This window comes from Vanacampus margaritifer, chromosome 13 (genome assembly GCF_051991255.1).
Source record: "Vanacampus margaritifer isolate UIUO_Vmar chromosome 13, RoL_Vmar_1.0, whole genome shotgun sequence".
Taxonomy (NCBI): Eukaryota; Metazoa; Chordata; class Actinopteri; order Syngnathiformes; family Syngnathidae; genus Vanacampus; species Vanacampus margaritifer.
The window spans coordinates 8,976,920-9,121,098 of record NC_135444.1 but is presented as its reverse complement, the minus strand read 5'-3'; the positions used below and the strand labels follow the sequence as shown (position 1 = coordinate 9,121,098).

Genomic DNA, 144,179 nt, shown 5'->3' with positions numbered 1-144,179 from the left:
GTTAATAGTAGGGGTGGGAATCTTTGAATGTCTCACGATTCGATTCGATTCCGATTTTTGGGTCTGCTATTTGATTCAGAATTGATCTTCGGTTAAGAACGACTTTTGATCCAAAATGATTTGATTGACAATGATTATTGCTTCAATTTATAGCTGTGCAAAGAATCGTAATTATCTACTCCAGTATGACTTGTTAATGCTAATTAGCGCGCTACTCGGGGCACTTTTCTCACTCAAAAGAATGGCTCCACGCTGCAAAAAAAACAACTTTTATTGGAATAACTTTATTGTGACTTTTTCCTTCTACTCTCTAATGTGGCTACAACTTAACAGTGTATCAGTGGCCAAATCGAGTACAACATGAACAGCGCTCCCAATAAAGGCACACACAAACAAAGGCAAGACAATATAAAATAATTTAAATAAATCGATTTTGGGACATTTAAAATTGGTTCTGAATCTAACTAAATGAGAATCACGATTTTTATGAGAATCAATTTTTGGCACACCCCTAGTAATAGTAATAATAATAATAATATACGTCAGGTTTGAAAGGCCATGTACACATGTATGAAAATCCAAATATGCTCTTATGCAGGTCTTTAAAAACTCAAATAAGACCCCAGAGTTACCCCTTTTCTAACTCTAATTCTCCATCATATCAAAGTACCTCGATTGAACGAGGCATTGATTTGTGTTCCGCGCATGCTCTTTTCACAAGGAATATTGGTTTTTGAGTAAGGCACTATTTTTATGCACGCTGCCATCCCATTCACTAAAAGAGTCTAACTTAAAATGGGACTTGCTGATATTAATGCTAGCAGGTCTACAAATCTCTAACATAAAATGTGTTACACGCAACACAATTTTCACGGCAGGAGTGAAAGTGGTTAATCCTGTGAAACTTCAGAGTGTGCAATACAGAGCTCCTCTTCACGCTCACAATCAGGCATGTCCAAATGCAAATCAAGTGCATGGCAAATTGAAAACAAATTTCTGGGCACTTTTCACACAATGAAATGATGGTAATCTGGCCTAACGGCAGAACACAAAGCAAGGATAAACCTCATCTATAATCCGATTGTGTTTCGCCTACCTGCTCACACTGGCTAAGGCTTGCTTCTTCAATTTCTACCGCATTCCAGCTTCGATATTAAACACCTGTTAGAACAAGTACATTCACTCACTCCAGTTTATTGTTGCAACTCGAAAAACATGCTTCTTATGATAGTCTAGTTCCAAAATCCCCTCAATACAACGCCCCTGACTTTTGTTGTGTTCACTTTCTTCAACCTTTTCTCTACACTTGTTGCCTTTCTTTAGTCACCAAATGAAGATCTGTTTATAATCTAAGTGCTTTGAATGAAGTGAACACTAAACTAGACAGTAACACCCCTATGACCTCAAACAAACCCAACCTATTTCTTAGTGCGCAGGTGTATTCCTTCAAGTGGCACAGGAGCTTAAAACAAGGTGCTGGATCTGTCTGGCAGGGGGCAAGGCCAGGGCTGGCACTGTTCGGAGCATCAGGTAGAGTACTCCATCAATGTGTTGGTCCTGATAATGCTGCAGCAGGCAAGGTTAAGCTGTGCTCAGCGAAGCTGCCAAGGCCCTAACCGTTTGGCTTGTTAAGCTCGTTGTTTACTCGGCGATATCTTCTGGTTGAGGGGAAAAGAGGCTTCACATTTTCATTATAAATCACTTTGTTTGAGGAACATGAGTTCCAATATTTGGGGTGGGGTTTGCAAGATTAGGACAGGTTTTTATGTAATGAATATGGAGCAGAGCCTCAGAATTCAATGGAAGTCATTGTTTAAACAACTCGAAATAGGTTCCAAAAATTCAAGAAAAATGATCCAAAAGACGAGAGTGGGGAAGAAAGTCACGAGAGACCAAGTATAGCCGGAGATGCTAGGCGTCCTTCCATATTTTTGTGTGCATTTTTTTGTGTTATTTGGCTTTTATAAAGTATACAGTACCATTTCATAATGATAAGCCAACGACAGAAAAGACAATGATCTCCAGCACAATGTAAATCACTTGGCTATACACATCACGTCACGGGATCGCGAGTCCGCCCCTCATGTTGGGTCAAATTTCCACCGGTGTCAACTTTGCTTCTATTGTGTTTACATCGAATGTTCTTTTGTTATTGATGAATGTCCCCACCAGCTTCCTCTAACGTGACTTGTGTTAGCAAGATGTATGCGGAAGATTTAGCTCAAACATTCTTTGCAGCGGTGCACGTTGAAACGTTTGGTTAGTGGAATCGATTGGATTACAAACATTCGCGGACACTGCCCGGACGAAATGGCAATGGCAATGTATGCTCTAAGGTAGGATGGCTCTCAAAACACGGACATTCTTGCGTCTTCTGTACTTTCGGCTTTTTATTGGTTGCTATGTGCATTTATCATTTGTGAATTTGAGGTGAAGAATCTTGGGTTATTTTTAAACCAAGTTAGCTAGTTCCCCGAAGGTGCTAGCTACTAGCGCTAGCATGTTACAACAAAAACAACAACAACATTGTTGACTCATCACTTATTTTCGTACACTTTAACAACAATTTCAACTTTTGGGCTACAGGGAAAGGAAAATAAGAGACCTTAAGGGTATTTGCAGAGATCTCAAAATCAAACATCTTGATCTATTTTTAGCCAGAGCTAACCACGGCTCACATATCACGATCGCATTATGGTAAAAGCATTTTTTACCATCTTACAATGACACTTATACACACACACACATATATATATTGTTGGAATGGAGGATTCTTACCATTTGCGTGTTCATGCCGTTGATTAATAAACATACCATGAGATCAGTGAATTCAGGCATTTTCTCTACATTTATTCACGATATCGCGGACAGGAGAGAGATAGCCGCCACCCGCGCCATCTTGGATTCTCACTGTGCCGTTCCTCCCCCCGCATGCTGGCAATATCCTTTGTCCTAAAACGTTACCTCCCAGAGTCACCTGACTACGCCCCCATTCGTCACAATGTCTCAATACATTTGGTCAACAATGCTCCCCCCTCTCTGACCCAGTAATGGAAAAACACAAGAGTTAAAACTATACTGAGTAAATCAAAGCAATTTTGTCCAATTCTAAATAGTTATAACTAAATCAAAACAGTTATAATTCAATTGAAACAGAATATTTCTTACAATATATATATATATATATATAATCCAAATGGTCAGAACACACTTTGGTAGACTTTGTCGGTTGGAAATCCTTTGTATGTATCTTTGTAATTCTGGACACTTTGTCGTTCCCATTCGACATTCCATGGACCGGTGTACACCAGCACACAATGTGGGGCAAATGATGGCATGTGAATACTATCTAGAAATTTCATTTCACATCTTTGTGCGCCCAATTTTGCACCCGTGAACAGTACACGTGTGCACCATTGTGAAGCAGTTTGTGAAAATCCGGAATGAATTAACAAAATGAAGGAATCAAAGTAATTTGTAGTAAGCAACACGAACACTCCTCAGTATTTGCTTGCGTTGTTTTGCCCCGCCAAAGGTGTGCTGGGTCGATAGGTGGGGGTCGGTCAAATGTATAGGCTGAGGATAAACGGTTATGTGTCAACCAAATAATTCACTAAAAGACAAACTCATAGCATAAAATTCCTATACATGTAACTTGGTGCATCCTAAAGTTATCATTGACCTAAATAAAAAAATCAGAAAACTGTTTTGAGACTGAGCTTCAGGGCTTTCACGCTTGTGTCCCAGATTAGAGACATCATCTCTAGACTGATCATGTCATAAGAAACTTGGCGCCTTGATCTGTTCCTACTACAAATGAGGCATGCTTTTCTGTGCTGTTTATTCATTTTCTTACAACTTGGATGACACAACTAGTTCCCACATTCCTAGGTATATAAAAGTATAATAAGACATACTGGGAAATACTATTCATCCAACTTTGCTTGAACAGTTTGTGGAAAGTACTTTTTGGTTCCAGCATGACTGTGCCCCAGTGCACAAAGAAAAATCCCCTGCTATTATGGTTAAGGGTTACAGGCTTTGAAATAAGCTGTGAAGCAGTTTTTTTTCCCCGTACAAAGAGGTAGCCCCTGAACTAGGATCAGTTTTTGTCAGAGATTAGTCATGTGTAGAGATGAGACCCCCAGGCATTGCAAAACGTTAGATGGCATATCGATTTATTAATATAATTTCACAGTCATTCAAATAGGCTCTAGTTGCTATAATTGTAATATTTCAAAGTGAATAGATGAGTGCTATATAATTCGAATGATGCCTTGCTTATTTCCCCTTTTAGAAAAAGTCTTTAGATGTTTTTGTTTTGGCTTTCATTTACAGCCTTTGTTGATGGAAGAGTGCTTTAGCACCTTTGTTAAGACAGCTGACTGATCTTTGAAGGCACACAACAAAAGTGTATCTTTGGGAACAAATAGTAGTGCTGGAGGATACTAATAAGTGAAAGCTCACAATAGAGTTGCCTGAAAATACAGAGGGTATTATGGTGGTGCTGATGTGTAGTTCTGGGCAAGTAACTTGGCTTGGACCTTTCTGCTTGGCGTTTGTATGTTCTTCCTGTGTTCATCTCTGAAGCTGAATCCAAGAGGACATCACTATGTGTAAGAAAATGAAAATGACAACTTTATCCACTGCAAACAAATACATATTACAACAACTTATGTACGGCAATCAATGTAAAAGAGACAAAAAAGAAAGGAAACATGCTAAGTGTTTAGTGGTGCCTGCTGCTGATTCCGGTTGCAAGTCCCTCCGACCAGAGTTGCACTGGCAAAAAAAAAAAAATGGCTCTGACATTTTGACCTTGCCTGACATGTAGTTCTGCCACTAATGTTTATTGATGATGTTTCAGTTTGCTATCTATGTTCGAAATGGATTAACGGACTGGTCCTTCTAAAGTGTGGGGCGGTCTCTTGGGGTAAAATGTAGGAAAATAATAATTAAAAAGCACTGCAGCCCTGCCTCCGACTGCAATATTGTACTGAAACTATGCCTAAACTTTAGTTTATTTGGCAACGCCTACATTAATTACACTGGGGAACACAATTTTGGTTGAGTTAGGTCTGCAGCTGTGTTTAATTAATTTTTGGGTACAGAATTCAAAACTTTTTTTTTCTATCCCGTCAAATTTTTGAACTATAGCATCCCTGTCTCCTTAGGGACGGGAGGTGGTAGGGGGCGGAAGAGAGAAATAAATGTACATGTTTGTAAATAAAACAATAAGATGGTATAGTTACGAGCTTAAAAATATTTTAAAAAATACAAATAAAAAAAAACAGCATAAAACAAAATTGAATTTACAACGGTATGCCCATTACCAGGTTAAGAGAAAAGTCTGTACTAATCGTCTTAATTCTTATTATGCAAGCTTTTTGTTTATAGATAGTGATAGTACTGACCTTGTGGCAGCTGCACACACCTCTTACCGCACCGTCTCAATTGTGACTGCACAAACAAGTTGCCACATGCTGTAATTAGCTCTTCTAACTCACCAGATTTTTTTTTTCAAATTGCTCCCCAGTTATTTCTCTATTTGAACTAATTAATGATTACTACTGAATGCCACAATGTCTTCAATAATAAGCCTTAATGAATTAGTTTAGAATTTTTCTCAGAGTTTAAATGTTCTCCCATGAGCATAGCTCAGTAGGAGAAATGCAGTACCCCTCCTTCATAATTTATACAGCAAGGAGATCAATAAAGGCCGGCTGTTATGAGTGTTGGCTGACACCGCCAAATGCCGTCTGCCATCACTTAGATCCAACACTTTGGCTAATTGACTCACAGCTATGTCAGGTGCAGTGTCATTTGGACGTCTGCAGTGACCTACATGGATGTCAGATATTAGATGGCTCAAATGATCATTTTAGGATGCCTAACCGTGCCTTTATTTCGATTTAATGCGTACTGTGATTGAGAGAAAATATGCTTTCATATATTGGTATTGAGTCTGACTTTGAGGAAGTTGGAAAAAAGAAAAGGGGAAAAATTGAAGCTCCTGAATATAATTTCCAGAGCTTTTCATTGAATTTCACTTTGTCTTGTAATGTATAGTGGCATTGTTAATGTGACCTCATTTAGAGGTGTTGAAACTGAGCCAGCGCTGAAGTTAAAAAGAAAGTGTGTCACATCGCTGCACGATCGCGCAAAGACAAAACTGTCAGTACTCATTGACCTTGGAGAGAGATGATCCAGATTTATCTTTCCCTAATTATTGGCAACTTTCCACAGAACTGATGTTAATCACATTCCATCTTTGTGATATTCACCTCAGGTCAGTCTCCTCTGAGGTTGTTCAATCAGAGAAAACAGCAAATGGGTCATTTCTCATGTTACCATGGCAGCAATACTCCATTTTTAGATTAAACAGCAGAGGTTAAAGGTCACAGAGTGGTTGTAAGCCAGCTACTGTTAGAAAAGCATTGAGGTGTGGCATCGTATATATGACAAGAACCATGCTGTGCATAATTGCCCTTCAAATCAGTAAAACTTTTGAATTGTATTTCCTCATAGTGGCCTGCGGTGCTTACTGCATTTAAGCTGCAGAGCGGGCCAGGCATCCTACGAGGGGGCTTCATTCGATTGTTTTATATTCATTGCACAGAAGATTTTTCATTCAAATACATATACAGTACCGTGATTTTTGGACGCTCCGGAGTACAAGTCGTACCAGTGAAAAAATGCATCATGAAGAACCAAAAAAACATATAATGTATAGGTTGCTCCAGAATATAAATTGGAATACGGGGAGGAAATGTATTTAAATGTTCTCGAATCAAGTACACGCTGCAAGTGTGCACTGCTTCACTCCGAAACTCAGAGGTTTGTTCAATTCTGTTGTTTGGTTATTCAGAATGCCCCCAAAAAGGAGTGACAGAGCCCAATGTGTCAAGCAGTACAAAGAAAGGAATCAGTTCAAGAATGAGGTGCTAATTGCTTATATCATATGCATGCGTTGGGAAATTAATGGAAGGGGAACGCACACACACTCAGAGTGATGTTAGGTGTCAGAGTGAATTTGCAAACGCACGCTGTATAAACAAGTTCCAGTTGGATGAAACTTCCAATTCTAACTATGGAAAAGTTATTTTTTTTAAATGGCTTACCTTAAAGTTGTCTTCAAGGATCTTTTGTCGCTGCGTCTTCTGGGTGGATCATCTTAACGATTGGTTCTCAACCTTGTCTATCAATCAGACATAACGACGTCGTGCGCGCTCGTTCCTAGCTGCGCATGCGCACAATCGAGTGTTTGTAGCATGTAGCTGCTGAGCTTCGGACTCGGCAGTTCATCGTTGTCGCTCCACCGATCCCACCGCATACTTTGAAAATGGCTGAGGGCCACAAGAAGACATCCGTTTATGAAGTGAGGCCGACTGCAGAGACTGACGAAGATGAAGATGAGCCCGCACGTTCCCGACATTTGATAGGCGTTCCCCCCGCGCAAAAGTGACAAATGGCTGTTTGGCTTCTACTTTTGAGAAAAATCCTTGAATACTGTTGAAGAAAAGAATCTTTTCCTTCCGCGTGTTCGTTTTCTTTCGGGTAGTGAGAATGTTGGTTATCCAAATGCAGGCTGGAGATCGATGAACAGTTGCTTCGAAGTTTTATTTCTACAGAATATTCCGGGCACAAGTGAGTTCCAGACAATGGCTGCAGCCTTTCACAAGTGCGAAGTTACAGAGGACTTACAACATTCTTATACTATCTTGAAGGGCGGTACCACAAAGCCCCCAGGAAACAGCCCACCCGGAGTTCACCTTACATGAGATACTTTAAAGGCATCATACTAACACATTGACTTCAACCACAGACAATGGCCCATTTTTGTGGAAATAGAGGAGGTCCTCCAGACATGACGACACCCGGCATGAGATAAGACTTACATAGAAATCATACTAACACATTGACTTCAACCACAGACAAATGGTCTATTGTTGTGGAAATAGAGGAGGCCCTCCAGACATGGCCGGCAGAAATCGCGACAACACTCACAAAGACACATCCACAGATAAAAGTTATACTGAGGAAATAAGGAAATTAAAACAGTTATGACTAAATCTGGGCAGAAGACCCTCTTCAATACACATTTAACTAGAATGCTAGGTCACATTGTGGCCAAAAGTAGAATCCTGGTTGGTTATTGGGCCTTTTAGTGCTGTAAATAGTAAATCCATGTAGGGGCGGACACCATATGCTAATGGTGGCCGAAGAGTTGCATCACACAGTAGTTGTCGTGACTACAGTTCTTCGTCTTGTAGTTCTTCTTCTGCTTTCCTTTCCTTTCTACTTTCTTTTGGCGGTTGGCATCTACTTTTGGTGCATGACTGCCTTCTTCTTTAGCATGCTATAATTATAAGGAAGGTGGCCACCGGCGGGAAGGGAATGGGGTGGGGCGAAGTGAATTGCACATGAAGTCATCACGATTAGGTAACGGGATTTTGGAAGTTTTGAAGTTGCCAGCCCAGTCAGAGTATGGAAAAAAGTGCATCTTACAGTCCATAAAACACGGTACTTTAATTTTGACTACTATTACATTGGCATAGATTAGTGAGAGCGAGTTTGTGTGGTACAACTTTCATACAAAATCATATAATTGTCAGAACAGAATGTTGTCGGAACTTGTGTTTGAGGAAATACAATAACTAACAACTAACAACACTTGGACTTCCGTCAGTTGTTTCATATTACCAAACCAAACATGCTATATAACACGCTAGGCTATGCGATTTACCACATGTACCGGTTGTTAGATTTTGTGTCTGTAATGAAAACGTCCAGACAAGGATATTGCATGCCCACGCCTCAACACAGTGACTGTGAATCAATGCAAGCAAGGTCAAGAAAGACAGGACATCAGCAGGACAGTCCTCCGTCGGATCAGACAACCTGATGTCGTCACTCTGCGATTCCCGAAGGAGTCTGGCAAATTACAAATTTGTCGATGGGTACAGTTTATGGTCTGTGTCAGTAGTGTGTCATTAGCATTTACTGCCTGGTCCTAAAATGGCTGATTGAACATAAAAGTGAGTGTGAAAAAATCATGTTTACTACCAAATGACATCCCTACATTTTGTTTGATAGTTAAAAATTGATTAGTTTTAAAGTGGCTGACTGACAGCTTATTGCTTTCCAGAAGATAAACTTGTAAATGAGACGCAATCAAAACTACCCCTTATTCTCATTCATTGCATGTTAGCCAAAGGCTATCCTGTTGATTTTGGGTTCGAGGCTGGGTATGCACTTTACTGTTACAATCAATCACAGCACCAGGCAAAAGTCAACAAGGTTTAATCACAAAAAAATAGAAAACACTTGATACACCTCGATTTAAAATACGAAAATCAACAATACCATGGACAGGCTCACTACGAAAAAGTAATTAACATCATCATCATCAATAATAATCAATCATGCTCACCCTTATACTATGGATGTGTTGAAGTGGATGAATTTTCCCAAATAAATTAAAACTAAAATGAACAATGTGTCTACATTATCACAGTAACACGTCTTTATTCACAATCAAACCATGTGTATGTGAAATAGATTTAGTCATTTGCACTGACTCTTTAACCAACTAATGTGGACATTTGCAGGAATATCTATGCTATAATTTGGCATAGCTTTGGTAGTAACGTGCTTTCTTCCCCCTTGACTTAAAAAATGAATTTGTCACCATCTTGCAGAGCTCAGTATAAATCACAAATTGTAGATCGAGATCGAGCCACAAGATTAGTCCAGGACCTGAGATGAATGCTGCAATAATCTTCTGATGCATGAAGATGAGTGCTATAATCTCCTTCTCCATTTCAAACCATTTTTAAGTTTATTGCTCACACAGTGGTGGATTTTAATCACTGAAGTTGTGAATGTAGTGTTCTAAAGAGTTCATCAATTATTTTCAAACAGCTTTTGATGATAATGAATTTATCATTGAAAAATGTTATGGTGGGATGCAAACAAAACATTTTATTTGGCCGTTAAAGCACAACCAAACAACTAAGTTCTCCTACGGCAAGAAAACGAGGTACTGCTTTTTGGAGAGTAGAATGTGTTTGTGACTTTTTTTTCTCTCTTCATGTAATTATTGTGTTTCTCCTTCATTATTTTGCATTTTACAGTAAATGCATGTGTAATTGTTCCTTTAGCAGCGTACTGAATATCCTAAACAAGCGATGCTGCCAAGGTAATTGTGGTGGGCTCTCTTTGCTGCTGTTTTCTCCCATCTGTGCAACAGAAGTAAAAGCAAGATGGAGTGTTTGGCTCACCCAGAGGAGAGCCACAAGAGAAAAGGGGGAACAGGGTCAATTACCTGAACACAATTACTGAAACTAACAACTGCCATCCATCACTTGCTTCCTCTCTCAGCACCACACCAACGATCTCATCCCCACATTTTGGTTGGCCTTCCCGCCAGATCGGCGAGACACTCTGTCATCCCGAAGAGGCCCCTCCTCTCGCCAATTGAAAACCTGAGTGGCATTCTTAAACAGCCTGCACCTCCCCATCCGCTTCCTTGTCTTCTTTTCACCTACATGTCTCTCACTTGAGCCAACCCTGCCTGCAGAGGGAAGCTACCCTTGACAGGGAAGCCTTCCCATGGGCGAAAAGGCCAAAGGGCCTGACAGTGGAGGCCGGTACAACGTCTCACTGCCAGCGTATCAGATCTGAAATTAAGGCATATCGTTGCTAGTGGAATACATGATCTGATAAATTGAGAACAGACAGCAGACACATTCTCAACATACAGTAAGCCGCAACAAAAACAATAGGTTCTGAGAGGTCAGATGCTGCTGTTCTGTTAAAGAGCCAAGATTCATTTGACACCAAAATTAGGCTACCGTATTTTACAGACCATTATGCGCAATATCAATGAACGGGACTATTTTAAAACATGTTCATAAATATGGCATTCCGAGTTAAGAGCGGCATTATCTTTATATGTTTATACTAATTGTAGTGGCAATTCTTCTAAGACTGCAAGGGAAGCTCAGCTTCCCCTAAAACCAACCCCTGCCCCCATCCCCACAAAAAAAGTGATGAAATATGTAATGCTATGTGTGCATTTTATTGACTAACTATTAGGGGTGGGAATCTTTCAATGTCTCATGATTCGATTCCGATTTTTGGGTGTGCGATTCGATTCAGAATCGATTTTTGGTTAAGAAAGATTTTTTATTCAAAATGATTTGCTTGACAAGGATTTTTGCTTCAATTTATAGACGTTCAAGGAATCGTAACGATCTACTCCAGTTTGACTCGCTAATGCTAATTAGTGCGCTACTCGCGACACTTTTATCACTCGAAAGAACGGCTCCACGCTGGGAAAAAAAACAACTTTTATAGGAATAACTTGATCGTGACTTTTTCCTTCTACTCTCTAATGTGGCTACAACTTAACAGTGTATTACACCGCGTGGAACCACACTGCCCCTTAGTGGCCAAACCGGGTATAACATGAACAACGCTCCCAATAAAGGCACACACAAACAAAGGGAAGACACAGCATAAAATAATTTAAATAAAATCGATTTTGGGACATTCAAAATTGATTCTGAATCGTACTAAATGAGAATTGCGATTCTTATGAGAATCAATTTTTTGGCACACCCCTACTAAATATATGTTAGACATCAACATCTCTGGGCATCAATGAGGCAGTGGGTTGGCCTGGACGCTCGACTTCTGCATGATGATTGGATGATCTGTCTTGAGACGAAATTCCTGATTGATTGACAGTGTAACAAGCAAATCAGTGATCTTGAAATATAAAACCCCACCACGGAAGTGTTTTATTCCATTGTTCTGAACTGACCGGAGACTTTACCGATCCCCAGCAACTTAGTTAAAAATGATTAGCATTGGGTTTGGTGACTCTCTTGTCACATGTCTATTGTTGTTTTTTTTCCTAATGAGCTACCCCCCTCGGTTACACACTAGTGTACCCTCGTAAGAAGCTCCACCTGCTAGCAAACTGAACATCATGGCAGGGAATTTTGTCAACCGAATTTTGCTGAAAACAAAAATTGGAGTAAATAAACACATTTAATGATTTGCCCAGAAAAAATTAACTTCTCCTTTGTGAATGACCAGCAGCCGTCACTGTTGTACGGTAAATGCTAAGCTAATGCTAACTTGGTGTACAGTTCAACAGCTGTAAACAAGACAATGCATTCCCTATTATCCAACCTTTTTTGCAGCTATTGGAAGCACCTAGCGTCGGTCCCACATTGTAACACTCGAAACACGCAGCCAGAATTTTATTTTTGTCAGGTTTTTTTTCTGCACCCCCTTACAGCACCCACCTCACCACCCAGAGCCCACACGCAGCCAGAAATGCTAAGCTTGCATTTGTTTGACAGTAGCAATAGGCTGAGAGAATTACATTTACCATGATTCTTAGACATGGAAGCAGGAAGTAGTTCTAGATCCAATATGACGAAAACATAAACGCCTGCTAGCTAGATTAGATCCGGATGAGAATGAGAACATAATAGGAAAGAATGAGAATTGAAGACGACAAACTGAAAAGCCGACATCCATCCATACATAAGGTGGACCTCATTACAAGGCACACGCAATTTTTTAGAAAATGAAATGATTTTAAGTGGTATTGTTCCGATACCGATACTGGTATCGGCAGAGGCCCCAACACTGCATTAAAACAGTGGTATCGGTGAGTACTAACAAGTAACATGCCGATACCATGAATTCTGATACTAATATAGGACTTTGGATGCAGCATCTTGTATCTTGCTCATGCACGACATTCACTGATGTGTGACACTTTTACTGCATACCGAGCTAAGATATCCTATTGGCCCTTGAATGCTCTGAACCAATGGCAGGACAGCTTTTTCATGTTAACTCTTTGACTGCCAAAAACGTTAAATAACGTTTAGTAAAATCCTACGGAGGAGCGCCATAGACGTTAAAAGACGTTCACCAAGTTTTTTTGTTTTTTTTTGGAAACGGGTGGAGGAAAGCCTTGGCCAGCTGTGCTGAAAGTATCAAGCAGATCTAGTTAGTATAATGACTATTTTGGGCCCCTAGATGGCAGCGATGACTCTCTTTGGAGAAGATCGGGCAGGTGTCAGTAGTAGAAGACGTGAGGCGGAGCTAGAGTGTTGAGGGGACAATGGCTGAGAAAGCGAAAATGGCGACCGGTGGCAAGCAGCTCACGCTTGATTGTTTTTTTCAAAAAAGAGAAGCATCAACCAGTGCTAAAGAGCACATTGATGACGACGATGATGATGATGGTGACTCCGAGGTTGACGCCGAAGTTGGAAGCGTTGACGCGGCGGCTATGATCACGTCATAAAGCCTCACCGGCTAGCCATGCTAACGCCGGAAAACTTGGAGCACAACCGAGCACTTCTGCACGTTCAATCGGACGACGAAGAGTGCCCCGAGTCCAATGCATATTCATCGGAGGAGTGGGTACAGTCTGATCACGGAGAAGACACTGGTTATGGACTACGATGCCACCAAGAATGGAGTGGATAAGATGGATCAGAACATCTCTTACCACCCTGTATAGGAACTGAAGGACATGAGGAAGCCAGACGTAACACCACCGTAACGTCACCGTATCATGATCCTGATAGTAGACTTGATGGCAACATGGCCAAACACAGACTGCAGTATATACTTGCTATTCCCCGGAGAAAAAAGCCAGCAAGAAAAGGTAGCGTCTGCACGCGAACGGGCTATCGCAGTGAAACTAATCTGTTGTGCAAATCCTGCTGCGTCCCCTTGCACGCAGGGGAGTGTTACAAAAAGAAAAACTGTATTTGAAACATCCACCCAATTGTAAATAGTACCACGGTTGCACACATTTGTAAATAGTTTGCCAAATTGTTTTGTCAAATTGTTACACTGTTGAATGTAAATAGACGTATTTTGCTATCAAAAAACACTTTTTCGTTGTTGGTGGTAGTGTTTTACAGAAGTAAAGCACTGTTTAGGTGTTTGTGGCATCATTCATGGAAAAAAAAGGTGTCAAATTCACTAGAGTGCATGAAATAATATCGTTTCACAAAAAGCTTGATTTCTCCGTATTTTGTTTCAAAACAGAGCATTTGGGTGAAACTAACCATTTTCTATTGTTGATTACTGAAAAACGGAATAAGGTAGAAACAAACTTTTTTTTCTGATGAAAGATGAGAGTCCAATCTTTCATTTGGTAGTATGTGTGTTTCCATAGTCCAAACACAAAATTTTCTGTGGACCTTGAAAGATCAGTCAAAATACTTAAATCGGCTGGCACCCACGGCATCCCTTTTCTGAAAACGTCTGGCAGTCAAAGAGTTAAGAAGAAAAAAAAAAGAGGTATCGGTATGGTATCGGCATCAGAATCCGGGCCCAAAAAACAGTATCGGAGCAACACAAATTTTAAGTGTGCCTTATGATCTGAAAAATACAGTAAATAAATAGTATTTAAATAAATCAGTATTCCTGTTGCAAACTATTATCTGTCCAGTGGCAAGCTAATATTTTATATCAGTCATGAATATTGAAAGACAGATTTTAATTTAAAAAGCTCATCAAACAGGAAGTTTTGTTTTGTACAGTAGCTTTCCTAAATGAATGAATTTCATTTCCATCTAAAAACAGCACTGTAATACTTAAACCTATCCGCCAACATTTGAGGTTTCTCTCTTGGGTAAAGCTGTTGTAATGAACTTTTTAAAAACGTTTTCCACCACATTAATGATTAATAAGAGACCTTGCTGTTTGCATCGGAATCAAGTTTGAATGAACGGAACAACTTGCTATAAAAGAAAGACCCAAGGACAAGCTATTATGGAAACCACAGAGAAACCACTCAGATTGTTTAATCTGTAATAAAACAATGAATGCTCCCTCTGGGTCATAAGAGGGCCGTTGCCTTGTGCGGGGCCACTCCTGCAATGGATATTAGATTGGAGGCAAAACTCCTTTTTAAATGAACCCAGAGGGAAAATGTAAACATTGCTAGGCTTCCGTTTCCCTTTGTTTCTCCCTATACACAAACACACGTGATGAGCAGCCAAAAAGACAGAGCTCATGATGCTGGAAGACAGGTGAGGGTGGCAAGAGGGATGGCTTGGGTGCAAGGTTGCGGAGTTGCATGCCTAATGTGGAGATGGAGTCGCAGCCTTAGGGTTACTGAGGTTACGTGCTGAGTTCACTGATTAATCGTTACACATTCATCTGCGTGTGTTGATGTGTTTGTGTTTTGGTGTATTTTTTTTCCCCCCACTTCACCATGATTGCCCTTGTAAAAGGTGCTGACTCAAATGTATTCAGAAAAGTGCTTACAAGCAGGCTCATTTGGGGTGCACCACTATTTCTTCCGACTCTCTTCAAACAAAATGAATAATTTCTCTACATTTCCCACTCAGACAAAAGAGGCGAATTGAAAGATCTAAGCAAGCAAAGTTGATAGACGCTCTGAGGTTGTTACTTTCTCAGAGCCAGCCAATCCAAAAAAAAAAAAAACCTTATGGCCTCCCGTCTATTATTTCTGTACTGTCTTTTGGCTAGTATTCTGACAAGCTCTTTCTTTACCTTTCTTCAAGTTTGTATGTAGCCCCGGAGGCCAATTACTCAGCGTGAGCACAAGATCCTATTACAAAGCCAGGTCACGGTCCAATGTTCTCCATACTCGATATAAAGGTCTGCAAAATTCCCGAAATACCTGCTTCTACCTCAGGCGTGGAGTTGACGAAACAGCAGCCAACGCACCTGCAACCAGGCATTGTGTCCAAATTCTACCTCCGCTCACATTTAATTTCCATTTGCTTCATAAATATTTAGTTAGGCAATACCAGTACAGCATCAATTAAATCCTTTCTGTTGGCTGTGTCTGAGTTATCAGAGGGAAATTCCAGCATACAGTAGCTATACATACATAATATAAAAACAAGGATTACAAAACAACATGCTTAATTGTCAAGCAAGCATTCAAACACATTAAGAGGAGCTAGATGAGATGGTCTATTTTAATCAAATTCTTTCTGGTAGCAAATATCTTCATTAGAATGATTTAGCTGTAAAAGTTCAGCCTTGCCGACCTCTAGTGACACCGGAGCCTTGGTTATGTGCCTGATGATGTCACACTCAACAAACTCCGTAGTCTGTGTACACTGACACAAGAACACTAAATTGTAATCAGTCTTGACAGACCACCGGCTGCCAGAAAGGTCATCTCCCAAGGCCATTCAGCATCAACCGAGAAGAGAGCCAAGAAGACAAATGTGGGGGTTGAGCTGTAGTTCAGAGTCCAAAGTGTGAAGTACAATGAAAGCAACAGGGGCAGGCGTGAAGAGATGGCAACAAAATTGAGAAGACCCAAGAACCAGATTGCTCTCATGGCTAGAGGCTGCTCACTAACAGCTGACTGTAAATAGGTCAACTGCATCTGTTCCGGGTCAGAGCATGACAGTGCATTTAATGGAGCAAAAATGATATGCAGCCAGTAGCAGAGGGTCAAACCTGTGCACATCCGTCATATATATATATAGATATATACAGTATATATATAATATAATAATATATAATATAATAAATATATATATAATATATTATAATAAATATATATATATAATTAGCAGTTAAAATTTATGGTTGCTGTTTTGAGCCAGATATTGATGTTATCCATACCAAGCCAGCATCAATATCGGATCAATACAGTGCCAGGCAGCTCCCCCATCCCCTCCCCCCTCCTCTCTTGTGTTGTATCCATAGCATCACACAGAAATACAGAGCAACTCTCTGGAATCTCACAAACCTAAACCAAACCAAAAGTTTTGTAGATTATTTTTTTACATATATATATACTATATAGAAGTAGAAATTAGAAGAATAGAAAATTACTATTAATTTCATGTAATTTTAAGGGAAAATGCTGTATATGGATGTAGGCTATAGGTCATTTAAAAAAATGTTTTATAATTTTTTTGGGGGGGAATTGTATGGATCAAAAGTAGTGGTATTGGTACTTTGTATCGGTGACTTCCCCAAGGATTGAGTACTCGTACTGGTATTGGCCTGGAAAAAGTGGTATCGAACGCCACTATTTGTGTTGGATCGACTGAAAATACATTGTACTTGAAACAAAATTGGTTTCTTTAATGTTTTATAACATTTGTTGTGAAGTGACAATCTTGAACAACTTCATTATTTAAGTTGTGGCTGTGGCTGTGGCTCGAGGTTATCGATGGTTGTTCAGAAAACAGAAGGTCGGCTGTTCGATCCCCACTCTCCCCAAGTCATGTGTCGTGGTGTCCTTGGGCAAGGCACTTCACACACATTTCCTCCAGTGCTACTCACACTGGTATATGGAAGATGTAAGTAGCTTACCGCTACCACAGTTTGAATCTGAGTGCATGAATGATTTTTCCATTCCATTGTAAAGCGTCATTGAGTGTCTAGAAAAGTGCTATATAAATCCGATGCATTATTATTATTATTAAGTACATTGAAGGGATAATTTTCATAAAAAAAAAAAGTGTAAATATTTTATTTTATTGAACAAATTTAGACTTTAAATCTTGTTCGCATGTTTTCTATAAGACTCTTAAGAACACATTAAAGTGTTGTTTGAATGATTTTAACTGTATTTGAGCCTAGCATTTAAGTTTAAAAAAATGTGGACATTTGTATTTATTTTCTTCATTTTGCTCTGTTTTTTTTCCAAATGAGAAGAAAGTGTCCCGTGATGTTTTAGATGAGGGAAAAAAATGATCTCTTGTGGAGAATCAGACCCCTCTTGATCAAAGTAAGGCAAGGATGTTTGAGTTTATAGAAGTTTTTTTTTTTTTGCAATGACGAGCAAATACTTCCTTTTACTATGCATTGCCCAGAATGCCAGTACGTACCGAGCAAGCCAAACCAAACTGGATTGAAGGTTTATGTCTTGGCTGCACCAACTGGTCTATTCTTGGACTTACGGTCTACCAAGGCAAGACTACCTTCAGTTACAGGATGAAAGGTCATTGTAAAACAAGTTCAACAGACTCTTGAGTCTGTTCCCCAAGATATCCTTCTGTTCTATAGCAGTTACTTTACAATCAGCTTCCTAGATATACTGATGACAAAAGGGCTGACAGGGGCTGGAACCCTCATGAACAACAGGGTTCCAAAAGGACTGCAGGATCATAGGGGATAAGCCCTTCAAAAATAAAGAAAGAGGGTCATCAGAGATGGTAGTGAGATTTTTTTTTTTTTTTTTCGGAGAGCTCAGTATTGTTCATTCGGTAATTTTACCGATTTGACATGTCATCATCATTGCTCTTTTCTTTTTTTTTTAAGAAAAAAAAGAGATGGTAGTGAGAAGAAGCACACCTGAACTTGCAGGGGTCATGGCATTATCTTCCTATGAGACTGAACCTCAGGATGCACTGAAAAGGTGACTACCAGTTAATGGGCAAAAAAACATAGAAGTTCCTTTACTTCAAACTGCTCTTTAGTGAAGTTAATTGTTCAAGCCCAAGCAGGAATCGCAAGTGACAGCGTGGGTGGCTATACACCCCCACGTCAAAAATGTAAATGCACCTCTGAGAAACTATATGGTTCCATCCATCTTCCAAAAATGGTGGAAGAAACACGTGTCAAGGTGTTACAGATCTGACACGAAAAGGGGGCTATAGGACAAGGAGGAGCAGATCCAACAAGCAGTTGGATTGTTGAACTTCGTAACACAAACCTCAATATTTTTGAACACTTAGCATTTGTGGTCTCCAATCTGAAAGAGGCAAAGTGACACGTTTTTTTTTTCAAGGCCACGGACTTTAATGACACATCGTAGTTGACGTTTTGTGGAGCTAGCTGAAGATGGAACTGGCGAAATTCATTTCAAGCTGAGCTGTGTAAGTGCTGCTTTCCGGGTGCTTACACATCAAATAAAGGCCTCAACGAATAGGTATGTTGTCAAGAAGGAATAATGGTGATGTTAAATACATTGCCCTGCAGCTACTGGAATGGTGGAGGAGTAATTAAATGTAGGGATAGGAGGGGTTGTGATTGGTACCACATGAGCATTAAAAGCAGCAGGCCTCTCAAAAGACACTGAACTGGAGGACATAGAAGTACAGTACAGGCAATTTGGTATTTATGGTGTCTGGGGACAAACTCTTCTCTAGTGTAGTAGTAGCTACCCTGTGATTTGCACATCTGTACCACAGTGATAATCTCTGTGGTCCCTTGCTTTGATTTAAACCCACTTCCACCATACACAAACCACTTGCGCCCATATTTGGAGCCACCTCCCACCCATCTTCTTTTTTTATCAAGGCACAAGAGATACTGTATACAGTATCACTATTACTGCAGAGACAGTAAGAGGAGTAAAAGGAAAATAAACAAAAAAAAAAGGAAAAGTATCAAGATTTCCAGAGTCCAAACCTCACTAATTTCCCCCTTGCTACACTTTGATGTAATTAAAATAATAATTTGTCAATTTTACAAGAGCCCTTAATGTTCCCAACCCTATGTTTGTATGGTCTCATAAACCCAACGTTTGGAGAGAAAAGAGAAGGTTTTTCAATCTGAAACCACATAATGACTGTATCTGTCTGTGAAGGAGTGAGTGAGTCATGCTTTCTCTTCCTTGTGTAAATAATTGAGATACACTTGACTGAGCCATTTACCCCTAAATCACTGCAGTGGGGAAAAAATACGAATACTGACAGAAAAAAACAACAACTCTTATTCACAATGACTAGTCCTATACAATTTACTTTCTACTGCATTTACAATGTAACAGTAAAAGAAAAAATACTAAAGGAACAAGGAGGAAAATGTTTTTTTTTTTCCTGGAGAGCTCACTATTGTTCATTCAGTAATTTTACCGATTTGACATGTCATCATCATTGCTCTTTTCTTTTTCTTTTTTTTTTTGTGTGTAGGTGAGTATGTGTATGTGCGTGCGTGCGTGCGTGCGAGTGTGTGTGTATTCATTAGTTCACCTAAAACCTATTAAAAAATCCCATACCGTTCACCTAAACCGAACACTTCCAGCCAGAGTCGTGAGGCCGTCAGGAGACCCGAGGAAGGACCAAAGAAAAGGAGGGAAAAGTTATATACATACTTGTCCTTTGAGTGTCATCATTTCTTTTTTTTATCTTTGAGAATGTGTGTGAGGGGCTAAACAAGCATCCCCACCACACTCTCCATCCTGACAGGGTCACAATCAGATAGCTACTGTGAAGAGTTGTCCTCCTTATCATTGTGCTTTATTTATCCCGCTCGGGAACATAAGAAGGAAAAATAGACTTTTAATGAATTCATTACAACTGATTGTCAGTAATAAGCACACACATATATATTAAGTGCATTTCATAGTTACATTGATCAGCACCAATTTCCATTTTTTTGACACAACTTTTGTACTTACAAATTAGATCCCTTTAGGTCTTTGCAGCTTTGCTATGACATTTAAGGATCACTGGCCCAATATTTCATTTTATGGTATCTTTCAAATAATATTGACTCTAAAATCCATGGTTTTATGTCAATAACTTTCGCTGCTGGCCTTTTTAGAACGCTACTAAAGAAAGCACTGTGCAGCCAAACCGGCAGAGGTAAGTCAGTATGTGACAAACCAGTGCACAAACAAACCATCTTAAACACACTGTTGGCATTGGATCACACCGGCTTATCAAGGAAGGGACCAAACACCTTAACATTGAGACAGCCTGCGACAGTCATCTGTGTGTGAGATGTTCAGAGTATCTTGGTGTCTAATCATCAGCAAGACTGGTGATGCATGATGCACACTACTACACGAGATAGCAAATTGTGATTGTGTGTACCTCAAGATAAACTCAGTTCAAGAGTGCAGAGGATACATTTTTGGGAGTTATTGAGGTTCTTTACCCATGCTGCTAATTTGGCATTAACTATAATTTTCAGTTTTGAAAAGGTAAACTTTCTGTATTTGTGGAAATGCTGAAATGCAGCTTTGTATTCTTCACACTTTTTTGCCATGTAATAACTCCCACAAATATTTCCGATATACACCTTTCAAATTTCAACTTGCTTCAAAAATTCACGCCTTCCGGGCTATTTCTCGTCTGATTCCACACTACTTACAGTATTTGCACAATTTAACGTTTAATATCAACTTTCCGCCCATACATTTTCAATGGGACTGACATTGAACAAGTCCCGCTTTCCACGCCCACTTCCATGCATACAACTGATCATCGTTACCAGCTCTCTGATACTGCTCAATGGCGCACTTGGTAAATTGCTTTGTCCAGAAACCAGGAGATCGCAAGTTCGAATCTCACCTCCGACTGTACATAGCAAATGTATCTATGGCAATTGCGCTAAGTAATTACATGCTAACCAACTGTCTATCATATCAGGAAAAGCATTGTATTTTCACTGAAATGATTAAAAGCATGTGTCCCCATTCAGCATTGATACCTTCAATCAGATGACACTTTTCAATATAAATACGCCATTAGCCATGACTTTGAGCAGGACAAGTTAGGTCAGTGGTTTGAGCAATTGCCTGCCACGCTGCAAGACCTGGGTTCAAACACTACTTGGACAACTGCTATACATCCATTACTTTTGATGTCATTTGTCATTATTAAGTTCTTACTTAATTTTATATTCAAAATTCAAATTCAATACTGACATATTCACTACAATTATATACAATGTCACAGATTCTTCTACGGCAGCATAGCACAGTGGTTTTGAGAAATTGCCTGCCACACTGGGTTCAAACCCCACACGGACAACTCTTTAGTACAAATGCAAGGCTGAATACTAATCATTGTCAAATTATATCACTATTGATCCTTTGTAATTTTTACATAATGTATCTTTTAATTTACTTCATAAGCATTTAGGTTAGCATTTAGCTATTAGAATTTAGCTTTCAGCATTCCTACGCAATTTCTACAGAAATTGCGCTTAGTCCTCTACTCTGTATAGAATTCTAAACCTTTATTTTGTAAATGATTTGAGGCATCTATGAGCACCATGCTAAAGCAAAAATGCTGGTACATTACGATGCAGCTATGATGTCAGCCTCCCTCATTAAACAAATACGTTATCAGATTCTCCTTGATTGGAAAAGGCTGGCGTTCTTGGGCGGCGATACCTTGAGGCCTTGATCTGAGAGCCATATGTGCTTTATGTCCCTTGTGAGACACTTTTGTAAGTTTTCCACAACCTAATAGCTTTATTTATGTGTTCCAGTGCATGTTGAAAGAGGCGGCATGAATATAAAAGTGCAGCAGCTGAAAATAGTTTTTGTACTTTGAAGGCCAAGTCTCTGACAATAGGCAACTGTAACATGCGATACTTTCTGGGTTTTATTGGGGAAAGATTATTTTCAGTCTAGGAGATAAATTGGACTGCACATTAAGTCAGATGGGGCAATTTTTCAAATGTACAGTGAACAAAACAAGCACGATATGAGGGTTTGAGGTTGATCTTCAAAATTCACAATGTGTAAATTTACGCAGAAGAAAGGTTAGACCACCTCATGTAATGCAGAATGAGTTGGTGATTACTTGCTACTTAAATATGTAAATATGTCTATGGACCTGACTTTATCTATCTTCACTACTGATGGTTCGTGTGCCCCTTTCCCACCCTTCATAACTGTGTAATGGCCAGTGGGATGATTTTAGATACAAAGTAGGTGGGGCCAATCAGAGGGCACACAAAGACAGAACGCCCATATTGCTGATGAATGATGGCTTGACAACTGTAATGCGATTCAACTTGAAATATTGACAGATACTCAAAATTCATTGATGCGCACACCTCTGATAATAACATGCTATGTTCAATGTATTGATTTCTACATAGATACCAAGTGTTCAATGGTTGAAATGGGTTGGATTTATGAGTGAAATACATTAACATCCACTCATAACAACACTCTCCCATGCGCCCCAATCAAATTCAGACAAATCACATTAACGACCAATCACAGCTCACCTGTTTTCAGAAGCTGAGCTGTGATTGGTTGTTACCTGAGAACTGAGCAACTGTGATGCCATTTTCATTCGACAGCAAGTGGCAAAATGGGCACTTTCTGATATTGATAAGAACTGCTGGATTTTGCTGCTTAACTCATATTCCACTAACGCAATAGTAACCAAAATACCGTATTTAGACTCGTGGGGCTGCATTGAACATGTTATTGTCAAGAATTTTTGGGTGGTTGACTTCCCCTTTAAATATTGTGTCAAAAAGTACAGACACACAAAATGGAAACAAGGGCAACTTTAGAAGTCAAGGGGAGGAAGCAAGGGGCTCAAGTAATAAATTGAAGCACTTAGGTGTATCTGTTGTCTGTTTCTCCAACAAGTGCCGCCAGTCAACAGTTCTACAAATTACTTTCTGCTCCAATTTATTTCGCTTTGCGCGGCACACCCTGGAGTTCTGTCCATGTCTTGCTCTTCAGTTTCATTTTTTTTATGTTTTGCTCCATTTTTCTCTGTCACCCTTGCAACCAATTATTAATGTTGTCTGTCTGCCTTCCGGGGCCTCTGCAATGGTGTTGCAGTTGTACGAGTTGTAAGTACAATAATGTTAATGATGCAGCTTTAAAACCTAAAGGGAAAATAAAACAGGTTTAATTTTAAATTCATGACAGGTGTCAAGAAATAGACGTACAAATGTTGACAACAGAGTACATGAACAGATTCGGAATTACTATTACAAGACAGAGTTTTGACACGAGTAAAACATATACAGTCCATTGGATTTTTGGAAGACTGTTAGCAACAGTAGAAAGACATTAAAAGAAGGAGAAAGATGGCGAGGGCTGTTCCGTTCGTCCTGTATCCGAGCCGCTTGCTAAGCAGATGATGATGAATGAGGCAGCAGGGAGGCCGGCTCCCCTCTCTGTTTGCCGGATGGAGAGTTGCGCATGAGTCGTTTTCTCTCTAATTACCTCTCACTTACCATTAACAGTGCCACAGCCACTCCGTTCCACCATCAGTTCCTGGCCTATAGGCTGCCACTTCCCATCGGGCCGCGCTAACTCAGCAACCTGATGGGTTGTCGCTCACTCTTGATGTCCGTGTAAAATCACAACTTGACTTCCACCGAGGTCATTTCTGTTCAAGTTCTGGTCTTCAAGCTCTGGACTCTGCACATTTCATGCACTTTTTCAATATCAAAATGGTGATGTAATGAGCTCAAAATCCATTGAGAGGTTTTGAAATTGAGATCATCCATTCGCTCATCCAAGTAGGATATTCAATGCACAGATTGGACGTCAGTCTGTCCCAGCTGGCAACGCCTCAAATGGGATGCCAGTCAATCAAGATGATTGTGGTTAAGGCATTGATTAGCTGTAGGAGAGTAAGCTTTGTGATTCACAGCTACCAATGGGAGATGCAGACTTAAGGATGGGATCCTTCTAAACTGTCATTGTCATAAAGATTCTTTCTTCAAACTCCATGAACACTTTTTTCCAAAGTAACTCTGTCAAAATGGGATGGGTTGAAATAAATGAATATGGACATTCAGTATAATTAAACAAAACCAGATATGTAAAATTAGCATCTGTGTCATTACAATTTAATGGCAGAGTGAATAAAAGAAGGGGTGCAGCGTTGAGGACTGATAGCTGAAGGACAATTGAAAAGAAGGAACTTGGAGAGATTAACACTCGTTGAAGATGAGGCTGAGACGTATTGTATCTTGGTTAATGAATTCTTCAACTGCACATGATCAGGGTAAATGAAACGTAATGGAATTAGCAGATATTTTTTTTAAACAGATGATATTTTTTGGGCGGTGTTGTGGTCATAATTCCAAAAACTGGCCAATTTTATTTTACCTAACTTGATCTTATTAGTTTTGTTGTCTTCATTATCAGTAACTGTAAAAGTTAATTGTAATACAGAATACAGGGTAATGTACAGGGGTTTGGTGTTTCATTGTTATCAATGATGTACAATGACAATTTTTGCGCCTTTTCCAGTGTGCAAGTCAACCACAGGGGGTCTGGAATTGCTCTTTTTTGTTAGTAGTTTTTTGTTTAAAAAATTTTTTTTTTTTTGTTTTAAAAAAATATATATATATTTTTTATTTATGGCCTAGAGGTGTTTTTTATACAAATAGCAACTGTTATAATGACTTCCCTCTTAAACATACATTACGACAACGCTCTGTTGTGACCCCCAACCCCACCCCCCACCCCAAATAGTTCACACATGTAATAGTGTTACAATGGTATGAAGTTTGAGGTGAAGTCAAACAGAAAATGGTCTTTCAAATGTTGAAAGGAACTCACCCAAATTTGTTGTCATACCATAAGTAAGGCAAACACAAAGACTGAGCAGAACAGAGGATTTAAATGGACTGTAGAACTAATCCAGAAGAGGAGACGCAGGTGTGAGACATAAGCAACCTGATATATTTTACAACATCCTGCCTTTTGTCTGTGACGGGGATGCACTACCCTACTACACTATTAGATAAATATGCTTCAAGTCATAAAGACAAAGATCAGCTGCATCAACTTCACTACAAAGGCACTTGTGCCATGTTTTCGGTCATCTTAGATCTTATCAAAAATAGTTTGTCATCCATTCGACATTGGTGGCCAAACATTGTTTACTAACTCATCCACTTAAAACCAATAGTCTGGTTTGCTGCTTTAACTTCCCTTCTAAGGTACTTAGTAATTTGGGACTGATTACATGACATTTTTCTTACTTTAGTAAAAATACATGCAATTCTACACAATCTTACAGAGATATCATGTCACCTCTATTGTCGTTTTCTACTGAAACCTTAAACAAACCCAGTGCCCAAGACTTGCAGGCTTATTAATATTGCAGGACTGTCTATATTCATTATGAATGAGAACAAGTGTGAAGACTCAGAACAGGCTGCAAAACACCTCGGCGGTAACAACGCAGGTCACACCAATAATCAGCGTGTCCTGTACCCTTAGTTACATATTTATTTTTAGTTACTCTGTCACATTTTGAAAATGTTAATGGCAGAAATGTTTAGGTAAGGTAGTTCTTTTCAGCAACAGACACTCAAAACCTTTGGAATGTCACACTGTTTTAATCTACCCTATTTATGGGTGTCCATATTTGAAAAGCTAACAAGGTGGACCTCTTCAGCTTCTGTAACTTTGTTTTATAAATGATTTATCTCTTTCCATTAAAATGTCCTGCGACATCTGAGATGCCTGACCTGGCAAAGCAGATGGTGGCAGAGGAGTGCCACAAGGTGCTGAACTAAGTCCACTTGCACTTGGCCCAAGATGTCACATACAGCTCCGACAACTGTGCTAAAGTGCTTCCCAATTTAGATCTGCTTGAAGATGGTGAGGATAAAATAGTATAAAAGCCTCCTGTACTTCAATTTGGAAGTAACACAGAGTAGTACCGTGACTTACAAGAAAGACAACTCATGCAGCACAATTGAGATATTTTTAAGTTAGACATCTTTTTTGGTCATGGTTTGTTGGTGTCATACGTTCTTGTTGGACTACATGTTTTGTGATATGACACTCAAACAAATGATTTCTCAGTTTGTACTTATTTTTTGTTGTTACCTTCTGCTTGTTGCGTCAGTCTTCACCTGGTCTCCTCAGCTCTGCTCCTCTTGTGTCCCAAAGTCCTTTCTGCCTTATATTCTACGTACCTGTTTGTCATTAGTCTGTGTGTATTTAGTTCCTCTGTCCATCACTTGATGCTTGCCACATATTTTTGTAAAATACAAATGCAATATGTAATGATGTAATAAACCCGTGCCAACCTTATCCGGAAAACTATCCAATCTTGAATCACATCTTGTGTATTCATCCAAATGCATCCCAAATGCATGCATTCATAAATGTGCACCCTCCCTTCTCCCTTGCCTCCTTCGAACTCTGATGTTCACATGAATCCCTTGTTGCCATCTGTCTCTTGAGCATAGCCATTGGTTTAAATGGGTGTGTCGTTGGTTCTCCACTGTAGGAAATTAACATGTATGCGGTGCCAGGTGTGCTCTCTGCGGTGGCTGTGACCCCAGACAGAAGTCACGCTGTTGCATGACACAACCGCATGACACATCCTCCCATCTGTGAATGCAGCCGCCTTTGACAACTTTTAATGACAGGAATGGCCACATATGATCCTTTTATATCACTTAAATGAATAATACATTTACTTTGAAATTGTGTTTTTGAAATGGCATGTGGAACACTACATAAGGAAGGAAGCGCCTTGGTGCTTCCTAAAATAATTGTATGCATTTTGAATTACTGCATGTCTCTTTAATGACAGAAGATCAAATCTTTTCACTTTGGTTCCCAGGCAGGGATCTGAGAAATTGATATACTAAGGTTGATCAAATCTTTTTCTATGCAACAAGTGTATTTTACTAGCAATTTGCAGACTGAATAATTCACATGGCTCTTCCACCTCTAAAGACCACCTATCTTATTAATTATTTAGTTGCCTTTTCACAGTGGCAAGAGGGATCGTCAATTATTTAACAACAATATAGAGCATTGCATGGGGTTAATAGGTCTTTTGCCGGCAGTGAGCACTAGAGGTAAAATGGATAGTAGAGGTGATGACATGAGCAAAGAGTAGAAAATTGGCGATAAAGATCTTGTGACCGGGTGAGAGATTGTTACACTGGAAAGTTGGAGTTTAAGTGGTGCCTGATCTCATTAAAAGTGATTTCTTATAATTAGTAGCAAATATACATATTTTTGGCATACAAAAAAATATATATTAATGGATATTATGCTAATTAATTGCTCAACCTCTGAAATACAAGCACTATAAAATTATTATTTAATCATCATTCAATACAAAATTCAAAATTAATAAGATGGAATGCAGCTGACTCTGGCCAATCGAAGCAGCTCCCATTATTCCCATTAATGGAATGGTTGAAGAGATGAGATTGGTGTGCAAAATGTGCGTCTATACAGGTAAGCAGCAAGATCTCACCTTATGGACGTTGTAGCCATTTTTACACCGAGCACACTGTCTACGGAAATAGAGCCCTAAATCAGTGGTCCTCAACCCTGGTCCTCGGGGACTGGTATCCAGCCTGTTTTCCATGTCTCCCGCAGCCAACACAGGTGATTCATATCATCAGCTAATTAGCAAGCTCTGGAGAAGCCTGATTACGATTCCCACCTGTGTTGGCTGTAGGATACATAGAAAACAGGCTGGATACCGGTCCCCGAGGACCAGGGTTGAGGACCACTGCCCTAAATGTCTTACCTTTGTTGTGTATTCAATTGAATATAGGTTGACAATGATTTGCAAATTATTGTTTTCTGTTTTTATAATGTACCAAACTCATTGGACATGGGGGTTTCTATTTCAGTTATTTTCTCCCAGTCTATCCCCTCACAAACCTTGTTCTGTCCAGCTACATTTCCAATAAATATCACAATACAAACAATCACAGCAGTACTCATTTCAAACTAGCCAGTTGCAAAGACAAACTGTTCCAGCATGAAAAAGGCATAGGGATCCACCAATCGGCATCACCATGCACCTGAACAGGACAAGTTTAAAAAATATATTAAAATAAAAAAGTGTATCCTAAACATCAGACTTGGTCTGTTTCAGTGGGCTTTCAAGTGACATCCATGTTTTAATCTGTAACATTAAAATGGATGAGGATCTGCCCTATAATTGATCAAAAGATATAATTTTTTTAATGTTAGTATTATCATCACTAATTGATTCGATGATCCATAGGTCCTAGTAGAATTACAGCGTGGGCTGGATTAAGAATTTAACTGCCCATGGTCCTTAGTTTGATTGATCAAGATGTAATAATTTAGTAAATGATTGAGCTGCATTTGCATTGAATCTGATCATCTGATCAGTCACTTTAATGATCTCCTGACATAAACGGGGAGTTTAACCATCACTATATATATATATATATATATATATATATATATATATATATATATATATATATATATATATATATATATATATATATATATATATATATATATATATATATATATATAAACACCCACTCCTCTTTTTTTCTTTTGAGTACCTATTAAAGTACTGTGATCTATTTAGCACTTCTACCCATTTTAGAGAATGCAAAGTCAGTATCAAGAAGAGTTGATTCATAAACGAGTGATGGTTAAAGAGCTAAATATAGAGATACAGTTCTTGCTGTAATCACGTTCTGGCTCCTTGCTCTTGTTAGAAAGGTTGCAGCGCCCCCAGTTGGTCTAAAGCACACACACAAAAAAAACCCTGCTTGGAATTGTAAACTTCTCCCAGCTTCATCTAACAAAGTCATGGATTGTAATGGACACCGCCACCAGGAAACTTTTTTTTTTTTCCACAATGTATGAACTTGTGTGAAGTGACCATTATTATCAGTGATCTGAGCTCTGTGGTTCAGCAGTGCCCGACTTGCCTTTCAAATATTCAGTGTAATGAAGTCAATTTAATCTCAAATGTCATCAATAATTGCCTCGTTATGCCCTACAGCCTAGATAATTTTTTACACGATCATTTTATCAGTTGAAATACTTCAAAGAGAAGAGGAAAAACTTCATCTTGCATAATTAGTGAGACAAAAACCTCCTTTTTACCTTAACGTTTGAATCTCAAGTGCTCCTCTCGTGAGCTCCCTTTGAGATTGCTGCCTGCCTGCATGTCATCCAAAGATGTCGAGCACACTTCTTGAGAGGTTGACGCCTTTCTTGCTTGACAGCTCCAGAGAAACGCCATGCGAGCGTATCTTAACCGTCCTCTGCCTTTTGGGAAGCTGTGCACTTTACTTCGGGCTCTATTCAAACTTGAAGCTAGAACTGTAATGTCTTCATCCACTCGTGCTAAAGCTAATGTTTTCTTAAGAATTCGATTGTTATTATTTTGTATTGTGGTGATAACAGGTTAGTCAAAAATTTAAGACACAAGGACAAAAATGTATTCAAAACACGGAACTGTGAATGTGCAGTCAAACAATCCAAACACACTCCCTCCCCTTTCCTGTCACTTTTCCTCTGTGCTGAGATTGTAACTCTTGATAGCAGTGTACATTTGTCTCTCTGATTGTATACAGTATCTGTCAGCACAGACTAGAGTCGAATTAAAAAATATATTTTCAATGAGGGGGCCAACAAGTGAAAATTGCCGCAGGTGATAGTTTGAACAAACTCACACAAAGCTGCCTGCCAGGAGATTTGCATGTTTTGCGCACAGAAACAATGAACTAATTAAGACGAAGATCTTCATGCAGGGTTCATTGCGAGTCCTTGAATGGATGTTGGCCGGACTGAGCAGACATTTTTTTCCCCTTATGAAATCAGATCAAGGGACTGTCTTAATCTATACTCTAAAAAGAGAAATGTTGAACCAATTTGAAGATTAAACACAGAATTGTTGACCAATTTAATAAAATTAAGTTAATCAAAAGTGATATATAAAATTAATCCAAAGTGAATAGACTAAATTTAATTAATAATGAGTTCATTTAACATAATATATTCACTTTGGATTAACCTAATTCACCAGTTGAAGCCATTTTAAATTGGTCAACAATTCTCAGTTTAATCTTTAATTGGTTCAACAATTCTCTTTTTAGAGTGTATAGATGTTGTTATATTTTAATGAATGCCTGTAATTATCATTACATAGACTTTCATTGCAGTTATCAATATTGATGGGCGAGTACCGATATCAAGTTGGGCCGATACAGGTAATCCTCAATTTACAAACACAATGGGTTTGTCAGAAAGGGGGGGACTACATTACCGTAATGTACCTTAATGATGTGGCACAAACTTAAAAATATAAACTTGCAAACACAATACAGCATTTTATGACATTTATGGACATCAGTCAGCAGCTGTTTGTATACGAACATTCATAAATTGGACCTTCCAACTCAACTTGTACCAGGTCTTATTTCAAGGTATCGGGACTCGCAATGGGGCCGCCCTCTTGTGGCCATTTGATGAGCAGGAACTAGAAATTAGAATGATAGAAAATTGCCATTAATTTCATGCAATTTTCAGGGGAAATGCTATATTGGAATATATAGGTCTTTTAAACTAAGTCATTGTTTTGGAAATGTTTTGTGTCAAAAGTAGTAGTGGTATCGGTACTTGGTATCGGTGACGACTCAAGAGTTGAGTACTCATACTGGTATTAGTCTAAAATTGAAAATCGGACATCCCTAGTTGTTACACATAATTATTCTAACATCTTTGTATTTATGGTGGTGAAATCTATATTTACACTTCTTCTTCTTTTTTTTTTACATTAGAACCGTGAACAAATTTGAGCAAGTGTTGTGCAAGTGTATGACTTCAGAACTACAGCTGGCTGACCTCACAAATATTCTTCTGGATGAAGTCTCACATTCCACAATCCTGTAGAATGTTTTCCCCAAATAAGAAACAACCCACCCAACAGTGTTTTCACTTCTTGCTGGTCTAATGGACATGGTTCCTAATATTATTGGTCATAAAGAGAATATAATGTTACACAAAAGCTCATATTGTGTTTTATTTAGTCCCTCATAAAACCTTTACTCAAATGTAAGTAAGGCGTGTGCATTCAGAAAATGTCCAGCAAATTGTTAAATTGAGCAAATAAAACCCCAGATTACATCTATAGAGCAGACTTATCAAGAGGAAAAATGGATTTGGAATGCAAACAGCAGCATATGGTAAGCATTTAGCGATTACGCTCTTTTATGTGTCACATGTGTGTGGAAGTAGAAAGAGGCGAGTATATATATACACAAATCTAAGGAGCCCAGATTTGAATCTGAAGATACAGTCTCAGTCATCGAGTCTTCACCTGTAATTTTATATCTTATCCCTATTAAAATCTTTAAAAATGAATCAATCGGAATGATGTATAGGCCACTCGGATAAAATAAGTGATATGGTGTCGTTTAGAGAAACTCAAGAAACTCTGAAAACATGTCCTACTTGTTGCTGTAATAGGACAAGAGATGGCTAAATGAGACCAGTTTTCCTGTAAATGGATTAGTTTGTGCTGGCACTATTCTTTTATTTTTGTCTGAATGTCTTTAAAACAGTGTCTTACAGAGAGGAGAGCAGCTTGAGTCATACATCAGTTCCAAGCTTTGGTGCACATTCAGCACAGGGGAAGCATGTGTCACTTGCATTTGTTGGGGCAGAAAGACAAGAGAAAAACAAATCTGAATATTCTTCTTGTTTCAGTACAAGAAATGAAAGACATCATGTAATATCTTTCATAGGCAATCTGATTTTCAATACAGTATTCTGTTAATGTGTCACTAACGGCAGGTATCGAGCGAAATCTTTCTAAATCTGGTCTACTAACCTGACTGCTTCATTTCTAACAATGTGGTGAAAGCCACTTCTTACACTGTGATAATTATGTCTTTTTTCAATTCAAACTAAAATATGAATTACACTCAGTGGAAAATTAGCACTGGTGGATCTTGAACAGATGAATATTGCACTTTAATGAAGAGCCATTATGATGGGGGGGGGGGGGGGGGGGGGAGTAGGTGTAAAACTGCAAAACAGGAAAGTAACGCACGATGGGAATCAACTGTGGGAACACTAATTTGGAAGGGAAACTTCAAAATATTGGTCCCTTGTCGTGCATCTCCACTTGGGGTTTGTCTTGTCAGCCTGCTGGGACTTAACATATCACAGCATGTCAGCATCTTATTTCCGGCAAGGAAGTATGTCTTGCGACTGACTCTAAGTGCAAATACAACTGTATCTATGATTTCATTTTAAAGTAATAAAAGTTGCCAGGTTTATGTTTTATCCAGGTGTCAAAAATGAGGCCACTAATTGAGGAAATAAAAATAAGGGGGCCCTAAGCTGTGGAACAATCTGCCTCTCCACGTTTGAACTGCTCCCACAGTGCAGTGTTTTAAGTCTCGTCTTAAGACCTACTTGTATTCCTTGACTTTTAGTTCAGCATGAATTGTGTGGTCCTCGGGATCTTTTCGTGGTTTATATATATACAGTATAGGCAACATAAGAACGTTTTGCGGTGGTTGAAAATCGTCATAAGCTGCGCATTTACCCATAAATGTTCGAAAAAGAATAGAAAGAAGTATAAACTTATCAGGTCCTACCCCTTTTAACATCCATTACACAATAAATAGTAGGTATGTACTGTATAGTAAACCCCCAAAAAACTGCTAATATACAGCTAATGTATCTTGATTATCAATAACAAAGGTTATTATTGCAGTGAACATAATAGTGAACGCATTGAACAGTGTACCTTATGCATATATTCTAATAATGTTACGTACACACATACTGTATATTTTTCCTGCCAATAACAATACCAATAATAATACAATAATAATAATAATAATAATAATAATAACAACAACAACCAATGTTACTTTTTGTTGACAAACATCCTCTTCCCTATACTTTTCAAAAATGTTGATTTTATATTTCCTTTTGAACTGTCGTATGTTTGGACATTGTTGTAAATCAGTACTCAGCCTGTTCCAAATTTCCAATCCACATACAGATGTACAAAAACTCTTCAATGTTGTTATTGAATATTTTGTCTTTAAGTTATGAATTCCCCTCAAACCATAACCTGCCTATCTCTCTGAAAACATATTTTCAATATTGCCCGACAGTAATTAAATTATGTCTAGCGTTATACACCAATTGTACAGTATTGAATTCCACAAGATCAAATAATTTTACAGTTTTCAGATTGTAAAAACTAGCAGTGGTGTGGTGGAGATATCCTACATTATGGACTGCTCTTATGGCTCTTTTTTTGCAGCAGAAACAGAGGTTGTAATGATATCTTGTAGGTGTTTCCCCAAACTTCTGAAAAATAATTTAAATATGGTAATACTAGAGAGCAGTACAGAATGTGTAATGATTTCTGGTTGAGAAAATGTTGGAATGTTCGTTACTTCCGTCATCGCTAAATACAGACACTATTTTAGGACTGACAATAAATTTCATGTCCATCAATCGTCAGTTCGACAACATTATTTTAACCACACTTCTATCAATCTATTGATCTGTTCAATAACCTGCCTGATGTAAAATGGCGCACCGAAGGACCCCTTAGCTGTCTGATGTAAAAAGAACCAAATGACCACTAAGCTAATGCTTGCATAAACATAGCAATAACGAGCAACTTATAACAGGAGGAAAACATTATCATCGAGCTCTGTAGTCGCCTGAGCTGGTGGTCCGCCGGATTAAAACGCTGGGGAAAAGCCTGTGTGTGTGAACTCATTATTGATCAATTCATAAAATTCAATAAATCTTTAAAGTAGCGCTTGAAAAGGTATTAGCAAATATAACTTACATTGCAGCACCTATGTTTCAAAGAAGGGAGGACTTTAGGGGAAAGACTAAATTGTGGGAGCTCATGGGTCAGGTAGTGCCTTTTTCCTGAATTTTGCCTCGAAGTCAGCGACGGCTCCACTTGGCACCAACATCCACTCAGCCAGTGGAAGCCTGGGAAATAAACACAGGCTGCCTGTCCGCCTGCTTCATGAGGTTCCTCACAAGTGACAGCTTTCCGTTTAGCAATCTGCAGCTGATTTGAATTGGATTGTTGTGTGTGTGTGTGTGTGTGTGTGTGTGTGTGTGTGTGCGTGTGTGTGTGTGTGTGTGTGTGTGTGTGTGTGCGTGCGTGTGTGCCCAGCAGACTGAATTAGCAAAATATTTTCAGATTCTTGGCTCCAGCTGGCAGGAAAGAGCGACTTTCGTTGCCAAAAATAACACAAGTTAGCTGGACAGAGAGGGAGACGTCATCACAAATAATTTCACAACCTATAAATCATTTGTCCCCTTCAATTATGTCCGTCAAATGTCAACTTTCTTCCATTTTAATGTATTAGAGAGTAAAACAGATCGCTGCTCGTTCACACCTCAATTCAGATCAACTGTGGATGTTTCCACACAGCAGACCAGAGAATTCATCAAGGATGCAATTTGACTTGGTTTGGCATTCGGCTAATTTGCAAAACCTTATCACATCACGCTTGTTTATTTTTCACCGAATATGCATGCAAATTATGTCAGGTATTAGCAACCGTAGAGATGTCTTTCAAGTGTTACACAGATTCCTAAAGATAAACCTCCACTGGAATAAAAGCAGTCACACCCTGAACAGTAAAGTCGCTGCATGTTCAATTTTGTGGCAAGCTACAGCCTTCAAAAATCATACCGTCGATTATCAGAAAAATGGATGGCTATACAGAGTACTGCTGTTCAACGTTTTTATTAACTAAATGAACGGCCATTGTAATTGGCTTGTCAATTGACTCGCTGTGGCGTTCACTGAATAGTTAATTTGAATTGTTTCATAATCAAACTGGTCAATTTCAGAGATTTTAAAATGAAAGTCAAACTAAAAGGGAGATAAATGTTCACCATCAAATCGGACCCATGCAAAGCTGTTGTCTAGGCTACGTGGGTTGAAGAAATGGCTCTGGATTCGAGCAACATTTTAAACTGAGAGATTATTCATTTACGTACAAGACAAAGGGTTCCGGACTATTTGGTAGAACAAGCTCCAGATGAGCTGTTTCAATTGTCATTTTTGCAACTGATGAATTTATCGGCTCATCGCTTCACAGGGCTAAGGAACACACCTCTGTCATTTCTCTACGTGGTATAGAAAGCCAAGATAAAGGCTCGTGTAACCAAGATAGATGACACATTTAGCTAGTACTTGAACATGGATAAAAATCTAGTCTCACACAAAGAGATCAAGGGAGACTTCAAAACATTTCAACTTTTATTAGGGACAAGGAGCAGATCAAGAGACCCTGTGGAGTTTTCCACTCTGGTGTTCAAGGGCTACACGCGTTTTGAGGTAGTTGTGTGAAGTGCAGTTGTTTGCTCGGGCCACTGCCGTAAAAAAGGTGAAGGTGGAGGAATAACTCAACAGTCTTAAGAGAGGTTGACGATAAGTTTTTACTTTTTTTTTTATGGAAAGGGATAATTGAATGCCTGTATACATCATGTCTATGTCTACAGTATTGACCCATTTTCAGCAGTAAAAAGTTTAGATTTTGTCAATTGTTTTTCATCCATCCATCCATTTTCTTAACCGCTTGTCCTCACAAGGGTCGTGGGGTGTGCTGGAGCCTATCCCACCTGGCTCCGTGCAGTAGGCAGGGTACACCCTGAACTGGTTGCCAGCCAATCACAGGTCATTGTTTTTCATGTGCAATCCATCCATCCATCCATTTTCTTGACCGCTTTTCCTCACAAGGATCGCGGGGTTGCTGGAGCCTATCCCAGCTAGCTTCGGGCAGTAGGCGCGGTACACCCTGAACTGGTTGCCAGCCAATCGCAGGGCACACAGAAACGAACAACCATACTCACAATCACACCTATGGACAATTTGGAGTGTTCAATTAACCTGCCATGCATGTCTTTGGAATGTGGGAGGAAACCGGAGTACCCGGAGAAAACCCACGCAAGCACGGGGAGAACATGCAAACTCCACCCAGGAAGGCCGAAGCCCGGACTCAATCTCACGTCCTTTGCACTGGGAGGCGGACGTGCTAACCATTTATCCACCGTGCTGCCTCATGTACAATTAATACCTTTAATTTAAAAAAAAATTAAAAATCCGACCATTTCCAACCGTTCTCGGGCTAAGGAAACAACATTTTAACGTAATACCGTACAGTATAAGCATATTTCTTATGTACACTTGGTGTAAATTAATAAAAACATAGTTTGATGTTGTCAAACTCATGTGGACTTAATTACATGGCAACTTTATACTGGCCTAAAATGTTTTCAACTTAAATGACCGTTATGATGGCGACTAATGGTGTCCCCCTTCTCATATGGCAAATCACTGGACAGCAAAATCCATAAAACTTGCCATTGTGAAAGAGGTTTCCGAATGCAACTCAAGCCAAAATATGTGAACAACCTCCCTAAATGTCTGTGCACTAAAAGGCAACACTGTCCTCCTTGAATACATACACTTTAAAATACTTAAACACATTGTGGCACTGATCTTGTCTCCCTTATGCTTCAGACAGGATGAGGCTCTGTGACGACGTCCCTTTCTCCCTTCCGCTCTTTTCATCACATTTTTTTTTATTTTTCATGGAGAGGTTTCTGACAGCCAGTATAAGAGCTGCTTGGTTCCCCCAAAATGGGACCAATCTATTCTGTCACGAGTGGTTTGTTTTCCATCCTTTTTCAGTTATTTGCTCCAGATTTAGGCCTCTGTTTATATCATCCTTAGAACTGAGAAGAAAAGATTTAATAGAATTCATTACCACAAAGCTGGACGACCCAAATGTTTATAGCCCGCAAAGAAACAGGATCGCACAGTCTATAAAAGACTATAGCCTACATATAGTGTTTGGGAGTTTTAATGACTATGGTCAAGTTAATATAGCCATTCAATTAAAACTGTTCATTTTCCCCAGTGCAGTATCTGGTGGTCCTGATTTGCAGCTAACAGTAAAGAAGTGCTGAACATACAGTCTGTAGTTTGAGCCTGCATTGTGATTACATTGAACAGGCAAATATTCCCTTCACACATTAAAAAACATTAGTTTTTGAACACTTTGATATCATGCATTTGCCAGCAGCTTTGAATCAAGTGATACAACAGCAGCCTCACAGGGTAGCAAGAACAAAGCCGCGTGATGTGAAACTGACGTCCCTCCCTTAAAACTGTGAAATCCTCAATGTCCTGTGAATTCAAGTGCAACCGTTCATCCGCCTCATGAATATTTTCTAGCAGAAAGCCTAAGAAGACTCTCAGGAGTTTTGTTTGTTGTTTTTGTTACCAGTTTGGTTATCATTTGGGCAGCCATCGTGGACTCGAGCTATAGCTATATCGCTTCTTACAGCAGTCCACTTGTTTTGTTCAAGACAACAGAGTGGGCCTTTTGAGTCAAGTTATGAGTGGGGGTCCATTGAGAAGGAAACCCTTGAGCCAGAGACAGCACATTTTCAATTGTTACTCCACATAAAACGTGTTTGTTCAGTCATGTGAAGAAAAACAAGCTAGCATAGGGTTTTGCTAAATCTATAGGCTATGTATTGTGACAAAAGTGAGTCATAAAGATTTAAAAGAGGCACTTTTGCTTCAATGAGCAATAGCCGATGCTTGCCACTGAAGCGCCTGTGCACAAAAGATCTACTCACCAGCTGAAATCAAAACATCAGGAACAACACTAAAGGCCAGACTACAACGCTACAAATTTTGTGAAATAACACAGCCAAATGCATAACATTCAAAATGTTTCTGGGGTCTCGGCAGAATGGGGAAGTAAATTGCTAAACCTTAGCATCTTTTCAATGAAATCAGGTGGCAACTGGTGACTTTTTGTTCAGAAGAAGAGAGAGCCACAATAGCACCCCGGAAGGTAGCATGGACGCTAACCAGACAGAAGAGTTAGAGTTGGAAACAGGATGTGATTGTTGGCAACAAAACTAAGCAGCTTGTCACATTAGCTATTTAAAAATTTGCTCTTTTAGCGACAACAAGCCTTTTAGAGTGGAACGACTTGGAAAACCTGGAAAAAGCTGAATTTATGTCTATTGCTGTGGACGTATCAACCAGGTGTAAGGACATGGCCTAGCTAAAGCGTAATGCTTGTAGCCAATTTCTTTTTCTATCCTATTGAATTTTCTATTTTAAAAGATAGTCACTGATTCCTGTGATGTGGTTCAGACTCAAAAGTCTGATATGTGTGGTGGTTCTTTGAAAATATGTGGCATGTCTAATGTAAAAGGCCTAAAATTTGGAAGTACCGGTACTTAGGAAAAAAAAACTCAAACAGACTAAGGCTAAGAAAATTATCATAAACACTACACCTACAAAAAGCATTCCGTTTTCAATTCACATTATCAGTTGAAAAAAAATGAGTTTAAGGTTAAAACATTCATTTGCACTACCAGTCGCCCTTGAACTCTCCCACTTATGATGCACGTATTGGATAAGCTGCAGTGCTGCTCGGTCAGCAATCTGTTAGACAAACACAGTCATGAAAGACAAAATGCTGATGGAGGGAACAAAAGAAAGCTGTGAGTTTTCGTACATTTTGATAACGGGAACGTACATGCTGAGTGAGATGTGAGCAAACGGTCACCTCTAAGAAAACGACAAAATCAAGATGGTTAAAATGTTGAGATTATGTTTTGTGGGGAAAAAGGCACATATTGTACATTATACAAATCTCATGGCACACCACCAAACAAAAATATCACCGAAATATGAACAGGGCTGAAATAATGATGAATAATTCGTTATGGAAGGAAAACTTTAAAAGTGTCAATCACTTCAATAGAACTGCCCGTTTTCAAACAGCTCTTTCATTGAGGTATGAATTAAACACATTTTGCACTTTATATTCTCGGACAACGTGAGCACTAAAGTAGAATAATTTGTTAGTTTTACTCAACTGCGGTGACGGAGGTGAAGATCATCTGACCCATGCAGCATAAAGGCTACTTTAATCTTTTATTACTACAGACACATAAAGATAACAAATTCATCCACAAAGTCTAAAATAGAGTGCTTGGGATGAAAGATTTAAGAAGTTTTTACTCACCCTGTTCAGCTCAAGAGTCAAACGTCTCTTTCAGTGATCTCTCTCAACTGGTTTATTGGCCTCTTTTTACTGCTTCTATGAATTGTTTCCTGGGTGATTCAGTCAAATACGTTCATACATAAAAAGATCCTCTTTATTCCTGGGCCATTCACTGCATGGTTCAAGGGGCACTTAGTAACTTCTCGGGCTTACGCTGAAAGGAGATGCTGCTTGTTGGTCGATTAGGGAGCAGTAAATGTACAGACTCACTTCACAACAAAAAACTATATTTGTGACAACAACATGAAGGCAAAATATTCCTCTGGATCTAATTTACTGCAGTGTCCTCAAACAAGCTGCTTCAACTTTGGATGCACTCTATTCTGTTGTGTAGCACTTTTTTGTTGTTGTCAAAACTAAAAAGTAAAATTAGTCCTAGTTTCCGCTTGATCTTTTTACCAAAGCTCAAACACGAATATGGAGTCACTTGTTTCTAAATATAATATTTTTTATCATGTCAGGAGAGGTTGATAAAACTAAATTAATTAATTACAATTAATTAATTTAACCTAATTTCAATTCTGTTCAATTTATCCTGCAGATTACTTTTAAAAAGTCATAAAAAGGCTCTAAAATGTTTAAAGTTTTTCCTCAAAGCTGTTCTTGTCAACCAATTCCTCTTAAGTTATGTTACGTAAACGCAAGAAAATATCAAATATTAATACACATTGCTGTCGTCAATTTAGTACCAAGAGTGTGAATTTTAAGTCAAATTTTCTATTAATCATTAGGGACTCATTAGTGTCTACAGGTACAAAATTTTACTGCAATGGTGATCAAGAATAATGATTAAGAGACCAAATGTCCACACGGACAGCTCGTTTTATGCATGAATGGCAGCCATGATCATATAGCCATCCTTTTTTGTTTGTCTTCCCTATTTACAGACACACTTGATCTGAAGCCAATCTTCACTGGACACTGTTAGTAGTTCAGGAGTTCAAAGGTTAAAGGTCTGAGTCATGTCCAATAAAAAAAATTGCCACGACTTTTTGAGTGGAAAGCTTTGACCTGACCTAAATTTCCTTTTGAGCTCGCCAGGCACTCAGGAGGACGCTCCCTGTAGATCTTATTCAGCTATCAAACTACTGACTCCTGGCTGTATTTACGCCTGTGTAATTGCTAAAAACCAGATGACAAGTCGTTGACAGAGGGCAGAAAGATGGGCTGCGCCCTTGAGTTTACACGGCACTTGTATAGACTGTTCATCACAAATGTAATAATGCGCTAGTGCTAAAGTGCAGAGTCGCTCCTATGGATTTCTCACTCAAGGATAGAGGTATTGAAAATACTGCGTTAGTATAACACACTCATAATTTAACAAAATGGCCATTTTGACGCAGTCGTTAGTACGTGTACCTTGGAATGAGGTTGGGCATTGATCTTCGGCATTCTATGTTTTGGTCATGTTTGGGTTCTGTTTTTCCTTGTGTGTCTCCCTTGGGTCTTGTTAAGTGTAATCCTGCCCTTCCTCGTGTCAACCAATCAGTGCCCTCAGCCACTTGTGTCTTGCCCCAAATGTGTCTTGTTGTGTCATTAGCGTGTGTGTATTTAGTCTCCTGTCTCCCCTCTCTCTCATTGTCATTTCCCTCCTGTCGTGCTACCAGTTTTTGCTTTGTTGTCCTCCCCGTGTTTTGTTTTCACTTGCCATTTGGAGTTCGCTTTTGTTTTGTAGTAATTAAAGTCATTTTTTTGTACATCACCTTTGCCTCCTTGCCCTGCTTCCCTGCGACTGGGTCCTCCACCAAACTTTGTCTTCTTGACAGTTTTTATATGAGAGAATGTAAAAGGAGGAAATCAAGCGTAAGTACAGGATAAATCGTTTGTCAATCCGAAACATGACACTTGTCATTGCAATCAGAATTTCATATTAAAAGGTGTTCAATTTGCACAACAAAAGGCCATGTTATGCTGACGGTGATGCGAAGCCCACCTTGCAATCTCAGCTACGCGGTGGGCAAACTGAATGACCGCCACACATGGCCATCATGCAGTCAGTTTTGACTGAGATAGCCAAGTGCTACCCACCCATTTCGCTGCAGGAACTACCTCATCAATCCGTCATAGTTCCCTCACTTGAGTATTATTTCAGCTGCTAAGGCCGTTCACAGGAGAGCCGAGAAGACGGTTCAAAAACAACAGAGGAACGCATCAGAAATGGTCAAGCTCTGTGCCAAAAGACAGTACACCTCTGCATAACTTTCACTCGCCAGGCCACAGACGCTGACTTTTAACAGTCGCTTGATTATGAAATATTTTCACAAATTTACTTGTCATTCATTTGGCTATGAAAGAGCATCACAAGCATGACTTGCAACGTTTAATATAGCACAGAGTACAGTTAACAAGAATATTTTTACAATAATGCGCTTGAAATATTTTTAATGTATCATTTAAAATGTTCTGTTGAGCATCACACATTTTTGTGATCCATACAGTATTTGCACTGGTTGAGGACTCTATTTGCAGTCAATCAAGTCCAAAATATTTACAGCTGATCTTTTAATTTCCTGCTTGGCTTCAGAATAAGCTAAAAAGTTTAGACATCCGTTTGTTTTATTCTTGTTATGGTTCAAGGAATTCATCAGGCTGCGAGGTCATTAGTTCTGCTTCCCGAGACAGACTTCATAAAGCAGAGTGTTGTCTATTGGAATGATAGGTAATTTATTTTATGATGAAATATTGTCTTCTGGCAATCTTGCAAGTCTGCCATGACATCAGCAAAGATGAGGACGAGTTTCAATATGTCAAGAAGTTTGCTAGCTTGTGCGTATTGACCCGCCGTTGTGTAGGATTTTATCTAATCCCTCAGGCAATGTGCATAAAGGCGATGCTTGACAACTGGCAGGGAGCATGAAATGTGATGGCTATCTTTACTATTGCATTTGTACTTACAGGCTACAACATTAAATACACTTGTAGTAGGAGCCGTATAACAAAAGAAAAGCACAATATCCCTACCTGGATCTTTCATAATGCAAATTTTCATTAGAAAATTGACACAATGGACTCTGTATTCATAGACAGTTATTCTTTCAGTTATTTATTAGCGTATACGTTGCATGCCTTGGGTGCAGGTGCCGCATGACACAAAGCAAAAGTCTTCTTCCACCATTTCAAGGACGAATGAGAGGAGCTGCTTTGCTTGATGGTCTGTGTTCAAAACATTTTTTGTTTTTTAATGAGGTTTACATGGGTCTGCGAAAATACCAAAACTTAGTCTAGCCCACCCCTGCATAGATTTACACTGTGCCTCGTGCCAGACTTGCACCATCCACCATTTCAAGGACAAATGAGAGGAGCTGCTTTGCTTGATGGTCTGTGTTCAAAACATTTTTTGTTTTTTAATGAGGTTTGCATGGGTCTGCGAAAATACCAAAACTTAGTCTAGCCCACCCCTGCATAGATTTACACTGTGCCTCGTGCCAGACTTGCACCATCCACCATTTCAAGGACAAATGAGAGGAGCTGCTTTGCTTGATGGTCTGTGTTCAAAACATTTTTTGTTTTTTAATGAGGTTTGCATGGGTCTGCGAAAATACCAAAACTTAGTCTAGCCCACCCCTGCATAGATTTACACTGTGCCTCGTGCCAGACTTGCACCATCCACCATTTCAAGGACGAAAGAGAGGAGCTGCTTTGCTTGATGGACTGTGTTCAAAAAAAAAAAAAGTTTTTTAATGAGGTTTGCATGGGTCTGCGAAAATACCAAAACTTAGTCCAGCCCACCCCTGCATAGATTTACACTGTGCCTCGTGCCAGACTTGCACCATCCACCATTTCAAGGACGAAAGAGAGGAGCTGCTTTGCTTGATGGACTGTGTTCAAAAAAAAAAAAAGTTTTTTAATGAGGTTTGCATGGGTCTGCGAAAATACCAAAACTTAGTCCAGCCCACCCCTGCATAGATTTACACTGTGCCTCGTGCCAGACTTGCACCAAAATGTGTTTCAAATGAAACTTCTCAATTCAATGTTCCTGTATAGTTAATCCATCAATCCATCCATCCATCATCTCATTCACTTTAATTAAATTTGACATCCTAAATGACATCATAACGGTACTATTTAAAGGTCAAAGTTCTTTTATGTGCACATCTGAACTTTCTGTGTAGGTCTACGTTCTAACTGCGACAATTTGCAAGTTTCACTCATATTAACAAGCCTCTTGGATCAATTATGGGTCCTCTGTAATCTAAACTCAATTGTTCTCAATCTTCTTAATTGATCGTCATTATAAAAGACTTAAATGTTGTTACATTTTGTTTTGCTTCTGCAGCACATTAAGTACAGCCCGTATTCTTTGAAGGTAAAAGAAAACATCCTGTACAGCTGTAGACCTGCTAAAGTGCTTTTGTCTCCAATAAACCAGAAAGAAGGGGGTCACTGATTTTCTGTAGAAATCACAGCTAAACCAAAAAGACGATGTCAAGGGACATTTTTCAAAGAGTATTTTTCAGCAATGGAATGAGCCATGAACACAACCATGGATGAAGTATTTCAGTAAAATGAAGCATTAAAAGCAAATGTGTTATTTTCATTAGTATGGCCAACAGTCAAACGCTCAAAAAATATATATACTGTGCAGTATTGTACATGGTTTGAACAGTAATACAGTTGCATACAGTTAGGTCCTTCAAGGCCAAACATATCAGAAGCACTGATCGCCATTTACAACCTCGATGAATGGGATTCATTCATTCCTAATTGTCTTTTATCTTCATTTCATAGTTTATGTCTTGGATGCCAAGCTTCCAGACATGTACAGTATGTAGATTATTATTATTATTATTATTATTATTATTATTATTATTATATTTATTATTATTATTATTATTGTTGTTGTTATTATTATGTCCAATCACATTTCATTTTCTACATGTTTCCCTGTAAATGTAATCTGCCCAAAGCCTTCAGAATCCCTAGTGCTGGCCAGGGGCGGAGCTACATGGTGGCCAGTTGGTGGCCACACTCATAAGATGACACATGTGCAAGGGGGGTCCCTTGCACATGTGTGAGGTGTAGAAGATGGATGGATGGATGGATGATTGGTTGGTTTTCAAGAATGCTTTGGAAATCATTATCGAGTTGATATTCAAATTTACTGTAAACATTTCTAGGACAACTAAACCTTTGCTCGTTTATAGATTATTATTATAAATTTATATGTATGTATATAATATAGCATAGTGCCTAATATAAAAGGGAACGGAAACAGGTTTCTAGTAATTGTCAATATTCTTAAACATCACAACATTTATAATGCATGTTTTATTTTTTATTCATTACTTTAATGGTACTGTTTTTGTCATAGTTGAAACATGTGTAGTCTGTGGCGAACAAATCGTCGTATACAATAATCAGATCAGGATGTTTAAGTATACAAATGTATAAGGATCACAACTTAAGGGTTTCGGTCTGTTCTAAATGTGTTTACTGGGTTGTATCCAAACCAAAATCGCTCCAGGTAAAATATGTATCGTGGCTTGATGGTGTCATTCAACAAGGCCCAAACACGAACTACATTGCGACACAAGTAGTTTATGGACTTTATAAACAATAAAGCCGAATGAAACACATTTAAAATAACCATAGAACTCCCGCTGGCCCCATAAAATGGTGTGCAGGCCAGAATCGGTCTGTGGGCTTTTTGTTTGTGGTCTCTTTTTTTTGATTACACATTTAAGCAATAAGCAGTGATGTTTCTACATACAGTATGTTAAATGAGACATATTAACTTATAGGATGGAAAATGTAATTGAAGTGAAAGCAGTGTATGCAAATTGATTGATTCCGACTCTCTACCACCACAGCATAGTTACGCGCTTGCTGGATACGATTTTGCTTAACTCTTAAATACAAACTGACATTTCATGCACAGGCCTCGCTGCTAATTGCAACAGCTGCAGGCTAATGTTGACTAAAAGCACATTATTAAACTCTCAGCCCGTGAATGGTTGCACTGTATGAACAGCAGTCTCATATGTCAATCTACAGGGGCAGTTCCACTGAACCGCTAAGCCTCATCATTGTTACAGTTGCTACTGTTGGACAGGAGACACACTTGCTGCCCTGCTGCGAGCGTGCACAAGTGTGTGCGCTTATGTGTGTGATACGAGCACGGGCACAGTTGTGCGTCAGCCCTGTTCTAATGCTCATATCAATGGCTTCCACTTTCCACTGAGTGTGTCAGTGTGTTTTGGCAGTGGATCAGATCATACGCCAACAGCAACAGGACCCTAAATTTTAGAGCCAGGGCACACAGTGCCCCCCTTTAATTCCCCATGATCCACCCTGTCTCCAGACAGGTGATCCGTGTGTGCGTGAGTGTGTGTGTGTGTGTGCCCACACGCTACGCCCAATTCTTAATCAGCAGTTTGCGTTCACTCACAGTGCATTAGAAACTAATTTTCCTATTGGCCGATCACTCTTTACAGTAAGCAATGAGCTAAGCCTGTCATAGACCCACTTCTGGGCACTTCATCTCTCAGTGGGAGAGTACTGAGGGTTGGATATCAAAACAAGGCCATTTTGGTACTGACATCAGTCAATGTGTCAACATGTAGTGTAGAATTACCTTATAGAGTCTTTGCACTGCAAATCCACATTTAGCTTTTAGTAGTTAAGTGTCATCCATAGGGTGATGTTTCCAAATGTCTTCACCATTACGGGTAAAATATAAAATGTTGCTATACATAGAGGGGCTAGGATTGGCTCCAGTTCCCCGATCCTTATGTTGGGTTGTAACCATACACCAAAGTTAAGATAATCATAATATTACTTTCTATTTATTTTATTTCTATTATTTAGAACAACATATTTAGAACACTATGTAATTATTTATATAATTTTCAGGGTCTCTTCAAGTATAGCATCTCTGTTCTAGAATGTTCTTTACTAACCTAAATGGGTTTGGAGGGTCCACAATTTCAGGGTGACTAGTAGTGATGTACCAAATTATAATTCTAGGCAAAAAAAACAAAATCTGAAAATGAGGAAACCAATGGCGAAAACTAAAACAAAGAAAGAAGTTATAATACTGTACTGTGCAGTAGGGGTGGGAATCTTTGAATGTCTCACAAATTTGATATGATTCCGATTTTTGGGTGTGCAATTCGATTCGGAATCGATTTTCGATTGAGAACGATTTTTGATTCAAAAATGATTTGATTGATGTTCAAGGAATCGTAATGGTCTACTCCAGTCTGACCCGCTAATGCTAATTAGTGCTCTACTCGCGGCACTTTTATCACTCAAAAGAACGGCTCCACGCTGCAAAAAAAAACTTTGATTGGAATAACTTGATTGTGACTTTTTCCTTCTACTCTCTGATGTGGCTACAACTTAACAGTGTATTAGACCGCGGGGAATCACACTGCCCCTAAGTGGCCAAATCGGGTACAACATGAACAGCGCTCCCAATAAAAGCACACACAAACAAAGGGAAGACATTATAAAATAATTTAAATAAAATCCTAGCTTCCCACCTCTGTATTTGTGATAACATTAATGAACGAGTTCCAAATGAACTCAAATGTTACCGTAATTTCTAGTACTCATTTATTTTTGCTAAAAATGTCATTAAAAATCGGTGGTGCGTACTATACATACACGTACAAAGAAAATATACTGTTACCTAGAGGTTGTGAAAAGGGTGTATTTTACTTTCAATATGAATGTCTAATGTTACAAATATGTATGCAGTACATAAAAAAAAGAGATCCAAAAAATTGTCGTACTAGTAATGGAGGTTTTCCATCTATAAAACGTTCCATACCTTTACTTACCAGTAATTTCCAACCTTATCCTTCTGCGCCGTGATACACTTTTTTTGAACATGACAACCATGCTGACTTTTTCCCAACCTTTGGCAAAAAAGTGAATAAATACATTTGCTACAATATGAAATGATTCCTTAAATGGTGTCAGAAAAATTAACCTTGCTCTGTACTGCTAAGATAGATAATCATCCAACATTCACTATTAATATTACGTCAAGCAGAATTGCAGTTTGCCTGTCAGAGGATGTGTTGCATTACCTGAAAGTACTTTCTTGTTTTAAAATCTTTCCAGATGTGTAAGAGAAACTGAACCGCATGTGGGCTTTGGCTTAAGCTCATAATGTTCTCTCCCAAACCCCTGAATCTTTTTGTTTTTAAAATAGCTTGGACTTAGTGTCATTTCCCATGAGTCTCTCTGACTGGAACTGCAAACACAGAGCAACAGTTACAAAACATAGCGTGGATACAGTATGAATTATAATAACCATTTGAAATGGTTTGGGAAAGCGCAGTCTCAGCAGGCCCAACAGCCAAACAATCAATCACGGCACAGCGAGATGAAGGAGACGGCAGGAAAATGATGAGAATGATGATGATGATGATGATGAGGAGGAGGAAGAGGAGGAGGTTGGAGAGGAATAAGCAAGGAGAATTTGGTATTTCAGCAAAGGACAAAAACACATGAATGGAAGCCTCTTACTCTTCTAATAAGAATGTTTAGGATTGGATTCGATCTTTATTTATATCTTGAACAATAACAAATACAATGAAAGTAAACAAAGAAACGCATACAAAGTGCATGGCAGTGACAATCTCTAAAAGGTTCTGCAAACCCTCCCCAGAAGATCAAATATTTGTGTCATCAGCAAAAAATAACACATTTTCAATGAATCACAAGCTTTACATATATAATTTGTGTAAAAAAGAAAATAAAAAAAAAAGACAGTCCAGGTGGAACACTGCAATCTTCATCATTGTGAGTAAAAAGTCAGATCAATTGCATCAAAGTCTTTATTTTTTAAGTCAATGAAAATTACCATCGCATATTTTTTTTGTTTTCTATACATCCTTTTATCTCCTCTACTAACTCCATTGACTGTAAATACGGCATATTTTTCTTTCAGGGTTTACATGGATTGTTCTCTTCCTAAAGGTTCTCCTTTTATCCATTAAGTGAGTCCTGGGCACTGTCAGTAAAAGATACATTGGTGCAAATAGATTTATTAATAGTCAATTAATGAATCATTTCAAGGCTATGTTAAATTTCCATTTTGGGATAGCCCCTTGATTTTAAATGTTCATTTTAGGCCATTGTATGCTTCCAGGGAACCATTTTTGGTTCTGGCGTGACACAGCACACCTGTGTGACATCATCAGAGTTGTGCAAATCCACAGCCGTCCAATTTTATTTCCTCTAGGTAGATTGGTCAGGTGGCCCAATACCTTTGTATGCAATTAATTGGATATACATTGTGCTTAGAAAAACATAACAACTTATAGTTAACATCTTCGTAATTGGGACATCTTAACTTTTTGGAGTGATTGCTACCGGTAAGAATGTTTTTTTGTTTTTTTTTGCGTGTATGGTGAAATGTAGCTGCAAAAGCAGAGGCATGTTTATTTTATTTTTCCTCCCATCTCCCATCTGAAAATTAACATCAAAATGTATTAACATAAGAGTGAGTATGACCGTACTTATTATGAAATTGGTTTGTCTCCAAAGGGATGATTTAATACAGTTTAGAGTTAATACAGTTATTTTCAGGTGTGGCAAGTCAAGTCATGGGAGAGACGTCTTTTTCGCTAGTATTTTATTATTGGTGACATATTGGATTAGTTTAACATTTATCAAACTAAAACCATGGGGATGGGAAATGCGCTTTTGGGTGGAGCAGTTGATTGATTGGAAAAATGACTAAAACTGCCTCAAGTGCAATATTTGAAAAGCTTGTCCTGCTGCTGTATGGGTGAAATATTTCATATTTGAGTGCACAGTAATAAATATGTATGCAAATCTCTAAGTTAAATGAATTATTTCTGAAATGGTCTACTCACTCAAAAGAGCATCAAACAGCTCTAGCTCGGGTTCAGACCAGAAGAGATCAGAACATATACTCCAGTCCTAAGGCGTTACACTGTCTCCCAGTCCATTGTTGAATTGGTTTGAAAATTCTGCTACTGGTCTGTAAAGCACTGAATGGTTTGGGAAATTAAGGAAATGCTAATTGAATATACTGTAAACTCATTAGGGCTCTGAGGTCTGCAGACTCAATTAGTGGAGTCAAGGTTTCAAAGAAAACACAGTGAAGCAGTATTTAGCTGTTATGCTGCACACAAATGGAATAAGTCCGTCCTGAGTATAAATATGTTTTAATCCAGATTAAATCTTTCTCTTTATTTTCCCTATTCATTTGATTATGGTCTTTAACAAAAATAAAACTAAAAACATTTTTTCTTTTTTCTTTTTAAATCAATTTCACTCTATGGTCTACTACTTTTTATTTATTTTATTTTATTTTGAATGTCTATAAATCTTTTGGTTATAAATGTGCTTAAATGTTGTCAATATATGTTTTATTTATTTATTAATTCATTTATTTATTTATAATTTTAATAAGCTATTTTGTTCTCTTTGCTCTGTGAATGTCTTCACTTGTTTTGTCTGTTAATGATTTTAAATGTGCTTTTGCTTGTGCGATGCACACTGAGTTGCCTTGTGTATGAAATGTGCTATATAATTAAAGTTGCCTTGCATTTATTATTATTATTATTATTATTATTATTATTATTATTGTGATGGCTTGACTTATTAACTAATATTTCACTGCTGGACACTCATATTATTATTATTAATGTTATTATTATTATCATTATTATTATCCATCCATCCATTTTCTTAACCGCTTGTCCTCACAAGGGTCGTGGGGTGTGCTGGAGCCTATCCCAGCTGGCTTCGGGCAGTAGGCGGGGTACACTCTGAACTGGTTGCCAGCCAATCGCAGGGCACACAGAGACAAACAACGATACTCACAATCACACTTATGGACAATTTGGAGTGTCCAATTAACCTGACATGCATGTCTTTGGAATGTGGGAGGAAACCGGAGTACCCGGAGGAAACCCACGCAAGCACGGGGAGAACATGCAAAATCGACCCAGGAAGGCCGAAGCCCGGACTCGATCTCATATAATCATTGCTGTTGTTATTGTGATGGCTTGACTAATTAACTAATATTTCACTGCTGGACACTCTTATTATTATTATTATTATTATTATTATTATTATTATTATTATTATTATTATTATTATTATTATTATTATTATTATTATTATTATTATTATTATTATCATTGCTGTTGTTATTGCGATGGCTTGACTTATTAACTAATATTTCACTGCTGGACACTCATATTATTATTGTTATTATTATTATTATTATTATTATTATTATTATTATCATCATTGCTGTTGTTATTGTGATGACTTGTCTTATTAACTAATATTGCACTGCTGGACACTCACTTTACAGACACTCACAAAAGCTTCCCTGCTGCATTCTATTGTGAACTCCTCACCCATAATGCACTTGGCCTTCATCCAGCACTCCCTCAGCCTCCCAACTTTATCTTTTTCTCTCACGGGGTCACAACGGCAGCATTTACGGACTCTGATCCATCACTCAAAGCTCCTCTGCGCACCCCCGCCCTTGTCTTATTTCGGCTCTCATCCAACAATTTCAGTTATTTAGCCTGAGTGACAGTTTAATCATGCGCCTCTGATGAAATTGACATTGGTGGCAATTAAAAGGAAAAAAATAACTTTTACGTGAGTAAAGGTGTGAAAAATGACAGCAAGGTAAGGAATCGCAACATGGAAGTGTTATAGCATCCACTTGCATGGATACCCAGTCAACAATTATGACATTGAAAGCTCCACATTGTTCTCACTTTGATGGTTTCAGCACTGATAATGCATCAAATAATGGGCAGGCACGGATAGTGAGTTTGTGTGTAAGAGTGACACCAAGTGAACATCATAAAAGGCATTACTCCCCTGTCTAGGAATGTGTGCTCACAGTCGATCGTAGCCAATGATAAGGCGCCATCTGTTACCCATGAGTGCAACTTGTGTGCTGTTCACGCACACAAATACGCATACAGGCCAGTCTTGTCACTTGCTCCAAAGCCTCCCTCCATGCCCGAGATTATGAAGGGGTTTTGGTGTATCAGGCTGCCTGGTTTCCATTCTGTTATTGTAATGTCTTTGGGCGTCACATGTTGCCTTTCTTCCTCTCTTCGGTTTCTTACTGGGATTACATGAAATAAAAAAGGGGGTATAGGGGTGGCTACAAGTGGAGCCACGTCTCTGGTGATACTCTTCTGTGAATTTAGGGCCCCAGCAGAGCAATTTGGCTCCGCTCTCCCCAGGTTTAATTTGATTGGATGTGCCAGCAGGGGGGAAGAGAGAGAGGGAGACTGACAATAAAAGTTTAAAAATAAATAAGAGATATTGTAACCGTTTTCTTCACGGCCCGTATGGTGTCCGTTTGTTGTGTTTGGATGGGATTCAGAATGTGAGATGACTGCTAAGGGGCACACGGTGAGGATAAGGTGACTCTAGTTTAGTAAAATGGTCACAGGATTGTATTTCCACAAAAAGCTTTTACAAAGTGGCATGCCGATCTGTCTGACCTCACTGGAGTTTAATTAAAATGTAAGCGAAATGAATGTCAGTCCAAACAAATGGAAACGTTTTAAGAGTCAACCCCCGCCCCCCACCCCCGTCCTCTGCCCACGCCTTGCCTTGTAGTCTGGCATGGAAGCCAACAGAGGACTTGTCCTTCATATAATCAAAGTGCCTGATTTGCATTGTTCTCTTATCTGATGCTGTTTCACAATGAAAGACTGCAAAAATCTGGAAAAGTTCAACTTAATGGCTGTGTTATATGTTGGAATGTGTATGGAAATGTAATATGACGACTAATTAGAATACTCTTAGTCAGTGTTTGTTCAATGATGCAACGTCACTTGGTTGTTCGAGCAAAACGTCAACACCTCGTCATCTCACAAGATGAATATGTCAACAAGTAGTCTACACATGTTTTAATACTTTTGTGTTAGCCGGTTCAAAACGTATTTGGTTTAATGAGGAAACCTTTCAAGACCACAGAAATTTCAGTTAGGGTTTTACTTGACCCACATAGAGAGTGGGGACGTATTTTAAGACCCAATACATTTGCACCAATGGTATTGGGCCAGTGCCTTTTTCTTTTATAAGACATCAGACTTTCTTACAGTTGAAACTCTAAAGTCAAGCACATTGATCGACACTATAATTTCCCAATAAGAAATCATGAAAATTTAAATGATCGGTCCCAGAGAGCAAAGCAAAACCATCGTGGGACCCTTTAGTTACTGTACACGAAATAGTAACAGTTTGTGCAGAGGGAGGATATTTGCTCATTATAGATTTCGGACATGTGAAATAATAATATAGAAAAATAGCGGAATTACTGTAACCCCTTATACGCCTACTGAGAGGTCTCTCAAGAGAAGCATGGTGGCGGGTGATGGATGTTTTTTTTTTCAATTCTGAAACATTTTGTTCCTATTATTTCCATTCTATAACTATTCAATACTGTTTTTTTATTTTTGACACTTTATTTAAAAAAAAAATACAATAATACAGTACAATATAATAAATGCAATACAACACAACTGCTTAATTTTTTTTTTGGGGGGGGGGGGGGGTGGAAAACAGCTTATTTGAAAATTCATGAAAAGCAATAATTGAATTTATTTATTTATTATATATTATAATATATTATAATATTATTTGGAATAAATAGCTTCTACATGCTGGAGTATTAAACATTACAGAAACATAAAAATACTAGTTACCATTTTTTGTTCATTTAAGGCAACTGCGGCATTAACATTATATTGTTGGATGGTCTAATAATATTTGTTTAGCTTTGTATCTACTTGTATCTATGCTTAGATACATTCGCTGCAGTCAGTAACTTTGAGTAAAGTGAAGTGTCAAAACTAACTTCAAACAATACTATTATTTTATTGAAATGAGCTCTGTTTTAACCTACGCCTGAAAAGCTTTTGCACAATCTGTGCAAAGCAGGCTTTGTTTCCCAACCTGAGTTTCACCTGGAAGACATCCCAGGTATTCTCTCACTGGATCACACCGCTAGTATCGCTCCCCAAGGTGTTGGCTGCCAACACCTGCCAAGACGAGAAGCGAGTGCTTGGCAGAGGAACAACAAGGTCCTGGGTCATGAAGCTATCAAGGATTGGAAGAGAGGTTTGGAAAAAGAGCTGTCATAAATTCTGCTGAGGTCACAAGTGAGAGGTTGTCACTGTTAACTTTCAGCTACATGGCAGGCGGAATTCATAAGGAATGAAGGTTAATTATTCTGAATGAACACTACGTAGCATTACGTGCAATGTTTGTTTTTCCAATGGAGACTAAGGTTGCTAAAGCGAAATTTCAATCGAGCAGTACAGTGTTGAGAACATTCTTTTTTTTTTGTGATCATTCTTCTGCCTGTGTTTTTATAATGGTAAGACAAGATGTAATTGAGAAGAGCGTTTTCTTAACAGTTCAAAAAGAAGATAGTTTTTCCGGTATACTTAAGCCCTTAACCTAATACTAACCCTTACTTTAACCACTCAGCCACCATGCCACCATTTTTCTGGTATAATAACTTTTTTTAAATAAATATAAATGTTACTTGGAGTTATGAGTCCTTCTTCCCGTCGTCTTTGTGAATTTACTTACAAGGGAACAAACACAGGATTATCTTTCTGTTCTTGTTGGGTTTTTTCCCATCACAACATCCCCCACACTAATATGCACATAAACCTGTCAGATTCAATTAAGTCATTCACTCCCAGCCATTTTCTCTGAAGCAACCCCCTTCACTCCCAGATGTTTTACTGGATTGTGACTGATTTTGCTATAAAAACATGGAACCTACCAAAAGAAAGATTAGAGTCTCTTCTTTCATCAGGAAAAAAAAACTACATTTGTATCTTTTTTTCCGTTTTGCAGCAATTAGCATTAGAATATAGCTAAGTTTCATCATTACTACCATTGCCTTAAGCCACGTCTTCATGTCAGAAACTGCATCAAAGCCTTCTGTATGCTCTTGCATAAAAACATGGAGTGAAGGACAAAGTCTTAAAAAACATAGTTGCATGTTTTTGAGTAAGCGTCAGCCGGAAGACAGGAAAGGCTGAAGTTGGCAAATGTTTGATGGCACCGTTATGTTTAACTATTGGCCAGGAAAGCCCATGTGACTGCAATCAAACATCTAATAGTGGACTCTATGTTCTGTTCATCACACAACCCGGTTGAACCTCCAAGATCCCTGAACCAAATTGTTGCATGATGTATTGGAGTGTCAAACTTTTCTTTTGAGGACGCTCCTTCGTTATTTTTCACAATAGCACACGCATTTCAAAAGAAAGCCAATCTGTAAACCCATTTCACTAATTCAGAGCCAATCGTAGAATTCAGCAAGCAGACACACAGCCAAAAAGGATTTTTTTGACAGGCTGTTTTTGCATTGACAAGCGCAAGTGCGTAGCAGCATTTCAGACTTGGAGCTTTCACATAAGATTGTGGATATGAGTTATCAGGTGCCACGAAAGCTAAAAAATTAGGCAAGTAGACCGACTCGCTCACCCCATTCTCATCAACCTCAGACAGCATACAACTCAGCTGTCCTGCTTCTTCTCCGCTAAGGCACTAACAACCCGTGAGAGGAGAACCCCTGACCAGATTTTGGCGTTCATGTGAAACCTGTCATGCATGCGCAACACTTTGAGGCCATCTGTGCCGGGAAGCCGTACGCGTGATTGCAGGCCCGGCGCTCTGTGAGGGGAACCTGATGGCGGGCCAAACAGCTTGACACACTTGGATTCTCAAAGTCTCACTCTCTGCACATGTGTGCAGCACGCCGGGCTCCAAAATGGTGCCTATCCAAACCTGAGAATCTGATAGCAATTAATGACAGCCAGAGATGGAGAAAAGACAGATGCAAAAAAGCGGAGGTGTAGGAAAATGCATCAAGTGGAACAAGAAACAAATGGGCCGAGAGATTCCTTTTTTTTTCTTCTCCAAGACATTTACTGTATATATGGACCGGACCGGCCACCTACTGCACATAATAAAGCGTAACGATATGCATAATAAATACAAACTCAGCATTCAGTACAATCTGAAATCAACATGAAATAAAGCAATTTTGAATGCATCATGCCCTCCATAATGTTTATTCACCATTAGCACCCTATAATATAATAAGTTCCTGGAAATGTATTAATGCTTGAAAATTTAGTAAAATTTGCACTTAACCCAATCAAAAATGTAATAAAACCCATGTCATACTTTTTCTAAGTGATATTGTAATAAGATTTTTACAGATAATGTATATCTTATTACATTGTTGGGGATCTATTACATTTTCAGGTAGGTCTTTTTTTCTAAAACCTGATCATTTAAAGCTTATGAGATAATGAAATATATATGTTCAATTTCAATCATATATATTACATTATCTGACCAGCTTTAATATATATATATATATATATATATATATATATATATATTTATATATATATATATACACACACACACACACACACACACACACACAAAAACAGCAACAATTGGAGTGTTAAAATTTTGCTGTTGAAGTTTGAGTTAATTTCAACCAGAGTGTATTATTATTAACAATGTCTGATTTAAATGGAGGTCAGTGTTGGAGTTATTTGACAGAGTTGATTTATTTAGTGTTAAACGAGAGCGCTCGACCCATTAAATGCACTTTCTGTTTTTATATTTTACCTTTAAATGTTGTCAACATCATTTTATATCTATTAGAATGCTAATATTGTGAAATTTTAGTATTCTATCCTGCTGCCCAGCAGTTTTATGTATGTTATTTTACTATCTAACAATGGTTAACTCATTTTAACCTGAATAACAGTGAAAATGTGAACATTTATTATTTCCTAAAATTCTTGAAAATTCAAACAAAGCTGAGCTCAATGTTTTAGTTATTTATTTTACATATCTTAGCTAGGTTAGGTCATGGGATTAATTTATTAGGCGCCAAAATTGGGCAAATGGATCTGAAGTGCAGATGCCTTTTTTTTTCCCTTTTTTAAAATAATTACTAAAATTGCAAACTATGACTAAAACTGTGTTTAAAAAAAAAATCATAATCAGGTATGTGACAGCCAGTGCGAGTTCAAACTCATAATCTAGTAAAAGCCGTGTGAATGTAAATGAGAAAAGTCCAATTTTACAATGAGTGAAGAGCATGAAATAATCACACACATACACAATCATTATGTATATGGTAATGTTCACAGTATTTATACTGTACAGCTTGTACTGCTGAAGACTTGCGCATATACACAAGTATCTTTGTCACTGTTCTTTGGCATTTAACTTGTCAGAAATGCCCTGCTGAGCTCCAGGAAGATTTGCAGTTCATCAGAAGGTCATTTCTCTCTCTCACTCTCTCTCTCTCTCTCTCTTTCTCTCTCTCTCGTTACCATCATTTCCTCGACCATCAACAGCATCAGCACCCAAAATCAAACTGAGGTGAAATACTGCCCCCAAGTGGTTAATATATGCAGCGAACTATATAGACGTCAGTTTTCCCAGCTCTTTTAGCTAATTTCAACCTGTGACCTCGCTGTGAACCTTGTGTCATTCAGAGTTCATGCTGTCTGAGTTGTTGTCTAAGCTTCTTTCATAATAATAAAGCATCAAACGCATGGCGGATATGACGGGTCTTGTTTGGAAGAATCACCATTTGTGTCGGCCTCGATGATTGTGTCTGGATACACATGGAACCCAGAAAAAAGATGTTTAGCAAAAAAATATAGGAACGTTTTTTTAATACAGTTTTTTTTTTTTTGATCCATGAAGAAAAGTAGAATCTGTTTAAATCTAGCTTTTGTTTTTATTGTTTATTTGTAGCCTACTCTTTGAAAATGAGCCATTCTAAGAACTGTTGAATATTTGTTCCTCGATGACTTTGTCTGAATATTATCACAAATATAAATGCCAAACAAAACAGGTGCTGTACAAAACAAAACAAAAACTAAATCAGTTCCTCCCTCTTTTATTATACCTTCTGATCGGTTTTATGAATGGAATTTTCATCAATTTAATGTGAATTTGAATTTGCAATCACAATTTTTCAATAAAAATACATAAAAACAAGTTAAATGTGTACACTTAATGACACTTTTGGAAAAGAGTGTACATCTATCTGTTTATGCTTTTGGCACTATATTCTGAAGATGTGTACTATACACGCTGGGCAAATTCTTAGATGATTTATCAGATTACATCTGGAGTTCAGACAGTTTTGGTAAAAATCCAGATGACCCTTTTGTCAGGCCGCAAGGGATCATAATTGGTAATAGGTAATAAAAATTGATGCCTCATGGCCCACTATAATACAGTGGAAACATGTGATTTCTCCCAGCCAATTTGCAGATATATGTAAAGATAAATGGATATTTAAAAACAAAAAGTAGCTCAGTCAATTATTTATAATTGAATTAATTATAATTAAACATCTATAGTACATGGTTCTTATTTTTATCGGTTTGTTTTAACATTACTTTCTCACAGACTGTAAGTCATCCTGTCACAATGTGTCATGTGTTATACATCCACTGGTATTATTATTTTGTCCTCAAACTGAATTTAAAAAGTGTTGTGCTCTAGGATTAATTAAAAAAATGTGACGAGTAGTAGTAGTAGTAGTAATAATAATAAGAAGAAGAAGAAGAATATGAACTACTTAATATTATCACTACTACTACGAATAATAATAATAATAATAATAATAATAATACACAGTAGCATTTTTTCCAGATGTAGAAAAAAAGTGTTTGCCTGAATAATGGAATGCGTGTAATATGGGTAGCAATTGTGTCTTGTGCTTTTTATTTTTGTTCAAAATTTTTTGTATCATGTAAAAATCTAAATAGATTTTTTTTTAAAGAAATATTAAATGCATGTTAATTAATACTGAAATGTTATGTTTTAAATATATTTAATACACAAACTAATATTTAATATGCAATTCTCATGAATTGAATATCCAATTATTTTTCATATTAATTATCAGGTTTTAAAATATTACAATATTATATAAATTGTACTGAATATTATGCATGTAAAATACATTGATCATTATTTGATAAATAAATGAAGAACTAAATTAACATAACCATTGTCAAGTATTTTTTCAGACTAAGAAACAGCATCTAAAAGTTAATGATAGTGAATATTAATAATTTTGTCCAGTGTCATACACATTCAAGTGTGTGACTGTATTTGGTGGCCGACTCATCCAAGTAGCCAAATACCTGTCTTGTCCTGGGAACTTTTCAGACTGTTACCGGTCAGTGTCACTTGACCGATTTAAGTTTCAACAACTAAATCCTGCAGTTAAGTCAAGTGTTCCCATCCTGGGCCCAGTAGCCCAGAACAGCTTTAACCTCATGTTGTGGCTCAAAATTGCTTTAGAGGATCTGCACAAATCTCTTTCTCTCCCTGTGATTCCATTATGCCCCTTTTCCATTTCTACAATAGATACATAAAATATTAGCAAGTGTAAGAGGGTGTTCTCTTCTCGAGCATCCTCCCTGGAGATTTTAATGGAATGTGGTACAAATATTGCTTCATAAAATGTTAAACACAAGGAGTCACATGCCATAGATATGACCCTATGTATTGGTGTCCTTTGGAAAGAGCCACTAGGATTTCACAGGGTGCAGATCATTTTTGTGGTTTTAATATATACCCTGCTTCATATTTCATCTTGGGCCCACCAGTGACGTTTTGGAGGCCTTCAGAGACACAGTAAGAGTCAACAGAGCCCCTCAGAACCTTTTTTTGACCCCCTTGCCATTGCCTGGTTCTTGATCTTCGGTCACGCTGCCGCCAGCGTTTTGCGCAGTGCTGCCTTACATGAATGTGTATTGTCAAAGAGGGGTGGCAATGGAAAAAATTCATTGTCAAATTGTTAAAATAGGAAAAATCGTTTTTATGGGTAGTTTGATGCCACATTGAGCTTTGCATAGTGCAAACAGAATGAAGGGTGCTGGGAGTTAGGGTCCTGTTTAAGAACCATCTTATCTATGGATCCACTGTGGACTAGACAGAGGATTGAGCCTCATTACGATAAATCAGATCCATTGTAACAATCGCGGTCAGGGAGGCCGCCGAAAGGCAATGGCCTATTTTTTTTTTTTCTTCCCCTATGTGTACTCTTTACTCTTTGCTTGTACTGAGCATGCTCATTAGTGCCTTGTGTCCCTTCGCCTCCATCACATCTATGTAGCTGCCGGTCATATGCATGTCATGAGTGTAAAAGAAATGACATACTTTGACATGCAGGGTGCAGCTGTTTTCTGTGCTATGGAGCAGAAGTAAATGCAAAAACCTTGGGACACAAACCGGCAGCGTGTGACTTATGAGTCAAGATCAGTGACATATTAATATTTAAGTTTGAATAGAGTAGTTAGACTTAGTTCTGAAAACATGTTTTGTAAGGAAACCAGGAGAAAAAATCGACAGCATAAAGTACACTTACACATACAGTAAATATACAATTTTCATAACATACTATATATATTATATATGTTGCATAATATATCATTTGGATTAATTAATACCTTTAGCTTTGATAAATTCTGTTATTTTTCTTTAAAGTGAATAAGCATCATCATCTATCCAAGACTTTTGCAAATGGTCCTCCAAACAAAAATGTGCAATACAAAAGAAAATTCAGTATTTAAATTTTAATAACTACAGTTAGAAAGACACCCATTGTAGGACTATATACATTTATGGTTTATGCAACATTTGTGTACATTTAGGGAAGATGTCAGATAAAGCAGTTAAGTGCTCATGTCAAAAATCACACCCTTAGTTGAAAACTCAATAACAATGGAGAGGGCTAAAATGGTGTTTTAGGCTATCACCACAACAATTGATAAAATAAAATTTAATTAAATAAAAAAAATAAAAAAAAGAGAGAAAGAAATAGAAAACAAATGTCAAATTAAATATTTAAGTGAATAGTGGGATCTTCAGAGTGTGAAGGAATTAAAATAACTCCTTTGGGAATAGAAAACCAGAATCACACTTGTGGGATCCTTTGTAAATTATTATCAATGTGCAATTTAAAATGTGTCTAAATATATAGTTTTGGTTTTTGCTTGCAGACTTTTTACCATAAATACAGCATTGACCTAAAAAGTGTTATATTAAAAAAGGTGTGGGGGGGAACATATATAAATATATTTTTAGATAAAAAGGGTGGGAAAAAGTGCAAATCTTTGGCTGAAAATATGAGACTATTGTTTTCAATAAAGTGGTTCATCATCAAGTGTATAGCGACCTAAATCAACGCTTTCTCGATCGAATATTGCAGTGTCTTCAATAAAAATATACATTTGTCAGAATTTTTTTTTAAAGGAAAAAAATATATTTTTTAAGTTACACAAAATTTATATTACAGATGACAAAATATCATGAACCTTGAAAACAAGCACATTCGTTCCAGCCTTTGCACAAGAAATCTTTACCTTAAACGATCCCCAAATCAGATTTTATTATGGTCACCAATTGCCACTGAAAGTTTTTTACTGTAAAATCCTGTGAATAACAGACACTTATCTATTTCACACCCACCCAAAATCACCCTTAAAAAGCTTCTGTTTTTTTAATTCTCTGTGCTTGTGCATGGTGAGAAATAAATGTTTGTTTCTTATTAAGCCCCTCTTAGTATCACCTGCCTCGATTTGGGATACATTTATTTAAAAAAAAAAAAAAAAAAAGTGTTATTCATGGCATTTTACAGTATTTTTTTACAGTAAGTTTTCTTATTATTATTTAAATCTATTTTTCTATAGTAGGAGCCGACGTTAATTAGTGTGATTATGTATCTGTGTGAACAACCGGTCGGATCAATTACTCTTTTGACATTTCGCAAGTTGATTAGCATTCTTACGCTTCAGCATCATAGTGCAAAGATTCTCATTTATACAGCCATGGCTGATTTTCAGACAATAATGAACCTTTACCAAAGCCAAACAAAATCATGCCATGGTTGAGTCTGCTTTAGCTTAGTGGGTAGAGTACGCAAAGGAAATAGAGCAGAAAATAGTGAAGTAGATGGCCAAGCTATTTATAAATTTGCTCCGTTGTCATTATGTGTCAGGCTAGCTGAGGACTCCAAATTGTCCATATGTGTGAATGCAAGAATGGTGATTTGATTTGTCTAAACCACAGGTGTCCAACTCAAGGCCCGGGGGCCAGATGCGGCCCGTCACATAATTTCAAAAAGAACAGTATGTGAATCAACTTCCATGATCCTTACTAAAATCTGTGTTAAAATTTCAAAATGTCATGTGTAATAAATAATAATGTTGAGATTTCGTAATCATTTTTTCATTACCTTTTTACAGTAACTTGAACAATAATTCCACAAACTATTATTCTTGACTCATGATTTTAAAACTAGTAAACCAATACTAATCCAATAATAAACTTTTTTTTTAAAAATCACAAATAGAGGGGGAGTATTATAAAGGGGGCTAGATAAGAAATGAAACAAAAAAATCAATTTTTTATGCATTTACCAGTGCATAGGCAGTACCTATGGGTTGGGTTGTAAAATAAATAAATATATAATACTGATCTATAGCACATTTCATACACATCATAATTCATTATGCTTCACATACTATAATGAAAGAGGTTTAAAAATCAAGTAAAGAAATAAAACATAGTTTACTAAAATTTCAACAACAATTACAGTACAAGAACAAGATTTTCAAAAACATGATTTTAAAAATACTTTAGATATGTGAAAAGACCATGCAATTGTTGACATTTATCGGTATGTTTGAATCGTTATTTATTCATATTGTTCACTCTGATGATAAAGGATACCAGCAAATACAGTAGAGAGAAAAAAGAATAAGCTTTTTTAAGCATGATTTGGGGGAGGGGAGTAATACACTGCTGTGTGTTATTCACTATATTTTACCGTAGTTAAAATACAATGTAGAGGCGATTAAACATTAATTTGGTTTCACTGTCATAATGGCACTTTGAGGGAAGCCATAACTGCAAGTCATCTGTGAGAATTTTACAATAAAACTACAGTACACTCAACTTGAATAGCTATGTACTTTTTTTTTTTTTACCTTGCCAGAATTGAAATGTAATATTTGACGTGTAGTTGCTATAAAATTTCGATTTAAAGCTCTGTCAGAATAAATCACAATAATTCTAAAATGATGTTTTAATAGTCTGATTTAATTTGTTTTATTTGATTTCTTGTATTTTTCATGAATTCTTAACAAAATGAAAAGGACATCACAAATCTAGAAAAATCAGCTTTTATTTCAATTATGTTTATTAATTACAAACAAATATCAGTATGATATTGCAAAACATTATTTACATATTATTGTATATGTAGTTGAATCCACTGCCTCAAGCTCTCGCTACATAACAGGTTGGGGGTATTATGATGGATTTAGAAAATAATACCTTACAATAACAGCCCCCAACAAATGGTGAGAAAATAACATGTTGAACCTCTTAATGAGCCCAGCAGAGCCCCCTCCCTCCCTTTCTCATCTCTAGAACCTTTCTCCTTTGGCCTAATAATTAAGCATTGTAAGCATTATGAATTGAGTGGGGAGTTACTCCATTCTCTTTGTAATGCGTGCATGCTCGCGAGCATCCAGAATATCTTTCGCACTGATGAGCCTATTTCATAAGCTGGTTTTATTTACTATGTGGATATCAAAATGCAACAAAAATACAAGTCATGAGGTTAGGAAAGTCTTATTCGCACTTCTGTGAATATGGAGATCACAGAATACGAAACGTTTTATTTCGACCGATTGATGATATCAATAAAAATCTATGCATCACTCATCTGGTCAATTAACACACAATTGTCAGTGAATACCAAAAATAAAAAATGTTTGCTGTACAGGCGATTCTCGGTGTATGATGACGTTCTGATTTTAAATCGAATTTTCCTGTCACACATACAAAAGTCATACATTACCAACATTAAATAAAAACAAATCTAGATCATGTGTATGAAACAATCCAATAACAAACAAAAAGTACAGCGGCAACGTTACACAATTAGTTCATAATCATGAAACATCATCTCATATATATCTTTTTGTGCCTTACTCTAACAGTATAAAAAAGGTGGTTCTGTTGATTGGTAAACAAATTACACTGAGGGACAATTTGAAGAAAAAAAACAACAACTTTGAGTTAGATCTTTATGCTGATTAAAACTAACATTGGCTTGCAGTCATTTTTTTCCCAGGCAAAATTCTCCTTGATTGGCTGCAGTAAGACTGTAGTAAGAGGAGCTGATAATACGATTGGACTCATCTACAGCTACATGGCAATTGCGGTGAGATGCGTGTGCAGCCCCCAATTGGTCACTTCTATCAATATCTGTAAACGGAAAGCTAGCATAGTTAAGCCATATCCTTTGTAAAAACATAATAGTGTTACCATTGCAGTTATGCCTCATATCTCATTGCATATCGATATTTACAATTTTAAAGAACAAACACATATCTGTCAAGTACCGTATTTTTATTTTATTTTTTTATTTTAAAGAAAACTTTGAAGCTATAGTTCAAAAACTTGACATAAAGAACACGTGAGATCATGTTTGGATTCCACACCTATTTTTTTTAATTTTTTTTTTAAATCAGACCTAATTCAAGAAAAATTGTGTTCCACGTTTTATACAAACCAATTTATTTGAAGAACTGATGCCTTTTTTCCTGCATCAAAATGTACCATTCACCAATTTAATTATCATAAAGGCTAAAAAGTCATAATCTCTTAACTTTGTTTCCACTCCTCTAACCTACAGGTGTGATCGCACCCTGAGCTCAAAACAGCCCTCCTCGGGGCCCACCCGTGTTGTGAGAATGTTGACAACTATGTGGGTGCAATGGAGGGTGAGAAGAGAAGACAGGGGAATGAGGCAAGAGGGCGGGAGTCCAGCAGAAAGGAGGCTTCTGAAAAATGTAGGCATTACAGAGCAGTGACCCAAACGTAAGCGCACCGGACAGTAGCAGTTTGATTTGATGGGGCAGCGCTGTGTTGTTAAATCACTCATTAAATCCAATTAGGCGGCAGTAGACAGAGGCAGACTGTTTGGAGAGTGCGTATGGCCGATGCAGCTTTAGTTTGGCTTCTCCTGTTGAGCGGTGCTCTGATCTCAAGTGAGCAGGTGACCATTAATAACAATCTAAGGATTTGATTAAAAATAACTACCAGGTGTCCTTTTTCGGTATGTATTTCATTTATTTGGCCATAGTTGGGCTTCAAGAACAGGTGTTCTGTGGATCAGGTTACCTGGAGCCTACGTATTCTCATCCTACTGTGTACAGGAATGTATCATTGCAATTTGCAATGACTTCCACCCATCCATTTTCTATACAATTTAGCTGAGAGGCATGTCACACCCTTGACTGGTCGCCAGTCAATCGCATTGCACACAGTATACAAACAAAGCTAGTTTTTGTCACAGGCCACTTTGTAGTTTTCCGTAATTTTCCTGGTTATTAACTCATTCACTGCCTTTGACGGCTATAGACGTCAAAAATTTATTTTAATTATTTCTATTAGTTTTTTTTTATTGTACATTTAGAATAGATATAAAATTTGTGATTAATCGTGAGTTAACTAGTGAAATCAAGTAATTAATTACAATTAAAACATTTAATCGTCCGACACCCTTAATTTTTAACAATCTTTTCTTCTTCTTTTTTATTAAGGGCATCAGGCGATTACATTTTTTAATTGTAATTAATCACATGACTTATATCTGTTCTAAATGTACAGTAAAAAAATTCTATGTTCTCACACTCTTAACAAAAGTGGGAAAAAATGTGAAACTAATAAATAATTCAAATGAATTTTTTACGTCTATAGTCGTCAATGGCAGTGAATGAGTTAAAATGGTTAGACAGTAGTTAAATTAAAAAAGGCAGTTTAATAACACGTATTTATTTATTTATTTTAAAGGCTAAAAAATTGGATGTGCAGACTCAGTAAAACTACAGAACTTGTATGCAGTACTACAAGTATGTAAGAGATCCACCATCACGTCCTTCAATTTAGCAAGAAGCATAAAACAGAAGATTATCCCCAGCACATTAATTACAAAATGAATAATGTTATTTCAAGTATGACCTAATAAGCAGTTAAAACTATTAATATAATAACGTTGCATTGTATTACTTTTTCATACTAAGCAATATCATTTTGCAAGCGGAGACTGTAAATGTCAAATAAAATTCTATTGTGCCTCATGGCCAAGGTTTGATTGAAACCTAAATTCACGAGATCCTCAAAGTAATGAATGCAATACAGGAAACGTCTTCAATGTTCGCTGTGTGATGATAACCTCACTATAATAGTTACAGACTGTTTAATGGCCACGACTGGACCCGGCGGCCATGCAGGACTACCATCATCACAGCACTGAAAGTCACAGAAATTTATGCTTTACTGCTGGAATCTATATTGCTGCTGACACTTTGTTTTTATAGCGCTACCACTAGATTCATGTATCTTTTTTTCTCGTGCTTTTACTGGTGAGGGGGGAAGCACCAATTCCTCTATTCTCACTGCTATTTGCTCCCCACCCCCACCCCCCTTTTCTTTTTTTCACGCTTCTACTCTCATCATCCCTCCCCAAGTTTGCCCAATTTCTGTGCGGTTCAGCGGCAGGGCAGTGGGTCACGACACCGGCTTGATTTTCACACTGTTCCCTCTATTGAACGACACATCACGTTAATCGGGGTTAACAACTGCGCCGGTGCCTTGCTGAGCAGGGCTCCCATCGGCTTAACGCGGCCCGGCTCTGGTGATCCAGATGGGTTAGTAATCTGTGCTCTGGTTGAGAGTGGAGGCGCATCTTGGCAGGCTGATTGCCTGGCTTTGGCTGACGGTGCTACGGTCAGTTGGAAATTAAAATGGTGTCACGGGGGCTCAGACAAACATCGGGTTAGAAATACGGTGATGAGACGAAACAAGATGGCAACCGTTCTCGCGCTAACCACGTGTATTTTGTTCGTTTGAGACTGTGCTGTATATTATGAGACCCTGAATTTTTTTTACAGAAAATATTTGAACCCTTTCTACCTACGACAAACAATGCTCAGAGTAAATTGTACATGACAGATATGTTTTTTTGTAAATGTTTAAAACCACATTCATCTAGACTGTCTCTAAGTTGTCCTGCTGTTATTTCCAAATTCAACAATTTTACATTTTTATTGCTCCACTCCAGCTCTGCAAGTGACACTAATGTGGGTGCCAAAGCAGTTAACAAATAATAAGTATAATCTTTTATTTTAAATTATGAATTATTATTTAAAAATGAGAAAGGGACTGATAATTTATTTGGTGTTTGATATAACATGAAAATATGCCTGACTTTTCATATTTGAATGTTAGCTTCAAGCACTTCAACTGACACGGAAGATGCTTTCATCTCTGCTTGCCTGTCCGATCGCATTGTTTTCAATTTGTCATGTGCACAGGGAACATCACATGTGGACTAGTACACTTGGGGCAAATCTAAACAACACCTGTGTTTTCATTCTTTATTCAACCATTGCTCCATGATACTGTAAAGTCAGGCTTTGTGTGTAGGCGCCATATGTCTCGTTTGACCAATGTATCTTTACTAATGCTCGCTACAAAACTTCATGGGTCACATGAGCACAACCAATCACATATTAAAATCAACCAATTTTTATTTTGTATTTTTGATTTGTGCCAAAATTAGTATTATGTTTTTTGTGTGTTCAATTAACTAATTCATTGCCATTGACAGCTATAGACGTCAAAAATAAATTTGAACTATTTATTAGTTTCACTTTTCTTTTCTACTTTTGTTAACAAGAGTATGAAAACCTAGAATTTTTTTTATTGTTCATTTAGAACAGATATAAAAATTTTGATTAAACACAAGTTTACTAGTGAAGTGATGTGATTAATTCCGATTAAAAATTTTAAACGCCTGATGCCCCTAATAAAAAAAGAAGAAAAGATTTATAAAAATTAGGGGTGCCAGACAATTAAATTTTTTAATTGTAATTAATCGCATGAATTCAATAGTTAACTTACGATTAATCACAAATTTTGTATCTGTTCTAAATGTACAATAAAAAAAATTCTAGGTTTTCATACTCTTGTTAACAAAAGTGAGAAAAAAAAGTTAAACTAATAGAAATAATTAAAATGAATTTTTTTACGTCTATAGCCGTCAATGGCAGTGAATGAGTTAAGAAACAAATAACAAAATGAAGATCAAGTCCTTTTTCCCGTGTTTGATTTTTGATTGCCAATTGAAAACGGAATGACAGAACAATACATAGAGTCAGCAGAACTTCCACAATAATTAATTTAAAAATGATAGAAAAGTGCTTTCCTAACAATTGTTACTGTATTGTCATCAACAAGCATGCAGAATAAAACCAACACATGATTATATTACACCAGTGGGACTGGAAAAAAATACATGGTTGAATGATGTCACAAAATGTAAAAAGGATTATGACTGGAATAATCAAAATAATCTAACTTTGACTTTGCTTAAATATAAAGAAAATATTGTGGTTCTTGTTCTTCATATGCCCTATGATTGGCTTGCCAAATGCTAGCTGGCATAGACTGCAGCTCACCCACAACACTAATTGGGCCAAGTGACAGAGAAAATATAGTAGTTGGCGAAAAGTTCAAAACATAGCCACATTCATGATATTATTCCAGTGACTTCTGGAAAACTGTGTTTGGTAGAAAAAACAGTTTTTATCCCCATCGTTGCATATACAGAAGTGAGTGAGTGAGGTAAACTGAGAGACTACCTTCAAGTGAACTCAGACTGTTAGGTAGAAAATAAAATAAATTATGGTACAGTGATATTAAAACGTTCAAAGAAAAATGTTAACAAATTGAATAAAACAGCAGTGTTTTCCAGAGGGCCAATTGGTTATAACTGTAACTATACAACAATTAAGACAAATATAAATGTTGCATTATTGGATGTAATGAGCCTGTTCTGAACCTCTTTTCAAAACAGTGTTATGCATACATATTCATGGATCACAGCCCTTTGAAATAATGTGGCAAACCTGTGCTTCTAAAGAGCTAAGAGCATAAACAAAAATACATTATTAACAAAACTAAAAAGACAGCCACTCCCACTGTAACCAAAACGACAAGGCTCACATGGGTGAAAGTCAGGTTAGAAATTGTATTCTAGCATCATTCTTTCTAAAATGAAAACATAAAACACTCCTCAACAAAGTAACTCAAAGAGTCAGCATATAAATGCACACATTTGGATTCAAAGAAATAAACTGAATTAAAAGATCAGATTTTGCATACAAATGAATGACATTTAATAAGGGAAGTCACCCCAAAAACGTTTTTACAACATGTTCGATGCGCCCCCACTAGTCTAAACGCGGTATTGCTTTTGTGAAATACGAATGGAGTACGCCCTGGATGCAGAGTGCAGTTCGAGGCTTGCCGCCAACTTAAACATTTGACTTAAACTTAAACATTTGACTCTGCCCACATCTACTTTCTTTCTTTTTTGTTTAACTATTGCCTTAGCGGCTTTGTGTGCCATCACGCTTACAGTATTGTTTGAACACTTAATTGAACAAAGAAAATAAAAAGCTGACCGAAACCCAAATACTAACCTCAACCGTCCAGGGATCTGCTGGGAACATGTAGTACTGCACTTCGACCTCTTCCGTCAAACCATTTATTATTATATATAGACTGAGGGTTGAGTGTTTGTAATTTTCCATGCTCCATAATGCGTTTAAAAAAAATAAAATAAAAGTTACATCGTAAGACGGCGCAACATTAAATGTAAAATTAAATTGTTTAAAAAAAAAATTGTTCAAACCGTTTTGTAAAATCTGCGTGGGTGGAGTCAAACGTTTAAGTCCACCCTGTGTGGCGGCTCTGCATCCAGGGCTACTCGAATGAAGCAGCAAAATCCAGCCATTTTTATCCATCTGAGGGGGCAGCCATTTTTGCCCCTTGCTGTTGACTGAAAATGACATCACAGTTGCTCAGGGCTCAGGAAACGACCAATCGCGGTCAAAGTTTGGTCATGGGACGACCACAAGATGAGTCGTGATTGGTCACCTGAGCAACTGTGATGTGAATTTTCAGACGACAAGTTTCAAAATGGCCGCCTGAGATGGGTAAAAAAATTAGGTGGATTTTTGCTGCTTAATTCATATTTCACAAACTCAATATTAATCAGAATACAATTTTCAGACCAGTGGGGGCTGCATTGAACATATTGAAGAAAATGTTGGGGTTGACTTCCCTTTTAAAAGGGATACTTGAGTCATTGAGCCATTTTCAGCAGGAAAAAGTTAATATTTTGCCCAGAATGAATTTGATAACTTCATTATTTTTCATGTACAATTAATACCTTTAAAAATTACAATTTTCAATTGCTGTCAAATGAAGACGACATCACCTATGCTGAGGAAGCAGATAACGACCAATCATGGCTCAGTTTGCTGACCAAACACAGAAAACGGGTGAGCCATGTTTGGTCGTTACCTACTTCCTCAGCACAGGTGATGTCATCTTCAGTCGACAGCAAGTGGAAAAATTACATTTCTAAAGGTATTAATTGTACATGAAAAATAATGAACTCATAAAATTCATTTTGGACAAAATATTAACTTTTTACTGCTGAAAATGGCTCAATGAGTCAAGTATCCCTTTAAGTATCAAGGTGTATTGCTCTCTGTTAGATATTTGAGTAAATACATGTGTGAAAGGTAAAAGTGACATTGAATTCACATACAAAGTGAGTCTGCTTTTTAAGATTGAAGACAGGGATTATGAAAAGTAAGAAATGATGACTTAAGTTTGACACGTTTGTCAAAAACATACTGCAACTTTCAATGCACGAGGAGTTGACCAGTTTGCATTTGACTCAGTGCTAGCTGTAGGCTGTATTTTTGCCTATTATTCATTCACTTTTGAAAAAAAAAAACAACAGTGAGAGTGGGCAAAAGGTTAAAAAAAAAAACCTCCCACATCAAATAGCCAAGAGTGACAAAAATAAATTGAGTTCTATTTTTATAGCAACCAAACCAAACCAAGCACTTAAGCTAACATTTTAAATTAAGACTGAAGCCTCCAACACATCTCCAACCCTGGTACCAAATTTTCCTTTTTTTCCCTTCTCTTTTGTCACTGTGCACCCTTAAATTTTGCTGCTACTCTGATCCCCTCTTTTAAGCCCCATAAGCGTCTTGTTTTTGAGACACCGCGCCTCTTCAGTGTGACACATGTTTTATTCATTCAAACGGATTCAAGGGCGGCCTATCGTGAGGACACTCACATACTTTCGCAGGTTTCTGTTGGTGCCACCATTTTGATTTGACTGTGTAATGGAACACCTTTGCAAAAAAAGAATGCGCGACACGAGCGCAACTAAATATTTTACAGGCCTGACATTTCATGCTGGAGCTTTAGAGTATACCTTTATTTATTACCCACCACTGCCGGGTAGTGTCATGAAAGTCGTGTAAAGTGTATCCTTTTTGAACTATCAACTTCTTGTTGCATGTGGCAGTGCAGCGGAAAAAAAGTGAAAATAGAGGGAAACTACGTCGCAGTATGGTTTTAACCATGAGGATGCGATGCTAGGACATGTGAATGTCACAGCCACAACACATCCTCCGAATGTATCCCAGCCAAATCATTAATGAAGCCCAGAAGATACACACACACAAAAACAATAAAATACTTAAGCTCTACACGCCCTCAATGCCCTTTCAAGAGAAAAACACAGTTCACCAAAAGTTCACGTCTGTTATCGTTGTCGATCCTGCCCTTATACGCCTCCAACTATCCCCGTGATTGGCTGGAAACACAGAACCAAACATACCCCGACTACTGTTGATATGACACTTGACGTGTTCTACACCTCTGACCCTGATATGCTGGGTCGCTGTTCGGTCAGATTGCCGCTGCAGGCCAAGTGTGATTGGGGTTTGTGTGTGTGTGTTGGAGATGGGGATGGGAGGGGGGCGCTTTCGGCGGGGAGTGTGGGGGGACAAGAAGAGGTAAAAGCTCAAAATATCTTTGTATCTGGCCTTGTGACATTTTCAGAGTCCACACCGCCCTACATAAAGCAAGTTCAAATGGAGTTCATGATTGAAGCCACACCCCCTCGCAACGATGTCATTAGGGAAGCGGCGTGACGTCACGGGCAAGAAAGGCCTCAACTTCTCGCCTGTTTCCAGTTCCGACACAGTGATGACACCCAGTGGACCTTCAGCAACTGTAAAGTTCTACAATTCTTAGAAACCGGCTATTTTTTATTTGTACTTTGCAATGATAACAAACGTTTTTTGTTTTGTTTTATTTCAAAGTAAAAACTTTCAATTTCTTCCTGTACATAAATAAGTACATTGATGTCTTTTCTTGCCCAAAAAAAACCAAAACTATTTGCATAATATGTAAAATTTATTAATTAGAGCACTACATAATTAAAGGTTATGCCACAGCTGTACTACGTTAACAGTGATTTATTTTTTAACCATTTACCCAAATCACCAAAATTATTTTTGATGATTTTGATTTTATTCATTAATAGAAGTATGTGTGTTTGTATGTGTGTACGTAATTTACATTCAATGTACATAATCGGGAAACATATTAATTTTGATAAATACAGCAAAATGTATTCAAATGTAAAGATAATTTCCATTGTAATCATAATATTAAATGAGGATTTCCTCATTGAGATTTGTTTCCTGTAATTGTAATGAGTACTTCACATTTATATAATTTTTACTTACAAATTATAAACCAAGCCTGAAATACCAACATTTTTTTTATTTATTTTTTTGAAATATGCACTTGATATGCCATTTGAATTAATTTACTTCTGACAAAATTATTGTCGGAGCCATTTGTTGTCCATAAAATTAAAACAATCTGTTCTCCCCGTTCCGTATGAATAATCAAGTGATATAATTGAAATGAGAAATGCAATTTCTAAAAAAAGACACTTTAAATTGAGATGTATGGTTTAATAATTTACAATATGTTTCAATTAAATAAAGAAAGTAACAAAACAAACAGAGTTAGTTATATCAAAATTGGTAGCTACACAGAAAGCAAAAGCACTTAAATACTTTCATCAATATTCATAATTAGCCTACTATTCAGAAGAAAAATATATTTGGGCTAAAAACAATTCAATTTGTCTGCTTGTGGTATTTTGGGGTTTTGTTGAATCAAATATTAAAATGTTTACTTATATACATTTAACTGAATATAAAACTGTTTGCCACAAAAATTGCAATCAGTGGAACGTTTGACCATAAATATATATTCCTGACAGACTTGCTTGGAAGAAGCAAAAAATTACATTTTCATCCACTTTCAAAGTCCAAGTATGCCCACTAGTGGTAAGTATCAGTACTACACCATGGCCAGAATTTTATTGTTGTGCTGCTTTGAAAACAGCAGCAGCATTAGGATGAGTTTAAACGATCGCTTATAAGGCAGGTACATAGAACTGGAACTTGTTATTGCAGAACAATTCGATAATGCAGTAATATTTGTTTAACCAATAACTTAAATAAGGAAATATTGGTCAGTGCTGAAGCATACTTAAGATGACAATTGGACACACGTTACTTGGATTCCATATTTCCATGGGAAATGTACATATTCACCAAACCAGTCTTTCCATCTTCACATGTGTGCAAAGATGCCCGGTGGTACGAGGCAGGGAAAAGTGGAGCTGCCAAGGAACAGGACGTCACACTTTGCTCTGGTAGAAGGGGAAACAAGCATTTCATCAAATGGAGGTGTTTTATTTGTACCCTTCACATTCAGTATATCCGAACCTCTTTCCATATTTCACTTTAGGCACAGTGTTCTAATCTTTGCAGTCTTATTCTATATTTGTTTATTTTTTTCTCCCGTCTTTAACCTGAGCTATACTGTGACTTGCAAAAAAGTTGCAGTTTTTCCAAAAGCTTTTTGGCTTGTTCTAAGCATTTTGGGCAAAATCTGGTCTCTTTGGTTTCATGTTATATGTCATTGTCTATTGGGGGATTTTCTTTAAATCTTTAAATTTACTATCAGTTTTGCCTATGTGTCTACATTTTGCTGATATTAAATTCAGTTTATTGACTCACAACTCATTGCTATCAACCTCACCAGATAAATTAACTGAGGTCTCCACTTTCTGCTTCTTCCTCTCGAGAAGGTTCAACCAGCCGCTTGTAAGAGAAGGCCAGCATCATCTGTAGAAAAATGACACATAAAATACCCATAGTGAAACAAGCTCTGTTGTTCTCCTTCACTTTACATGTCTTCAAAATAGTATGACAACTCCATGATTACTTCTCTTTTAAAAATTTAGCAACATTCCAAAATGTATTGTTCCTTGACTTTTCTTGTACGATGTTTACCGTTAGGAGTGCCAGCAGCGCCATCATCACCCCCATCATGAGATGCATGTTGTCAGTGAGGCCACCAGCCCACAGCGGGCCCAGAATGGTTGCTAGACCTCCGACAGACCGACGCACCCCCTGACTGAAACCTGCAAGGCCAGCAACACCTATTATATATACTAATTAGGGATAACAGTTTGCGCTTTAGGGGTGGAAGGATGAACACATTATAACAGAACGGCAACATAATGAAGAATGCTAATCAGTTAAAATGGCAAAAAAAAAGAAGAAGAAATCTATAAATTATACTGGTAAATTTTATGGAAAAAAGTCAACTTTATTCTGAAAATAAAGTCAGAATCCATCTTCACTGGCCCTAATAATAATAATGCATTGGATGTATATAGCGCTTTTCTAGACACTCAAAAATGCTTTACAATGGAATGGATGCATTATTCATGCACTCACGCATTCACACTGTGGTGGCGGTAAACTACTTAAGTAGCCACAGCTGGAGAGTGGCTGCCAGTGCGCGCCTACGGCCCCTCCGACCACCACTGGAGGCAATGTGTGTGAAGTGCCTTGCCCAAGGACACGACAACACATGACTTGGGGAGAGCGGGGCTCGAACAGCCAACCTTTTGGTAACTGAACGACCGTCTCTACACCTTGAGCCACGGCCGCCACAATCCTCCTCCGTAAAATTAGGCTTGCTGGGACAGTTGAGGGGGTAAAAAAAAGTCCTGTTCTAGTGCTGGATGGATTCTCAGACAGGCCAATTATCGGGGCAAATATTTGGCAATTTTGCAAATATTGCCATCTGACTTTTGTTTTTAAACCCTACAAAGCTAAACATATTAAATACAAGACATTTTAAGCCCTCTATTTCATTAGTATAATATTTTTCGCCCCCATTAAAACCCTAACATATATGATCTGATATATGCATTGCATGGATAATCCATTAGAGGGCAGTATCACCCAGTTGATGGCTTTTCCAGCGACCTTGCAAGACCGCCCCAATTGAGAAAGGAGAGACACCTATACGTATTAGTGGGAAATGTTCTTTCAGATTTTGGGAAATATTAATATGTTTGATATGTCTGTTAATTATTATATTTTTGACAGTTATAAATGTACGGATTTAAAGCAATGTGACTGGATGTATCAAATATGACACATATCAAAAGCCACGTGGAAGTTGATTTTCAAGTTTGTTTGTTCAAAAGGACCAATAAATACTTAATTTACAAAGAATCAGAATCTTCTCTTATATATTTCATGGTTCAGGCTTTATAGAGTTAAAATTGACGGCCGATAAACAATCAATTAAAAAATGGGTGATTTTCGCCTCTCCAGCACTGGCCTGCCCAAAGCACCAACTGATTGGTTGCTCATGCAGTGGGTAACAGCCATCAGCAGTGAAAGCTACAGTACATGTTGTTTTGCCTCTCACATGTGCAGGGAGAGAAATTTCTGTGGAATGCAGATAGTCGAGGAAGCAGATATATGTGAGCTGCACTGGCAAAAAGGTCCGCATGTTGCATTTCCACGTAATTTGCAAAAATATGTGGTCAAAATTTTTGATTTTGAGATCCAAAAGTACCCTCTTTAACTTCTCTATTTGTATTTCCCAGCAGCCCAAATGTAAAACTGGAGTCAAAATGGAAATAAGTGATTAGCAGACAATGTGCATCATTGGATAGTGTGTGTTTTTAGCCGACTTTCGTGTTTCAGGCTGCAGTTTCATACCTTGTGTTTTTTCAGAGGTAACTTTGGAGAAGAGGGAAACCTGGGCCACAGCAACAAATGGCAGACCTAGAACCTGCAGAAACACGCCTATGACAAACTCGGCCAGCTGCCACGGGAACTCACCTACACAAAGACACAATCCATAACAGGTTCGTTGTTAGGAGGTGTGTTGTTATTGCAGGTTAGCTAAGGTAAACTTTTCCTTTGGCATTTGAAACAAACTTTGTTGGCCTTTTTAAGAAAATTATGGAACAAGTTGGGATTAGCATTTACATAAACTAACTTTACTTCATTAAAATTCAGACAAATTGTGTTTGTCTATTAGCACAAGCAAAAGAGTCAAAGAATCCTAAGCAGTTATTGGGAAGATATTTGAGGTCCGTGTTTGAGAATCATATGACGCATGCCATAATGCAGACTGACCTAGCGGGTTAGCCAGGAAGATGAGGCACCAGACACAGGAAATGTTGCAAATGCAAAGGCCAACAGCCAGAATCACTCGCTCAGCAACACGCCGACTCAGCCAGCGCACGAATAAGAAGCCAGCAATCACTTCCACGCCACAGAGACAGTACATGAGGCTGTTCTCCAACTCCCCATAGTTGAAGTACTTTTGGGTCAGTGGTGTCACCATAGTCTGGAGAACAAGTGGATTATTGTTATTAATGCATATTAAACAGTGTCATTTTTGGATTTGGGATCAATACAGCAGATTAAAAGTCACTGCATCTCTTTATATAAATACCCCCCATAAAAAAATATATGTATTGTACCTCCAGTGCTGTTTGATTAAAGAGGGTGATGAATTGAGCAGCCAGCAGCACAACCACCTCTTCTCTCAGGAACTCTGCAGAGTTACAGTTGCAAAAAATGATGGTCAAAGAATCCATGGAAGTACATGTGTAGATGTGTGAAGTCATTTAAAATGTCAGAGTGGTAGACAAGACAATACAATAAAGTCCATCAAGGATATTTATATGGCTTATTATATTTATGTAGAAGTACAGTAGATATAAAAAGCCAAATGACTTTTTTTCTGTAATACAAAAATAAGTCCAGGATATTTCATTGAAATGACTTTTTCTATCAAGACTAAAGAAGACTATCACTTTGCAATTATTGCTTTTTTCATCTTTCTGAGAGGCAAAGTAAAATAAACTAGTGTACTAAAATAATGTGGTTACACTCTCTTGTAACTGTGGATGTGGCCATGTTCAGAACTTGGTAGGCAGCACACACCTGACACCATTTAATGTGCTTCTGATTAACACAAATGCATTTCAGATGTTCTCGTAGGCTTTTTGACCCCCCCCCCCCCTACCCCCTTTATTTTTATTATTTTTATTTTGCTTTCCTAACAAAAGCCGGCTGGTATTGTGCTCAACTTAACTGCTATTTTGAACAGTTCAAAACGTTGTCTTAGGCCCCAGTTCCGGCTGGGTAAAAACAACGACAAGAAATCACTGGTCCAGGTTAGGTCACAATATTAGTTTTGGTTTTGACGTGATTTGTCTCAGTCTGATATACAGTATATATATTTTTTATATCACAAAGATATGGCTTTTAAACAGGAGTGTGCAGACTTTATCCACTGTGCCATACAAGCCACCTACCTCGTGAGAGACTGAAGTTCTTGAAGGGATTGGAGGACTCGTGGGACGCTGATGGCTCAGGAGATGGGGAAATTTGATTCAAGGTTTCGTCAGATATTGCAGCAGTGTGATTCCTGTGTGAGTCCGTGGCGGCCACAGAGCCATAGGAGTCTACCAGCTCCTGAGATCGCATGAGTGGCTTTACCTCCTCATTCTCCTCATTCTCCTCATCCTCAACTTCCTCCCCTTCTTCCCCAGTCCTTTGTTTATTCGCTATGTCATTGTACTCGGTTTTAAGAGTCTCTTTTGCACTCTCCAGAGGTGGGAGATCCCAGTACATGAAGACCACAGCAAATTGAAGAAGAATCCACAATAAACACATGAATAACTAGAAAGAACACAAAAATATAAAAAGATTCCACATAATTAGAGTTTACCAGACGTAATATTTATCAATGTGTCTAATGTAAAACTGACAGACTAAATATGGCTTTTTGATGATTAACTCATGACGAGAAGAAGAGTAAGATTTTGTTGACATGGACAAAAATGTTAGTGGGTGTTGTGTCAGGCATTCAAAATGTAGGCTCATCGTACACCAACTGGTCGAAAGGGAGCTGGAATGACTGACACTGATATATTTAAAAGATCTGCCTAATAATGCTGGTTTTGTGAAAATCAATTATTAATTAAAATCAACTATTACTAGGTAGTTCCCTAACTTAAATATTATAAACCCTCCAAAGTATGACTGAGTGGGCTCAAACTCAAACTACTGTACAACACACATGACAAACATCTTATTGTATTAAAACATGTATTCTATTCAGACAGATTAATTGACTTCTTACCCCTGGTGCAGTAAATTTATTGACCACAAAAGGACCCAGATGGAAATCACACAGTCTCAAGAAGATGTTAAATGCTGGACCTGCATCAAACGTACATATAAAATGTGGTCAACGGGCGTGCGTAAAGTCACCACAATACAGTAGCTGATTTTTCTGCCTAAACAGAGGAAATTATAAATTGAAAAATAGCATTATAACAGAGACATCCATCCATTCAATTTCTAACGTTTATTCTTTTCATGGTCACTAGTGAAATGGAACCAGCTGACTGAATCACTGCACTGTATTAAATATAAAAGGTTTTTTTTTTTTTTACCCCACTTCTAACGCACAGTTACCGCCCATCATGGATGAAGGCCAATGAATGCATATCATATAATGGTGAGAGTTACTATAAAAAATATAATAATGACCCATCCTTGCATAATGAATTTCTTCTTTCTTTCTTTTTTTTTTTATATCATCAGAGCACTCACCAATCAGAAGGCCCACTTGTCGACAGACCATGACAGCGGCAAACACAGTGGAGCGATCTTCTGGGGCTGTGCTTCTGGTCAGGAAACCAAAGATTGATGAGCCAGCGCCTGTGCCAATGCCTGAAGAGAACATGTCCAGCATAACTGCATGACAATTGCTCGAACTGAATTGAAAACAAAATCATGTGACATTATGGCAATGACATAAACTGGTAGTTAGTTGGTTAAAAAAAGAGTTTGATCTGAGTGTTTTTTCCCCCTAAATGAACATGAAATTAATTAATGCATTTTTCACAACCACTACTTCTAGCATTTTGGGGCACTTATTCTTAAAATAAACAGGCTTCTTCCTTTACAAGTCAATAATCCTTGTAGGTTTTGGGTGTAAAATTGGTGTAATTAGTTGGTATCTTTAGACTTGAATTGTTTACTTGTGTGATTTTACTTAATTGATGTTTATTTGGTTTTGTTTAATCATTAAACAATACCAAATACGCACTGATTGGAAAAAAAATATTTTGCAAAACATGTTATTGCAAAATAAATTGCTATCCAATTATTCCATTCAATACATAATGTCAGGTAAATGCATCATCAACATTACCTGCCACCAGCCTGCTCGACAGTAGGACCCACTTGGAAAAGCCCATAAAATACATAAAGTTACCTGAACAGTGTAAAGAAAGAAACAGTTGAATACAAAACACAAAAAAAGTTAGCATTTCGCAAGCATGAGCAAGTCACTCACCCACAATCTCAAAAATGTTGGCAAACAAGATAATTTTCTTGGTTGTTCGTGTTCTGTCAGACCAATGGCCAAATAGTGGTCCAGACAGGAGGCCGCTCAGGCTGAACGCTGATAGGGTCAAACCCAGGAAGTATGATGGGGCCTCTAATGTTTGCAAATACTTCCATATAGTGGGCAATATCACAGCTGGGGACAAAGATGAGAAGGATTTGGTTAGAACAACAGATACACTAGAATTACTATTTCAAAGCAACAGCGGTCCGGTCAGGGAGTTTGGGCATACAATTTAAATATTGTAATCAAAATGGATTACCAAAAATCATAAATTCTGTTCTAAATGCATGTCTCTCGTTACAGTCCTATAGAAAACCCCACATACAGTATGAACAGCAAAGACATGAATTTAAAGCTGTCGTTTTCTGACTTTGATTGAGTAAAAACAAGCCATTAAGAACCTATCCCAGTGGATTCTGGGAAAACTTTGCTGTAACCTTGGATTTCCCACGAGCCAGCCAGAAGGATGTACCAAGAGGCCTGAAAAAGTCACTGTCACAGCTCTCGGACAACTATAAATCATTGTCTTAGGCAACATTGTGATTAGAAAACATTTCACAATGAAGATTTACTAATAGAGTACCAATAAATCCCACATGCCGTTTATGCTTCAAGGCCTACCCAAGCAATTCTATAATGAACCATGACTACAACTCCAATCTTAGCATTCCAGGACAAAGCAGTGTGCTGACTCATTATAATTCACATTTCCTAACAGAGTGTGCAGACAATGAACTAAACTTTAACAGACCAGGAAGGCATTTCTAGACACTATAGTTGTCACATGGAGAACGTCCTTGTGACAAGTCCATGACAAGGATGTCTTTATGTGACACTAATAAAGTGATGGGTTTCAATGTTTAAGCCTACTTCAGTGGCACAATTTGTTCAGCTTTTGCAATTTGGTGTCTGCAAAGGTTAACATGTTGGGTATATGTCTGGATCACTCCTTATTTAAGCAGGCACTCTTTTTTGCTATATAGAATATGACTTTGGCAAGTCTCTTTACTTACCTGGAGTGATTGGCTAAGGAAATATAAACAGACAGAAGTACAGGTACAATTGTTTGACTTGCGACTATAAATAAGTCAAACGTATTGTCTTTCTTTCGCTAAAATGTTCGCGACAGACAGCCACGAATACATAACGTATAGTCCTCGGCCATTTTAATAAATACACTTGTACAAACGTTGTTAAATTGACAGCGTTAACCAACGTGATCATCTTGACTGTTAAGATGTAGCCTACCTAACTGGAAGTATATCAAAAGTGATCATATTATCATGGCTGTTAAAATCTACCTAACTCAATTGTTTACACACAACGTGTACCTATAGGTTCAACGTAATCAACTCCAGCTCGAGATTATAGTCAAAGTATCAACAATTACGTCAAGATAAAAGACTGTACATGCAAGCTAACATCACATAGCATTTTCAGATATATATTTACCATATTCCACGCCGCTCAACAGAAAGATGAGTCCAATTGTAAAATAAGTCAGCTTCTTTCTCCGTCCATAATCCATGGTGACGTTGCTATACACTTTTAATGTTCACCTTCATTATTTGAGCGTCTCCACAAAAAAACGCATTAACCATAATCCTATAGGCGTTGCTTCCAATTACATCCCAGTGCGTATACGGGACACGTGGAATGTACTCTAACAGTTGGAAAGCATTTCTTCCTGCTATTAGTTGTAAAGCTTGTGCCTGGTTGCATTCAAAAGCCAGACTAGTAGAATTGACAGCACATTTACGTGGGGAAAAAAATGCGGTACAAGCACCGGCCAATCATGCGCATTTTCATCCCGCAAGCATCACTTCCGGGTATCTAATTACACCTCGACCAATCGCAAACTAGGATGCGCCTCAGAGCAATAGTTTAACGTGAGCCTGTAAATAAAGTATTTTTCAACGAAATATTTGTGGTGTAGTTTCTCAACATGAAAATTGTTATTTGCCCAGCTGGTATGTTTGACGTGAGTTTCAAGTTGTACAACGTCAACACTATTGTTATTACTGACTGTCCTTTGTGGAATTCCAGCGTGACTGTTCATATGGACAAAGCCAAGTCCAACTTGGTGGGGAAAGTATTTCCCAACATCAGTGAACCATGACTCATAGTCCACATAGTAAAATAACGTATTTTATGTTTGAATAATCTTATAGCAAAAACGTTTATATACTGTAAATATACATCTACGTACTCACAAATTTATGAACTTGGTGTGACATCTGGGTCTCTTCAGCTAAAAACAAGGGTGACACTCTCACATGAAGTATTACTAACTGTATTTGTATTTAGGAAATTGAAAGTAAAAATATACATAGTTGAATTTTCAATGAGGCTCAAACTAATTCTGAGAAACTGATATATTTTTGATAATTTTCAATTAAGTTTTAAGTTTATCAGACTTCAATTCCAAACTGCATCTTATTAAAATTGAATATCTGAACATTTTGAGCTCAATACTAGACCATAGCAAAAAGTCCCCCTTCTGGGCAAGCTTTTTCGGTGCTCTCGTATCTGAGTCTTTTGCAGTACTGTGCTCCTCATGTCACCATCCTGTGACATCCATTACCAATGTGGCATTGTACTGAAATTCCACACAACACTCTTCCCCTTTCAATTCTATCCTTAATTAAATTTTGACTGTTGAGTGTCCACTATTCTCAGTTTAACAGGCTCCAGCATGCCAGGGACTAAATTGTCCTCCTGTCGGTTAGGGAACAAAATGTTAGAAATTTCTATTTCCCACATTAGCACACCCAGTCCAAAACATTTTAAATGCTCATGTGATACTGTTTTATGGATAATATTTTAGCATTCAAAATATAATTTTGTTTAAAGAGATTCTACAAACTGGTGTCTTAACTATTAGAGAATGATAAAATCTTTAATTTAGGTGGTGGTCTGACAAATTTAAGGGTTCACATACTTTTCCACCCTGCACTGTGTAAATTTATACGGATGTATAATTTTAAATAAATTAAAAAAACTCAATGAAAACATAATTGTGTGATATTACTTTAAACAGACTGTTTGTCTTTAATGTGATATCGACGAAGATCAGATCAGTTTTCTGCCAACATCATCACTGTTCCATAATTCTGAAACTACAAAATAGATTTCGATGTATCAAAACAGAGAGCCAATTTGTGTATATACAAGTATTAAAAAAAACTATTTACAGATTATAAGGAGATGGGGTTTGTTGCAGTTCTTTAGTATCACAGAATAATTGGTAGTCTATTCTCTATTATATCTCAAATGGAAAGTGTCCTTTTTTTGTTTTTGTAAACATAAAATAAAACACTACTTCTATATAACCTCAATTTATCACTGCACTTCAGTATGGATTTCATGGAGATTTGAGATGAGAAAAAAATGAAAAGGAGAGTGTTGAGTTTTAGAAGGCCAGTTTCTTCATGAGGAGGTACACCCTGGAGTCCACCTCAAATCCGTGAAGGTTGTTGGCGTCTCCCTGCAGCCGCATGAGCAGACCACCGTATGAGACGTAGGCAGAGCTGAAAGAGGAGAGGTCCGTTTAAGAAAGGTGACTCACATTTTATAGTTACACAATAGAGGGTGATAACTTGCCAAAGTAAAAACATTTAGTGATAACTTCATTCCAGTTTGAAACGTGCTATGGAGCCTTAAAATACGATTGTTCTCAACTCACCACTTAATCAAAAAGGTTTTAGCAATTCAATACTGTATGTATAAGTACCGTGTATAGGTGTGTATTGTGCTATGAAAAATATGTGGTACGGCAGCTGATAGCTGTATTGCTGCAATGATGAAAACTTATTTTTATTCTTATTTTCATTACATGTATATGGTGAGTACTAGGCATTGATAAGCTTCTGCTTCAGCCTACTCCTTTTGGGCTTTCATTGTAATGTACAAAATATTTTATGTAAAAGTCGACTACATCGGTTAATATGGAAGATGAACTAAGGAAAGAAAGAAGAAAAGAAAAATAAAACACTCACAGGCGTGTTGCAGCTTCCGTTGAAGTCTCATCACCCTCAATCTTATAAACCTTCCCATACATCACATAATCAAATTGGTCGGATCTGAAAAATTACAATCAAATTTAAGATCAAGCTTAGGTATATAAAATAAATGCACAATTTCTCCAGGAATATATTAATGAATGAAAAGATACAATTTCAACAAAAATGTGTCAATGAGCATTAGCAGAAAGAAACATACCGAGACGGTCTGTCATCTTGTGGGTTGTACTCCCCATCATCCGGCGTTCCGTCTTCGTATAATGTGCTGGCGATTACCAGTCTAAACTTGTCACCTTGATGAGAAGAACACTGATTTTAATCTGCACTTTCATGTGTTTGTTATATAGCTTCACAGATTGACCGTACCTATGTTTTAATACATTTACTACTAAATGAATAAGTGTGACATAATTTGTGAATTTGTTAGGTAAATACAAATAATTTATTGACCTCACCAAGATCTACTGGATAGATTTGAATGTTCACATCCAAGATGAGGTCCATCTTGAAAGATTCACTTTCACAATGTAGACGAGACACTGTGGAAAATAGTCAATAATACAAGTCACTTAGATTCACTTATAAGCAAAAATGAAGTATGACTCTAAAAATATCTGTAAAGGGGCTTTCAGCTGCAAAGTGTCTAGTTGTACTCCACTTGAATCCACCTGGAGGCATTGTTTAAAGCAGGGCTTGGCAACATTCAGTTTTCGTTGATTATGGCGGCACTATATGGACAAAAGTGGTAGTGTTTTCCCTTGATTGAAGACCACATTTCCCACAAGGACCAGTGTATAGCATCATCTGTCATGAAATCCTCATCTCACGGTAGTCTGGAGTTGGATTGAAATACATTTCTGTTTGTAGTGGCTGTGTGAAGGATGTATAGCGATGGGGTAATTAAAGTATTTGATATATATTTTTTCTTTATACAGTACTGCACTGGATGGGGTAGCACCTCACAAAATTTGCAATAATCACTCGTTTGACAAAACTGACCAATTTTGTATGGATGGATCCTGCAATTTAAAGGAGCAAAATAAATGTCCAATCTTGCTACTCCAAAGTGTTTTATTTAGTTTTTCTCTCAGGAGCATTTGCATAGACAGTACACACCTCTGTCAAACTTCTTGCCATCTGGATCGATGTCCTTTACGTCGAATATATCCTCAAAAAGAATTCCAGCCATTTCCCCCCCTGTTTCTGAACACAGAAGTACAAGAATATGACACAAATACACAGTTTGCTACAATCATAATACAAAGTTGGATGTTTTGACTTTATAATGACACATTTACATTATCAAATAATCTCCTTATTTCATGTAATTTGATTGAAATTACATAAGGAGATGGAAAAATGTGACACGTTGGGTGTCAACTCACTCATAACAAAAATTGCCGTATTAAGTCGACAAAAATTTTAAATGTAGCACTACAAGAAATCCCGTGCGGCTATAATAAAGTCGATCTTAAATCGACCTTAAACTTTGATTGTGCAGAATGTTATATGCTAGCTGATAGCAGCGTGTTGTGCGCCCATTTCCCCAAACGTACCTCTTGGACGCCGGTCTACTAGCTTCTTCTACGCTATGCACAGTCAGTCTTTTTCGGCATTCGTTTGCGTATAGTTGCAAAGAGAGTAATTGTTTCTATGCACTTGATTTCTTGCTTCCTTAACCCGTCATCCATTCAAAACACCGTGTGGCGGCGAAACCAAATAACGTGCTCAACCTTTGACACTTCATCTACTTCCGGTGAGCCTCATACTCTACTATGTTAAAATAAACGTTGTATCATATTCGACATAATAAAATCTTCGCATATTTCTATATATTTTTTTAAATCTAGGTAGATCGTGCTTATGGCAGATTGAACAAAATAAAATGAAAAAAGTAATGTTTTCCGGCGTTTTACGACATTTACTTCCACTTTCCTGCCACAACGCCATGGTTGCTATGTAGTTAGCGTCTCTTGTGTACGGTTGCTAGCTAATGGATGTCGCGCTAATATCAATGTACTGTAGAAGGTGATGCAACGTTTTTCAATATTGATATCGGATTATGACATTTGGAGCAAGCAGGCCAGCGCCTTTTAAGAAGTTATCTTGGGTAAGAATGAGAGAGGGTGAGTATAAACGTTGATCTTCTGTGCTGGAGAACTTTTGCTGCACATACCATCGAACAACTACTAATACTTCACTTCATAATCATCGGCGATTACTTTTTTTTGCTATGTTTAAAATAATGTAAAAATTAAATGCTAACACACACCTACTTGAGATAAAATAAAAATAATTACACTGGCTGGGGTTTGATCTTTTTATGCGTAATGCAGCCTTCAACTCGGTCAGTGCTTCTGTTTTTGATTTCCTGCAGTGGTCTCATGGAACGTGTGGCATGTTTTACAGGACGTAATGAACACGCTGGTGTCAACCAATGCTGAAGTAGAAAAATAATAACATCACGTCACCAAGAAGTACAAATAGTTGCTTTTTATGTGTGGTTTAAGAAGTTGTGGATACTCACATGAGTTCCAGGGAGGAAGCCAAAATGGGTGACATTTTAGCCACTGAATCCAATCTTCTTGGGATGATCAAGGAGGTAAAAATAAATCTGTCAATCTGATGAAAATTAGTCAACATATCGTGTCCAGTATATCAAAATGTGTCTTCTTTCTGATTTGTTGTCAATGACCCATATTGCCTGTTTGTTTTTACCACAGTATCTAAAATTTGAACAGTTTGATAACACAGTTAACAGTTTTGACGAGGAATGCAAGAGCAAAGGAAAGCTTGTGTCCAAACCTCAAGGAAATGCTCTGAGAGACATAAAGGCTCACATCGTCCAGGTAAAATGTAAAACAGAGCCATTTAAAGTTGGTTTCTAGAAGTTGTAAAATGACAAGATCAACAGCTTTGTTTTAACTTAAGATGGATCAAGAGCAACTGTAGCCATTTATATTGTATACTGTATTTCAAATGTCTTACTGATTTCCCTCTAACCTCTCTGTGTGCAGAAAGAGCTCCTTCGTTCTTTTAATGATGGAGACTCCAAGGTGTTCTTTGAGTTGTGGGCAGAGAATATTCCATCTGATCTCGTTTACAATGATGCCGAGGCCCAAAAGCTGGAGTTCTACCTTCATATCCATTTTACCATTTACCCACTGAGAAGCCATCCTGGAAAACAAGTATGTATACCTGTATGATTTATATTGTCGGATCCTTTTGTGTCCTCACTGTCCTGACAGCACAAGCGTCAATTGCTCAACATGTCCACTAAGCTGTGCTCTTCAAGCATGTTGCATTAGAGCAAGTTATAGTCAGTACATTATTTATTTATTTTGACCTGAGGCCTACTTTGATTAACTTAAATTTGAAATATTTTTTGTGAATAGTAGGTGTTTATTGAATTAATCATTTCACGTGTCGTCTGGGGTACGAAAGACCCTGTAGTAATTGGGCAAAGTGTCACTGCTTTCAAAAAGTGCGCTTACTTGACCAGCCATCATATCAATATTTGATACTTGTATATCGATACTACCTCCATGGTGTCCTCCAATCTCAACCATCAATGTTGGACATACTGTACATTTGCCAACAGAGACGTTAGCATGTGCCAGTGAGTCTTTAGAGACACAAATTTTTCTTCACTTCACCTCACTGAACATTCTGTGCTCTTATGTAATGCTTTAACATTGACAATGAGAGAATATAATTCAGAATTTAAAATTTTAAGAAACGTTTTTATATAGGGCAAAGCAACTTTAATTAATCAACACCTCCAATCTCATCACATTGATTAGATTTAGGTTACTCCTAACTCTTTTTTTTTTTTTTCAATTAAATTCAAAAAATATATTTCATTCTTTAAAAAAGAGAAAAAAATAAATGAAAGGGGACAGAAAGAAGTAAAAATTATGATATCTGCCCATAATGATAATTCTGATTAGCTTCTGGAGAAGCCATAAGTTTATAGGGTTCACATACTTTTTTTCCACACTTTGCTGTAATATGTTTATGGCCACTGGAGGGCGTGCGAGAGGTTTTTTGGTCTGTATTATTGTTCATCATTTGCACAGTCTAGTATGCTTCCTCACACAGTATGTCATACAAAATTAGAATATTGTGGGAAAAGTTCAGTATTGTAAACAACAGGTGTCACTCTCTAATCTTAATTGAAACATCTGCAAGGCTTCCTGAGTCCTGAGCCTAAGACACATTTCTAATACTAAAATTAATATACAGTGTAGGTTTTTGACTGCTTTGTAAGTATTCTAAGTGGTTCGTATGAGTTAACTTAATCCAACTCCCCCTACAGGACCATACGGAGTTTGAAGAGAGAAATTCTAATTTCAAGGAATACCTGGAGACAAGTGGACGAGCACTGAGTCAGACCACAGAATTTCTGCCTTATTATGCTTTTCCTTATGTGTCCAATCCCACCACCCACCCCTTCTTCAAGGATCTCTTTCAGGTTTTTCATGCAATTATTATAACATTGTTGTTTATAATATAATGATTACTTGACAGGGGCACATATTCAAAAAACAACTACTCTTCTCAGGAAACCTGGATACCAAAGTTGAAGAATAAACTTGAAGAGTTTGTGTCTTTGACACTGAAGCCTGAAAACTGCCCGAGGCTGCTGACATTATATGTATCCTTTGCTGCAAATTAAAAGGAAAAGGAGTGGGAGGAAGAAAAACTTGTTAAAGTCCCACCCCCAATCTCATTCATATCAAACTTTGAAAATAAATGTAGCTACTTTTCTGCAAGCTTGCAGTAACCGTGGCTCAGGGACAGGTGTAGAGACGGTCGTTCAGTAACCAGAAGGTCGGCTGTTCGATCCCCGCTCTCCCCAAGTCATGTGTCGTCGTGTCCTTGGGCAAGGCACTTCACACACATTACCTCCAGTGCTACTCACACTGGTGTATGGAAGGTGCGAATGTTTGGTGCTGTTCGGAGGGCACACTGGCAGTCACGCTTCCGTCAGCCTGCCCAGGACAGCTGTGGCTACTTAAGTAACTTACCGAGTGCATGAATAATGTATCCATTCCATTGTAAAGCATCTTTGAGTGTCTAGAAAAGCGCTATATAAATCCGATGCATTATTATTTATTACATTTATAACAGCGGTTTCCATGAATACTGAAAAACAGGTGTGTCTACAAACAGAACTAAAACAATGTGTTAATTAACTAACATGACATCAAAAGCTCATACCAGCAATGGTAATGGATAATATGCCCGCAATGATAAAAAGCAGCAAGCATACACTTATCACAATAAGATGGAAGATTGATGTACGTTTAAGATGCACTCTCCAAATACTGAAACCAAACCATATGTTTATACAACAGTTTGAATCTGTGTGTGTTCCAAAGTTTGACCCCACACACACACACACACACACACACACAAAAACTTTTACAAACAGTTCTAAATGTAGATATCCTCTCAAGTTATGATAGACGTTTTCTTTTTTTTTTATTAAAAATATATTGTAAGTTATTAGGTAGTAATTCATGAAATGCTTTATATAAGAGTATTATACTTTATAAGGCCATGTCATTTAAACAACTTTGACTGAATAAACAGACCATGAGTGTGACCAGAAAATCCAACTTTATGAATGATCCGCATTGCCCGTTTCTGTAAGATTACTATAGAGGATTAATTGTACATTGATAAGTGTTCCCCAACACTTTGACACATTAGTTGAAATATGGTTGTATCAACGTGCAATAAAGTATACGAAGTGCATTTCCATCCAAGCAATGTTTCAATTTGTTAATAATTGAGAGACTTTTGGAGATTTTAGTTTTTATATGTCTGATGTGAGACTTCCTAAAAATTTTGTCTCATTAAATTTTCAATCTGAACACCATCAATAGTCATATTCAATTCATAATTACTCTTAACATTACCAAATATCATAACTTTAGTTTTGTGTAAATTTAGAGATCATTTATTTATGTCCATCCACTTTTTGATGGATTTTAACTCCTTGTTCACAACAGTTACCAACTCATTATAAGTATTACTACTATAAAATATGTTTGTATCATTTGCAAATAGTATAAACTTTAGTAATTGTGATACATTAAAAATGTACAATATACATTGAAAAGCTTTGGACCCAACACGGAGCCCTGGGGTACACCACAAACAATGTCAAGTTCTTCTGATGTATATTTTACCATTTTAACGTATTGTAGCCTTCCTGTAAAATCACTTTGTAACTGTTCTCCAGCTGTACCGCGTATACCATATTGTTCCAAGAGATGTTCAAAGATTTTTTTTCTCTCTCTCCCAAATCATTAAGCCCAGCTATCGCATGTAACATTTCCTTGTGCAAACACTTGCACAGCTGACGTGTCAAATGTTTATATACACACATTAACGGGACTGCTACCTGGCAAACTTGTATTTGTCATACTAGAAGTTAACTGAAAGAGGTCCACTGTTAATTCCACGTAAACTCATGCATGACAGCTGTGTTTGTCCATAGAAGGGTGTTGGTCAATAAAAAAATCCTTAAAAAGAAATTCATCCCTCCCTACAAAACAAACTCGTATCAATCACATACTGACTCCAGTTTGCCGTCACACTATAAAGTGGATCGTCTTAATCCTGTACAAATTGTCTTGGGGAGGCCAGTGCCAGCTTCCAACAGGATGTAGGGCGTTCTGTGACTCAACAACGCATATATTCTTTATGTACCATTATGTCGCACTGAGGGAAACGCACACACATTAGAAGTGTTGAATGAATGGCCAGATGAGTGCTGACGTGTGTTCTTTAACAGACGGTATGCAGAAGGAGGGCGGAAAGAGTTCCAAAGGTAAATGTCCCTCTGATGTTACTTAGGATGTGTTTGGTGATTTTAGTAAGACACCTTGTAAATCTTGTCGCAGTGTTCAGTACCTCCAGCAAGGTTTAAGAACCACTGGTCCAAAGTATTTAAAGCAACAATATGAAGCTATTTTTATTTTACTGTCCACAGAAGCCTTGCAGCAGCTCCAGGTACAGTTGGTTGAGTCAGAGTACCGTGCCAACAGCTACATGCAGAAATTCAAGAAAATGCAAGGAGACTACTGCCAGCTCTTTGACATCGCTACTGAGCTGATTGACTCCTTGGAGGCCACCTTCAGCGGGAAAAATGTACTGTGGATTGCAAACTCACACATGCACAGTTGCACGCAACACAATATGTGATACTGACTTAACTTTATTTTTTTTTAACTCATTCACTGCCATTGACGGCTATAGACGTAAAAAATTAATTTGAATTATTTCTATTAGTTTCACTTTTTTTTTCACTTTTGTTAACAAGAGTATGAAAAACTAGATTTTTTTTTATTGTACATTTAGAACAGATATAAAATGTTTGATTAATCGTGAGTTAACTAGTGAAGTCGTGATTAATTACAATTAAAAAATGTAATCGTCTGACACCCCTAATTTTTAATAATCCTTTCTTCTTTTTTTTATTAGGGGCATCAGGCGATCATTTTTTAAAATTGTAATTAATCACATGACTTCACTAGTTAACTCACGATTAATCACACATTTTATATCTGTTCTAAATCTACAGTAAAAGTTAACAAAAGTGGGGAAAAAATGTGAAACTAATAAATAGTTCAAATGAATTTTTGACGTCTATAGCTGTCAATGGCAGTGAATGAGTTAATTAAAAGTGCAATGTACAGAAGAGGATTAGGGCCAGTTGGCAGGATTCTCACTTTATTCTCAGAATTCTGACTTTAATTACAGAATTCTGTCTGTAAAGTGAGAATTCTGACTTTAAAGTTTAAAGTCAGATTTCTCATTTTATTCTCAGAATTCTGACTTTAAAGGATAACGCAACAGGGTGTCAGACACTTGCCCCACCCCTCACTAAGATTTTAAATCGGCGCTCAAAAGGGGGTGTTGCTTGGAGGACCGTTGGGTTCCGAATGGGGAGAGGGTTGGGCGTGGTCTCGCTGTGATTGACAGCAGCAACTTGCTAAGAAGGCGAGTATGAGACTCTTCCGTTGGAGCGAAATGTGTACATTCAGTGAAAAGAAAATATTAGGGAGGCACAATAAAATTGGTGGCCGATAATTATCGGCAATTATCGACCAATTTGACGTCATACGGATAAACCAGATAATAGAGAAATCCGCCAATAATAATAGACTTGCCGCGTTGGTCCATCTGTTGTGATTGTAACTTGTGGCTCAAGTTGTGCCCAACTCCTCAACCACTCCCCTCTGCAATGGTGGTGTCATAGACGTCATAATGTGCGCAGAAGATGCATCATGGCGACATGGCATGTATAGACTTATAATAGGACTCAAAAGTATATTTCAAGTTTGTGAAAACGCATTTAAAATGACAAAACACACAAATTTACAACTTATCCAATATAAAATTATTCACAGAACATACATTACTCAATATATGATGAAGAAAATGGGACTCTCAGACTCCGACATTTGTCTCCAATGTTTACAAAACACTACAGACACTTATGTTCATGCTTTATGGTTATGTACTCCGGTTATGTATTTCTGGACTAAAGTCTTAGAAAAACTTTCCGCTATTTTGGACTGTAGGATACCTTTATCTCCAAACTTGTGTTTGCTAAGTGACCTAACAACAACTGACTTACCACATAAACAATTTCAATCTACACTTGTAGCCCTTACTATCGCAAAAAAAACAATTCTTGTTAACTGGAAAAATAAACAAACTCTGAATATCGACCAATGGTCTAACCTCCTCATAAATCACATTTTAATGGAAAAAATATCTGCCTCAAATAAAAACCAAATATCAAAATTTATAGAAACATGGTCTACGTATATAGAATTTTTTAACCTAATTCTGGTTACTTAATTCTGCCTGTTAGCGAGAGCCACTACATCGTGATAACTTACATTGATGTTTCTGCATTTGGCAATTTATTATTATATTATATTATTAGTATGGGATTTTTTTTAATAGGTTTTAGGTGAACTGATGAATACACACACGCTCGCACGTACGCACACACACACGCACATACACATACTCACCCACATACAAAATATATATATATATATATATATATATATATATATAAAATATATAATAATAATAAAAAAGGAGAGCAATGATGACATGTCAAATCGAATGAACAATACTGAGCTCTCCACAGGAAAAAAAAAAGTATATTTGTATTCAAGTTAATTTTGCAAACAGTTACCGACATCGGCTTTCTAGATTATTGGTTTATCGGTATCGGTTGAAAATAGCATTATCGTGCATCCCTAGAAAATACCTAAATGTGATCTTCTAGTTTTCGTTTTTTTTGTTTGTTTGTTTTTTTCAAATCCAGCAGTATAAGGCAAAATGCAGAGGTGTATTTTTCATCTGAATTCATATTCCACAAATGTAATATGACAAAAATGTCTGAACTTGTCTGTACATTTTAAGATTAAGGGGGCCTGCTGTGCTTTTTGCAGGTAACGCCTGAGTACATGCAGAGTGTGTACGGTCGCCTGTTGAGCAGACAGATGAAGGACAACGCGGTGCAGATGACTGACCTTACCAGACCTGGCACTGTGAGTGGAATAACCTTTTTACACCTCGCACCTTTCCACCTATTTGATTGATCCGTGACAAACCACAGTATGTTGAGGGGTTCTGATGAGTCACATAAAAATGGATTTGGAAACAAATTAACACATCAAATAAATGTGTTAGAAATGATTTGCAGGTATGCCCTCTTACTAGCGTAGTAATCCTGCAATGATTTTGCTGTGATGCAAAATTGAGTATAGCTTTTCAATTCGGATTCAAACATTCTGTTAAAGATGTTAAAAACTGTTAAATGCAGACTTTATTGTTTGAACTGAAAAACTTTTCTCTGTGTTTTTGCGTGTATGGCACTTTTGTCTTCAAAGGGTTATTACTCTATGAGTCCCTATGATGATGGCTATGTAAGTTTCTCATGCTTAATTTCATTAAGTTTCTCTTCCCTTACCGTCTCACTCTCATCTTACCTGGTCTCGTCATCGTGTCATCTTCCACTCGTCCACATCTCATACCCTACCTTTACAACCCAAAAACCCTCTCAAACTGATTCGTGTCCATCTGTCTTCCCTGTCATTTGTCTCCTGCTAAGTGTGCCCTCGATTAACCCTTTGTCAGGCTTCCCCTTTAATATTCATCTCATAAAAGTCACCTGCTCTCAAAGGCTGATGCTCTGTTCCCCTTACCAACTCTCTTTACAAATGTTTTTTTTTATTTCTCCCAGGACCAGTTGTTTAACAGTTTGTATTCAGTTAAGGGGCCGGAATGGCAAGCAAAAGGAATTTTGATGCAAAACATTTCTCTCACGCTCAGGCAGTTAAACAGATTGGATGAAGTTACATCCATAATTGACCATAATGGACAGTTTGTTTTGTATCTTTGCTTACGTTTTACATGCTAGGGGAAACGTGGAGCAGAGCTGTCAGTGAAGTCAATGACATGAACTATAAATGGTTTTACAAGATAATAAAGGTTACATGACAGAAAAGCCAACACTTATGTAAACGCTGTATTCTTTAGGTTGTCTCTGTGTGCAAATTGAGACCAAGCTCAATTCTCAAATAAAATAAGAGATGGTTTGGGTAAGGCCACTTAACATGTCAACAACAGACCAACTTCTCATTCACATTGTCAAGTGTCCTATGTCACACGTTTCCTTCCTACAATCTATATTGACTGAATAAATGGATTATTATTTTTATTGCACATACGCAAAAGAACAGAGCAACAAAAGGAAGGCACTAGAGGGGGGTGGGGGTGCTTGAGCCATGCCGCATGCTACAGTTGTCATTGTTGTACCAACATTGTTCACTCAAGTGTGTAACATTAAAACGATTAAATTACCGATTTAATTGATTTATTTGACATAAGAAAATATTTAACTGAGGTCTCGGTGGTTCTTCTCCAATAACTCGAACAATCCTATCCAATTGTCTGCATGAGGCATCTTTTCAAACAGAAATATATGTTTGGGAATTGAGCATGTGCCACACACGCATGATAAAAGCATGTCCATGTACAGTACTACTAATGACTGAAGGTGTTTAGCAGGACAGTTTACGCTAAAAGGTGATGACCAACATAAACAATTGCATGTGCTTGCAATAATAACGGTCTAATTTTTGTTTTGTTCCTTTAGGCTTCCTCAATGCTTCGAGCATCCATCGCACCATAGTAAGTGTCTTCTACAGCTATGGTTCATTTGTACATCCTGATAAAGAAACTTCTTCTGGATGTCTTTTCTAACAATCCCCAGCCGACCGAAGGAAGTGCCAATGCTGCCCTCTCTGGATTATGTGAAACTGAAAAAGGACCTGCTCCAAGGATCAGACCGTCTGAGGTGCCTGTTGCTACAAGCGCTGCGCTGGGTTTGTACATTTTTCCTCTGAACTTCATATTGTTGTTGTTGTCTTTTTTATTCGAGCACTGCTGTTGTAAGATGGCTGACCTCTAGCGTGTTGTTTCCTGAATCTGAGCCACTCTCATTGACTTTCCCAACCTGTCAATCAATTTTAGAGACTTACTCGCTCACTTCCTGGTGAACAGAGGGACACTGCGCTTCATGCTTACATAAGCAACGATCTACTGGAACGCAACAGCACAAAGCAGGTGGAGCCCGATCATTAATTATCTTTGTGTTTTGCTACTTTTGAACAAGGACAATAGCCATGTTACCCAATACTGGAACTAGAAAAGTGACCTTTTCTCTACATTCAACTCAGTTTTGCCTCCTAATCTGTGCCCCTGCGTGAAAAATGGTGAAACAGTTATTGTACACTTTGTGTAGAAATACACACGATACACAACCAAGGTACACTACATACATGCAAAGGAGGGATGGCAAATTAACTGGATTGTGCCAGCATGCAGTTGTCAATGTTGCTGCATGTGCCTAGCTCAAGGGCAACAACAGTCCTTGTAAAGTAAGATTTTTTCAAGTCAAGTCATTATAGCGTATTTTATACTGCACAGTAAATTCTGTTGAGTACATTTGACTCTATTTAGAGTGGAACCAAATACACTGAGTTTTAGAGTAATATTTACTCTTGGAAGAGAGTAAAATAAATAATTGAAAAAATAAAAGTCCCTCAAGGGTTGAGGAACGAACACACGACCTTTAGCTTGGCAGACAGCTAATCTGCTCCCTGAGCCACACAGCTCCTGCTGTGTGTTAGTATTTCGTTCGTGCCAGCTGGAATCTTTCTAACTCCAAGAGACCAAAAATTATGTTTTTGGTCTCCTCTTACAGTAGGAGGGGCATAGCTCAGGTGGTGGCATAGTATTTTCCCAAGCTGAAGGTCGTGAGTTCGTTCCTTAGCCCATGAGTGGCTTTTTTTTTTTTTTACAATTCTTTATTTTACTCTCTTCCAAGTGTAAATATTAGCCTACTCTAAAACTGAGTCTATTTGAGTCAAATTTACTCTACAGAATTTACTGCGTGTATTTGGCTTTTATCTCAAAAAAGCATTTTATGGGGGGAAAAAACATTGCGCATCCTGTGTCTGTAGGAAACTATCCTGCATTTACTGACGTCAGAGAACGAAATGGTGCGGCAGTACATGGCTCGTCTCATCAATGCGTTTTCCTCCTTTATAGACGGTATGTATCTACAGAATTTCGAGTGTGCGTTTGAAAAATGTGGTTAGAAGGCAAATAAAAAGCTTGCATGATAATAGAGGGAGCTTTCAGCTTTTAAACATTAACAAAATGGAGCCCCAATTTATTTTTTCATTTTTTTAAGTAAACATTATTGTTACTCCAAGACAGATAAATACGACAAATGTGAAATGTTACATTAATGCTTCTAGGGCGAGTTTACCTGTCCCAAATCCCATTTCTTCTACGTCTCATGATGGAATTACTCAGGGAGGAGAAGAAGGACTCCTTGACCAGAGAGAACGTGCTGGTGGCTCTGCAGAAACTCAGCCTCATGTAACCAAGAGTTTGTAAAGACCGCTGTGTAGAGAACAATGTGTCATTTAGCTATTCCACAGGGATCAACACAAAAACATGTCATATTGAATTGAATTGATCGTTGCCTCTGTTTTATAGGAGGAGCCAGCAGACAGTCATGATAGAAGATGATTTGATTGGCTGGCTGGTGGACGAACTGCATGACTCAGATTGTCTGAGTGATTACACGCTGGTATATTCTGCGTCACTTCTCTTGAACTTGTGCCTGAGAACAAAAGGTACATGCAAAAATGTACATCAACAAGTGTTTGTTTTTTTTTTTTTAAGTAATCAGATAGCAATCATTGATACTGTGAAGTCATGTTTGTGTACATGTTTAAGATTGAGCGCACGTTACATTGCTGTCTTGATACAGGAAGAAGGAAGTGTGCAGAAAATGCCAAATATGTGCTCAAGGTTCTAACTAATCTCCTCGGACATGACAACTGTGAGGTGATGCATACGTCTCGTTGAAAAGTGTGCATGCATGAGTAAAAATTATGCAAAACGTACCCCTTTAAAAAAAAAAAAAAAAAAAGAAATTGTTGCACTATTTCATTTATTCTTAAAACTATTGATTTTGCATCTGAAAATGCATCCGCATTGTCTGTCTCTGTTTTCTCCAGATTCTTCAGTATATAAATGGAGCCTTGTACAGCATCCTGTGTATCCCCTCTGTGAGACAGGAAGCAAAAGAGATGGTGAGATCTGTCTTCACCTTTGCTTGTAGGATGCTGACTTTCTTTTTCTTCCCTTTAACGTCTCAACAAACCTTGCAGACGTTCGTTGTCTGTGAAGATTTTTGCAGCTGCACACATTGCTCTGCTTTCCTGTTTCCTCGTGTCACATCGAATGTGTGTTTTGTTCAATTGTTGTAGAGCGTAGAGGAGATCCTCAGCTGCTTCTGCAAGGAGGATAATAATCCAAAACTTCACCATCAAATTGGCTTTGTCATTAAACAGCTCAACTCAGGTGAGTGAATGCATGTCTAGTGGTCAATTTAAGCTGTTTTATTATTATTATTATTGTTATTATTATCTTATTTGCTCCCAAAACATATAAATATGTATTATTTTAAATATTGCCATGCTCTCAAAGACGTATTTATACGTTTTTTTCTTGTGCTAGAGCATACAGAAGGCTGTGATGTAGCCTCTGAACTGAAGAGAATGCTTGAATCAATGGTAGTTATTACAAAAACGTCTAGCAGGTGGCGGCAGAGTATAAGAGATCAACCAGGGCCATGTTGCAAAAAGCTCTTTCCTCCACTGTTTTAAACAGATTTGTAAATAATGATGAAACTTAGCTATATTCTATTGCTAATTGTTGCAAAATGGAAACAGATACAAATTTTTTTCCTGATGAAAGAAGCGACTCCAATTTTTTGGGGGGTAGGTTCTTATTGCAATAGAACACAATATTCTGTGGGCCTTGCAAAATCAGTCAAAATCCAGTAAAATAGCCGGGAGCGAAGAGGGTTGCTTCAGTGAAAATAGCTTGGAGTGAATGAGTTATTAATATTATTATTATTATTATTATTATTATTATCTGCAAAATTAATAAGTTGTAACAAGTTATTTCTCATAGACTGGTTGAAAAAAATAAAATCCCGACCTGAACCCAGTCGAGTACCTCTAGGACACCTTGTTTTGTTACAGGAGTTGACGTTCCTGATCCAGTTCTAAGAGGAGATCCCTCTGGAGAACGTCTTGTCAGCTCATCATTAGCATTGTGGAGTAACGCTGTAGAGATGCGTACAGGCCCCTTATACCTCTGAGCATTTGGCATTCTCAAGGAATTTCCACAGAAGTGATTGATTCTTCCAGTTTGAGTCTGATTCTGTCTGACCTTCATGGAATAACACTTTCCATTGATCATTTTTAGTTTATTTTTTGTTAACACAACCCACTCTGCAATGAATAAGCTTAGTGATGGGTGAGTACCGATACCAGATATCAGTATCAGGCCGTCCTTATTTCAAGGCATCGGTACTCACGAAGGTGGCCAATACCAGTCCTCTTGTGGCCGTTTTACAAAATGGGCATTCATTTCATGCAATTTTAAGGAAAATTGTAGATTTGGATATGTAGGATTGTCTTTAAAATGATCTTTCATTGTTTATTTTTTGTGGGGGACGGGGTAATTTTTTGTATCAAAAATACTACAAGTACTGGTACTTGGTATCGGTGACTAGTCAAGCTGAGTACTCGTACTGGTATCGGCTTGAAAAAAAAGTTTTAGCGCTGTTTTCCTTCCAGAGGAAGATGAAGGGCCAGAATCGGATGTTGAAGAGGATGAGTATGACGATGATGTAAGTCTGACGTAAATTCTTTGATGCTCCACATTTATTTATACCTTGTGTCACACAATGGCAAGCAACGATGAGCATATCTTACAGCATTAGCAAAAATGCTAATGATGTGTTGAGCCAAAAAGTCTGTTCTGCTCTCTTTGTAACATGTACAGCAGAAGATTGTAATCTTCACACGGCACAGATATTGAGTGTCATCCTGTTGTTTGCGTGTAAGTGCGTGTTTCCAGATTTCAGTGGTCAAGGCAGCCACGGCAATAAAATGAGTATGTCCTGCTTTGTACCCCCTAAACTTGTGTCAACCACTAATTTTATTAGAACTCAAAATGTGATCAGGGAGAGATGTTGAATAATTTGTATTCATATGTAGCTTAATGCAGACTTGCATACTTATGTCTGTTTGCTGTATGTTGTGACAGGAAGATTTAATCAATTCGAACCGAGATAATGAGGAAGACCTTCAGCCAAAGCCCAGTGAGCTGTCTGGAGAAAGTCTGCTCACTACAGAGTACCTGGGTGTAAGCGCAAAATACACACACACACAGTAACACACAAGTGTGTGACAAGTTACACATTACAGTTAAACGCTAGCTTGGTTGTTCTGTCACGCAATCGACTTGTTTTCTTTTTGACTGTGGTACAGACACTCACCACATGCCCCGCCACACTACCTATAACTAAGTTAAATCTTCTGTAAGTGTAGCAGGAAGGAGTGCAGACTCAAGACAGATGCTAATCTTTCCATTCAAAGACAGAGAAAATGTATTATCATCATCTTGGCTCCAGTCTATATTTGATGCATGCGGTAGATGGGAAACTGCTGCTTGATCGTTATTATTGAAATTACTCATAATAAATGGAACTGCTTAGGTGTTATTTTCACCTCAGTAACAAGACAGATAGATAATACAATATTTTGTATTGGGGGAAAAATGTCCTTTATTTATAGGCTGATTTTTGGCAGAAGAAAATAATTACCAATTAATGCTTTACTACCCACTAATGAGAAATCTCATCATGTAATTATTAATTTTTTTCCCCCAGTTTTCCCCAATTCTCATTTCAACATTTATTTTTGTATTTATTTCAACATTTATTTTTATATATATTTTTTGGAATCTCATTTATTCTTTATATTTATTTTTTGAATCTCGTTATTTATTTTTTTATTTTAGTTTTTTTTTATTTAGGAATATTTTTGTTGTTTTTATTTCTATTTATTTTTATTTTTTGTATTTAATTTTTGAATTATATTTTTTATATACATTTTTATTTTCACTTTTAGTCATTTATTTATTTTTAATTTGGGCAGTTTTGGTCCTCCATACCTTCAGGATGGATTACAATGAGCTAAATAAACTGATTTTTGGCAGAAGAAAATAATTACCAATTATTTTACTACCCACTAATGAGAAATCTCATCATGTAATTATTAATTTTTTTCCCCCAGTTTTCCCCAATTCTCGTCAACTGTGTTCTCAAAGAGTGTAAAAAAAACTTGTACCTGTCATTTTGTTTATAAAGTGTGTAATTTTATTAAATGTTTCAAATATTTGAATAATAAAAATAAAATTGAATTTTGTCCTACATCTTGATTGCGCAGATTATTACCAACCTACCTAAATTGAAGAAGTTGAGCCCGCAGCATCAACCAAGCATGGATGAACCTCTACAGCAACCAGTGACCCCAGGCTCCCATCGTAACAATAATATCGTGTAAGTAAAATGGCAAAATGTGTGTGCTGTGTGAATTTCAGTCTTTCTTTTCCTGCTTATTGTCTAACATTGTGTGTTTGTGCAGCCAGATGCTGTCACGCACAGCGTTCAAAGGATTATATTTAAAATTTGGCATCCAATCTCAAAAGTCTGAATCCTCCTGAGGGGGATCACATGACATAAGCACAAAAGGAACCTCAAGTAGAACATTGTCAAAACTTTTGATCGGACAGTGGAGTATAGCGACAAACAATAAAGACCAAAGAGGTCATTGTGACAATGACAGCATTGTCTATTTTGTTATAACTTATCTTACAATATTGATATCTAGAGCAGTGGGTCAGAGAAAGAATGGGGTCACAATGTCAAGCCCGGCTGCGTTCTTGCAAGTTGAGGTTTGAAATAAATAATGAAAAGGAATTGAAAGCTACTGTGAATAAATGAATGTGTTTTTAGGAGCAATGATAGGAAAGCTCTTACTAGTATAAAAATGCTAATTAAAAAAAACTATTAAAGCATTTGGTCAATTTCCCCATCATGTGTGTGACATTTTCACACCAATTTTGTTGTCAAGCTTAGGCAATAATTGAGACCTTATAAACTATGGGATAATTTTTTGTGTCTTAGGTTAGCTCTGTCAGCATATATAAGTACCGGTAGTTCAGCTTTTTCACTTCCCTTCTCAGAGATATTGAGACACATGTGAATCACAAACACATGATATCACACACGTCATATCTGAAGTCAAAAAGCTAAGCTGCTTAAATATGCTGATAGTTAAGAGAATGTCACACACGTTACAGGAGAATGGCCTTTTTTATGCCAGCAAGAATACAACAAAAGTAAATCAAATAAAAAATAAATATCTTGGGCTTCATCCAATCTCGTCTGAATTCTGTGTTTCTGTCCCATGTATAGAAATTACCGCCCAGGCAGCCAGGGTGGCATAAGTGGCAGAGAAGATGGAAGCTCTCCCCTTGAAAACGGGAGCGAGAAGGGCAACTCCCCTACTTCCAAGAGCGATTCTCGACCTCACACCAGTTGTAGCAATCGCCCACGCACGGCTGACTCCCTGCATCACAGCCAGGGTGGGTAGAATATTGCAACTACACAAAAACTACTATGACAACAGTCTGGGGACACAACTTCTAATAAATCCAACATGACTGTGCCCTAGTGCAGAAATCAATAAACGCCTTCATATGGAGGACCAAAACTGCCCAAATTAGAAATAAATAAATCAAAATGTTATTCAAATAAGAGGGCGGTCCTAAGCGTGTTGTGGGTTGGGCTACGCTGTTGCAAACTGCCTAGAGTAAGTGGGTCGGCGAACAAAGAAGTCTCGCCGCTGTCGCCGGCTTGAATGGAGAGCTCCAGCAATGGAAGACTATCTTGTCCACTGTCACCACAACTTGCAACTTGAGTTGCTCGACAACAAGTCGTGGTGACATTGAACAAGATAGTCATCCATTGTCATCCATACTCTCTATGCAAGCAGGTGAGACTTGCCTCTCACACACGCTTAGGACCGCCTCCTCATTTCAATAATATTTCGACCTGACAGAGCATCTGCAGCATGAACTAAATAAATGTGACAGCAGAGCGTTTTATTTATTGATTGATATTTAATTTTATTTCAACATTTATTTTTGTATTTATTTTTATTTATTTATTTTTTTGGAATCTCATTTATTCTTTATATATATTTTTTGGAATCTCGTTATTTATTTATTTTATTTTTACTTTTTTTTATTTAGGAATATTTTGGTTGTTTTTATTTCTATTTATTTTTATTTTTGTATTTAATTTTTGAATTATATTTTTTATATCCATTTTTATTTTCACTTTTAGTCATTTATTTATTTTTAATTTTGGCAGTTTTGGTCCTCCATACCTTCAGGATGGATTACAATGAGCTAAATAAACCATGCTTTTCTTTTGTGCCACAGTCATTTGGTGGCAGGGGCTTATTCTGCAAAGACTCGTTAAATTTGTATGCCTGTCGAGGATTGAGTGAATTGTTGGTAAAATGGTAGTCTAACTCCTGACTGCTGTCATAGTGCCCTTGAGCAAGTTTATTTCGTAACATCTTTGTATTTAACAATTTTCACTAACAAATGCTCAGACTTTGAATACGATGGGCTACACAAGTCATTAGATCGGGACCAATCCTTCGAGGTACGAGTCAGAAAAGGACTTCTCCAGGAGAAACGTAATGGACATTTTGAGAGGTAACATGACACAAAAATACATAATCACAGACTAACCATAAATAGAAAAGAGTATTTAATTTTAATTGTCAGGTCCATTAAGGAAGCTACAAATGTGTCTTCCCTTCTTCGAGGGAGACTTAAGGCTACTTTTAATTTCACTTGCTGAATGAAATAAGTTACAAGACAATGGATGGTCTGTTCTAGTTGCATACTTCAATTTTCAGAGTGAGTAAGTATTTTAGTAGCGGATTTGGCGTCATGTTACAGTATTATTTCCTGTATCTATTCAGACAGCCATGAAATTTGGACTGTACATTCTTTAGTCCTACCAATGCTTGCTTGCCTCACTTTTTCATCTGTTTTATTCTCCTCAATTGTTAAAGAGTGTGTTACATTAGTTCTCATGTCTCTTGTTGCGGGAAAGTACTGAGCGGCTTACACCACCTTGCTATCCTGCATTTGCATAAAATAAATACAATCTGTCTTAAGGATTTTTGAAACCGATATTACAATACCGAGTGTATGGTATGAACTGCCATCTTAATTGCTACCACCAAAGAATCAGTAATCAAGTCTGGTATGAAGAAGCAGAGGTTTTAAGTGGAATGGGTGCTATCGCGTGTCAAGGTCAAGGGTCATGTACAAGGTGAGCATTGTACCCACTGAGCAGCTCGTCAAATAAGAGAAGGATAAAGGATATCACCAAGTCAGTGAGAGTGGCTTCAATTAAAACTGATGGGAATAGCTCAGAAATTGTAGCGCTAACACAGTTGACATTTCTTGATATGCTGAGTTTGTATGCAGTCGCGGACAAACTGTCTAGCAAAGCCTGTACGTATTTACTTATTTCTCGCCTCTCTCTTGTCTTCAGCGGAGATTCAATCTCGGGGTTTAAAAGCAGGCCAAGGATAGAACGGAGTCCTGATCGAGAAGACGGTCAGAAAAACGCTGCGTATAGTCTGGCGCCCAAATTTTCCCAGGCTGAGCCTCAGCTGTGCAGCCGGCCAAGCTCCCAGAGTGGAGTGAGACGACAGAGTGGAGGTAGGCACAATATATTGGACACAAGGAGGAATTGACGCAGCAGCGCTTAACCCATTTGCTCCCAAAAACGTATAAATATGTTCTATTTTATATATTACCATGCTCCCAAAGACGTATTTATACGTTTTTTATGCTAGAGCATACAGAAGGCTGTGATGCCGCCTCTGAACTGAAGAGAATGCTTGAATCAATGGTAGTTATTACAAAAACGGCCAGCAGGTGGCAGCAGAGTATAAGAGATCAACCAGGGTCATGTTACAAAAAGCTCTTTCCCCACTGTTTGAAACAGATTTGTGAATAATGATTAAACTTAGCGATATTCTAATGCAATGCTAAATGCTGCAAAACAGAAACAAATAGAAATATACTTCTTCTTTTTTCGTGATGAAAGAAGAGATTCGAATCTTTCTTTTAATAGGTTCCATGTTTTTATAGCAATAGAATAGAATATATTCTGTGGGCCTTGCAAAATCACTCAAAATCCACTAAAACAACCAGGGGCGAAGGTTGCAGTTTGCTTAAGTGAAAATGGCTGGGAGTTAATCACTGGCTGATTATTCCCCCTTAGGAGAAAATGGTTTTACTGTCACTCATCCGCCATATCTACAGTTACAAAAGTTTGATGTAACATTTTTATGAATAATACAGTGAACCTCCCATTTATCACCACAGATACATTCTAGACCGGTGGTGTCCAAACTACGGCCTGGGAGCCACTTATGGCCTGCTATCCCTTTACAGTGGCCCACAGTATATTTCTTGGCGGGGTCGACACTGAAATCCCACATGGATATGACACCTGAAAACTACTACGACTACTATTATACTGATAAATTCAATTTATAGATTATATACATTCAAAGAAATTATTCACAACTAAAATAGTAACATAATTTCTCTTTATGATGTTCCACAAATAAGGCTATTTCAGTTTAAGCAGAAAAAAATATATCCAATTTCTGGGGTCTTTGTCAAGGTCTGATTTGTGACCATAGAACATTAAATTTGTTTTTTTGAAAAAGCACCTTATTACAGATTGAGAAGTTTTGCTCAGGGCAGGGGCGGCTCTGTTGTAGGATTCAGGGCTGCCACAAAACCATGAAATATCCCAAACTATTTGCCTTTTCACCTTAAACAGAAATGTTAAAAAATATAAAGGACAAAAAATGCTAAAATCAATAAAATACGTACATGTCAGGTTCAGATGTAGACATTTATCAAATAAAGAGAGAAGAAGCATCTGGTTCCAAATTTATTACTCATGAGGACTCATGAGGAAGAGAAAACTGCAGCCTTAGTTTGATCGGTACAGAGTCTCTCTTGGTTCATCATTCAAATAGTCCCCTTATATGTACTAATCGGGGCATCTGATTACATGACAGAAAGAGAAAAACAACTCCTATCTCACTTCACACACTCTAGGTACGGCATGCAAGTCCAGGGGGCCCTGGCGTTCACGTGCGTCACGTCTTCTTATCAGTTGTCCTCACTCGGCAGCTGAGTCGTCCACTTGCAACTTCACCAAATACAAGAACACTCCTTTGCAATACATAGCAATCATAAACAGAAATTACTACACTATTACGTTGACTTGTATTTCCCAAGAGGCAATTCACTTCAACACGGCAAATGTATAATAATCCTCCAAAATAATTCTTACAGTACATAATTGCTTGGTCTTAGCATATACGAGTACACCTCCTAAAAATGTTACGATTTTATTCAATATCTTAATGAACATAAGAGCAATTTCCAAAATTTTGACAAAATGTTTTCTGTAGAATATGCACTTAACTCACCACATGAAAGTAAGATTGATAATAGAATGTATAGATGAAAAAAGCCTTAGTTTAATCAAATTCACTAATGCAGAAAAGTAATGCATCCCACAACAAAAGCGACTACATCTAGTATTTTCTTTGACCTTTATGGCTTTTAGAGATAGCAAGATGTCTGCTAGGCCTGGACTTAAGAAGATGTCCATGTGAGTCCAAATCTCCTTGTGATGCTTTACATTTTGAACATTGTATAAAATGTTCAACCTAAGTCGTTTTATTTAATATCTCAAATCTGAATCTTCAGGACGTGCAACTCTTCAGCACTTAAACTACGGTCACATCAATTCTGTACTCGTGTCTTGATTGCATTAGATGAGCCAGTACCTCTGGCTCTAACCCTAACCATAAATCCTGCAATCAAGCCTAATGCTAAGTGTGTTTTTGAGGTCTGCCATTTGTCATACATGAGTGAAGTCATACGGAAACCACTTAATCGAACCTTTGAGGCAAATAAGCGAACGCACATGGCACAACAAACAGAATAAGTGGACATTTATTGTGCGCTCGCATTGCTTTTATCCACAACTTCACTGCTACTAGTTTACACTTGAGTGCAGTTTCTGCTGCCTGTCAGGTTTTATTATCACTAATATTTGAAGCTTGCTAGTTTCCGGATGTTCAGGAAGTGGAACAGCAGCCGCACGTTGAGGCACATCCCCCTTCAGGGCTAAATTTGCTACACAGTAGACATGTGCCTGTCTCCGGCCACCCACTCTGCACGTAAACAGGGAAGGATGATGGAAAGACCATGAAATTATGCGCACAAGTTTCTGCCTTTTCATTTAAAACTGTCCCAATATGTTAAGACAGAAAATTTTCACAACCACTTTGAGGACAAAAGGTCCCAGTCATTTTTTTTTACTCCACCACCTTCATCCCTCACCCCCTATGTCCTCCTTCAGGCAGCAAGTCAACACGGAGATGAGGAGGGAGCTGTCACCACGGCGGAGATCCATCTCCCCCGGCACATCAAGCTTCCTGTAACATCATCCTTCCAGGTTTTGATCAGGGTCCGACTAACAGAGAGAGGCTCGAGAATCAGCGACGGGAGGCGGAGGGGTTTGAACAATGCAAAGGATTGTGGTCCTGCATTTTTTTATGTTTTTTTTGTTTCGGCTTCAGCGCAGACTTTTGCAACCCGATACGGGGTCAGACAATAATCGCATCCCCAGCCGGCCAACCCGCTGCCTCTTTGCCCCTCGATTCTCTGCTCTCTGTCTCTTTCGCTCTCTTGTCTCTCAACAAGGTCACTTGGCACACCTGAATATGTGTAACACACCTGGCAGAACTGTCTAAGTTTAAAAACTGTATGTAGCACATTGTTTACTGGTAAATGTTGTAAGGGACTAAAACAAAACAATGACAATGACAAATTGCTAGCATAATTGCGATGATTGCCGTGCCTTATTGCCTTTGTCGACAGAATGCTTGTTAGGGTCTAAAATCAAAATCCCTGCCCAGCAACGGTCCATTTCATGGACCCTGTACCTTTGACCTTCACCACATACACAATGAATGGTGTTGATGACGGCACGCTGCACCCTGCTAAGTTCAGTGTGAAAAGAGGTTTAAGAGGCACATGATAGCATCTTTTTGACTTGGGCATTTTTCCGCTACATACAAAGATGGCTTACGGCATGAAAAAGACAGCTTTAATGACTACAAGTTAAACATTAGCTCGACTAGGAATAATGATGCACCGAATATTCGGCCACCGAAAAAAAATTGCCAAAAATTGCTATTTTTGCCATTTCGGCATTCGGACGAATTAAAATGAAAGCTGAAAGAATATGCCCGAAATAGGTTGTGGTGACGCAAGCAAAAAAACACTGCAAGCAAGCGTCTGTTTGAATTAACCGCCTTTTCTTCTTGCTGTTTTTTTTCTTTACCGTGTGAGTTTGCACCGGTCGGTCGCAGCAGCTCCCGGGGTCATTGCGCACACCGGAGGAGAGGGGCGTCGCTTGGTGTACAACATTTAAGAAAGACAGAACTGCCGTGTACTGCAGTACAGGTGAGCCACTCTTTCTCCCGCTGAGCCCCCCGAACGCTTCCACTTTTTCACCGGCATCCCCGGTGGCCGTGCTAAATACTTTAGCTCATGCTAGCACTATTGCTATCAACAGTTTTAAACACGGAAACACTTACCGCTATCTCCGGGGGCGACAGACCTGTACAGGACGCTTTGTGTGACTTAGCAGTCCGTTCCCGAAGCCGATTAGCTGGTGCGAACAAATATATTTATTTATTTTTAAACGTTGGTGAATATGTGAATGTGCAGATTTGAAGTGCGCCGCACCTTGTCCCGCCGCACGCATCCATGCTCGCCTGTACGAACTACATTGACTATAAAGTGCAATTGGACCGTCAGAAAATGCTCAACCCTCGTTTGGTGTTTAATGTACCATTAGCCAACATGTCTGCGGTGTGGGCACATTTCAATTGATATTGCGCTTTGTTAAAATGCCAGTGCTAAATAAATATTTTATAATAATATTAGAATTTTAATTAATTATAATAAATGCAAAAAAAAAATGTCGGCGTTTCGGTTTTCGGCCAAGCATTTTTCATTTCAGTGCATCCCTAATTAGGAACTTTGTTTAAACTTTTAATCACACGACAAGGTATGATGAAGTATCTGTAGTGTAAGAAATTCTGGAAATATTCCCAAGAATATTTATCTAATTTCTAGTCAAAAGAAATCTCTTTACATTTAAAACGGACGCATCACTTGAAAACGTTACTTGTTTTGAAACAAATTTCACCTACTTGAGTGAAACATGGTTCACTGTTCCATGACAGTAGGCCTAAAAAAAAAGAAAAATTGTATACACAACGGAAAATAAATTGAAGACAAGATGGTTGTAAAACTGTGGCTATTCCATATATTTAGAATCAAGTATCCTCTCCATTACCGGTGTCCCTTCGATTCATTAGATAAAATTATTTATCATTATTAAATGCAATAACATCTTGCGAAGGTATTATTTTTGTCCACTTTGGTTCACCATCCTCACGTTCGACTGTAGTATCTGTGACTGAGGTTGTATAAGCTTTTAAAGACGGCATCTGGCTTGTGAGTGACGTGGGCGTCAGTGAACTATCAGTTGGCTGTCTGTTATTTGGGCAAATCGTTCACCACTTTTATTTGTTATGTAATCAATAGTGTTTCTTATTTTTTGGAGGGGGGTGTTGTTCACACTTTTGATTTAACTTGGTGTGTCAATATCAGTTAAAAAAAAATTATGCTATTGGGCTAACAAATAAAATCGATGAAGGATTATTTTCTTAAGAGCAGTTTGGTCAGTTTACCTTTATGAATCATCAGTGGTTTTGTTTGAATACATGTACAGTATGATTTTGTAGCATGCTGATGTCTTGATTATGAATATTGCAATAATGCTAAATTGATTATCATTGAAATGGATATGTCTCTATTGTTGGAAACTTAGAAAATCATAAGATTTTCATTTCTGATGTTCAATGAGTGGACATAATGTTTCATCATTGTTTTGTTCGCACATTTAATTAATTAAGTTGCAAGTTGGACACGTTTGTGTGCTATGAATGTATCCTGTATATATTGATTGGACTATTTTTGGTCACGGGTTGGAACTTCGAAACTAAACATGAATCTATACGGATTAGTTTCCATTTTGAATGACATGATCCAAGAAGCTGGCGTTTATAGATTAAACTGGAATGTCCATTGTCCGTGCTTGAATTCAAATTTGTAACGTTTATTGCTTATTGGACCGTACACTGCTACTTTGTGGTTGTATGAACTTTTTAGATGAATATTTCTTACAAGGTTTATACAGCATCCTGCAAAAAAATACATTGTGTTAATGTTTCAGCTATTATTCTTTGCATGGTACATTTGCACTGTTCCAACTCATGTATATTTATGTGTGTCTGAAATTTTCATCAAAAATAAATGGCTTGAAATCAAACGTGTCTGTCTAGTTATCTCTCCATTTATATTTAATAATGTAAATATAAAACTAGCGTTATGTGAGTGCATATTGGTTTAAAAAAAAAAAAAAAAAGACATATAGTCTAAAAAGCGTAACACTGCTCGTTTTGGCTTTTCCTGAACTCATTTTTAGTCTCCTGAGGGATGATGTGTCCAATAATTCGCATTGAGGATGCTGCTAGCGAGCAGCAGCACAATGTGAGGAAACAAGTCGCACATGACACATTGACGCACTTGCATGCAGGTGGCTTAGTAACCCTTAGCTCCAGCATGCTGGTACCGTCCAGCTGTAATCGCAGCAGAGAGGAAGCCGCTGCTTTTTATCAAAACAAAACAATGGCTGAAGAGATGGAGTGGGAAAAATAGATGTGTCTTCTGACTTGTAACACACGAGGGTGGAAAACAATCCTGTATTACAGCATCAAGTGCGGAATGATGTGTGTCGCATGTGCTATTTAAGTATGAAAATGTCAAGCTGATAAGGCTGGATACAAAGAAGACAACTGGCATCAAGCACTGGAAAGCTCTCAGGCAGATATGCTCGGTTTGCCTTCTTTCCATTTGCCATGCTTGTTAAAACAAAAAGGCTCATCTGCTATTTCGCAACAATTTGTTGAGCACTGTGTCACTTTAGAACACAGGTCAATTTAAAGTTAAACCAGAAGTGTGAACAACTTTTAAAGTGGAAGTCCACCTTAAATATTTCTTGATCATAATATGTTACATGTGACGTCACTAGCCTAAACATGACATTCTGATTAATATTACATTTATGAAGCAAAATCCAGCCGTTTTGATCCATCTCAAAGGGCAACCATTTTGCCACTTGCTGTCGACTGAAGATGACATCACAGTTGCTCAGGGCTCGGTCAACGACCAATCACAGCTCACCTGTTTTATGAAGCTGAGCTGATGACCTGAGCAACTGTGATGTCATTTTTCACTCGACAGCAAGTGACAAAATGGCCGCCCCTGGTGATGGATAAAAACAGGTGGATTTTGCTGTTAACTCATATTTCACAAACGCAATATTAACCAGAATATCGTATTCAGACTAGTGGGGCTGCATAGAACATATTATTGACAAGATTTCTTCTTTTTGGCGGGGGGGTAACTTCCCCTTTAAAGATTCTCAAGGGTACTTTGGCAGATCTGAGCTGAATTTTCTAATTGCTAAGTAACCATTAGCCACACCATCATCATGAACAAAATAATTGAAATTACATCCATTTTAGTTAAAACGACTTCCATTCTAATGTAGTATTTCTGGTATTTTGTGTCCTGAAAAAGGACCAGCCGGTCGGAAACGTACAGAAATTCCCGATGGCCAGTCCGCCCCTGGCTGACTTTCAAATCCACGTCCAGAAAGTAATAAAGTACCAGTACTATTGAGAGAGGTCGGAAACTTTCACTCTTGAACAGATTTGACCTGTTAAAACTACACCATAATATTTAAAAGTGTAGTCAACATGAAAATCACAACACTGAGAAGGCCAGTCTTGAACTTGCCAAAGGGACCAAGTTTTACGGTCTGATGAGACAAAAATAAAATAACAATCATCAAAATGATGTGAAGGCCAAAGCTTTGAGAAATAAAAGAGCCGCTCATTATATTAAACATACAAGCTTGATTGTCAACCTCAGTGAAGATAATGCCATGACTTGACTCGCATGGCTTATTCCTATAGACAAGCAAGTTTCCAACAACACGTTTAGGATCAGTAGCATCCCACTCAGACGTTTTTTATCAGTAAGCGGCCATGTGTGCTGCTGATAACGGGTGACGCCAGTCAAGGAGAGCATTTCAGTGTGCCTTTCTTGTAAACCTCCTGTTTCCTCTTGACCAGTCCTGAGAGAGAAATCTACATGACCCCGCTACCCTTTCCAACAACACCGTGACGGGTTGTTGACACTTTCAGGGCATGTTTGGGGGTTTTGGTGAGCACAGCAAATAAAGAAAAGGTTATTAAACAAAGGACATTTTGCTATTTTACGAACCATCCAGCACAGAAGAGAGCGTATTTAGATACCAACTTTTACACCGTGTGACCTCCCAGGAATGTCCTTTCAAATCTACTCATTAACCTTTTATATGAAAGCAAGTTAGTGCGCTTTTTGGGACACGAAGTCACTCCCACGGTTAACTCGTGAACAGGAATAAGAATGGGTGTCACAGCTGGCAACCGTTGGTACCCTCAACACTTACACAATGAATGGGGGTTGATCATCACAACTTGTTTTCATTCACACCAATTGTCTTTGGAACTGCTTCACCCTGTACTGCTGTAAAACTTGAATTCCACCTATGGGGCTCAATAAAGTATTATCATAAAAGTGGCTAGAAGAACATCCTCACTTGATGGCTGAGTAGAAAATGTGTTTGAGGAGGGGTTGGTATCCCCTCAAGCATGTAACCCCTCCTCCAACCCCCATAGCAGTAAATTCCTTCATGGTGACTAAGACACCTAACAGACCCCAGGTAATCCTCTCAGGTGGGCTTAACTTAACAAAAGGATGAGGGAAAACTTCCTGTGTGCTAAAAGACGGAAATTTCCACTTCATGTTTAACTGCCTCTTTCAACACTGCTCACCTTGACACCTTCCTTGTTGTTGTCTAAGCGGCAAGGCCAACTAAGTCCTTCCACCTGTTTTTGATTTATTAACTTTTCTCCTAACAAAAACAAAAGAAAAAACTTTTCTCCTTCCCACGTATATGCTTGTCCAAGGTCCAACATTTTCATCTATCAAGGAAACTTTTGACTAATTGTTATTCATATCTTTTTTTTTTATTGAACAACTGTTTCAAACGTACACATCTGTATCAAAGACAAATATGTACAAAAAATATGGCTTTTGTTATAGCACACTTCAAAATTCTATAAGGAACCAGTATACAATGAAAATAAAATACACAATAAAGTTAAATACAATTTAAAAAAAAAAATAGGGCTTTTGACATAACATGTATTTGTCAATTATACAAATAGGTTTAAAAGCATTCCTATTTTTCATCAGTCTAAAGCTCTTCGAAAAACAAAAATTGTTAATCATATCTTGAGCGACAAAAAAATTGTCCTTTGTAAGATGACACAGAAGAATGAGTGAACTAGCTAAAACTGCTTGAAGTGGAAAAATGTTACAGAATATTATACTCAACAAAAATATAAATATAACACTTTTGTTTTGGCTCCTATTTTGTATGAGATGAACTCAAAGATCTAAAACTTTTACCACACACACACATACACAGACAATATCACAATTTCTCTCAAATAATGTTCACAAACCAGTCTAAGGCCCCGTCCACACGAAAGCCAGTTTCAATTTTCTTACCATTCATTGGAAAGATTTCAATACGCGCCCCGTACGCGTCCGTCTGGACACCATATGCAGGATACTCCTCCACTCCACTACGCATTGTCACAGATTGATGACGTATGCGCCAATTCTCACGTGACTGCGTGCAAACCGTTAGTCTGTCAACAACAATGGCGGAAAGCCGTGTAGTAGTCGTTTTGCACGGCCTCCATAAACAAACATAAACATAAACATAAACAAACTTGCTTTTATGCTTTTGCAGCAAGATATTTTGCTTATTGTACTTGAATCACCCGCCATTGTCACTTATCCTGTGTTCGTCTTCTTCATGTTGTTTTGATACATGCAAAGCCATGTTTGTTCTGTAAATTGCAATAAAGTTAGAGGGGAAAAAGGGGATTCTTCTTCTACGCTTTCCGTTAACTCCCTGTGGCTGCGCTACAGCGCCACTCCAGAGTTGGCATATACATTACAGCCGTTAAACGTCCTCAGCATCTTCTTTTGGACACACGCAAGTCTTGAAATGCTTCTGTGTGTACGAGATTTGTTTGAGGGACGAAGCCGGCTTTGCTTCCGTCTGGACGGAGCCTAAATCTATGATAGTGAGCTCTTCTCCTTTGCCAAGATAATCCTCACAGGTGTGCCATATCAAGATGCTGATTGGACACCATATTAGTGCACAGGTGTGCCTTACAATAAATGGCCACTCTGAAAGGTGCAGTTTTGTTTTATTGGGAGGGGGGAGAGCGATGGGATGGATTATCTCTGCAAAAGAGAAGCGCTCACTATCACAGATTTAGTCTGGTTTGTGAACAATATTTGAGAGAAATTGTGATTGTGGATGTGGAAGAAGCTTTAGATCTTTGAGTTCATCTCATAAAAAAAATGGAACCAAAAACAAAAGTGTTTATATTTTTGTTGAGTATATCTCTCTTTAGTTCCCATAAACTTGACCTCGGTTTCTGTGAAGTTGGACAACATTATTTGAATTGGGAAGACCTTCCTTTTCCATCTTTTAACCAAAAAATAACCTCCTTGCGCCTGTTGCAAAGCAGGCTGATGTGTGCCGGCTATAAAAGTAACACAAAGAGCCAAGAGGTGCTCAAATGCCTCATGGAGGTGACAAAAGCTGCCATGTAACCTCTTGATGAGGACACTGGAGTTGGTAAAACTGGTGTGACCGTGGGCCGTCACTGATGAACAATGTTTTGCCACTCTGCAGCTGCAGGAGAGTTGGGGGGAGAGAAAAAAATCAAAACGGGAAAAAGCAGCGTCGGCAGGCAGGCAACAGGATGCACATGGCTCTGAGAAGGATAACTTGTTGGATGCAGGAAATGGAGAGAAGGAGAGGAAGGGGGCCGTTTGGATCACAGCTGTGTTCGGATTGAGAAAATTCCTGTTTTGAAGCACAGGCAGGCGTGTTGCTGTCCTTTTGCAAGTTGACAAAGCGGCGGAAGAGCACAGTTGGCCCCAGCGTTGTGCGTGTCATTGTTGTTTTGATGTCGCGTTAAGAAGTACAAAAAAATGGTATGGGATTTTTTAATAGGTTTTAGGTGAACTAATGAATACACACACTCTCGCACGCACGCACGCACGCACGCACTCACACACGCACATACAAAAAAAAAAGAGAGCAATGATGATGACATGTCAAATCGGTAAAATTACCGAATGAACAATACTGAGCTCTCCAGAAAAAAAAGCAGTGTTGACTGATGACACTTAAATACATTTAAAAAAAAAAAAAAAGGGGGCAACAATCTCTCAGTTACATACAACTATTCAGGTGTAGTCTTTTAAATTAATCTAGGGCTGTACTTGTTCTTCAAAATCTGAACGCACACTCTAAAAACAGTTGGGTCAAAAGTAACCCAATTATGGATCAAAAATGGACCGATCCACTTTCGGGGTTGTTTTGTACAAAACGAACCAATTTTTTGACCAAAGTCAAGGATCTGACCAATATTTATGAGTTGTTTTACACTAAAAGACCCATTTCCTGACTCAAAGTTGGGTCAAATTGACCCAAGTAGAGGATTGGTCCATTTTTGACCCATAGTCTGTTTTTAGAGTGCAAGATTCTGCTTAGTTGGTTGAGCTTGGCGTGGAAGAGCCTTGACTTAAACTCCATGAAAGACATTTGGGATATTCTACATCAGACACAATGAGCCATACCCTCTCTCTGGTCCAACATGACTAACTTGTACTTTCTTCTCTGGAAAATGAATCATGAGATTTGTTTCTTAACTCGTTCACTGCCATTGACAGTTTTAGACGTCAAAAAATCATTTGAACTATTTTTATTAGTTTAACATTTTTTTCTACTTTTGTTAACAAGAGTATGAAAACCTTTTTTTTTATTGTACATTTAGAACAGATATAACATTTGTGATTAATAATGACTATTAAAGTCATGCGATTAATTACGAGTAAAAAATGCAATCGCCTGATGCCCTTAATTTTTAATAATCATCTCGTCAGGTGATTAAAATTTTTGATTGTAATTAATCACATAACTTCACTAGTTAACTCACGATTAATCACAAATTTTATATCTGTTCTAAATGTACATTTTCATACTCTTGTTAACAAAAGTGGAAAAAATGTTGAACTAATAAAAATAGTTCAAATGAATTTTTCTGTTTATAGCCGTCAATGGCAGTGAATGAGTTAATGAGGAACATATTGAGGGCTCATCCGAATTTTTCATCACCCCATAATAAACTGTGTTTGATCCATTGCTTTAAGTGTTATGGCACTGCAACATTGATTTTATTTAGTGTTAGCATTAAGCTAGCAGACTAAAATACTAAGCTTTGTAACTGTTTTAAATTCACAATGTTTAATTCTCTCTGTAATATGTTTAATTTGACTTAACTTAATAAAAAAAAAATCACATATTTCAACAATATTGCATCTGATCCCAGAATCTACCTGTGCAAGTTCCGACTCATTTTGCTATGGCGGGTCACATATGGTAAGCCTTAGTCACATAGTGACGAAGAAAGGCTCATAAAAGTTTTGGAGTTTGCACAGTCACTGCTCATTAACAACAGGACCTCTTGCTGACGTCACAGTGCATTGTCCTCTTCATAATGAATAATAATTGTTAAGTGAATCATTGTGCAATGGAAATTCCACACCAAATAAACAAAATTGTTCCTCTGTGATCTTTACCAGTTAGTTGTCCGAAAAAAATATCGGCAAATGCTGGGCAGGCCAAATTTGTCCAAAATAAGTACATCAACAATGATCTGTAGAGACTACTCTATAGTCTTAGAAAAATATACTGCTCAGCAATGTTCAAAATAACATTTACATATAAATAACACACAGATGCACAAATGGGGGGTGGGCATTTTACAACATCCGCAAGTAGAGATCTTCTTGCAGTTGTTTCAAAGCCTATTTTACATGCAGCCAGCTCCTGTACGGAGCCCAGCAAGTTCATTATACTTCCGTCATGTAGACCTCCTGCGCTGAATTTAAGGAGAACGAGTGGATCCGCTTAGATTGGCTGGTAATTAAGCTAACTGTGTTCACTCTCACAACGGCGCAACCGCGCATTTCTAACTGCACCATGCGAACCATGGCTCGCTGGCTGGGCATGGAAATAGGACCTTATAAGGAAAAGTACTATTAGTTAGTTAGTTAGTTAGTTTTAGTATTGTTGTTGCTATCGAGATTGATATTTAAATGGACAACATTGCTAAGTAGCAAAAGAAAAATAATATCATTGTTCCTGTTAGTGGTGTCGTGTGTGTGTGTGTGTGTGTGTGTGTGTGTGTGTGTGTGTACTGTTCTGGTTGGCTGGGCTTTTCTCCTGTGACGTGTGAAGTGCGCGGATGCAGTGCGCGCCGCGGGTGCGTGTTGAAAAGGCAAGCCGGAGGGGGAGTGAGCCGAGTCCGCAGCTGCGCAGCATACACAGACGTCTATCTTTCTTCATTGATTTGTGTGCCAGCAACAACAACAAAAAAGGTGAACTTTTCGTGTAAAGGATTGTTTTACTATCTTGCCCCCAACGTCAGTCTTCACAGTTCCATTTTTCTGCGCTGAGTTCAACAGTTAATTGGTTCATTTGCTTCATCAACCTCAACAGACCTGAGCACAATGTAAGTGTCATTTTAATTGTTTCATTTAATGGACTTTATCTTTTTTTAAATACAATTAACAATTCTTGGCATTTAATGTCACTCATTAATATTGTATAGAAAAAAATGAGTTTCACAAATTGTAGTACAATTAAACGCAGTTCCACTGCGTTGACTCCATCAGCAGTTTTTCTTGAACTGTTTAAATCATGTTTTAGGGCTCCCTAAAACCTTGAAACAAAAGAGCTAAAGTCTCATGTGGGACTGTCTTTGGAGATAACGAGCCCTGGCAAGTGACAATTACAAGAGTGGGCTTTATTTCACGTTGCAAGTGGCACAGCATTTCACACATTCCTCTACAAGTGATACCATATTAATGAAGTGATACCATATTCATTTATTAACTTTTGAATCTATTGACACTTTGTGTTGTTATAGTAAAAATTGAACACAATTTTTTTTTTAATGGTATCAACATTTTTACTAAACATTATGTCAAATGTAAAAAAAAAAAAAGAAGAAGAAAGAAAGAACAAAAAAAATTGTACAGTACATGCACTCTTTCCACTGGCAGAACAAAATACATGCACGCTAAGTTCCTCTAATTAATTCGTAAGTATTTTTTGACAGTTTCAATGACTGAAATTCCTTTAAGTATCACTACAGAGTACAATCCATAAACAGATTATTTTAATATGTTCTACCAAAATTCTAAACTATGGAAGAGGATTAGGGCCATTGAAGAGAGAGAAAAAATAAAGTTTGGCAGGATTCTCACTTTAAAGCAACACTAAGGAATGTTCCGTTTACGTTTATTATGATGAAACCATATGAACAAAAGCAGTATTGCTATGTCTGCCATGAAGCAGTCAGCACATTTGTAGTTTTTAGTTAGTTTTTTCTCAAAATTCTCACTTTAAGGTCAGAATTCTGAGATTAAAGTCAGAATCCTCACAAACTCAAAAGTTTTTTTCTCTCGCTTCACTGGCCCTAACCCTCTTCCGTACAAGACATTAAAAAAAAAAAACTTGAGTTCTCACAGTGAAAAATGAAGAAAAAATAAAACATCAGGATCAGTTTCTGGCTTATGCCAAACCATCCATTCATCCAGTTCCTATATCCTGTTTAGGGTCACTGTTAGCTGGAGCCTTTCCCAGGTGGGCCTGGACTAGATGCCAGCCAATCACAGGGCATACAGTAGAGATGGACAATTAGTCATACTCACATGCACATTGTCACTGAGTGGGAAGTGAATACATTCTTTTTGTTTTGGTGTGAATTGAATTTATTAATTGTCTACTTGTGCCTTGCGAATGACTGGCAAGGTGACCCCTCCAGGATGTAAAAAGCAAGAGGAAAAATGTATCCTTTGATGTTGGCTGAAATTACATCTAATAAGGTTTACTGACATCTCTCGTGGTCTGCTGGCGATGAGTTCCTTTTTCAGTTCTATTGTTGTCATTACAGCTTTTCTTCATTGACCTCGCAAATGAAAATCAATGGAAAAGGCCAAATAAATGTAAATATGAAATTAATCCTCATTGTTGTCAATTTGTAGTTATGGTTTCCTTGAGAAGGTCGCGATGACTGTGAAACCACTATGTTATGCAGAGAACTCTCCTTACTGTATTAAGGGAGGCGAATAGAAAAAATCTGTGAGTAATTGAAAGTTGCCCTTAAAAGGTGTAGGCCGCTAAATGGTGGCAAATTACTACTAGGTCTAAATGAAACTCCTCATTAAAAAAAACAACAACAACAACCTAAGACAAAAACAAAACAAAAAAAACGCCTAATATCGTTTCAATTTACCGCTTTATGTCAATCTACCACAAGATGGCGCCAAAAACACTGATTACTGTACAACTGTGTGTGTGTGGGGGGGGGGGGGGGGATCTGGATATTGGCGAATATGCACGTTGAACCACAAATATGTGGAGTTCACCATACAGAGCAAATTAATGGTTAACTAGTTTTTAAATAAAAAGTCAAGAAAATTTTGACTCGTGTTCAATTTATCTTTAAAAGGATGTAAGAAAGGAAAAAAGGCTTACAATATTTTAACATGACTAAAAGTCAAAGTCGTTTTACTATTTTGTGCCCCCCACCCCCGTGACGGACAATATTTACACTTTGGGACATATTTTATTGATTTTATTGTCATGAAAACCTTGGTTTGAACTAAATAATATAGACCAACAAAATGGATGACAATGCCCATCAGTCTACAAATTGTATCTTTAGAAAGTAACTTTTTAAACTGTATTGCTTTTGTCTTCTCTTATTCTTGACCAGGATGAACAACAGAGACCGCTGGAAGGTGTACAAGCGGGTGGCTGTCATGTTCTGCCTGGCGGTAGTGGCATTAACTGCTCTCCAGAGGGGAAGCATCAACATGGGGGCTCCCTTCCAACTCGAGAGGCGGGCTCGCATGGATGCCTCAGAGGGAGTGGAGTCTAGAGCTTTACTCTCCTCTCAGAGATTAAAAAGTTTTTGGAAAGCCAGCAAACACCAGCCTGCTCGTTCAACCACCCAGCAACCCAGTGTCACTGAAGACAACAGCGCCACAACCTGGGATGTAGCCAGCTCCAACTGTAGCGCCAACCTCAATCTCTCAGGTCAGGACTGGTTTCGGGGACTGGAGGATAATTTCAAGCAGTTCCTGCTTTATCGACACTGTCGTTACTTCCCGATGCTCCTCAACCACCCCGAGAAATGCTCAGGGGACATATATCTACTCATGGTGATCAAGTCGGTGGCTACCCAGCATGACCGTCGAGAGGTCATTCGGAAAACCTGGGGGAAGGAGCGAGTGTTGAATGGCAAGAGGATAAAGACGCTTTTCCTTCTTGGTAAACCATCCAACCGTGCCGAAAGGGTGAACCATCAGAAGCTAGTGGAGTATGAGAACCGCATCTACGGGGATATCCTCCAGTGGGGCTTCTTGGATAGCTTCTTCAATCTCACACTTAAGGAGACCCATTTTCTTAAATGGTTCCACACCTACTGCCCGAACGTTCGCTACATCTTCAAAGGGGACGACGATGTCTTTGTCAATGTGGAGAACATTTTCGAGTTTCTAGACAGCACTGACCATGCGAAGAATCTCTTTGTAGGGGATGTGATTTTTAAGGCGAAGCCAATCCGTAGAAAGGAAAATAAGTACTACATCCCACAAGCTCTGTATAACAAGACCCATTACCCTCCGTATGCAGGTGGAGGCGGGTTTCTGATGGATAGAACCGTGGCGCGGAGGCTTCACTGGGTAGCGGACAGCATGGAGTTGTACCCCATTGATGATGTCTTCTTGGGTATGTGCCTCGAGGTCCTTCACGTCACGCCGATAAAACACAACGCCTTTAAGACGTTTGGGCTTGTGAAAAACAAGAGCAGCAAATTGAACAGAGAACCTTGTTTCTTTCGGAGCATGATTGTCGTTCACAAACTGCTCCCAACGGAACTCAGACACATGTGGAATCTGATTAACAGCGACCTGGTCTGCTCGCAAAAAGTTGAGATTCTATAGCTTGGCCAAGATGAGGGACGGACAGCGCCGAAACGCAAGCCGGATCTTGGTGTTTGGCGAAATTGTCAAAGGCGAGCAGTGCGTGCTGTGCTCTCCTTTCTGCGGAGAGAGACTTGCTTGCTCCGCGCTTTTCGCAAAGATGTTCTCTAAAAGTTACGTAAATTATAATGTGGGAAATTGTGGTATTTATGAGGCATTTCAAAGCCCGAGTACTAATGCTGTGGCATCAATGGTAACACAAAAGAGGGCAAAAAAGTAGGGTGACCACGTTTTTCAAAATGAAAATTTCACTGAAATCAAATATACAATAAATTATTATCAGGAATTATTTATAACAAATTGAATTGCTAGTCCATCTGGTGGCCGGTGGCTGTGTTATTACTTTAGCTAATGCTAAATGCTATCTTGGTTGACAGTTCAAATGCGCTAAACAAATCAATTACTATTATCCAACCTTTTTCGCTGGACCTCGGCAGGTTACTAGAAGCTGGCTGAGTCTCGCATTGAAGCACTGGAAATATGCTGCCAGTAAAGCTCAGCTTGGTTCGGCAACCACCGCTTTAGGGCAGTAGGACTCCATTTCCCATGATTCTTAGACATGGATGCAGGAAGTAGTTTTAGCCCCGGTAAAATGAAAACACGCCTGTTAGCGATTAGATGTAGTTAGATTAGTCGTATGAATCACAATGACATCTGTATGATTGACATACACTTGACCCAAACAATTGGCTTGATGACTGGACTAAAAAAAAACTTTCAAAAAACAGGATGCCAGGACGGAACCTGCGTAAATAATGAGACAAAATAATTGGGCTGGGGAAATCTGGCGAGATTCGGGACACAAGGCTGAAAATTGCGACTGTCCAGGTTAACCCGGGACTGTTGCGACGTCTGGTCAGTGGTCACCCTACAGTGAAGTGATTTTTGTGATACTGGCCTAGTGGCCTGCTTGGTGCTCAGTTTTCTGTGGGCTTCAATCCTTGAGCATAATTTGCAGTACACTGTACTTCTTTTGTTGGTCTCATGATGGTTTAACCCACAAATGTGAATACAAGTTATTACTGGTAAACACAGTTATGAATGTTTCAGCTTGCCCACAGGAATGAATCTGTTTGTTTTTTTTGCTTTAGTTTTTTTTTAAGGGCTGAAATGACCGTTGCCAATGTTTAGCCCCCCACTCCTAGGCCAGTGTCTGTAAGCCGTTGTGAATTTTAGTGTACGAAATATTCCACATTACTTTGCCTTGGGCCAGTATATGTGTGCCATCATGGCTTAAACAATTAAGAGAATGACTCTCTACCTCAGTTATCCGGACTCTACCCAATCTCCAATGTCCGAGGTAAACATTTGTCTGGACTTGCATGTTGTTGCAACTTTCGGCTTGTCCCATCAGAGGTCACCACATAATTTGTTTGGCAGGTTTTTGTTTTGTTTTTGTTTTAACATCAGATGCCCTTCATGATGCAAACCCTCTTTTTCGCCCCCCCCCCCTGGGCTTTGGACCGTGGCTGGGAATCAAACCCACGGCATCTGAATGAAAGGCAGCAGGATATACCACCACACTGCCAGTGCTTTGTTTGGACATGTATAAACATTTCAATCCATATTTGTATTGCAGAGGCCCTTGCATTTGGCAAAGAATGTGAGTGACGTGGACATCTGCTACTCTATAGTACTGTGTTGAAATAAACAAAAAAAATGTGGGCTTCCCATAGAATTGAATGTGCTGATATACTTGACATGACACTGATAGAAGGTTTACATTATGACACTGTACTAAAACGATTACCGGTACAAATATGTAAGACGTTAATTTAAGAGTCCTGTCCTTTACAAATGGGTGTTGATATTTAATTTAAAGCATGAAATGTTCCATGATGGCTGTGTTGAGAGTGGATGTTAATTCAGCAATATTCTATATGTGAAAGTGTAAATAAATGTCCTGTTTGGTTCCAGACAAACTTTTCTTTGTAAATCTGTCCTAGATCAGAAGTTTTTGTCTCACCCTTATCAACATCTACAATCTTAGTAGAAAACATACAACAGGTCATCCAACAATAGTGTCCGATGTTGATACATTGTTGGAGTAGCAGTCACACAACTATTGTAAAAGGTAAACAGTACATGATATACTTACTTGCAATCACGAGGCATGAAAGACATTGCAGCGCCCTCAAAACGAGGTTTTTGCTTTTAAATATCTTCTTATTACGCAAAGCTGCAACCTGTGAACAGTCGATACGAATGTTTTTAGAACATACTGTAGTAATGAAACTTCTAAAGACTTGCCTTGTTGTTGTCTTCACAATCATGCGTCATCATGACAGTACAATGAAGTCCTCCATCAATAGCAGGGAGAAATGGAATCTTCTCCATATTTTGTTGCGCTTCACTTCACAGAGGAATAGCTTACAGAGGTTTATCTGTCCAAGACGACACGCACACCTATTGAAAAACATAACACTTGATCTTAGACCGCTATAGCCCCCCGGATCTTAATACAGTGAACTGCTACTATTCACGGGGAATACTTATTTATGTGTTTTACATAAACAAGCTAGAGAAGTGATAACATACAGTACTTTGTAAAAAATGTCATATTTTAATGAACAAAATGACAGCAATGATGTTGCTATGTAGGAGTTAGTTTTTTTTTCTAGCTGTGAAACGTTTTAAGTCTGTTTGAGTTAGAATGAGAGAATTAAGCTAGCTGTAGGTATGTCCTGCACGTGTTAATATTAAAGCCAAAGTGCTTCTGACGAGCTAACTGATTAGATGCCCATGACCAAAATGTGGTATACTGTCATAAATTCTGGAATAAACTTTGTGTTAAATGTACAATACGGTTAAATTTATCTTGCCTGGCCGGGAGCTGTGCATCCCCTCTGTACAGGGCTTTGCCGCCATTTTGTGACATCTTAAAGTGTAATAGAAACAGCACAACAATCATTGATAGGTGAGTATGATACTGAATAGCGGAAGATAGAGTCCACAGAAAAACACCTCAGGTGGAAACAACATTATAAAGATCTCATGGTTAGCAGCTTTGTGCCCGGGAATATTTACATATCAATCACTAGCCAAACTGCACTGCCATCCAGGGTAAATTTCCCACTTAAGTGACGCTATTCCACTCAGTGGGTACACACCCATCTTCCCATAGCCTGCTGACTGATCACCAGCATTTTGTTGACACGAATTGGGGGAATCTTTTGATGTCCGTCTGGTTAATAGGTTGACTGGAGGGCACTGCAGTCCTTCACACCACCCCGCAATCTTCTCTCAAAGGCCCCAAGAATAATAACTTCGTTGGCACAAGGAGAGGTGAGAAAGTCCATCCTTCGGATCATTTCAAAAGGAGCATTCGATACTTAGAGTGAGAGCTAAGTCTTTGTCTTATTCAATTGAATATAGATTGAAAATGATTCACAAATCATTGTATTCTGTTTTTTACATTTTAATCAATGTCCCAACTTCATTGGAAATGGGGTTTGTCACTATTTTGATAGGCACAATTTTCTTACTGTATGCCACAAAAACTACATACCATTCTTCAAGATGCTTTAAAAAGCATTTGTAGGATCAGGATAGTTTTTAAACCTATCACCCTAGAGATTGAACGCCAACAATCTGATTCTAAGTGTTGAATTCAAAGAAAATGACAGGCGCTGGCTTTCTAATCTTTTTTCAGTAAGCCATTGTGATTGGTCAAGATGCAAAGGTGGCATCTTCTGTCCACACCAAGCAGGAGGAAGGGAAGGCCGACAGTTAAAAGCCATACCTGTCGCAAAATTATAACACAAAATAAAACAGATTTAAGGTCCAGTTGCTAGGTAACCCAGAAAAGGTCTCAGCTCTCAGCTGTTGCTAGACTGCCCCCTGGTGGACAGAGTTAGCATATTGACGACCCCCCAAAAAATAAGACAATTTTAGTGCTCCATTTGGCCAAAAATCAAATTTCCAAATCAGTTTAGTGTAAGCAAAATGGCATATAGTATGGAGTGTTAATCGCCAGTTTTAATATACTACATTTAAGTACTGTACCACACTTAATTCAGTGAGGGGAGTCTTAAAAGACTAAATGTTACCTTGTCAGATATGTCAACTGACAAAAACGGCATGTACACAATTGGTGAAAAGCTTAAACACACGATGCATTCAATCTCAGATTGACACCAAGTGAAATTAAGACCAGTTTACAAATCACCTTTAAGGTTTATTCATCGAGACAATTAGATTCTCAGATGGGAAACAGTCAACACACTACAAATATGTTACACAATTCAGAGGTGCAGGTCATTCTCCAACTTGAACATAACATTGCCGACGCCACTCTTGAGCAATCAAATCCTAACAAAATATGCTTTACACAGTACAGTAAGACTAAAGAAAACTAAAAACAAAAACGTGGATACAAGTGTATTTTTTACAAAATGGTAAAATAGAAATTATACAAACAGTTTAATTTACACATGTATGTATCGGAGGTGGGGGGGAAAGACTAGCTTCAGTTTTCACAGCAAACTTGTTTTGCCAGACCCATTCCTTTACACTCTTAGAATTACAAACTAAAGAGGTGGAGGGGTGCAGGTTTTTATTCAGGACATTCAGTACTCGCGCGACTCAAATGGTCAAATGTGCCATTTTGGCACAGGAGGGCGGGTGAAGTTGGAGGATTCTAAATACAAGGGCTAAAATGCCCGTTTACAGTTAAATATTTATCAATGACGCTTTCTGGAATGTCCAAAAGCTCTGAAAACTGATGAAACCAGAGTCCATTCAAAAAGTAAAAAGAAGAGGAAAAAAATGAAGCAAAAAAAAAAAGACAAAAATTTAGTCATCAAACTTAATTCTTTTCCCCTGGGGCTTGCCACCAAAACCACCACCACCACCACGTCCACCTAAAAAGCAAAAAAAACAAAACAAAACAAAAAAAATAAGTTAAAAAGCAGCACTTATTTCAATTACTGAAATCTGTTTTTGTCAATACTCCTACTACTTTACAAGCCCAACACTAATCTATTTACCTCCAAAACCGCGTCCGCCGCCACGTCCACCTCCACGAGGACCTCCTCTTCCTCTGCCCCCGAAGCCGCCGCCACCACCACGTCCAAAGCCGCCGCGACCTCCTCTGCCGCCTCCGCCACGGCCACCAAAACCACCGCCAAAGCCACCGCCAAAGCCGCCTCCGCCGCGGCCTCCACGGAAACCACCTTCACCCTTGGGCTTGGCGTAGTCCAGCGTCACCCTGCTACCGTCAATTTCACCATCCTCCATGGCTTCCTTGGCCGCCTTACAGTCAGTTTCGTTGTCAAAGTCCACAAAGCCAAAGCTACAAAAAAACAAAGACAGTTTCACACTTGGCATCCAGCACAAGCGAATGGACGTGTCAAACGTAAGGCCTGTGGGCCATAACCAGCCCAATTAGAGCAGGATTCCCTAATTCCGGTCCGGTATCCTGCAGGTTTCTTATGTTTCCGCCTACCAACACACCTGATACTAAAGATCAGGATCGTCATCAAGCATGTGAATGAGCTGATTGCATGAGTCAGGTGTGCCAGTGGGCGGAAACATCACATCTCGGGGACCGGAATTGGTGAATCCTACATTAGCGGGTCCAATCTGGCACATGACATGAAATTAGGCTCTTACTCAGGAGTTGCCCAAAAATGTGCGCTCATTAAAACATTTCAGATTAATCTGCAATATAAATGGGAATATTTTCAAAATGTACAAAAAAAGGGGCATATTTTGAATTTGGACCAGTTTTTATTTATAGATTATTAGGTCACAGACCACTTGAGATCCAATTTCTGAATTAAAATGAGCTTGACAACCCCGTTGTAATGTAAGCACAAGTAGCAGTTCTCACAATATTTACAAGCTGTAACTACCAGTGGGAGAGGACAGTGCTCAAGCAGAACTTCACATTTGTTGTACGTACCCTTTAGAAGACCCCGTCTCTCTGTCTGTGACAATCCTTGCACTGACTGAGCCTTCAAATGAATCTCTAAGCGTTTGATCCGTGGTGTCCTCTGAGAGACCCTTGACAAACAGAGTCTTTGTTGGACCTGCGCACAAAAAGAGCAGTCAAAATATTAGGCACACTTGGATTTATAACCAAGACAACAAGCACAAAAGTGAAGGTGGTTGGCCAGATCAGGACTTGACTATCTTTGAACTCATCACAGAGTTTCAGGAGATCAAGTTTTCATCACGTCTGACCAACAACGCTGAAGACCTACCAGAGTTTCCCCTGCCTCCATCTTGCCTGCCACCGCTGTTGTTACAGTACTCAAGCCTGATTGAGCGGCCTTCAATCTCGGTGTTGTTCAATGTGTCCAAAGCTTCCTTGGCATCTTCTGAGGTTTCAAACTCTAAAAACGCAAACCTGTGGAACACAAACAGACAAGATGAGCATGCAGGTTTCAAACTACCAGTATATGAGGTCTCTTGTTTTCTCAGCACGTGTAACACAGCAGACATGGGCAGCAACCCCATGTGACGGGGGTGAGCCTGTTCAGACCGTGTATTGGCTCTTCTTCTCGTGCGAATCCGTGCATAATCATGGCATGGTTATGAGGAGCTCATGAGAAGGTGCAGCAACAGTACATTTCAGATGTTGCCAAAGGACAAGTGGACACTCACCCTTTAGGTCTGCCATCTCTCTGTGGGATTCTAATTGAAACGGCCTTCTCAAACGTGGACTGCAAGGCCTCCTCTGAGGCGCTGAACGATAGATTATTTACCACCAACGTCTTGCTGGCGGCAGCTGGAAGGAAGCAACAATATGGACGTTAGACGCCTGCTGCTCTTTCATTTAACACGTTTATTTAAGGAAAACCAATTTGCTGTATATTTACCTGCAACCTTGCCCCCACCGCCCTTTTGGCTTTTTTCTCCCACAAAGTCCACCATAATGGACCTCCCCTGAACATCGCAACCCTGTGCCTCTTCCAGCATCTTCTCTGCCTCAGCCTCGGTTTTGAACTCTATGTAGGCGATTCTGGAAAAGACCGTGGATGCATTTAATACATGCTTGAGGAGTTGCATTTCTTTTTTACCTCGTCTTTAGAGAACGCTCACTTACCCTCGATTGGACCCATTCTGGCCCAATGGCACCCTGACATCAACCGCGTCTTCAAAAACCTCCTTTAAGTCATCAACAGTGGCAGCAAACGGAAGGTTTTTCACAAAAAGCGTCCGCAAGTCCCTTTCTGAAGACACAATGTAAACATTGTAAATAACGCCATACTATTTTCCGTGGTGGGCAGCTGGCCACCAATGATACCTTTCTTGGAATCCTGGGAGCTCTCCTTGCTTCTGGCCTTGTCCAGCTTGATATCCTGGCCCATAACCTTTTTGCCGTCGAGTTCCAGTGCCTTTTGCATGTCCTCCTCACATGTAAATTCTACGTAGCCAAATTTCCTGTTGAAGTCATGCAAGAGACGTTAAAAGTGATACTTCTGCCATCACATGGTAGCAAACATTGATATGTCAACTGCAAACATGTTAAAGCTCAAATCCCTTTCTTTACATGCTACATGGCTTTTTAGTATGTTACTCTGATATGCCAAATATGATAGTTAAGAAATGTACAGTTTTAACAGATGATTTATCCGTTTATTGGTGGAACATGATGGACCCACAATAGTGAATTCAGAACAATTTCTTACTTTGATGCGCCTAACCGAACGTCAGCAACCTCAATATCGTTCTTGGAGAAGAACTTCCTCATTGTATCTTTGATTTCATCGAAGTCTTTGTTTGAGTTCAGGTTGCCAACAAACAGACAGAAACCTTAAAGGATAGACAGTAAATGTAACTTTAGTAAAAGCAAATCTGCAATCATAATGACAAAAAAGAAATTTGATCAGAAAGTTAGAAAATCCTCACCCTCTCCTTCCGACTTTGCCTTCTTGGCAGGTGGTGTGTCCTTGCCTTCGGCCTTTCTCTTAGCAGAAGTCACCGGGGCTTCTGTTAATAGAAGTTATACAGTTAGTCGCTTGGATCCGTGGGGCGTACAATTCTACAGACCAATAATTAAGTTGCATACAAACATGTACACCTGATTGTCAAGTTGCTTATTAGTTTTATGCCATAACTCACCGTCTTCATCATCATCATCATCATCTTCTTCCTCATCATCTTCATCATCATCATCCTCCTCATCATCCTCATCCTCAGACTCTTCCTTGGCTTTTACCATGCCTGCCTTCTTTGCTTTGGCAGCTGCCGCAGGAGGTGCTGTATCCATTTCCTCCTCAGAGTCTGAAGATTCACAGAAAGTCATTCAGTCATTTGGACAAAATCGTGGCCAAGCGCAGGCTACACGTTACACAACGCGACATCAGATACAAAAAAAAGGTGACATCATACACATTCAGTATTAAGTCCCTTGTTGATCATCATTTGCAAAGTCCCCCCGAAAAAAGGACCATTGGTTGGCTTACCATCTTCATCATCCTCATCGTCATCGTCATCCTCTTCTTCCTCCTGTTTAGCCGACTTAGCAACTTGTTTTGCAGCCTTCTTTGGAGGAGGGGCCTCTTCCTCGGACTCTTCTTCGTCTTCATCGTCTGAGGGCTCCTTCGCAGGTTTTCCCTTTACCTGCTTGGCGGCCTTGGCAGGAGGAGCCTTCGCTTTGGCTCCTTTCTTGGGCGGTGGGGGCTCTTCTTCAGATTCATCTAGAGACAACACACCAAAATCAGCAGTTTCCCAAACACCGTACAAAGTAAGATGCGATCTTGAAAGCATTCGCATTCTTCATGTCACAGCGATTGAGGATAGAACTGGTGGACAATGAAACACACCAGCACCGAAGACATAGCACTGTTAATTACTCTTCCTCCGAACATTACATACATGTGAACTGACAACCACATGAATGCCAAGAAATGGAGGGTGATGGGTACTTATAAAAAATAAAAATAAAACTTGCGTGGCATACCATCATCGTCGTCGTCATCGTCCTCCTCCTCTGACTCTTGAGCAGGTGCTGGTTTTGCAGCTGCTTTGGCAGCTTTCTTTGGGGGAGGGGCTTCCTCTTCAGACTCTGTATAAAGGACAAACATATTCAAGAAGTTTTAGTAGAAATTAGGTGTTAAAAGCAGGGGCAGACTTTAATTAACTTATTTTAGGTGTTTGTTATCACATTCAATTTTGACGAGTTAACTCACCAGAATTTTCCTCCTCGTCTTCACTTTCTGCTTTCTTGGCAGCTTTGCCATTTTTTGCGTTAACCTTGGCGGCTTTGGCTGGTTTAGCTTTCTTTACCATTTTTGGTGGAGGAGTCTGCAAAACATGACAAAAGTAATCATTCAAAAGCTCGAAATAAGCGGCTCTGTGAGGCAACACGTTGGAGAGTTGGTGCCGAGTCAGTAATCATCACCTCCGTGGGGGTAAATACATTTCTTACCAGTATCTAATTCTCATTATGAGGAAAAGATTGCGGTACCATGCTAATTTTTGGGCTAAACTAGGTGTGACACAGCTAGCACGTAAAACACCAGAATAAGTGCTGCAGTGATTGAGTTTAATTTTCATATAAGTCTGACTGCAACCACATTAAAGCGGAGAACATCTAACTTTAAACAGCAAAATAGCAGAGGTGTCTGGATTCTGGAGCGAAAAATCATATTTGCTAAACAGAACCAGAATAGGAAAGGAATTGACTTCTGTTGTGTTGAACTTCAGCCAGGAGGAGTGGCCTATAAAGGTAAGAAGCATATTAATATAGTACACAATGTTTACAAAATGAGTCATGTTATTTGACTTTGACAATAGAATGTGAGTTTTGTTTTTACCATTTGAGGTCAGTAAAAGAAATGTTCTCAAAATTACATTACAGCAAGTTAAAATAAATAATCAATTTAGCTTTGCTTCGAAACAAGAAAATACTAGTTTTTGGCTATACACAATGTGAATTTAAGAAATCGTGTAATTCCATAAAATTAAAAGAACGAAAGAAAACCAATTTATTCATATTATTCTGGGTATTCGCATCGGGCCAATATTTTAAGGTATCTGTACCACATGTCTTTATGTCACAGCGATTGAGGATAGAACTGGTGGACAATGAAACACACCAGCACCGAAGACATAGCGCTGTTAGTTACTCTTCCTCCGAACATTACATACATGTGAACTGGCAACCACATGAATGCCAAGAAATGGAGGGTGATGGGTACGTATTAAAAAACCTTGCGTGGCATACCACGTTGCATTTTACATGTGGCCTTGCCAACACCATATTGGGGCCATTTTATTATCAAGAATTTGATTTCATGGGGGGGAAAAATTTGTGTGTGTGTGTGGGGGGGGGGGGGGGGGGGGGGGTACTGTATTGGGTTATATAATTAGGTCTTCAAGATAATATATTAAAATATATATAGTTTTTTTTCCAGTGGGGGGGCACGGCAATAAATGAGCCTTACCTCTTCTTCTTCACTGTCTTCCTCACTTTCCTCTTCAGCCACTTGTTTCGGGGGCGGAGGGGCTTTTTTCTTCTGGTTTGCTTGCTTGGTACCAGCCTAAAATTAAATGGGAAAAACATTATTATTCATATCAGGTTCCTTCTTCCAAATAATGCCAGTATAATCAACTGAGTGACTGACTTAATGTGCCATGTGTCTTAAAAGTGGTAGAAATCTTAGTAAAATTGAAAATGTACAAAATGTCTCTCTTGTATATCCAATGAATTACACCGCATTATTTATGAAGTGTAGAGGCAAAGTTGGGGGTCGTAGCGTGGGCGACGTGTGTTCTGCCTCGTGTGTGACGGTGGGGCAGGCGCGAAACCCACGTGGAACACAGATATGCGCGTTAGCATTCATGCTAATGTTACACTATAAAGACAAATAACGCTGAGGGTAAAATTGATATGTTGGTTAACATTAAATAAGAAGCAAAGTGGTTTTAAAACTCGAAGGGAAACAAAGCAGAATAAAGAAAAATAATTGGCAGGGTGTAACATCAAAATAAACGAACAATCGTTATGTATTCGAACAGCTAACCATCGTGTGAATACGTTCGTTCAGCATTTTACGCAAAACAACATTATGTTCGGCGTTTGAATCTAGCGAGACAAATCGGGCTGTAAATCTCTACACTGAAATTGCGGGATCGAGGCGAGAACGCGCATGAATGCCATCTTGAGCGACTAACTGTTAGCAGGCCGCGCTAGCAACCAACAGCAAGACAACATGGCCGCTCCAAATCCGGAAAATGAACTTATTTTTTATTGCTGTTGTACCACATTTGCCTGGTTCACGTCTCGCATTCAACATATGTTTGATTCAATACAAAAACGATTGTAAGGAAGATTTAATTTACCGCAGGTTATATTGCATTTCTTAAAAGACGCAACGAGAACAGCATTAAGGCCTCATGCGCGGAGCCGATCTTCTATCAACTGGAAACGCAAACTAAACATTTCCACAACAAAATGAACTTCAGCTGGTCTTACCTTCGCTAACTTCACCATCGTGCTACTTGGTGTTTCGACGAAACAGACGTTGAAATCAATCAAGCAAGCGGAAAAACTACTGCATGCACGTGGCTGTGCCTACACGATGGGGGATTAGGACAGGAAAGACAGAGAAGAGGACTCGCTCCGTACTCTCTTGCTGGGCGCGTTCACAAAAGACCCTCCCACGTGAATGTGTCATCCAATCGGACAGGAGATCTTTTTAATCGTGCCCGCGCTTCGCCTGCATGGAGAAAACAAACAGTTGTTTGTTTCCACGACCTTTAAATACTACAACTTTTTTTTGTTTGTTTATTTGTTTGCGCGACATTTCAATAAAAAAGTTAGACGAGTGGTTGCTGTATTTTTTTTAAACCGAAATTAATAGTTTTAATATACAATCAAGTTGCTGAATTGCCTGCACGCTGCATTTTACATGTGGCCTTGCAGGAACGTGGGCAGCAGTAGGTCTTCAAATGCAGCTGTCCTAGAACCGAACCACGTGTTTTAAAAGTAGCTCATGTATGTATTTTGTTGCAAAATCTGGAATATGGATTTGGTAATCCAATCCTATCCAGAATCTAATGCTGTTCTGGGGTATTGAATGAAGCGCAACTGGACCGTTCTGGTTGTCTGATGAGAGATTTACCTCTCATCCAAGCAGGCTTCAGTTGCTAGCTGAATGTTTGACACACACACACTAGACAGTGTTTTTTGGATATTTTTGGGGGTTTATCATCAGTTATATATGCAGTTTTTCACTGTTTAAGGGCTACCCTGGTACCTATCCCCCATAAGTAGCAGGGTCTACTCTACCATTTTGAATTGTAAATGTCAGATTATTTATTCACTTTTATAACCATTTTTTGCAATCCTTAATGGGGTGTTAGAAAAAATGTATTTGGCAATTTATCACGATATTGCAGCGCGCAATTCTCAAATCGATTCAATATGCAGTCAAATCGATTTTTAAACATAATTTTTTTAATGGGAATATTCAACAAAACGTTTTACTTAGGGTTAGGATTTACACATTAAGCATGGAAGAATGTTATATTAATGAAATATTAAGCCTTAATATTTGATTTTAGTGCTGTTCAAACATGAAACAGACTGCAACCTGAATTTTCAGATAAATACATTTTCATACAAATCTTACAGTGTACATGTACAAGTTTACTGATTAGTATTTTCAAAATTTGAGTTAAAAAATCGCAATAATCAATTTATAGATCCGTATCGGGATTAATCGAATCGAATCGTGACCTATGAATCATGATACGAATCGCCAGGTACTAGGCAATTCACAGCCCTACTTGTGTATGTGTTTGACATCTTAAAGGGACAGTATGTATTATTTAGTGCCATCTAGTAGTAAACTAATCATTCATAAAAAAACACTATTAGTTTCAATAATATGCAATAGCGATGGGATTTTCGTCTCTTTTGGGTGATTTGGTTCATTTGGATCGGCTCAGTGAAAAGAGCCGTCTCTTTTTGGCTCTCAAAAGGCTCTTTTAACTTTAGCTTTTCTTTTAAATATTTACGAAAAATTTAGCATACATTTTGATAAATGACTTGGTGAACTAAGTATTTCACTCTACTGGCGGTAAATAGCAACATATATCAAGTAAAGAAAATGTTTTTTGTTTATTTTATTGAAAGTTAAAAAGGCTACATACAAAAAATAAGCAACAAAATTAAAACTTCAACCAACAACAATCAAAATAACAAAAATAGTGAGTAGTGCAACAGCAGCAGCAAAAAACAAAACACAAAACATTATAAACTACTCACCAGGTCCAGGATAAAAGACCTTATTTTATTTCTAATTGGCATTCAGAAAAACAAAATACTTCAACTCTCTTCTTCTCAGTTTGTTTTCTCCTCCTCTCTCTCTCTGACTGGCTGAGATGCGGAGCACATGCTCCGCCTGCAGTACACTCACTGCATGCCCTCGCCCCTCCCCTTTCTCTTCCTGTTTCTCCCTCTCTGAGCAGCGCAGCCAAACCTAGCTTTAGACGGTGAAAAAGAGAGAGCGACATAAGAAGAGAGAGGGAGGGCGAGGGAAAATGACGGAGCCTTGAACTCTTGAGGGTGGGAGCCGGCTCTCATCGTTCACTTCAAAGACCGGCTCTTTGCCCCGGCTCGTTTGCGAACGACCCATTACTAATATGTTAACAATGGACTATATGCAACGGAGGAGGCGGGACTTACGACTTCCGGGTTTTCACCCATCAACTTTGTTTCCGTTTCCGGTTTGTGACGTGTGGGCCGCGTCCCAGTACTTGCGCTTTCGCCTTTGTGCCCCTTGGTTGCGCATTCCCGTCGATGGGTGCAAGGCTGCGAGGCTGCGAGTGTGTAGTGTCTGTCTCAGTGTCCAAAGCATTTCAGATAGTCGAGACGCCCTCCCACCGATGAGCGGGTGCGCGCGGTTGGGGTGCGCAGGGGTAGGGGTGCGAGTGTTGGAACGTGACATGAAATGGCGCTGATGCGTAAAACCTGGAAGTCGGAAGTCCGTGGCGGGGTGGTGCTTGCACCAAGTGTCGGACCCATGGGTCAACAGCTGCCTACCTTCCGCAGCTGGGGCCTGCAGTTGTTCGTCTCTGACTCCAGTGACTCAGGCTCCCGATGCTTGTTTTCCTCCTCTTTGCTTTCGCTAGCTTTTACTACCTTTTCCCGTTAGCCGCTCTTGTTAGCTGGTATGGCTAACTCGCTTGTGCTCCTATAGTTCACCGGGCTGCTCGCTAGCTCATGCCAAATATTTGGTAGAAATTGGTGGTAGGTTGAGTAAGCCCTGGATGCAGAGCGCAGTTTGAGGCGTGCCTCAACGTCTGGTGGACCTAAACATTTGACTCCGCCCACACAGATTTTTGACCTCGAAGCGACTTCTTTCTTTCATTGTTGTTAAACCTAACCATAACCCTAACCATAACCCTAACCCTACCACGTAACGAATACAGTATGTTTTGAACAACGCAAATTAAAATATAACCGAAACCTAAATACTAACCTCAACCGTCCACGGAGGAGCTATCTGCTGGGGACATACGTAGCACTGCACTTCCGCCTCTTCCTCAAACCGTTTAGATAGCTCCACCTCCACTGAGGTGTTTGTAATTTTTCAATGCTCCATAATGTGTTTTAAAAAAATATTTTACGTCATAAGACGGCGCATCATTAAAGGATCTTTGTGCAAAGCGTAACTGCAGCATTTGTGTCAGGCTTGTTCATCGTGCGCGTGCGAATACCTGCATGATCTTAAAGTGACAGCCACATTTGACAAACGAAGACATTACTTCAAATGAGGTAAGAAAAACTCCGCCCCTCCCCAAAGAAACTGTGGAATGTGAGGGTCCGCACACTCAACTATAAAGGGAAGATAAAAGCTGACAGGTGCAGTCAGAGTAAAACAGTGCATGATGTAGAAAAAGCTTTAATATTACCTTTTTAAACTGCACAATGCACCTTTAAATCTGCACATTTTGTTGGGATTTTTTTTTTTAAACCATTTTGAAAAAATCTGTGTGAGCGGAGTCAAACGTTTAAGTCCACTCGACGTTGAGACACGCCTCGAACTGCACTCTGCATCCAGGGCTACTTGGGTAGGTTTGCAAAGTGTGGTCTCCCTGAGGCACCATAGTGCACATGTAATCATTGCATTCTATTAGTCCACCACTAGATGTCACTAAATAATCCACCATGTACTTTTAAAGTTTATTAGGTGTTTTATTTCATTTACATTACATGACTTTACCTTAAAACTTAAAATTCATTCTAACTTGCATTAACGCCAACTGACATTTTTTTCTTCTGTTTTCAATTTAATAATGTCCCTCTTATATGCCTATTAAGATGCAATTTCTCCAAGTTTATGTGTGTTTATAAGATTTAATTTAGAGTGCATCATTAGTATTTATTTACCAACATTAGACGTTTATTTACAATTTTAATACACAATTTGGGTGGTATGATGACTTCAGTATTTCATGCATCTAGTTATTTTAAACATCTATCTGCTTTCATTGACTGAGAAAAACGGAATGTTTTTTATTCAGGGCATTAGGATGTACTATTTTTTTTCCAGCTGAATGCTGTATAGGCAACATAGAGCTTTTGCTTTTCTGTATTATGTAGATTGCAATATTGATTTATTGCCAGAGTGTCGTGCTTAACAGTTTAACCTGTTTTACTAGTTTGCACCTCAGTTTATTTTGAACATAGACTAAAACTCAAGGAGTTTGCCAGTTTTATTTCACACCTTTCTTTGAATCCTGAATTCAGAGTTAGTTGTTGGTGTTTTATTTTAGACTTAAATTCTCTATTATGGAGTGAATGTTCTGCCTTTTGTGAAAACTAAACGAAAGGTCTTGTTTGATATGTATGCATTTCTACCAGAACCATGTAAGTATAAAAATAATCTCTTGACATGATGTAGTTTTGGAGAAATGTATATCCACATATGAGAGAGTCTGAAGTTCCACCAAACACAAAAAGCTATATTTGTGTAATTGGGTGGAAAACACATTACGGTATTTCTAACATGCATATATATATATATATACATTTTGTATAGTTATTTTTTTTTTTACTTTTAAAAAGAACAAAATAAGAGTGACATCAGCCAGGCTGTATTGGTGATGACCTTTTATTAAACTGTCACTTAGTGAGGCTATCAAATGTAACTGGCGTTTTGTAGTTCCTTCAGATTCCTTCTGCCCCCCAGTGGAGAACCGCTGTATTTCACATTATGGCCTCGTTTTCATACACTCTAGTACTACTGTGCAGTACACTGTTTTATATGATGTAAAAGTGAATTGTAATGTAATACTGTGTGTAAATGCCAAAGCAGATATTTCCATCTCTCTGGCTTGATTATAGCTTAAGACGGTGAAACAATCCATCTAAAAAAACAAACAAAACATAAGATAGACTAGACTTCATTCTTTGTTGTTTTCCTCATAAACCCATTTTATGGACGTTTTTTTTTCTTTTTATGATTCCCAGTGTTTCCCAACCTTCATTGAGCTAAGGCAGACGTTTCAGGAAAAAAAAATCAAGGCATAGGCCTACCACCAAACAAAAAATATCACAAAAACTGTAATAATGACAAAAATGTCTCAATTTAGTCACAAAGTGACTTTGTGGGAAATTTTGACCTGTTTCGTTGAGCACAAAGCTGATACTGTTCAGGAAGTCTAGACTTCCAAGTTGAATGGCAATGGATGGATTCGCAGGTTTATGCTGCCATCTGATGGAAGAGCATTTAATTGTTCTGCCTGTTACTATACTGTGCTTCAATGGCAAAAATAGATGAACAAAAATAAATTTTTAATGAATAAATAATATTTTTCACACAAATTAAGAGAAGATGGATAATTTCCACGCTGATATCTCACGGCACACTTGTGCGCATTGCTGTCGTTATGGTTAAAGTTGATCACACAAAGTTGGATTTGTCCAAAAATTGACTTATTCTTTAAACTAACCTAGCACACATGGAAACCAAGTAACATTTCAATTACTGTACTGAACTTGTACTCCATTCATGAAAACATAACAGCCTGAGAAGACACACGTGCACATGGAATATAATTTTTTATATCATTTTTGAAAACAATTACAACTATTTGAGACAAAAGAAAAAGTTACAAACAGAATTGACCTGCAGTTCGCATCCTTTTTCAAAATGTTACATAAATAAAAATCATTTATAAATATCTCTTCTTTATAAACATATAAATAGTTCTTAACATAAATACATTTTTTTTGTAGTGGGAAGATGAAGTACATGAATGTACATCAGCAACAATATACAACTTTGCAGTTTGTAGTTTTTACACCATTGTCTGAACATTTTGTATGGTATATCTCTCTATATACAAGTACTGTACCTGCATATTTATTAGATATATTTATATGAGGCTGTTGTAGCATTGTCATCTGAGTCTCTTTCACTGCTGGTCATGATGACTTTCGTACCGAAAATCTGACACTTGTTGAGTTTTTTTTCCCCTTCAGGTGAGAACAAAATGATTTCTTCCAAACCCGTCCTTCAGAGATCTTGGAAAAAGAGAAGAGGAGAGAAAATGTTAGTGGTGTGAGCTTATTTTATGGATTTATTCATTGTTACATATTTTCTATCTATCTATCTATCTATCTATCTATCTATCTATCTATCTATCTATCTATCTATCTATCTATCTATCTATCTATCTATCTATCTATCTATCTATCTATCTATCTATCTATCTATCTATCTATCTATCCATCATCCATCTATCTATCTGTCAGTCTGTCTATCTATCTCCTCTCTTTCTCTCCTTCTCCTTCTCTCTCTCTCTCTCTCTGACTCTGTCTCTATGTATATGTATTATTTTCTCATTTCATCTTAGAGGCACACAGAGGCTGACAAATAGGATGCATGTGCAATGCATGGGAGGAAGCCTGGGTGTTAACTGATCAAATAAGACACACTCCCCATTTCATTACAGTGACTTATTATTGTACATGTGAGTCATTTAGTGTACTCATAAGAGATTCATCTACTTCCGCAATAATAATAAAAAAATTAAAAATAAAATAATAATAATAATAATAATACAGTGTGCTTATGCTTTATAAGCACACCGTGGCCAAGGAAATACCAGCAGTATTGCTACAACCACGATATTGCTTTTGACTATTTTCTCAATACAACAAGTTAATTGTGATGGGCACATTTATAACAGCATCATTTCTTATCAGAAAACACCTCGGATTGTGTCCCACATATCACTTCTATGCTTCTATGCCAGGAGCCAAATTGACATCTAAGGTGGCAATTACTGCTTCACCGATCAACAATTATCAAACGAGATGGTTATGAATGATGTGCTTTTACATCATGGGAACCAAAACACAGAGTATGGAAGTGTCAAACGTGTAGGAAACAGCACATTTGAGAGCTTTTGGACAACAACAAATGTTGCATTTGAAGGAATATTTTAATTCGTTCACGTTCGTTCAATCATCATTAAACACCCACTTCCCCCACTTGATCCCATATTTTCTCACTTTTAAATTTCATCGTAATCATGTATCAGTATAGGCTAATATGCCAAGTAAGTAATGTAAAGTGATGAATCAGCACTCACCGTCAAAAAGCTGTGATCCAGTACTAGCAGCCCATACCACTGATGGTCCCTATCCTATCCATCTTATGTCCGAAACAACCACTCCGCGTCGTGGAGCCCCCTTTCTTGCTTCCAGATTTGTGCCTCCTCGGTGAAGGCGGCTGGTCGTTGAGCAGCCGAGCCCACATCCCTCTCCGGGTGTCCATTCGTAAATCTCGCAGTAAGCGCATCCGAGCGCGCACAGCATCCACCCGCCGATCGCGCTCCTCTGACTCCAGCAGCTCCGTCAGTTCGTCCCCCAGTAAACTTCTGAGAGACTGAAACACATCGATCAGAAATGTATTGTTAGTGACGTCACGCGAAGGGGCTTGTTTTGGAGAACATTTTTTTATATGCGAAATTGGTACAATGTGCGCATGGTTCTGAATGACGCAAAAGAAAACACTTTGTTCGCGTGGCAGGTGTATGTTGATCTCTCATCTGTTCCGAATGGTAACATGAATTCAATGCTATTTGATTAGCTTTAAAGGGGAGCCCATCACATTAAATTAATTCAAAGTTATTTTTCTGCGTAACGGTAATTTTACGAGCAAACGGCAAACGACTTTTATGTTGCATTTCATCAAGTTATAGCAGGGAAACAATTATAGGAAAGAGAAAGCTAAAATCAAAACAAAAAAGGTGATGCTTAGCTTAACATGACTAAAACACAGAAATCAACAGTGTCTTATATGATCTTACCTGCTGCTGCGCCTCAGATAATGGTTTTGCGCGCATCCTCCCGGAAAGCAGAGTGAGCATAAGTCCACAAGCTACCAAGTAGGACAACTTCATCTTCAAAGTGCTACACTGAGGGGGATTCCTCTGGTCAGAGCGCAACAAGAGGATGGGCGTACGTCGCACGGAAGCCAATAAAAGCTTCGGATTCGTCCTGTAGTCCAAAGCTCCTCAAGTGCTCCTCTGCTTGTGTGTTTGAACCCTTAGAGCACTTTATAGCCAGCCCACGATGATGTCATGACAACCTGCGTAATAGTCGTCCTTCCGAGCCAATTCCCTGTTTTCTCTACCTGCCCCTGAATACGTCATGCCAAGGATTAATTGAATGATACAAGCTCCGGTCGTCGGATAAACTTTGATCTATCCATAAGCATACTTTTTTTTAAACGCCACTTTAAAGCTCTGGCTGGGACGCAGCTTTGAAATTGAAGGTGGTTTCAAAGGATGAGAGCTGTAAGAGCAACTTTGGGGCAAGAATGACAAGAGAACTGAAAATCATAAGCACAAGTTCATGTTTCGTCTCTAAGTGGAAAATACAACGTGACAATTTATCCCACTTTCAACCTACAACCATTTTGCAATTAGACTTTAATTCAGAATGAAACTGAAGCAAGTTAGAGGGAAATTTGACATTTATTGTGCTACAAGGTCATAGTTTGTTTTTTACAGCCTTTAAATTATAATTTTTTAAGCTTTTACGTCCCACGAACACATTGCACATATTATTAATCATTTGTATAGGCTATTAATGTTTGTAAATATTCAAAACGCTATCATACAGACTATTTTGCTAAAACCCTTCTCTCGTCATGGTATAGCAACCCTTACTCTTCAAATTGAAATTTTCCTGTAAAATTATGTAGCTGACATGCAGGCATATGGACCAATAGAGTCAATTGCACCATCACTGCTCATGCCCACTGGGAATACTTTTCCAGTCTGAAAGTTCCACTCTCAAGCGGCACCGTCTGTTTTGAGACACAGAGTGGCAGTGTTTGCTGTGTCGAAAAGGGAATTGCACTTATCGTGCAGATTTAATGGATCAATATCATCAAAAGTGAAAGATTAATAGCAGCGCGTGAGCACATGAAAACACTTAGCAAGTTTGACGTATACGTGTGAGTGATTCGACCCTCAACCTGCCTTCAAACATCATATCACATCCAACAAGACCTTTTTTTATTATCACGTCCAGACATGAGTGAGAAAGTGGAGCAGTGGGGAGATTTCCAGCTCCTGGAGAGTGATTGAGATATTTTGGTGGCATACTCATACTGCCTAGGAGTTTTATCCATCCTGATATTCCCAGAAATAAATGTTGGAGTAGTTGAGTTGACTTTTCTGCGGGAGATAGCAATCGGACACTGTAACAACTGACCTTGTGCCTAGTCGTCTCACGAACTGGGAAAACCCTATTATGTGAGACTGAATCAGTATGTTGCACAAACCACACATTTACGGATATGACGATGAATGTCATGTTTGTCAATGTATGAATGTGAAACACAATGACTATGAATCATTGGGCAAAAGCCATTACAACTATAGTCCAAAGTGCAAGAGGTTTCCTGTATAAGATGTTCAGCAACGTATTTAGGTTGAATCTAAGTGAGTACATATATTGTGCTCTATTTCCACGCCCTTTTAATTTATTCACATATAGAGGGAATGAATCAATCAAACGACATAATATTAGCTGCATTAAAGGGGAAGTCAAGTAAAAAAAGAAGAAAAAAAAGAGTTGTATTGCGGTCCCACTAGTCTGAATATGATATTCGGATTAATATTACGTTTGTGAAATATGAATCAAGCAGCAAAATTCAGCCATTTTTAACCTTCTCAGGGGGCGGCCATTTTGCCACTTGTTGTCACCTGAGAATGACATGACAGTGCCGAGGGGCTCAGCTTGTGAATGTCACATGACCAAAATAAGAAAACATGTGAGCCGTGATTCGTTGTTACCTGAAAAGTAAATCACAAACAACTAGGGTTACAACTCTGACAAACAGTATACAGGGATAATAATGGAATAGCCTTTTGACTGACTGACTAATAGAAGCAGAAAAATGTTTGCTAGCCAGATGTAAAGACAACAAATAACAGTGTTAATTAGGCCAATGTAGACCCCCAACTGAATGGGTTTAATATTTAGAAATGATTTGTAATGGTTAAAAGGTTAGTGTGTAGGATTTAGTGCCATCTAGTGGTGAACTCATAAATCATCCATTTAAAAATCCCACTATTAATTTCAATAATATGCAAAAAAATATGTTCTATTACATACGTATATTTTCCTTTTATATAATTATAGGTCTAGTAATGCATTTTAACTCATTAACTTTGTACATTTTGTAGCCAGTCACTTTATGACCTTCAGTCCATTGATTTGCATTAGTTTACAAGCGGATCTGTCACAACAAACATGGCGGATCCACTCAAGCCCACTGAAGGAGGCATGTAATATATGTATACAAAATGATAATCACAGTTTATAACAGTACAGTTTCCCGTTCAGTCTCTGTATTGTCTATCACTTTATTTTCATAATTAGATGTATAACTGACATGAAACTGATTGACCATCCTGTCATTGCGTGTTTTAATCTAAATGTATTTGGAATCTCCTGCCAAGATATTCACTTCATGATGTGGTCTTTCCCTGCATCATAGCATCACAGAAACACTTAACATTCTGAGGACTTGACAAGCAGGGAACCAAATACACTGAAGATTTATTACAAGGCTGTGAACAGGTGTGCAGGACACAGAAGAATGGAAGGCGCTAATTGGAGGAGACACACGGAGATGCTGGCAAGAGAATAAATGACAGTGATGCTAATAAAACAGCATGGCAGAAAGTGAGCATAAATTGCGCGGTGGACTGGCATAATCCACAGGCAGAACTGAAATGAAGGAAAAACCTTCAGGAGATGAACGCAGGAAAAGCTCTAAAAAAACGTTTTTCCAAATAAACGAAGAGCGAGTAAACAGCACGGCGCAAGCTAACGCATCACATAATGAGGATCTGACGAGAACTAAACAAAAAGGGAGCCAAATACACCGAAGACATATTGCAAGCCTGAACAGGTGCGCTGCATGGACACAACGAGAAGGAGGAGACTGATCAGAGGAGACAAAAGGGAAATTAATACGACTAATTAGGCAACATAAAAACAAAGAATGAACAAAACAAGGAGAAAATATGAAAATGTAGATCTACCAATGTGGAGTAAACAGTTTTGAGTGGGCTTTGTCGTTCAAATGTATTACAAAGTCATTCAAACGTATTGGTAAAATGTAGGCTAAATGCTAAAACATTAAATTTTTTCCCATAATGCCACAGGGTATTGACATACCCATGCAGAATTGTGCACTCAAGTCACTTCACTGGTCAAAGCTCATCAACACTTAAAAATGAAGTAAGTATACTTCAAGATGATTTTCAAGCAAACAGTGTTCTGGTTAATTACTTTGTTCATTTTCAGTGTACTTCATGCATCGTGATCAGAACAGCTCCAATAGTTTACAAGTTGAGATGATCTTCACTAAACACATGTGTAAACTGAGATGTAACCCTCCAGGAAATCTTAAAGATGAGTTGTGCCCCCACAAGGGGGAGTAAATCCCCCGTATGTGTTTACAGGTAATGGCCACACACAGTAAAAAGCTAATATCAGGTAGCAACATTTTTTGTTGGCCGCCATGTACAGGCGCACACGTCGCACATGCCAAAATTTGAAACTGCAAAATCGTCAGGAATCAGATTTGCACGTGTTACACTTAACATGTTTATTTAACTCTGTATGGAATAACTCCCCAAATGTAATTTTGCAAATGTGTTGTGTGCCTTATCCCTGTTATGCACTCAACAGGATATAAAGAGAATTTTCCAGAATAATTATACATATTAATAAAATCAATCCAAGAACTGGGGCCCCATTGGAGTTATATTATGTTGACCAATTTAGTAATATTATTTACTTGCTGTATTATCAGGCAGAATTAAATATACCCCAACTGTTACTCATCAGGGTAATAATGAGTGCCAAAAACCAGAAGCCAGAATTTCCAGCCAAAGTTTGAGAAAGTTCTGGCTGACTGGAAATGAGGTACCATTACGGTCTACCTGCCACTGGCTGCTGGGATAACCACACCATTTCAATGTGACCGTAGTCATGTGAATTCCAGCCAAAATCAGACAAATCAATCACGTCTGGAATGGGCAGGTAGGAGGGGGTTCAAACTAACAAACACTTCTGTGTCCCATGTGCCTCTGATTGAATGGCAGATTGCTGACGTCAAACTTTGCAGTTCTGCGCAA

At 38.3% G+C, this 144,179-nt stretch overlaps 6 protein-coding genes, 1 long non-coding RNA gene and 2 other non-coding genes across 16 annotated transcripts; 2 read left to right on the top strand and 7 right to left on the bottom strand.

Annotated features, from left to right (window-relative positions):
* Positions 1 to 72,575: 72,575 nt before the first annotated feature.
* mfsd8l1 (major facilitator superfamily domain containing 8-like 1) lies at positions 72,576 to 81,315 on the bottom strand. The gene is made up of 12 exons (XM_077583827.1): positions 80,893 to 81,315; positions 79,387 to 79,572; positions 79,243 to 79,305; positions 78,639 to 78,758; positions 78,163 to 78,242; positions 77,333 to 77,699; positions 76,493 to 76,566; positions 76,143 to 76,356; positions 75,720 to 75,842; positions 73,986 to 74,116; positions 73,732 to 73,817; positions 72,576 to 73,339 (listed from the first exon to the last, which is right to left on the bottom strand). Exons 1-11 carry the CDS (start codon positions 80,966 to 80,968, stop codon positions 73,740 to 73,742), a joined length of 1,512 nt encoding a protein of 503 aa, XP_077439953.1. The 5' UTR covers positions 80,969 to 81,315; the 3' UTR covers positions 72,576 to 73,339; positions 73,732 to 73,739.
* Positions 81,316 to 82,467: 1,152 nt separating this feature from the next.
* Positions 82,468 to 85,338, bottom strand: polr2h (RNA polymerase II, I and III subunit H). Its single transcript, XM_077583828.1, has 6 exons — positions 85,019 to 85,338; positions 84,579 to 84,665; positions 83,918 to 84,001; positions 83,662 to 83,755; positions 83,439 to 83,522; positions 82,468 to 82,970 (listed from the first exon to the last, which is right to left on the bottom strand). The coding sequence occupies exons 2-6, from the start codon at positions 84,649 to 84,651 to the stop codon at positions 82,853 to 82,855; spliced, it is 453 nt and encodes a 150-aa protein (XP_077439954.1). The 5' UTR covers positions 84,652 to 84,665; positions 85,019 to 85,338; the 3' UTR covers positions 82,468 to 82,852.
* Positions 85,339 to 85,424: 86 nt separating this feature from the next.
* Positions 85,425 to 109,545, top strand: armc9 (armadillo repeat containing 9). 6 transcript variants are annotated; one of them, XM_077583821.1, is made up of 26 exons: positions 85,425 to 85,572; positions 85,872 to 86,064; positions 86,186 to 86,311; positions 86,480 to 86,650; positions 87,781 to 87,936; positions 88,027 to 88,119; positions 90,282 to 90,306; positions 90,469 to 90,626; positions 92,954 to 93,052; positions 93,395 to 93,430; positions 94,663 to 94,697; positions 94,780 to 94,891; positions 95,040 to 95,132; positions 96,032 to 96,122; positions 96,332 to 96,455; positions 96,576 to 96,715; positions 96,853 to 96,929; positions 97,103 to 97,177; positions 97,355 to 97,448; positions 98,735 to 98,787; positions 99,207 to 99,305; positions 100,391 to 100,503; positions 101,422 to 101,591; positions 102,629 to 102,734; positions 103,588 to 103,757; positions 106,498 to 109,545. In XM_077583821.1, the coding sequence occupies exons 2-26, from the start codon at positions 85,990 to 85,992 to the stop codon at positions 106,518 to 106,520; spliced, it is 2,514 nt and encodes an 837-aa protein (XP_077439947.1). In that variant the 5' UTR covers positions 85,425 to 85,572; positions 85,872 to 85,989; the 3' UTR covers positions 106,521 to 109,545. The 6 variants fall into 6 exon arrangements, with proteins under 6 accessions (XP_077439947.1, XP_077439948.1, XP_077439949.1 ...); XM_077583822.1 differs by having other exon boundaries at positions 85,431 to 85,572; positions 85,840 to 86,064; XM_077583823.1 differs by having other exon boundaries at positions 85,431 to 85,588; positions 90,285 to 90,306.
* Positions 95,994 to 105,145, bottom strand: LOC144062444 (uncharacterized). The gene is made up of 4 exons (XR_013296398.1): positions 104,949 to 105,145; positions 97,249 to 97,380; positions 96,563 to 96,702; positions 95,994 to 96,479 (listed from the first exon to the last, which is right to left on the bottom strand). It is a non-coding gene; the product is annotated as an uncharacterized LOC144062444 (long non-coding RNA).
* Positions 109,546 to 116,783: 7,238 nt separating the features above from the next.
* Positions 116,784 to 122,461, top strand: b3gnt7 (UDP-GlcNAc:betaGal beta-1,3-N-acetylglucosaminyltransferase 7). Of its 2 annotated transcripts, none has more exons than XM_077585138.1 (2): positions 116,784 to 116,998; positions 119,270 to 122,461. In XM_077585138.1, coding segments are annotated over exons 1-2 (1,233 nt in total). In that variant the 5' UTR covers positions 116,784 to 116,996; the 3' UTR covers positions 120,501 to 122,461. The 2 variants fall into 2 exon arrangements, with proteins under 2 accessions (XP_077441264.1, XP_077441265.1); XM_077585139.1 differs by having other exon boundaries at positions 116,846 to 116,864.
* Positions 122,462 to 124,695: 2,234 nt separating this feature from the next.
* On the bottom strand, positions 124,696 to 132,139 carry ncl (nucleolin). Of its 2 annotated transcripts, none has more exons than XM_077584344.1 (16): positions 131,968 to 132,139; positions 130,937 to 131,032; positions 129,680 to 129,794; positions 129,451 to 129,555; positions 128,954 to 129,187; positions 128,610 to 128,771; positions 128,397 to 128,477; positions 128,177 to 128,300; positions 127,792 to 127,928; positions 127,591 to 127,717; positions 127,364 to 127,506; positions 127,149 to 127,272; positions 126,746 to 126,891; positions 126,445 to 126,571; positions 125,528 to 125,832; positions 124,696 to 125,401 (listed from the first exon to the last, which is right to left on the bottom strand). In XM_077584344.1, the coding sequence occupies exons 1-16, from the start codon at positions 131,983 to 131,985 to the stop codon at positions 125,334 to 125,336; spliced, it is 2,112 nt and encodes a 703-aa protein (XP_077440470.1). In that variant the 5' UTR covers positions 131,986 to 132,139; the 3' UTR covers positions 124,696 to 125,333. The 2 variants fall into 2 exon arrangements, with proteins under 2 accessions (XP_077440470.1, XP_077440471.1); XM_077584345.1 differs by having other exon boundaries at positions 128,397 to 128,474.
* On the bottom strand, positions 129,267 to 129,404 carry LOC144063239 (small nucleolar RNA SNORA57). Its single transcript, XR_013296548.1, has one exon. It is a non-coding gene; the product is annotated as a small nucleolar RNA SNORA57 (small nucleolar RNA).
* LOC144063238 (small nucleolar RNA SNORA57) lies at positions 130,542 to 130,679 on the bottom strand. Its single transcript, XR_013296547.1, has one exon. It is a non-coding gene; the product is annotated as a small nucleolar RNA SNORA57 (small nucleolar RNA).
* Positions 132,140 to 137,714: 5,575 nt separating the features above from the next.
* Positions 137,715 to 140,016, bottom strand: nppc (natriuretic peptide C). The gene is made up of 3 exons (XM_077584695.1): positions 139,824 to 140,016; positions 139,104 to 139,399; positions 137,715 to 138,030 (listed from the first exon to the last, which is right to left on the bottom strand). Exons 1-2 carry the CDS (start codon positions 139,914 to 139,916, stop codon positions 139,127 to 139,129), a joined length of 366 nt encoding a protein of 121 aa, XP_077440821.1. The 5' UTR covers positions 139,917 to 140,016; the 3' UTR covers positions 137,715 to 138,030; positions 139,104 to 139,126.
* Between the last annotated feature and the right edge of the window lie 4,163 nt (positions 140,017 to 144,179).

Excerpts from the sequence above, each read along its gene's own strand:
- armc9 (XM_077583821.1), top strand. The coding sequence starts at position 85,990 with ATGAGTTCCAGGGAGGAAGCCAAAATGGGTGACATTTTAGCCACTGAA. Across the intron at positions 90,307-90,468 it reads GGGCGGAAAGAGTTCCAAAG|AAGCCTTGCAGCAGCTCCAG; the intron begins GTAAATGTCCCT and ends TACTGTCCACAG. Across the intron at positions 98,788-99,206 it reads AGGATGAGTATGACGATGAT|GAAGATTTAATCAATTCGAA; the intron begins GTAAGTCTGACG and ends ATGTTGTGACAG.
- mfsd8l1 (XM_077583827.1), bottom strand. The coding sequence starts at position 80,968 with ATGGATTATGGACGGAGAAAGAAGCTGACTTATTTTACAATTGGACTC. Across the intron at positions 79,306-79,386 it reads CAACATTTTTGAGATTGTGG|GTAACTTTATGTATTTTATG; the intron begins GTGAGTGACTTG and ends TACACTGTTCAG. Across the intron at positions 74,117-75,719 it reads TACCTCTGAAAAAACACAAG|GTTTCAGTCAGGGGGTGCGT; the intron begins GTATGAAACTGC and ends CTGGCCTTGCAG.
- ncl (XM_077584344.1), bottom strand. Across the intron at positions 127,507-127,590 it reads CAGAATGGGTCCAATCGAGG|AATCGCCTACATAGAGTTCA; the intron begins GTAAGTGAGCGT and ends GGTCTTTTCCAG. Across the intron at positions 125,833-126,444 it reads GAGACGGGGTCTTCTAAAGG|CTTTGGCTTTGTGGACTTTG; the intron begins GTACGTACAACA and ends GTTTTTTTGTAG.
- polr2h (XM_077583828.1), bottom strand. The coding sequence starts at position 84,651 with ATGGCTGGAATTCTTTTTGAGGATATATTCGACGTAAAGGACATCGAT. Across the intron at positions 83,523-83,661 it reads CAAGATGACAGACCGTCTCG|ATCCGACCAATTTGATTATG; the intron begins GTATGTTTCTTT and ends GTAATTTTTCAG. Across the intron at positions 82,971-83,438 it reads ACGGAAGCTGCAACACGCCT|CTCTGCCTACGTCTCATACG; the intron begins GTGAGTGTTTTA and ends CTCCTCTTTCAG.
- nppc (XM_077584695.1), bottom strand. The coding sequence starts at position 139,916 with ATGAAGTTGTCCTACTTGGTAGCTTGTGGACTTATGCTCACTCTGCTT. Across the intron at positions 139,400-139,823 it reads TATCTGAGGCGCAGCAGCAG|TCTCTCAGAAGTTTACTGGG; the intron begins GTAAGATCATAT and ends GATGTGTTTCAG.